General features: G+C 39.8%; 5 protein-coding genes and 1 long non-coding RNA gene across 21 annotated transcripts; 2 read left to right on the top strand and 4 right to left on the bottom strand.

The window, feature by feature from the left end:
- Positions 1-67,579: 67,579 nt before the first annotated feature.
- On the bottom strand, positions 67,580-80,652 carry LOC122881630. The gene is made up of 2 exons (XR_006379194.1): positions 80,310-80,652; positions 67,580-71,564 (listed from the first exon to the last, which is right to left on the bottom strand). It is a non-coding gene; the product is annotated as an uncharacterized LOC122881630 (long non-coding RNA).
- Positions 80,653-81,196: 544 nt separating this feature from the next.
- Positions 81,197-86,654, top strand: foxf1 (forkhead box F1). The gene is made up of 2 exons (XM_044208024.1): positions 81,197-82,517; positions 83,787-86,654. Exons 1-2 carry the CDS (start codon positions 81,539-81,541, stop codon positions 83,948-83,950), a joined length of 1,143 nt encoding a protein of 380 aa, XP_044063959.1. The 5' UTR covers positions 81,197-81,538; the 3' UTR covers positions 83,951-86,654.
- Positions 86,655-87,282: 628 nt separating this feature from the next.
- Positions 87,283-95,178, bottom strand: mthfsd (methenyltetrahydrofolate synthetase domain containing). Of its 4 annotated transcripts, none has more exons than XM_044207911.1 (9): positions 95,012-95,153; positions 94,812-94,884; positions 94,590-94,693; positions 93,877-93,990; positions 93,335-93,448; positions 93,107-93,197; positions 91,626-91,738; positions 91,094-91,219; positions 87,283-89,502 (listed from the first exon to the last, which is right to left on the bottom strand). In XM_044207911.1, exons 2-9 carry the CDS (start codon positions 94,837-94,839, stop codon positions 88,762-88,764), a joined length of 1,431 nt encoding a protein of 476 aa, XP_044063846.1. In that variant the 5' UTR covers positions 94,840-94,884; positions 95,012-95,153; the 3' UTR covers positions 87,283-88,761. The 4 variants fall into 4 exon arrangements, with proteins under 4 accessions (XP_044063846.1, XP_044063856.1, XP_044063837.1 ...); XM_044207921.1 differs by lacking the exon at positions 93,877-93,990 and adding an exon at positions 93,705-93,818; XM_044207902.1 differs by lacking the exon at positions 94,812-94,884 and having other exon boundaries at positions 95,012-95,178.
- Positions 95,179-95,228: 50 nt separating this feature from the next.
- Positions 95,229-118,257, top strand: dbndd1 (dysbindin domain containing 1). Of its 3 annotated transcripts, none has more exons than XM_044208048.1 (6): positions 95,229-95,317; positions 98,999-99,062; positions 99,720-99,955; positions 103,411-103,557; positions 108,682-108,819; positions 116,619-118,257. In XM_044208048.1, exons 3-6 carry the CDS (start codon positions 99,925-99,927, stop codon positions 116,771-116,773), a joined length of 471 nt encoding a protein of 156 aa, XP_044063983.1. In that variant the 5' UTR covers positions 95,229-95,317; positions 98,999-99,062; positions 99,720-99,924; the 3' UTR covers positions 116,774-118,257. The 3 variants fall into 3 exon arrangements, with proteins under 3 accessions (XP_044063983.1, XP_044063974.1, XP_044063993.1); XM_044208039.1 differs by having other exon boundaries at positions 95,299-95,317; positions 98,881-99,062; XM_044208058.1 differs by lacking the exons at positions 95,229-95,317; positions 98,999-99,062 and having other exon boundaries at positions 99,502-99,955; positions 108,682-108,824.
- Positions 118,258-118,563: 306 nt separating this feature from the next.
- LOC122881550 (AFG3-like protein 1) lies at positions 118,564-130,191 on the bottom strand. Of its 2 annotated transcripts, none has more exons than XM_044207884.1 (17): positions 129,904-130,191; positions 127,615-127,699; positions 127,424-127,483; positions 127,209-127,327; positions 126,475-126,624; positions 126,287-126,361; positions 125,322-125,446; positions 124,936-125,209; positions 124,644-124,781; positions 124,272-124,425; positions 124,073-124,180; positions 122,318-122,443; positions 122,071-122,181; positions 121,752-121,867; positions 121,389-121,589; positions 121,087-121,281; positions 118,564-120,677 (listed from the first exon to the last, which is right to left on the bottom strand). In XM_044207884.1, the coding sequence occupies exons 1-17, from the start codon at positions 130,021-130,023 to the stop codon at positions 120,450-120,452; spliced, it is 2,385 nt and encodes a 794-aa protein (XP_044063819.1). In that variant the 5' UTR covers positions 130,024-130,191; the 3' UTR covers positions 118,564-120,449. The 2 variants fall into 2 exon arrangements, with proteins under 2 accessions (XP_044063819.1, XP_044063812.1); XM_044207877.1 differs by having other exon boundaries at positions 127,615-127,702; positions 129,904-130,188.
- Positions 130,192-131,397: 1,206 nt separating this feature from the next.
- Positions 131,398-143,741, bottom strand: def8 (differentially expressed in FDCP 8 homolog). 10 transcript variants are annotated; one of them, XM_044207951.1, is made up of 14 exons: positions 143,584-143,734; positions 143,308-143,391; positions 142,342-142,464; positions 138,771-138,865; positions 138,471-138,620; positions 137,093-137,234; positions 136,711-136,875; positions 135,713-135,840; positions 135,185-135,265; positions 134,927-135,040; positions 134,469-134,549; positions 133,784-133,924; positions 133,474-133,583; positions 131,398-133,062 (listed from the first exon to the last, which is right to left on the bottom strand). In XM_044207951.1, exons 3-14 carry the CDS (start codon positions 142,448-142,450, stop codon positions 132,969-132,971), a joined length of 1,410 nt encoding a protein of 469 aa, XP_044063886.1. In that variant the 5' UTR covers positions 142,451-142,464; positions 143,308-143,391; positions 143,584-143,734; the 3' UTR covers positions 131,398-132,968. The 10 variants fall into 10 exon arrangements, with proteins under 10 accessions (XP_044063886.1, XP_044063935.1, XP_044063892.1 ...); XM_044208000.1 differs by having other exon boundaries at positions 138,771-138,862; XM_044207957.1 differs by having other exon boundaries at positions 143,313-143,391.
- Positions 143,742-144,179: the final 438 nt, after the last annotated feature.

Below are 144,179 nucleotides of genomic sequence, written 5' to 3'. Positions count from 1 at the left end.
CTGGAGCGACTTTTCTGGCCTCTTCTTTCGCTCTTTCTCAGGGAATGACTTCTATCTCTGGCTGCATGCATACTTGTGTGATGTTTTTCTTTTTTCTTCTTGCACTTTCTATCACTCTGCTAACCCTCTGCACCGTGAGAGCGTCCATCTGTTTGGCTGGGGAGTAGTGATCCTTTGGGTTATTTACACCTCTTATTCAGTGCAAGTGTGTGAGATAATGGAGGGTGGAGGACTTTACTTGGAATAAGAAGTGTTTTGTTCCCTTCTCTGCTGCCATGCATACGTGCATGCAAATGTTGTTAAAGGGTTGGAGAGCAACAAAAAACATAGTTTTGTTTTTATTTGTTCAGATTTTGAGATATATTTTTTTAATCTGAAATTTAGTTTGCAGTGTTTTGAGCTAATTCCCAATGTCAATATGCTAACATGCTCAATGACAATGCTTAGCATGTATAATGTTTACCATGTTCACCATCTTAGTTTAGCGTGTTAGCATGCTAACATCTGGTAATTAGCACTATACAGCTGAGAATGTCATTAGTTTTGCAGAGATTTGGTCATAAACAAAAGTAATTAACAAATTAACAAATTAAATTGTATGTGAAATGTTCCATGGTAATCCATCCAATAGTTGTTGAGATATTCATTCAGGACCAAAGTGCCAACCCACAGCAACTTCTCTTTCTGAACACAGCGTCCCTCTTACTCAAGAAAATTCACAGAACACACTGTCAGCAGTTTTTCTGTTGATTGATTATTTATTATGGAGAGTAAGTATGGGACTGTTTCAAAATTCCATTTACTTCAACTGTGTTGTGGTGAAAGAGTAATCTCAGAGAAGAATATCTCAAAACTTGGGCAAACCAAACATTCTTCATGGTAGGTACCACTATGATTAGTATGAAAATGTGTTTTTTTTTTTGTAATTTGGATGAATTGAGCCTTTAAAAAAACAAAAACAAAGCCAGTAAAACAGCTTTTTGGTATAAAAATGTTCCTGTAGTCTAAATGTTATTTTACAAGTTAACACTAAATATAAAATACAGTAATATGACAATATGATTCTCTGTGTGTGAGAGAGAGATCTTTGTGTTTTTTTGTTTTTTTTTTTCTTTTCGTCTCAGAGGGATTACCAGAGCCAGCAGATTGCTGTCTTACATGAGCATTAGCACCAGGTCACACAGACAGGATGTTGATAACATCCTGCAAAACTCCACCTCTCTCCATTTCTCTCTTTCTTTCTGTCTCCCCCACCTTTGCATACAGACACCAGATACAGATTCATCATGAGAAAACATAACCAAACAAACAAAATCAAAGAAGACTATATATGTTACTGATCACAAAAATATCCATGAGATACTTACCACTGAATCATCCAGTGTCATCCATTTCTGATCCCACTCACTGTGGCAGACAACACTTGGTTCTTGTTGGGAAATGTTAGGAAATCCCATCATTGGTTAAGATGTTGAAGTTTCACTCTGACTGTTTACACGATACATGTACTCCCATTTAATCCAAAATAATTGGATTTAAACATACCAAAGCCATGTGGAACCTAAACGTGTTTCTCAGAACAGTAATACTGATGCCCAGAAGACGGGAGTGCAGAAAAATGTCAAGATGAAAGATTTCTCCCAGGTGGACATTCATTCCCATTAATTTATAAATAATAATGACATACCATGTACTTTTGCTATGTTAACCTGGTAAACTCTTGATTTCCACCTGAATTTCTTCCTTACTTTTCTTAAAATTCAGCAAGTGTTTTTTGTCTGGCAGGGTCACATATACTGTATATTGGGTATCAACTTAAGTTGTATGGTGTTTACAGTGAGAGAGGTATTCAAACCCAAGACTCCGTGTTTTTATGACTGTATCATTTCATTATGTCATGGAAGTATTATAGATATATGCCTGACATATTTCGTGTATTTGGAAAATCTGGGTCTCTGCTACAATTTAAAATAAAGTTTTGGTTGTTTGATTAAAGCTTTGCTAAATACATGAGTTTTTTTAATGGAGTCACTGGAAAAAACTTGTCAGAATTTGTCATCAGTTTGTTTCATGAACTTATACATTTCCCTTTGTTACTAGATGATTTGCTGTTTCACATGTCATGTTGACACAGTGACAGCCCCACAGCCAGCTTCCTTTCTTTGGTGGCACCTGTGGAGTCCATGTCAAAGCTAATTAATTGTGTTACTTAATAGCTCTCAGCAACATTGTATAAATTTGTCCTCCATGCTCTGGCATTAGATTGAGTATGAGGGTTATGCTGTGTTTACTCGCACACCTCCCCTGGCTTGGCAGCTCTCCAGCGTGCTCAGGACTGCTCAAGCCCCTTGTCAGGTCCGGCCTATAGGCAGGATCTTCGAGGCCTGATTACAATAGTGTCACTGAATGACAGATGAAGGCTCTAAGGAGCTCTATCTTTAGCTCTGGGTAAGGCCTCCACTACTCCTGCCTCCACTTGGCTCTTAAGGGAAGAATGGAGGGACGGAGAGGAATGGAGACAGCAGACAGAGCAGCAGATGAAAAGTGAAAATAAGTCACTACATGGGAAGAAAGTCACCTATGTTATGGCAGTCAGTGTTGTTTTACCAAAAAGAGTTATTGGAGCAAGAATATGTGAGGATAACAGAAGAAAGTAACTTAAATTATGGTAATCTGCAGAATAAATCCTCCTCTGCAGTCGCGAGTGTCAATAGTGAGTAATGTCAGAGTATGTCTACAGTGAGAGTTTCTTTTGTGTCTTCACTCTCAATCGCTGACACAGTTGTATTGCTGTCAGTGAAGAAGACAAAGCAGCATTTACCCAGGCCTCCCTCTGTCTGTCCACCTCCCCTCTCAGGCCTCTGTTGGTTTAACCCTGGTGGGCAGCAGCCAGGCCTGACAGCACCCAGACACTGTCATGTGATATATGGCTCGCTCTGAGAGTGGAGAGAAGATGACCACTCAGATTTGACCCCTGCTGTCTTATCAGCCACTCATCAAGAAGTAGACAACACTCTACTCATCCAAACCATGAGCCATGGCAGCACTGAGTGCAGTTAGTCATAGTAGTAGACTTAGGTAGTAGAAGTAGTAGAGATAGTAGATGGTAGTGGTAGTAGAGATAAAACATACATGTCTGATGTACATGTCTTTATCTCTTCTGTTAATAACTCTTTATGTTAGTAGTTTTTAAAGTTTGAACTTAATGTCCATGTGCAGATACTCGTAAATATAGTTTATAAATGCTGCTGAAATAAAGAGTATGTAATGAGTTGGTGCATTCATCTTTAAACAAAAGCATAATTTTGCAACTCTTGACACTTGCAACACAGTATCTGAGCCTTTCTGTTATTTTTCTGCAGGATCAGTGTTTCCTCTTAATGTGGTGTGTCTGCACAACATAGTTTGGTGGCCTAATTCTCATAACATATTACAGTAGCCTTATAAAAATCTTATGCTGGTGATCATTTCACCATTTTTGCATATGTGGGTTTGATATTTTACTTAGCAAGTGGTAGCAAATGTGTGGTCATAACTTGGGGTTTAGTAAATTGACTGTGTTCCAGTGGGAATTGACTGTTTTAGTATGTTTTTAGTGACAATGCTGGATTTTCTATGTTGCAATGCAGTCTGTATCCTGTAGGGGGAGTCCTGCACAATGCTATAAAACCAAAAGGAATGTCCATAGTCCACAGCACCCCACTTCAGCAGACTTGGAAGGCTACAGTGGCTCATTATCAATACCCCCTCAACTAAACACTGGTCATGACATAAAGTCAGGAAATACATTTTCAGAAATGTATATATCTAAAGACAGAGTAGAGACATTTGAAGCATTTCATAAAGCTGTAAAAAATTAGGACTCAGCTTCATGATGTGAAATCCCTGTTAATTCAACCAAACTGGATATTATATGTATACCTGGTGATTTCTTTTCCAACCCAAAGAAAAAGAAACATTTTTCCACAGAGTTCACCACAGAACATCTTTCAAAACAAGCGCCAGGCTGGGTTTAAGGTGATGTAAACACAGATCTATTTCTGTGGCTATGACACACCGTGGTTTCTCTGGAAAGGGAACAGCAGCCCAACATTACAACAAAGGAGGCCACACAGACAGTGGTGGTTAGAGCATCTCTGTGGACAGAAATGGACAGACGGATGGATACAGAGAACAGGGATAGACCATCATAGCCAAGTACAATGAATGTACAGAAATACTATATATATGTACTGTATATATGTATATATATATATATATATATATATATATATATATATATATATATATATATATATATATATATAAAACTCTATAAAAAAGTTATACTGCATGCTTATGAACAGGCATAATCACAAGTGGACGTGGAAATGAGATTAACTCACAATTAACTCTTTATATATCACTATACTTTATCCATTAAGAGGTCAGCATTCATTGGTAATGTCGGTTCAAGCACTGTGGAGAACACAATGGATAGTGTGAGTGACTGTAAAGAGGGAAAAAGGAAGCAAAAGAGAACCTAATTTTACATTTGTTTTAAGTTTTCCAAAAATCCCTTCCATGATAGAGAAGAAGTGAGAGGAAAACATTTTGGAGAGCTGGAGAGGAAGAAATGAGCCAGATACCAGTGGTAAAGTCACCCTGACACAGACACAGAACAGACAAAGAGCTCCCCCTCGTAAACTCAGCAGTGAGGCTTCAGCAATCTGGCACACACACACACACACACACACACACACACACACACACACACACACAAACACTAAAATCTTAGTACTAAATAAATATAGATATTTTAACATGCACACTGTCTCATGGAGAGAGTTTAATCTGTGGGTGCATTTGCCTATGTGAGCTTATTTTATCAGCACTAGGACTTCTCTGGCCACCACCAAGCAAGGATTGATCAGGCAGCAGACAGTTGAGGGCAGACGTCACCCACACACTCCTTCTTTTAGTGAGCTCTGGCCCACCCAATTTACTCCATAAATCAATTGATTAGGTGCCAAAAACTCTCTTCCCTGATCCAACAACCTCCCTCCCACCCCAAACACACAAACGTATCACAACAGATACACTGTTGCACTCGCATACACTGCTGACTACGCTGCAGCCTATCTCCAAAGAACAAAGGTGAATTGAGGGTAGAGTGAGTCACATATCAGCTTAACTCTCACTGTACCACGGACACACACAAATGTGTTCAGGAGATAAGTATAACTGATAAGAGCTCATCTGATCTTTCTAGTACAATCATGGACATTTCAGTCCACTTGCCAAGCAAGGTTGCTTAATGACCACCCATGCATACAAATCCAAGCTGACATGTGGAACAACGCAGGCATGTTATTCACTTCATCACCTATAGATTTTGGAGCTGGAAGATAAAGAGCAGATGACGTGTGCAATGCAGGTGCATTTGTCTGAGTGTATTCGATGAACATGACGTGTTGCGATCTGCAAAGGTCACAGGCCAATGCATTGTTCGGTTTAATGTCTCCAGTGTTTTTTTGGAATATTTTCCGTTTCAGCTGAGTCAAGACTGGGGCAGATGCCTGGTCAGTGTGTGAGGTAGAATCCAGGAGAAGGCTTCTTTTCTGGGGGAGTACACCAGAGCGATAGATCATATGAAGACAACTATCAGGGCAGGTCAGCCACTCAGTGGAGACCCAGAAAGATTGAGGGTTGATAGGGTTGGGGGTGTTGTCTGGCTGGTTATATCAACGATCTTTCAGCAGGTCTCAGGTCTTTTTTGTTTTTACTTCCATTACTATTCTATTGGTCAAAATGTCTCCAGCTAGCTGCAGACACACACTGACGATGACTAACTAGCCACAAAAGCGTCATCAGATTTACTAACAGATAGCAGCAACTATTTTTACGTTAACAGTTACTGTATCCCTAAACACTGATGTCATCTCCTGGTGCCCCTGCGTGAAATAACTTTACCATGACAGCATTTAGCAGCAACACACACAAAAAAAGAAATAAGTCTGTCTGGACAGAGGAAACAAAAAGTGGCGTGGAGTAAAAGCATTCGCTGATACAGACAATGATAAGATTATTTGACAAGTGTCTTGACACACAGCCTCCTGCCACTATGGGGAGTTGGTACAGTACATTATCAGACTGGGGTAAATCAAGGAAAGACATGTCTACTTTTCTTCCCTCCTTCATGTTACCCTTCCAGTGTTCAGGTCCAGCTTCTGGTTTATTTCCACCCTGTTCGGGTCAAGTGTGACGCACATTTGAAACGGCTAGGAAAATAATTGCTGCTTTTTACTGCAGTGGTGTCATCCCAACACTAAGTTACTATTTGGGTCTCCTGCCTGGACCCACATATTGTGCAACAGCAGAACCAGCTTGGCCAAGAAACCAATGCTAACACCACAGACAGGAAAAAATACTGTATTCTGGTGTATCTGTGTGGCAAAGAAAGAGGGAAACCGGTCAGTGAAAGGTCTTCTGTATTTTGGGATTCAAAGGAGTGCTAAGGGAGTGGGATGATAGTATTGATAAAAACCCCATTAATGTCATCCCAACACAAGAGATTTGTATAATCACAACAACTTTCTATGGCCATGAATGGGATCACCTTTTATTTATTTTGTTTTACTTCTTATTCAGTAGCTGCACATTGTTTTCTAGCTTTTGTGTTAATTTACACCAAACGCTTCTCATTTGTTTCTGAGTCAGCTGCTGTATGGTATCTGGCTATTAGAATCTACATAACATGTTTCACAGCAAAAAAGTTTGTTTAAAAGTTAAGAAAAACTCTTCATGTTTAAATCAGTTTTATGATTTTAAATTGTTGAAAGTACCACAACTGCAAGTCAGTCAAGTCAAGTCAATTGTATTTCTATAGCATATCACAAATTACAAATTTGCCTCAAGGGGCTTTACAATCTGTATAGCATATGACACCCTCTGTCTTTAGACCGTCGACACGCATAAGGAAAAACTCACCCAAAAAACCCTTTTAACAGGGAAAAAATGGAAGAAACCTCAAGAACAGCAATAGAGGAGGGGTCTCTCTCCCAGGACGGACAGACATAGATGTCGTGTGTACAGAATAGACCAACATATGGACAGTGTGGACAATCATGATGACAAAGTTATGAATAGATTGTAACATATAAAGAATGGATCTGGCAAGATGTTGATATAATTCCTTTTTTATAATGGCACATGGGGTAATTTGTTTAACTTGTGTATAAATTTACGTTTAATGCACCATATTTACCATGATACTAAACAAGCTAAATAATACATTACTGTAATGTGCAAATTTTGCATTTAACTCAATTCATATACTTGTTTTTGACAAAAAAAAGTTTCCACCATGACAAAATACTGTGTGACATAAAAATAGAAAAAAGGACAGTTTTCAGCTTCATACTGTTTTATATTTTGTGATGAATGCTCCGCTGCACATCCATACTGCATATGTGAGTCAACAGGCCGGCAGTCAGTCCTCACAGCAGAACAGTGAAGTCATGACTTCTGTTAAAAGAGCCTATTCATTTATCAGCCGTGTTGTTATTGCGCTGACACCAAGGGTTAGCAGTTCAGATCATACAATTTATAAGCTTGAGTAAAAACAATCTAATAGAATAATACTGGATCGTGTTGTGTGTGTTTGTGTTTGCATGCCTGCATGTGTGTTTGTGGCTCTGACGTACACGTGTGCGTGTGTTAAACTGCCACTGCTTGCCTGCTTGTATTTCCCCTGCAGGGATACTGATAGTCCTTCAGATAAGCACCATCTCCATTTACAATTACAGCTCCTGAGATTGAGTCTTTTTTCTCTAATAAGTAAATTACCTCTAATACCTTCTGTGCTGTACTTGGCTACTCTCAGCCTGCTCAGGCCCTCATGGAAACCAGATGTTACACCAGCGTGCCAGCACATACATACACCGTCTAATGTATGCTGGGGCAACAGACAACCAGCACTCAGAGGCACATACATTCACATGCATGCACATGTGCTCAATGGATGTGATAAGTAGCCGGTCATCTTTTTTCATTCCCTCTTTCAACCTAAGGTGAACCCTTAACATCTCCAATTTTATACACTTTCTTCTTCTCAACACCACTTTCCTGCTCTTCTACCTCTCTTTATTTTCCCCTCTGTCACCATCACTCCTGTCCTTTTTATCAGTATGGCCAACTTTATCCCCACTGGACTCATTTTTTTCACACAATAACAAACACAGACTTTGAGGTTAGGGCCAAATCCAATTGGCTAATGAAGGTATCAATCGATCTTTAGGTGTTGCACCGCTAGCTGATGGTGGTGGTGGTGGGGGGTGATCAATAGCTCCACCTGGAAGACGTATTTATCCACACTGCTTGTTTGACAATCCTTAAGAACTGTGTATCAATAATGTAAACACTGTGAGGCTGTTAACTATTGCTAATGATATGTCCTCAGTTTACAGATGTATCCATCACTGGTTGATCATAACTTTTGGTTTTGGACAGTGGAAAGACAGGGTTAAAACTGGCACCATATGTGGTGCTCAAAATTTGATGAGTACATGTGTGCATGTGTGTGTGGTTGCACAAAATTGTGAGTTTGTATGTATAATGTGTGTGTGCATGTGTGTATGTATGGTGGTGGTTGAGGAAAGGAGGGGCTTAGTGGATGCTCACACTCACTGATAGTCCTGTGCCATGTGTGCAAGTGAACATGTGGTTTCCAAAAATACAGAGGTATGGATACCCCCCACTCCCCACCCCCTCACCCAACCTCCACCCTACACAAACACACAGCCAAACACTCTGTCTGTGAGACTCTGTGTCTCACAGACACAGTGAGAAAGCACAGGCTGACCCTCTGCTGTTGTCTGTGACCCTTACCTGTTTCTGTGGGTTTTACAGGCAGCTTCACACCGCTGTGTCACGCATCACCACGCTGAAGGCCCCTGAACACTGACTCTTTGTACTGCCACAGCAGTGCGTGGGAAGGACCTTCTGCCACACACCACACCATGTTCATCCCCTCTCTCTCTCTCTCTCTCTCTCTCTCTCTCTCTCTCTCTCTCTCTCTCTCTGTACATCTCTATTTTTACATTTTATTTTTGCAGTGGTGGAAAGTAACTGCATCTAGTGCATCTACTCAAAAACATACTTAAGTACAGGTTTTACATTTAGAAGAATTTACATTTCGTGTAAGTTTATATGGCTACTTATTCTTCTAATGTATTTTTTTACTTCACACATTAATCTGACACTAGTTGACACCAATTGTTACTTTGCACATTATAGATTTTGCATACAAAACATATGATCAGCTAATAAAATAGGATACATTGCCATAGATTAAACTATCCAACAGCACATGAATTGTTCAATTGTAGCTCCACCTTGATCAGCTACCAAATTAAAATGCTGCTTATATGTTGATATATCATTAATCCTGCTGCTTTTGCTACTTCTGCAGTTACTTGTACTTACTTGTTTGTTTTATAGCTGAGGTGTTGTAGTAGAGTTTGGATTTCAGTGATTGGATCAAGACCAGATCTCAGCACTGTAAGGAGGCAGGACCTGAGCTGGAGATTTTTCAAGAAATCTGAATTTTGTTTCAGATAGTCAAAAGTAACCATATGACCGTCTTCGTTTAAACGTAAGATTCCTGCCTTGACCCACCGGTACCAGTAGAGTGGCTTGTTAGTTATTATTATACCATATTGATACTTCTGTTGTCAAAAAGGGATGATTTTTTTACACAACTGTGTACCATTTTCCAACTTTTCCCTTGAAAACCTGATTATGAAAAGACAAAGACAGATCTGATTGTGTCACAAAGGTTTCAGTCTGAAAGGGATCAAGCATCTCCTTTTCAATTTTGACCCAGACAGGGGCCCTGTGAAAGGGGGAAATTACATTTTGACAGTTGTGGAGGTGAAAATGAGCAATGATACCAATATTTGAGTTGTTTTGTATTGCAATAGCTGGAGGCGCGAGGGCAATCGGAAAAATAAGTGCCTCTGTATAGTTGAAGTGGGTAGGAAATGGTATAACTTAATCCATGCTAAGAACGATGGCCTAAAACCAAACTTCTTCAACGTGTAGAATAAGAATCCCTATACAACCCTATTGAAGGTCTGGACTAGTGAGAAGACCACAACCGGGTCTGGACTCTCCATATTTCTCCACATTATATGTAGAAGCCTTTTATCATCTGATTTATTGGTTCTCCTCTAATTTTTACATTGTGGTATTGCTACTTTATTTAATAAATGAACGTGAATACTTCTTCCACCACTAGATTTTCTCTCTCAGGGAACATGACATTTCTAATATGAATTTTCATATGGCATTTATTTTCTGTCTCCCTGTTTTCCCTGTGTGTTTTACATGCATGTTGGTGTGTTTTGTTGAGTATTCTGTGTGGCTGTGTACGTTTGTGTATGGACATCCTTGGTGGAGGACAGTGGTCCATGTACTGGAGCAGTGCACAGCAAATGAGGCCCATCTGGAAACCATTGGCAGAGGCTGAAGCCCTGCAGCTACAAGAGCTTCTGCCCTCCTTATCCTCCTTTCATGGGGCAAAGCCTCTGTCTCTCTCCCCCTCTCTCTCAATCTGTCTCTCAGTCTTTTTTTCTGTCTCTCCATTCATTTCTCTCCCTCTCAGAGGTGCATACAAAACTTCATGCAAAGAAATGTAGGTCTAATGTAGATAAACTGTCAGAGGGACACATGCAAGCATACATATACACAGACTGACTGACATGACACACACACACAGAGACACACACACACACATAAATACACACACTAACATCCCTGTTATTGGCAGCATCTCTTCCATTCTGACCCCAGAGGGAAGTGGTGGACCGGGCTGGAGATCCCTATCATTGCGGCCCCAGAGACACTGAGCTGATTGTGTGTGTGTGTGTGTGTGTGTGTGTGTGTGTGTGTGTGTGTGTGTGTGTGTGTGTGTGTGTGTGTGAGAGAGAGAGAGAGGTGGACATAGAGGAGCCCTGAGGCCACAGGAAATCCACAGAGACAGACAGACTGAGAGAGTGAAGCCTGTCAGAGAGAGCAAAGACTGTGAGAGATGGGGGAAAAGAAAACTGAAGGAATTAGAGGTAGTGAGTTTGTCTGCCTGTGTCTCTCAGAGACTGAGGTACTTTGATAGATAAATATAGAACTAATTTCATCTCATCTTTCATCCTTCAACATCAGTGTACCTAAAGTGAAAGTGTCCTATCAAAAGTGAGAGTTGTGATATAGAGGGCTCATAGCCAGTGGAGGTGTAAATCATCTCCATAGTCTTAATATTATAACAGACAGCTGCTGTTCTTGAGTTGGAGGCCAGATTTCTTAGCAAGCACAAAATCTCACAATAATTTTTTTTCTCTCAATAGTTCTTTGAGTAATTTTCCTGTTCAAGTGTTGCTCATGTAAGCGTGGATTCAGGAGGCCGCAGTCAGAGCAGCTAACAGCGGCAGGCTCTTATGACTCAAGGCCTTCTGCTTCACTCCACTCCGACCTGGCTGTGGTTGTCCAACTATTTAAATCTATTGAAACTTTATTAGGCGAAACGGCCGACCCATGTATGTTTCCCCTTGTGAAAGAGTTGCTTTGTAGAGGGGAGCAGCCAGGCCCATCCACGACCCCTCAGCATGTCTCGGCGGGACGCTGTTTTCCCCTCTCCGTGTACTTTTTTTCATTTCGGCATATTGTGATTTCGTTCAGGCTGCTCCTGCGGCCTTTAACAGTTCACTTCCACTCGCAGTGTAGAACCTTCATGGCTGTGCGCTCTCATTTCACAAGACCACCCACACACACACATTCATCGGCTTTCTCATTTGTTCCTTTCCTCTGTCTCTTTTATATGAATGCAAAAACACACACACACACACACACACACACACACACACACACACACACACACACATTAGGCAGTGCACTATCCAAACAAAACAATCATCATTTATCCTCCATGATGGAAAAAAAATCATATAGGGGAAAAAGGAAAAATCAGTAAATAGAAAGTGGAAAGGCTGTGTCTAAAATACTTCCCGGTGTGCTTTTCCTCCCAAATCTACTCGTGGATATGTGTCCTGTCTGTCTCTGTGTTTGATTACTGTGACTGGGCTCAGTCTGGGGACTCAATCTCACTGGACTCCATTTGGTTCTTAATCTCTTGGTGCATTATCTGTTTAAATGTCTGTCCCCTCCATCTACATCTCCCTCTGCCCCAGGCCTGGACCAGCATCACCTGGGGGCCTGAATAGAGACAAGCATTAGCTGTGGTATGGCTACCGTAGGAAGACCACCACTTGTCTTATATTTAGTCAGTTCACCCAAATCAAGCAAACAAAAATTATTCTTCAGCTCACCCCCAGTGTTATATAATCATGCAGATTAGATACCATCATGCAAACCAACAATTAAAAGTGTTAGCATTGTGTCTTTCAAAAAACAGTTACTAATGGTAGAAACTGCCCAATAATCAACAGGCTTTACTCTTGATAGTATAAAATGGTTCTTAATAAAAACAGTTCCAAACAGAGTCTGGAGCTGTTTAAATTATTATTCAAAGTAACCAGCACATTGTCTCTGGAAAGACATGTTGCTGTTGAGTTGTTCAGATCTCATTTTGTGCAACATAAATTAAATTCACCAATCACCTCTATTTTTAAAAATAATTTCAACTCTTTTATTTTGGATGATATAAAGGAGGGATGTTACAATAAACTTGTTATTAACCAGGTAATATCTTATTTATTGTATGAAGCCTATCCATCTTCGTAAATTGATCAGTTTTCATTATCTGAATTCAAAGTAGGAAATAGTTTGAAATAAATAAATATAGTAAACAAATAAGAAATAAATATGAATTTAAATGAAATTAAATGTGTTTTGTTTTAATACTAGTAGTATGTCATCTCACATTAAAATGATAATCTCAAATTGAATGTGATTTTTTTGTAGGAGAAAGAATATCTGATTATATAAGGTTTTATTGTTAGGATGCATTGCTAATAGAGTCTTACTTCCTTATTCAATAGCTTGTTTGGACACAAGCACATTGTCAGAGACACACAAACACACATTCAGCCACCCACCGAGTGTTTTAGAGCCATGGTGGATATCAGATAGATGGCAGATCCTCTAAAGCTCTAAAACTGAGCTTGCAAATTACCATCACCTCCTCCAGTCTTTCACATGCATACCTACTTTTGTTCAATCCCCCTCTTTCCTCCTGCCTTTCTGTCTCTCTCTCTCTCTCTCTCTCTCTCTCTCTCTCTGACATGCAGGCTCTCATGTTACTTTGTGTAGCTTTTGCATGGTTTACAAGACAGTTAGGTCTGGAGAAAGCCCAGTAACTAAGACAGGAAGACCAGACTTGTTCCTGAAAAGGCTTCTCAGTGACACTGTTTTTACTGGCAGTCGGAAAAAAGAAATTCAGCTCATGTAGCCTGCATGGTGTGCTGTGGCTTGAGAACATTTATCAAGAATAACTCATCCAACATAAGAATAATTCATCCTTTTTTTCTCTCCTGTCTCTTTGATTTTGTTGTATTCCAGCAAAAATATATAGACTCTAAATGTATTATATATCTAAGACATCAAATATATAATGTTAATATTTATATGCTATATATCCATGTGCTCACAAGTTACTGATGATACAGATGAACATACTGTTGTTTTAATTGACTGTGAGAACTAAAACTATATTGCCAGTCTGGACAAATTACTACTTGTTATTATTATTTTGACAGTTCTGTCTATTTTGGGAACTATATAAATTATGTGACCTTTGTCTTGACACCAACAATGCTAATCAAATCACATTTGCTAATTTTACTGAGATATAATAAAAACGTACTTTACTGTACTTCAGTAAATATTAACACAGGGCAACACAGATTTGTTGCTCATAATAAAAGGCAATAGTGAGTCAGTGTGAATGTAAAGTGATCCTCATCTTACAATATAACTCTACTCCAACAAATACTACTACTCTGACAAATACTACCCCTAATACTATGACTACCACTACTACTTCTATATTATATTTTATATATTATATATTATTATAATAATCATTTATTATTTACTGTTTAAAATTAAACTTGAAAGTAAAGTGAATGTATTTTGCACTTTTTTTTTTGCTTATGTTTTTATATTTAATATTCTTTAATATACTATAGGGATTGCCATTAACATTTCATGCATGCTAACACACAGTATATGTGAAATGTCGTATAGTAGGATTGAGGTGGTGTTATGTACAGTAAAAAAAAACGTCCTGGCCTCGTGATGACACCAGATCCCACTTATGTAAAATGATGTTCAACTATTCACTTCCTGCCTCACTTAAACCCACTGACTCTGTATGTGCATGAGTGTGTGTGTGTGTGTGCATGTGAGAGGACGTGCTTGTGGTTTCTGCACACACTTGCATTTGTGTGCGCTTGTGTGAGTTTTCAGGTGTTTCTACCTACCTATACGTGTGTGTATGATAGTGAGTGTATGTTGCGTGTATGGCGGTGCGTGTGTGTTTTTTGTATACGTGTGTGTGCATGCATGTGTGTGACAGAAAGAAGACAGAGAGAGAGTACCTTGTTAGGTAAACTGTTTGACATTCACGTGGAAGATGTGATAAACAGGAAACAGCGAGACCCCCCGCAGTGTCCCGCAGCCACACGCCAGGGTCACACCAAACATCCCCAATATAAACATGTCTGATACATAGACATTTATAGTTATCAGCCCTGTCAAAATATCAAAGCATAGAATGAACATTGTCTCCTTGCATACAAAAATGGATTTTGTGATACGAGTCTGACTCACAAACCCTGACAGCTGCACACTTCCTTTAAAAAAAAAAAAACAAGTGCCCAAAATGAATCCAGTGCTTGTGTGACCAAATGCTGTATGTGATTTAACTATGTACTAACATTAATTTTGATGAGAATAAGAGCTTGTCAGTTTTGGTGAAATTAGATGTCTGATAATTCAGTAATTCACAAATTGGTTGTATGTCAATTCACATTCAATATCATTTCTGTATTTTAGACAGCATTTTTTAAAGAAAAAACATAATTTTAACTTAAAGCACCATCTATCAATATGTCCTTCCTCAATATGTCCATCCTTTAAAGTCGAATATTGTTGTTCAGGCTCACCTCAAAACAATACGACTGTATATATTTTGTTCTCTACAGTGAAAGCTGAGGGCAAAGTCAGAGCGAGGCATAAACTACATGTTTCTGTGTGTAACACATAACTCTGGCAGTCATGTGGTAAATATTGTGTTTCCTGTCTCCTCCTTAACTGTTTTGGTAATTGGCTTGTGTTAACCCTGTGACCCAGTGACTGCAGGCCCAGGCCTGGCCTGTGTGTGTGTGTGTGTGTGTGTGTGTGTGTGTGTGTGTGTGTGTCCATGAGTGCATGACAGATGACTGAGTGAGTATGTTTTACATACACACTATAGTTTGATTACTGTGATTAATCAGATAAAGGAAACAGTTTGCTGTAACTAATAATAAGAGATTTGTTTAATACAAAATGTTCAAGGGATGAATGGTTACTTACTTATAACTACTAGTGAGCCTCTTTTGAAAGTTTTATCTTAATCTGTATCTGTATAATTCTTCACTTGTGATTGTTCAGATTTTTTTATATCAACACATATGAGAGCTGAATTTTGGTATAAAACAAGGTACAACTACTACAACAGTAATAACAATAATTATGATGGTGATCATGATATTACTACTAATAATAATAATTCTAATAATAATACCATATTTAAGTCTGATGTTATTTAGTTCTTTCATTTATTAGTTGTAACATTTAACCTTTTTTTGCCATGTGGCTGTACTGTATGTGTATAAATGTACATAAATTCTGCTTTGCAACAGTTCTTGAGCTCCAAAATAAAATAAATAAAAATGAAATTGTGGTTGATGGATGCCACACTGCTTTGCTAATTGGGTTACATACACTCTTACAAGTTTAATTCCACTAAGATAAGGTGTTTACATGACAATCACAATATTTGGAGTGTTGCTTTAATCTGGTGATAATAAAAATATTAAAGTGCCTGTAAACACACTGATTCAGTAAATAAGAGATCAAGATGAAAATATGGAAGTGGCTTGGCGCAGAAGTTGACATTGAGGTTACATTAAGTGGTTGTGTGACGGTTGTGTTTCCCTGCCCAGCTGCCTGGCGGCTTCATCAGTTCTTGCTCAGTGCTGAAGCTGCTGTCTGACTGTCCTGCCAAGTTCAACTGAATAATGAGTTCAATCTACTACAGCTACTGACCCTGACACTGGTCTTTGGGTTAGACTGAGAGTTTGCTTTATAAAAAAAAAAGAAGGTCAGGCTAGATATCCTACGTGCTCACTCTCTCTTGGTGGCTCAGCATAACAGTGTCAGCTAAATGCATACTTGTAACTTTATAATAGCAAAATTTAACTTGGCTCCAAGGCCCTTGGTCTGCAATGATTTATATTTTCCATGTCATGTACACAAGGAAATAAATTATTGTAACTAAATGCCATGATTACAAGTAAACATCTACTGTGTGCGTGTGTGCATTCAGTTAGTCAGAGCACGGGAAAGCTCGGGGGGCTGAGACTGGGGCCAGTTAGCCCTGCTGAGTGGTTGGAGATACAGAACAAAGGAGCAATTAGGGAGCTCCTCTATACCCCTCTTTTGTCCTGGGAGGCTGATTAGATTGGCTGTGATGTGCTAACAGGCAGAGGGCTTTCAGAAAACCCTCACATCTCTCTCCCTCTGTTTCATCTACTCTTTCTCCGCAGTCAAGTTAGCAAGACTTTTGACTAAATAAGGTGGCAATACAAAATCTATCATATGAGGATTAAATACATGTTGATTTTTAGTTTTTTTTTTTTACATGATACTGATTGTTGACAGACATTTCAGAATCAGAAATACTTTATTGATCCCAGAGGGGAAACTCTTTTGTTACAGCTGCTCACTATCACATCATTGCACACAGGGATAGAAGTTCTAAGCAAATCAGAATATAATACACTATAATACAGCTAAGATAAATTAAGTACAAAGTGGATATAAGTATAAAATTAAAATAAGTGCAAAGTACAAAGTAAAGATGTGTGTGTGTGTGTGTGTGTGTGTGTGTGTGTGTGTGTGTGTGTAGATGAAGATATGAATTCAAACAAATAGATACTAAATAGAACAAAAAGAAAACATTTAAGTCATTCTTATATTTTTCCTGCTGACCTGAAGGTTGTCATAGGTTACTATGCAGTCAAATTTAAATATTTGTTTATGTAACGTTCATATTTCTAGAACAGAATAATCCGTTCAAGTTTTTCTCAAACATTAAAATTGGCATACTGGGCATAACTTTCTGCAATAAAACCAAATTAAAACCAATTGATTTCTTTAATTAGATCCTCCTCTCTTAGTAAAAGTTTAGCATCAGTGAAATCAGCTTCTGCAGTATTTAGATGGAATAAAAACCTGCAGAATCTCCCACAGCACAGGATTGGCTGTGGCTGAGAAGGAACATTGGCTGCATATGTATTTTACAGACACTGGTGTTCAATGAAACAGCACTATCTGAGCCAAAATGACATCACAAGGGGCCAGCAATCCAATCGTGTGCCATTTCAGTCGATGTCCAATTAGGCCGCCTGCACTTCCACTCACCCATCCGGCCCTATTGCAGTAAGACATGGAAATCAGTCCAAACACAACATCTCTTTGTTTCTACTGGCACTGGCCACTCAGCAGCACTGTCCTCTCGTCAGCTCTGATGTGTAATACTCGCCCATTCTGTAAAATTGATCTAAGACTAAGTCCATGTGTCTGTGTGTGTTAGGTGTAGCATTTGAGTTTATTTACAGATGGTTGAGCCTCATGTGGTGCACACTACTAATTTCCCACACTGAGCGTTACCAAAGCTCAAAGAAATTGGTGATGGTCAACATTTTAACTTATCCCTGAAAAATCAAACTATACCACATGCTGAAAGAAATCACAGTCAAAGCAGCATCAGATCCTGAATGACCAGACATTACAACCTGCACTAGTATTTTCAATCAAATCTGAAGTCTGTCAGTCATTTCCCAGGCCATGCATTCAAAAGTGAAGCAAACAAAAAGCATTTCCCCACAGTCAAGTGATGAGTCATTCTTTTCGTGCCATGTATGGTGTTACCATGGCAGTGCGGAGACAGGCTATTATGGTCCATCCCCAGGGAACAGTAACATGACGGAGAGATATGAGCGGTATCTACAGCTAACAGAGTCCATGACCCCAGTGTGTAAACAGTAAGCTTGTGTGTTAAGACAGGAGAGGACAGAACGGGGACAGGGCTCATGCTCCAGCCAAAAAGACACTACTCTCCCAGCCACTCTCAGTCTGCTATTAAACATCCTACACTCAGAGGGAGAGAGAGGGTGACATGGAGAGAGAGAGCTCATGTGGAAGTATTTGTGTGTAAAAATAAGAAGAGAAGTGAACATGTAAAGGAGAAAGAGAGGGAAATAAGGGATGGATAAATGTGTTTGTATCATTTGTATGTGCTTGTGCAAGAGAAAGAAAGAGAGACAACACAGACAGATAATAAATAATTAGCCAACCTACATCTAATGGTCTTTAATAACATCTATATGTGTAATATTATCATGTAGTAATTTACATATAGTATATGCAACTAGTTAATCTACTATTTTATGTTTTAGTTATATATTTCAATGTCATGCAAGCAAATTGAAATTGAGAGAGAGAAAGTGAGCACAAATTGGTAATTTGGCCCTAAAACACACCCATACAATAGCATCCTATCACAAACTCACTATAGTCAACACAAATCTGAGGAAAACCTTGATGATATACAGGCTCAGGAACGACAAAGACAAAACCTGTGTAGCAAGAGAAGACAGGCTGTGTTTTACTGTAATCGGCAAGCTGTTGATTCACTTCCTCACTGAATGCACCAATTATACCAAATTATGAGAACAGCTCTTACAGAAAGCCAGTATCATATGTCCAGAAATCCCCCATCAGACAAATGAGGGTAACGTTTTGGGAGAGATCTCTTGCATACAGAATATACTAGAAAACCCATGAACTCTCTTTCGTTCTACTGTTTTCTCTTTATCTATATATGTCTGTAGGATTGTATGTTTATGATATTTGTCTTCTCGTGATACTTTATTTTGTTCTCATGAAAATTCAGTAATATATGAGTTAGCCTCGGCATTAACATTTATGCCAATAAAGGTCATTTGATTTTGAGAAAGAGAGAAGGAGGCTGATGCCACTTCACCATTCCCGAAATGACTGAGTTACAAAGAAACAGAGGAAATGAGAGGCACAAATACTGGGAGACTGAGAAAGCAATGGAAAGAGAGAGAGAGAGAGAGAGAGAGAGAGAGAGAGAGAGAGAGAGAGAGAGAGAGAGAGAGAGAGAGAGCAGTACCACTCCACTGTTCTCCTGGGTGGTCCCAGTTAGGAGGAGTATGGAGGACAGGCAAACAGGCAGATGTAAACTGTAAACCAGCTCTACTCTACAATGGGCCAAAATGCCACTGGCACTAGCCACAGAAACAACATGAGACTACTGCACTGACATTTAGGGAAAGACACAGTGCCGATGACAGAAAGAAAATCAAACACCGAGCTAAGGAACATGCTGAACAATATAAATCTGATGAGTCCCTGGAGTCCGGAAAGAGGGGGGGAAGTTAGGACTACAGTTTCTTGAAAAGTAGAATAGTTGCACTTGTAATAAACTTCAGATACACAGGTCATATAATAGCCTGCAAACCATTGGCTGACTAAGGAGATCAGACAGCCACACACACACATGCACGCACACATACATACTGAGAGCTACAACAAGTAGGAAATGACACAATTTGCTTGTGATTCCAACTGTCAAACATGAGGACGTTGACCCCGCTGAAAGGGAGCAGTGTAATCTCATAGCAATCAACTGTATGCTCAAACGGAGCCATGGCCCAGCAGCTTACCTTGTCCACAGCAGCACGAGCCACGTGAAAGTAGGGGAGCCAGTGGGCCTCGGGTTGGGCCAGTGGGTGGGGGAGACTTCAAGGGCTGTATTTGGTGACAAATCCTCTCCTGTGGATGACCTATTAGGAAACACGCATGTCTGGCTTTCTCATTGCTTTTTTGGGTACACTAGGAAGGAGACATGTTGAACTGGCTGGGAGAGACAGGAGCGCAGAGCTGGCTGGCAGGCAGGCAGGCACTCATCAGACCTCACCACAGGAAATTAAAGTAAACAATCAAGACCTCACATCCTGTCCATGAGACCACACTATGCTCTGATCAGAAAAGTTTGTAACTGTGTGTGTGAGTGAGTATGTGTGTGCATGTGCACCTATGTGTGTGTCCATATGGAGAAGACTGCAGTTAACCAGTTCAGATGGGTCAATGTGCTCTGTCATTTGAAGATCTGGGTGCAAAATGACAGATTAACAAAATTATATATTTCCTTCCATCATGTTGTCTTCTTCATGCATATTTCAGTGTTCTCAGTGGGTTCATTATCTTAAAATACATAATTATAGATACTGATTATGTAATGGTATTTTTTGAGATTTATTATATTAATTATATAATTTGTATTATATCGTTAATTATTATGCACGGCCACAAAGACTATTTCCAAATGCCTCTGTATTTAGTATTCATTTAATGTTCAGTATTCTACTGAATTATAATATCTGTGTTTTCCTTTGAATTTTCTACTCACACTCACTCCTCTTCTTTGCAAGTTATAACCTGATGTTGCAAGAGTACAGATTTGCTTGGTGTTGAGATATCTGTCTTGCAGATTTGGACCACCACTTTGATGTAATGGAAGTAAATTGACTTTTGTTCGTGCTGCTTACCGCATTGAAACATTACATTAAAAAAAATTCAGCAACAACGTGTCTTTCCATAAAAAATGTCCCTATTACTCTGGACAATCCACAGATCTCACATGATGTTTGTCTAGCCTCACTTTTTCTGATTTCTTTCCTCTGCTCATTTCTTCCTCCTCACCTTCACGTCCTGCCCTCTTAATCCGCCTACTTCCCCTGGCTTCTTCTGTCCTCCCTCCTTCCTCCACTCTTCCTCCCCTGCCTCCCCCTCAGGGGTTCTCAGGTTACCATGCATCACTGATCCAGACAAGCTGGGGATTCTTTCATCGAGCAAATTACAGGCAATTAGGAGCCCAAAGGATAACATTTAGTGTGCAGGGGAAGGCCGAAGCAAGAGGAGAGACGGTTGTACTGTGGAACACCCAGATCCTAGACAGAGAGGGGAGAGTGTGTGTGTGTGTGTGTGTGTGTGTGTGTGTGTGTGTGTGTGTGTGTGTGTGTGTGTGTGTGTGTGTGTGTTTATGTTGTATTAGGTGTATTTGTACATGTGTAGACTAAGTCCTGATAACCAACTCTCCAGTCCTGAAGACATGGTAATCCAGCAACCTTGTCCCCTACCCCAATGCTGGCACGCACACAGACTCATATACTCCAGAAGAAGAAAGCAAATCCTAAGTCAGGAGTACCAAAATGACAGATACAGTCACAATAGGAGTGCCACACACAAAGGAGTGTTTAGAGTAGCAGCATGGTTAAGTGAACCACAGTCATATAAACTGCAGCATTCTTCAGGACCTCTGCAGCTTCAAACCAATGTGTCTCTCAGTTCTGTGTGTGTGTGTGTTAGTGTGAAAGAGAGAGAAAGAGAGAGTGAGTGTTAGTATGTGCTGCCATCATGCATTTACCATTATGAACCAACTGTGAGAGAAGACTGAGGAGATTAGATCTGAATTGGATGAATAGAGAGGAGTGGAAAAATGTATCTCAGCATCTCCGCACGATGGGGTTTGATTTCTCCGAGTATCTCAAATGAGTCCAATTTATGCTGGGGGAGCTTTGTGCTAAATGCACATTTGGTTTGTGTTCTGTTTGAGTAGAGTTCAGAAGGTCAACTTCATCTCACTGATCACTGCTAATAAGATGAGGTTTCATCAAACAATGAGGAGAATATTAGAAAACGACTCCAGATGGTTATTTTGCCATTTATCACGCAGGGAAAGGCTATATCTATCTATAGAATCCTCAACAAAGCCTCAGAGAAACTAAATCTTGACATATTTCTCACACAAACAAACGTCATGACAACTCTATGTCCTGTACTCTCTGGGCAATCACCTGACACATATGGACACCACTCATCTGGCAACAGGGTCTGGTATATGTTCAATCTGCTATTTCTTTTCAATGTGTGGAATTAACAAACTATTACAGCAAATTACCTCTTGCTGTAATGAGGTGAGAAAGGAAGAGAGAGAGCAAGAGAGGACGAGTGCACAAAGGATGGTGCACTCTACAGCTGTGAACAAACCGGGGCCTGGAAGAGCCAACATCATAATTCCAGGCCTATCATTGTAATCACAGCTCCATCACAAAATGGATTTTGTCAGGGCACGCCAAGTCCGCTAAGAGCTGCTCCAGTTAAACATTAAGCAGCTGGTTTCTCTCTCACTCTCTTGCTAACCTCTTCTCTCTCTCTCTCTCTCTCTCTCTCTCTCTCTCTCTCTCTCTCTCTCTCTCTCTCTCTCGCTCTTTCTCTCTCACACACACACACACACACACAAATACATATTAAGATACACAAATACATTACATGGCTTTGTTTGTGTATTTGTGAAGGATAAAAATCTTTTGCAGCAGAGTGTAAGTGTACCTATGTGCCTGTGTTTGCCTGTGCATGTGTGTGTGTGTGTGTGTGTGTGTGTGTGTGTGTCTCTGAGTGTGTGTGTGTTTCAAGTGAAGCTGGAGCTGGTTTGGATTAGCTCTGTGTCTTGTTCAATTTGACAACAGTGACGTGTGCCCCGGTGGCCTGCACTATTGCAGCAGCGTGAATGTGTGCATGTATGCCTGCATGTGTGTGTGTGTGTTGGTAAGCATGTTTGTGAATTTGTGTGCTTGCTTGTGTGTGCGTGAATTTGTGTTTGTGCATGTACCAGCCGCATCACTGCTGGCTGGGAATGCAGGGAATGCTTCTGGCTCTGACCCCACCCCTTGTCCTTCTTGTCCAGCCCACTCCAGAGGGACATTGAAGGGGAGTGATGGGGGTGCTCGAAAGGGATGGGGGTCGGGTGGGGGTAGTGACAGTTCAGTAACACTCACCAGAGCCTACCGTCCCCTGTCGCAGAGTGGCATCGCCCACCCTCAGTGCCAGAAAGAGTTTATTTTTTTAGCTCCTGCTTTCCCTAGCACCGGCTACAGAGGACCACCGAGCGCGGGGTCTCTCTCTCCCTCTGCCCTAAGCCTCTGCTCCCCTGGCCGGAAAAAGATTTATTGGGGAGGGGGGAATGAAAGAAAAAAATGCTTGTGACCTCCACTTAACTAGAAGTAAACACATGGCTGTGGTAGTTTAATCAAAAGTGTACGCTCTTCTCTCACTGTCAGAGCAGCCGGGTTATGGGAGTGCTGTACACAGGTTATACTGTTGGCCTTTTTTAGAGCAACGGATGGGAATGTGGGGATGTCAGTGCAGGGGCCTTTAGGGTTTCCTCAAAATGGGATGGCATATATCCTGAAATATACAAAAGGGAAAAAACTATGCTAAAATGCTGAAATTCTGAAAAAAGAAAAGAAAAATATACTGACAATTTATTTGACTGAGGACTGAATGTGGCTAAAACATACCATCCACACTTGCGGCATCTGGTTTGAGTGGCTGAATTCTGTTTCAAGATTCAATCAAAAGTTTAAGATGAGATATATCATATCAGTTTACTCACTGATTACAGCTGTTTATAAGAGCGCAACTCATCTTTGAGAATATCTCCATCTGAAATCAGATCCAATCTTCCTGCCCAGCAATTAAAACACACACCGCTAATAACCTACATCTGTTTGACATCATATTTATTTTACGAGGAAGAAGTCTCTACCACTTGTTTGGCTTTTTCAGTCCAGTACTTTTAGAGCCAATCTGTGGGTAAACGTTTCTACAGACTTGTAGGGTTATGATCAATATATTCATCTAATTAACCTTCATTCATGCCATTGAGGTTGCCTGGCTCAGGAATATACCTGTATATAAGTTATTTTTATATACATAGCATGTACATATTTATATAATAATAAGCAGAATCAGAGTGATGGAAATTCTGGAAAATCTGTTCTCATTTTGCTGGAATTCCTGACTAATTTTTCTGACAAGAGTAGTATAGTTAGCATAGTTTTTCCTAATTTGTATTCAATGCTGCTATTAAATGTATTCCTGTTTGTAGGCTTCTCTTTCATTACTAGCCAAATTATTGCAACAGTAGATGATTTTGTAACAATTTATAAGTGTGTAATCAATCAATTAATGGTTTATAACACACTGTAATGGAGTTGCAAGCATGCAGAACAAGTGTTTATTAATGTATTTGTTAACAACTATATCTTCTCCAGTTAAGAATTAATAATTGGTGTATAATCAGATAATAAATGCATTATAACATAATGCATACAGTTGTAATTATATCTAACCATGTCTTCATGAGCTTTAAACATTTTTATAGAGTTTTCATTAACTTATTTAACTAATTTATACATCAGTTATAGTTTCATATGAGGAGTTACAACTGTTGACAAATACAGTAATAAACATTTGAAACTGTATGTAACAAAAATTCGAAGCTTATAACTACATGACAATGTGTTATAAACCACTTATTAAGTGCTGATAAATATTAAATGTGGGGAGAGGTTTAAAATAAAATGTTAAAGTTGATTTTTAAGTACTAAAATCTGAAGATGACTGTGTTATATACAGTTCAATCATTTAGTTTCATGTTACAAATGAATATAAATGACCATTTCTGTAATAATGAAAAAACACTAAAACCTGAATAATTACTTAAAGCCGTTTGATTTTCCAGTAAAATGTCTAAAACACAGGTGCGTAATTATGCTGATACAGAGCGGGAGTGAGACATCTGTGTTAAATGCCAGTGATTACACCACTGTTCTTAGCACTGCCAACAGTTACACAATGTTATTCACATATCAGTGAATAAGACAGGTTTTCCGTTGGTGCTGTACTGCCAACTATTCTATCCTTTTTCCCTCAAAACATAGTCGCTGATCCCTATCCCACCTCCTACCTCTCCATCCAGCACCTTCCAGTTCACAGATGAACAACAACAATAACTTTCTTCTCTCTATTTCACCTTTCTGCTGTGTTTTGTACACTGGCCTTCTACTGACCTCATCCTGTCTCCCTGTTTCTCTTCACCTCCTGACATTTTCTTGGTTGTGAATTTATCTGCATCTGAAAACTGCACTGACCATTTTTAAGAACAGTTTGTGGATACACACAGCTCTGTACACTACCAGCACTAAATAAACAGGCCCCTGCTCCTCTGGGGAGCCGGTGAACGCAGGTCCAGCCCTCCGACCAGCTCCCCTCACAGGGCAGTGGTTGTGTGCGGCCTGAGCCTGGCCTTCCTGTCTAGACCAGTGGAGATAGGGTAAATGAAATGCTCAACGCTGTCTGAACACTGGCTGCAGCATCCATCTTCAACTCGTTCCCGTTGAAGCAGACCGTCACACCTCAGCATACACCTTTGATTATTCCGTCCCACCCCCTCGCTCTCTTTCCCCTCCACTGCCTGCCTCCTTTTCCTCCACCCTCCATCCTCGACCACTGACTTACACTGAATGTCACTGTGGAATGCCTCCCCCCCCCATGTCTCTTTCGCTTTCACGCATGTGCCCTTTTTTTTCTTGGAGAAAAGCGTTTATGAGACAGTCCTAGAATAAATGGTGGTCAGCAGTTCAGCATGTTGGCTCGTACAGCTCTCTAAATATGGATGACTGGACCCAGCCAGAGGGAAAATGTGTGAGTGTCTAAAACAACGGCTGGATGGCCCTGCCAACAAGAGCACCTGGATGGTGTTAATCACAGCTTAACATAAACACCGCTTCAAAACGACTGCATACATACGACCAAGTGCATGTGCACACAAACTGTCTCCTTTATGTGTGGGGACACATAGCAGAGTGCCACACAGACACTTGCTGATGTAATACACACTGAACCCAAGCAAAAGCATCCGTTATTGCATTTTCCACAAGAGAACCAAAATTATGCAGGAGAGCACATCCCACTAGTCTGATATTCATAAAGGCCATTTCATTACCACTTCATTATTCAGTCAGACTTTGCCTTCTAGTTAGATATTTTCTGTGAGGGGAGGATTTGATTTTGCCCTAACCAGCACCATCAGCTGCTCTGATGTCATTTTCTGATGACAACAAGGCTGCCTTACCCAGCTCAGTTAACCTAAGTTAAGCAATTTTACGGTAAATGGCAGGTGGTCAATATTAAGAATAAATACAAATCATAATTTTTGCTAAGACTTGCAATAACGCACAACAAGGTGTTGTGACATAAGGATAATAACAAACAAGGCTGAATTGACAATTCTCTCAATGTAAAATAGTTCCCTTCACCAAGTTCATTGTTTTCCTGTATCAGGACACCTCAGAGTGCATTATCACTGTTGTAACATGGACACTAAATGCAGATTCCTGAGGGAATATTGCTGTTATTGCTGTTCTAATTGTATACAGTGCCCACAATGTATGCAACAATATGCTACTGTCACAAATTATTTAGAAGTACAAAATGACACTGAAAAAAAAAGAAACACATATATGGTCAGTAGTTATCTCACAACAGATCATAGCTTAACACATTTTGTAATTTGTAATCAGATATTGTTTTCTATTCTACAGTACGACTATGAGCTTTCTTTTTAAGATAATGGCTGTAGCTCAGCTGCCTTTGTTGAAACAATAGTCATCCCTTTCCTTGACAAAAGATGAAATGCAGTACACTGAGGTTTTTCACACAGTACACTCCTGCGCAGACTTGCAGCCACACACAGACTTTAAGGGGGACACATTTCACTACACTCTGCTTTTCTCACTCTTTTCACTACAAACTGATTTGTGCAGCAAAGCATTTTAAATCGGTCTCGTGGATCTTGGCCATCTCAGTATTTATCTCTCTGGGACCTGGACTCAAGACTCGAACATAATGGATCATCCTCACTGTCACATCAGATACAGTCAGCTCTGTAATAAGTAAACACATGCTGTCACACATCAGCCCATCAGCCAAAGCTCTCTAGGCTCTCCAGCGGAGGGGGCCATTGGTCCAACATCTCTTCCCAGCCTGCGTCGGTGTTTGTTGGTCAAACAGGAGTCCACGTCTGGCCTGGGCGCTGAAAAGGACCATGCTTTATTACCCAGTGCCTGGGCTGAGATAAACACAGTCAGCATGGCACGAGAAGATTGTGTGTGTGTGTGTGTGTGCACTCATCAGTCAAAAGAAAAAGATGTATTATCTGTTTAAACTCCCTCAGTGCCGCCAGGCCACACAGCAGGCCTGCTGTTATTTTATTTCAGCTTACACAATCTGGCCTCTCATATCTGCAATACTTAGCATTTTTTAAAGACCTTGACTTTAAATTTCCATTCCTATATCAAGTGTCTAGCCTAGTAGTAACATTACAGTGTGATTGCTATAGACAAACACAAGTTCCAAGTTTAAATTTGCCAAAAATGATGAATCATAATCGTTTTCCAGAGTTGGTCTGCTGTATTTCAGACAAACTGATATTGATGGTATTGATAAATGTGAGTTGGGGATCTTATAGTTATATTAGTATAGACAAAATCTTGTGCTTCCTGTTCCTACCTGTCAAGTTGATCTGTACTGCCATGCTGTATATTTCCCATCAGACTTACCACATAACATTTTCTGAATTGTTTGCTTACCCTCCTGTGTAATAAACCCACAATCTGGCAACCACAGTGTCCAAGCCTCAACCACAACAGACCTGGTTTTCAGGACAGGGTCTGGTTTTACAGGAGAAGGACAGGATGATGGCAGGTGAAGTAAAACTAGTTTTGAAGATATACATTATTGGCAGTAGTGGAAGAAGAATTCAGATCCTTTACTTAAGTAAAAGTAGCAATATAAAAAATACACCATCACAAGTTGAAGTCCTGCATTCAAAGTAAAACTACAGAACTATTATCATCAAAATATTGTACTTGTTGTGCAGAATGGCCCGTTTCAGACAGTTGTTATACATATTATAACAGTGGATTATTATTACTGATGTAAAGTAATGTACTTAGTACAAGTATATCAAAATTGTACTTAAGTATAGTACCTGAGTAAATGTACTTTCCGCCACTGATCACTGGTGAGTCTTTATCCCTGCAAACTTTACAAAGTTACAAGGGGAGAGAATCTCATTGTTTTATATCTGTTTTGAAAGTAGAACAATGTAAATCTATTGTGACTTTTTTCTTTACATATGTTGCGTTTTTTCTTGCATTGTAAAGACTTTGTTTTATGCTTGTTTACAGAGGAACTCGGATTGAACCTGTGACCTTTACTTTATGGGAGGCACTGTAGTGGTCTCACTTGTCCTGTGGAGCCAGCTGGAGTCTCTTCACTCCCAGCCCATTAGCACTCTGTGCATCCAGCGGTGTCTTTGTCAGACAACAGGCCTGATCCACACCGCATAACCAGCTCCTCCTGCTTCATTTCTCACATGAAGCTCAACCACACAGGAAGAGAGGTACTAAAGTAGGATCAACAAGTTAGTTTTAGTGCGTCCCCTCGGTTTTTTACCCTAGAAAACACACACATGCGTGGCACACACACACATTTGGTGACCTATGTGGTGGTTGAGGCCCAGACCTACCCCGCCTACTAACACATTGATTAACCCTGAGAGTGTTTGGCGATTAGAGCCTGATCTGCAGAAATCAAACCAATATGTGAACTCTGTGATTAGTGTCAAAAGTGTTACAACGCCTTTCACTCAGAAACCAGAGCTTGGTGCATTCCAGTCCTTTTCCCCATATCTCTGGTATGAAATACAAATACTCTACAATGAGGGAGAGAAGCACAGGACAGAGGCAGGGTGGGGGTTATCGAGCAGCTACATTTTTTCCATGGCAATTTGGAGAACATGTCACCCTGGTGCTCTATCTCTCCCACCTTCTCTCTCTCGCTCCCTCTCTTACACACACACAACACACAGACACACACATACAATCAGTTATGAAAATATTTTTCCATCGTCAAATGTCCAGAGGCTACTGAGGCAACACAATTCTCCCCAGTGGGAGGCAGATCAGAGGAGAAGCACTCTACCTGCTTTACTGACAGACCTCCCTGAAATCCACTGGCTGCCTTTCTGCTGTAAAGGCAGCCGCACTGCACGAATACAATCCAATAACCCCAGAGGGCGAAGGGCAGCAATACAACAGAGGCTTTCTCCCAGTGCAGACAGAGCCCCCGACTCTGAACACGAGCCAAAGACATAAATGCCTCCTGTACAGTTTACGCTGTCCAAAAAACCCAAAAGCCAAGGACAGGAAAGAAGGAGAGACAGTAGGGTTACAGTACAATGGCAGGGGTGATGGAAGGATGGGGAGGTAACGGGAAGGTCTTTTACCACACTGCGTGGGTGATGAGGACACAGAGGCGGTACAATGGCGTAGTGGGGATGTGTATTTACACTAGGAGTGATTTTTCTACCCCATCTCCACCTCTGACTCAATGGTAATGTGCTGACTGGAAACTGCAAGAAGGTCACTTTCCATTCATCTTGACCAGACATGTAAATGTCTAATACAAATTTAGAGGAGTTTCTGTCCTCGAGTTGAATATTTGACATGGAGTTGTCCCCCTGGATACAGGACTTTCTTGTGTAGCATAATAATCTAAATTGCAGTCATAATTGAGATATGATATCATGTATCTCTCTTAGGGCTAGCTGGCATGAAGGCAGAGGCCTAGCAGGAAGTTAGCGATAGGAACAAATTGTGAGGAAGGAAATGTTTTAGTCCAGAGGGATGATAGCTGCTGATTTTGATAACACACCTCTTAGGACAATTTGAGACATTATTGAAGTTGTGCAAACTGTACTACCACTCTGAATACTTTTATTTTCACTCTTGGTAGAAAAAAAATATTGACTAATGAATAACTGACTATTCCATGACACTTTAATCTTTACTAAGTCATCCATATTTAGCATTGTGCTCTGCTTTCTTGTAATGTCTCTTTGGCAACTACAGGCATTTAATCAGTGCTCCATTTATTCCTTTTTGCAGAATCAACATTTAGAACAGAGGGGCACACTGGTGTTTATGCTTAATTTACACTTTCGCTTGGAAGGCTTGGTAGGCTTGGAACAAGGACTAGGACACTGTATGGAAGTTAGATGACTACACTAAACACTTCACATGTGACTGAAGTAATTTACCTTCCACACTTGTTCCTTCATGGTTTTCCTACCATGATCACATTTAGCCACAGCAGCCTGTGTCCTCTACTTTAAAACAATCAGATTATATTCTTGTAAACTGGGGTTTATACATGGTACATGGTAGGTAAGAGATGGAATGATGGAATTTGCCATTATTGCACAATAAATGAATACTAGAAAAGTTGCAGTAAACAGATTCAGGTTTGGGGACTTATCTGACACTATCTGACAGCCATGACATTTACACAACAGATGTCTGAGTGGCAAAAAGCCATTAATTTAACAGATGGATGAAGACAGCTAAGCTTATGTATTCCATCTTTGAAAAGGGCTTACTTAAATGATTATGTTACTTTCTCAACTAAATGATCCACCTACAGCTTCTCTAATCACACTCCAAAATCATTTGAACAAATCTGATAAATTATTTGTGTGCACCATCTGACCAAGGTCTGTGCTTAACACACATACATACTGTACATAGTGAGCCTAAATTCTCAGTACTATTCTGATCCATGCATAAGGGGGCTCACTCCACCAGAAGCATTAATGAGAGTCTACCAGCCTGCGGCTCCTCACTCCTCCCTGCCAAATGTGATACAACATACCAGCCTTATTGACAAGTTTTTGTTGCAAATGGAGTGTGTAACGGTGTGTGGCCGCCCAAGCTGGAAGGTGCACATGTGGGCCGCAGCCCTGTAGTGGAGAGCTGAGCCTATGGAGGTCTGGAGCTTCTTTCCACAGGTTTAGTCTACATGAATGGAGGACTAGGCCCCACATCTGGACTTGACCACCATCAACACCATTAGTACTAACACAGTACCGAGGCACGTGCACCCCTGTACCCAACATGGGGTATCAGAGGACAACACAAGCTATTACAGGATCAAGTGGAAGCATGGAAAGAGGTTGTAATACTTTTCACTGATTGCAGAGCTTGGATACACAACAAACACACCTGCTATTTAGATAATGTAATGTATTTCTAAAGGGTGTGCTGTGCTTTGCATGTAGAGCATCACATGCAGGTGTTTTTCCCTTTGCTACTAGAACCCCAACATAAAAAGAATGCGTTTTCTAGCTCTGCATAGCTCACTGCATATGGCTTCATCTTTCACAGCTCAGAAATGAGTGAAAATGTGTACGTGTGCATATATGTGCGTGTTTTTTCTGTGTGTAAATGGTTGCAGCTATGATGTGAGGAGCCTCACTAAGGTGTCAGATGGTAGTTAACAGATATGGAGCAGAGCGGATGGTTACTTATGGTCTACCTACTAGCAGGCCAGTCACAGTTCACTACACATAGCACACTGGAGTGTTCTTTCTCTTTATGACTTTTTGTCTCTCACACACTCCAACTTTACCTCCTCTGTCTCTCTGCTCAACTTCAGAGTAGGACACAGTATCACAGGTAATGCAAGGTATGCAAGTTCATCAGAATGTGCAAATATCCCCAGCTGATTACATTAAGCATAAAGCCTCCTACCCAACACCCAACACACATCTGGCGCCTGCCTACCTCAGCCATAGAAAATGTAAGAGTCACTTGATCACAAAGAACAGATTGTTTTCCATTAGTTTTCTTTTCTTTTTCATTTTCTCTGTCCTTTTGTGACACATGTGGGAGAGAAGGAGCATCCAGAGTCGCATGTAATGGCAAAATTCCAACAGCCTCACTTGGATGTCCCCTCTTCCTGCTATTCTATATATGTCACCAGGTCTTTTGGAGGGGGCTCTTATGGGAGCTTTGCTGGCGAGAGATTTGTCTTTGCGCACTCACGCACACTTGGCATGCACATACATGCATATACACAAGTCACACAGATGCCTGACACACACATACACATCCAAAGAGGGATAAATGTGAGGGATCAGTTGCAGGGTCTGGGTATGACCATGAGGAATGCCAGCCGAAGGCTGTGGTCCGACACCTCTCGCTGTCTGTGTTGCTGTCAGCCATGGGAAACACTGCGGCCCATGAGCGCTCTGGCCAGAGGGTGACGTGATGGGGCAGGATGTGTTTCCAGTGGTGAGGTTTAACCATGCATGTGGACATGCTCAGAGACCTGTGGAGGAAATTCTCAGCACCCCTTGGCCTCTTTGTCTCGTGGGTGTCAGGAGTGGTGTGCCCCAGCCAGCCACACACACACATTTTACCCAGATATCAGCTCCTTGACCATGAAACAGTATACCTGATATTTCATCTTCAGTTTCACCTGTTAACAGGGGATCTTTATCCAGAATCGTCCTCTCCATTTGGAATTTACTGTACTTTTTTTTTTTGGCTAAATACACTCTCTGACAATCCAGAGGAGCAGTGAAAGGCCCCTTGGTGACCATATGGTTGCTTAATAACACTAACTGGAGTGATTCATGAAGTTCTGCAGTGGAAGTTATGACTGCTCCCTGATGCTCTCTATACATCCAAGCCTGTGATAAAAGCATCAGTCATTTACATTTAAAAGCAATCTGGAATTTTAATTGTTCCCATTGCACTGCACGTTGATTTCCTCTGACAAGAATATGAATAGTTTCTGTGCTTAATGGACTGTAACAATCCTTCAGAGTTTAATGACACAGCCAACTATACCTTTCCATTCATTCTCTTCTTTCTCTCTACCTCCCAGTGTTTATTTCGCTCACTCCCTCTCTCCAACCTATCCCCACTCTCTTCCCTGGCCCTGAAACCCTCTGATAGAATTTAGGGAGTCCTTGAACCATGGTGATCACACTTCCTGAAGCAATTACTATTAAGCAGCGGTGGCCAGAGAGTGCAGCATGGAGTGTGCTACAGATGCAGGAGGCTGTATACATGGAGCCCAGCGAGGAGCCTGGTGACACCCATACCAGAAGCAGCCAGAGTTGCTTTCCGTAGGCTGGCAGAAAGAGGTTGGGGTCAGTGGGGGTGTGGGGGCAGAGGGCTTAGGGGGCACCAAGCTGTTTTTACAGGATCCAAGCTGTCAGGATTTACCCGCATGGTATGAAATGTTAGGAAACATTACATTACACACAGATGTACCTTAGCGTCACATGGAAAATCGGAGGTCCGATTACACACACTGTATACAGAAAGATAAGGAATGAAGGCAAGATGAAGAGAGGTGTAACGGAAACCTGGGTTCCTCACATTCACAGAAATTTGGAAGCTGCTTATAAAGTGGAGACTTTCTCTTTTTTCATCCCAAGGCATGATAAGCATGTTACAAAAATGATCAGAAAAACATCAGAGTAGGAAAAAATGTTTGATCCTAAATTTTGACAGCACCCATTGACGTGTCAAAGGCCCACATGCTCAGAAATAATAATATTGCATTATTCCACTCTATTTTGAGATGTCTATAATGACTGTATATTCATCATTAACATATAGAAGTTCTGTAGAACATCTGAAGCTTTTAAAAAATAAAATTCAAAACCAGACCATTACTCCTTCTCCTCTCTCCTATCAATAAAGCCACCTCCTCCACCCACTAAGCACAACATTTTATTCAACATCATGGTTTTCAGGACAAATTCAAGCATAAACCAGCTGTTTATTTTTGGAATGGTCTGCGTTAAATCTAATTTGTGCAGGATGGGTGCTGGGAGACCCAGGAATCCCCTGCAGCCTTGGAGGAGGAAGAAGAGGAATGTGACCCCCAGAGGTCAGCAGAGGTCAGCAGTCCCCTCTCCCGGGTTACATGGGCTCCTGCATAAGGGCTGGGCCAGGGTCACAGGTCAGTAGGCTCGCTCATTCGGCTCTGCCCTGGCGCCTGCCGGCACAGCCCTCAATTTGTAAAGCGGTAGAGGGTGACCCCAGAGGGCCTCTCCTGGCTTCCCTAGCCAAACACAGGTCTTAAACACTACCAGCCTCCCCCTGATTCCCTTGTCTCCCCTTGACTCCCCCATCCCAAAACCAGGACCTATAGTCTAACACACATACACACACACTCAACACCAATCCATCCTTAATAAGAGGAATTACCCCAGGCAGGGGCAGAAGAGAAGGGGAGGGGGGGGAATCAGGTATGCCGCCATCTCCGCCTCATTACTTAGTGGATTTATGTAGGATCATATGCCCTGTGTGTAGTGGCGCACTTGGGCGCTTAACTCTTTGACCTGCACTGTAAATAAGTAAATTAATAAATACAAAGCTAGGCTGTGGTGGATCAGAGAAACTAAGAAAGGTTAATATAGCAGACATAGTGCAGAGGTTGTCTTTAGCACCAGATCTAAGCTCTATGTACATTAATAACCATTTTGATATTTCAAAGAATAAAAAATGTCATACATACTAAAATACTAGAAAATGCCAACTTCTGCAGCTTGTGCTTTGGAAAAAGCAACGGTAACCTCCATCGTCTGACTGTCTGCTTCTGAGTGAGTTGCCAGTCTGTCTGTTTCCACTGATGAGAGAGACTGAGCTGTTTCTGATAGTGACTGTTACAGAGAGACCAATTATCCTGGCCAATGAGGACAGGCCTCTAACAGCATAATTACAGGCAGCCTTGCCTTCCAGCAACCATATGCCTGGGTATGGCTACCAGTCACCCAGCAGTTGGGAACAGGAGATGAGAGGAAGGCCGAGTCGGGACATGGGGGTGGGTCTGAAGGTGTCTTAATCCACCAGGACTCAATGTCCTGTCTTGTCCCAGACTTTGGGGCCTCTCCATGGGCTTCTGAGAGTCGGAGCTGGGGCCTGATTTGGCCCAGCTGGAGGAAGCGGGCGATCAGAGTTCAGTTGGTGCAGACAGAAGTAAAGTAAACAGCCGTGGTCACCGGGCAGGCCGTTAGCAGGCCTCGGACAGATGAGCAGGGGGCCGGGAAGACCACACACATACACATACAGCCAGACCACACAGGGGCCAGGGCTCAGGGGCCTACGCACACAAGCACACGCCCCATCTGCAGGGTTCCCCTGTGGGCAAAAGCATGCTACAGGTCAGGGTGGAGCAACATGGAGCACAGAGGAACAACAGACTGGCACAGAGTTGGCTTGGGACCCTCTGAGTGCCTGGATGAACCTTTACGTAGCCTCAGTAAGAGAGAGATGCCGGCACGTCTGACCCAGTAACTGGAGACATAATCGTCCTATAGAGCAGAGCTGTAGGAGCGAGTAAACACAAACAGGAAGAGATTCATAAGTACGCTGCTGTTCCACTGCCAAATCTTAAAGTGCATTTTGGAGAGTCTTTCTGCCTCCAAGTTAGAGGCACGCACTCTCTTCTGGGGAAAAACCACACATATATTAGCTGGAAATTACATCATGTTGATGTAACCAAAAGTCAAATAAGCAATTGTCAACAAGATTTATTTTTTGTTTAGTTATTTGCTTTCAAAATGTCCCAAAAGGGAAAACAGCTACACTGTGGAACATAGTTTATTTTTTTGATCGATTATTGATCTTTACATTCAGAATGTATTATGTGGCATATCATATCATAGTTCAATAAAAAAATGTTTTAATTGTTTTGGACAAATAAGTGCATTTGGATACAAATTTTCTCATCTTGAAGGGGTATGTGATAACATCAAATAGGCTTGTGTTTAGTATTTGGTGTAATTGAAATCTCTCTAAATCTCTAGCTTTATATTTAATTCACTGGAATTGTATTTCAAGAAAAATCAGACACTGAATCGCTGGATAAAAATTAAGCAATTGTCCATGTGTTGCTTTAAAATTAAAATAACACAAAAATTGAAATGAATTAAGAAATTCATAACCTAACTATAACATATCATGCCATGCTGGTTCTATTTTACTTTCCCTCGAACGTCTGATTAAAATCAAAAACACAGAAAAAAAAGCTTATCACACTCCAGAAAACTCGCGCTCTCTCTCTCACACACACACAGTTAGGACTTTGGCAAACACATTAACACGAAAAGGCTAAACAAAAATAAATATATACCACACAAACACACTCTATCCCTTTTTCTCTCTCCTTCCACAAGTCTACATAACCATCAGTCTCTTTCTTTATCTGGACAGTGTCAGAATGACCCATGGGAGAGCATGCGAATGTATGTGTGTGTGTGTGTGTGTGTGTGTGTGTGTGTGTGTGTGTGTGTGTGTGTGTGTGTGTGTGTGTGTGTATACGTGTGTGTGTGTATTACACTGACATAGGGTGGAGTGAGGAGTAATGCACTCAATCACAATTACTCCCCACTGCCACCAGTCATGCCGCCTGCCTCGCATCACCTTACCACACGTGCAAACACATATACACACACACACACACACACAAACTGAAACACAAGGTCAGCATTTCCACTGGAAAGACATGATGTACTCTGAGTTCTGCAGCGAGTCCAAGCTCACCTCCACCGAGGATCTAGTGCAGCTGTCAGAGGGATCAGGCAGAGCACCATCTGCTTGCTTACAACACACACCCTCCTGTGTATCAGTAATCCTCAGCACCCTGCCTCCCTCTTCTTTCATCGCTTATCTCCACATTTAATACCGCATTTATGATAACGAATGACAGGTAGCTTGGGCTGTGATCCCTCCTCATCTGGCTTTTATCTCATAATGGTACGAGCTGCATTCTTCCTTCTAGCACAGGCCTCTTCCAAGCCTTGATAAATCCTGATCACGGGGTGGGCAAACGGCTTGCTAAAAGTTTTTCTGGCTGTAAAAGTGGGCAGTTGAGAAATAAGTACAAGCTGCTAATGAAATGTGCAGTCCACGTTTTTGTCAATAAGATATGTGTGAGTGCATTGTGCTTGTGAATGAGAGGAGGCACAACCAGCAGCATTGCTGTATTGTCTCAGGATGCGTTGTTTAGCTGACCTAAAGATTCAAGGTTTTCATAAGTAAAAGGAAGGACTCCTTAACAAAGTTGATGCTGACATTAGCTTTTTGGTGTTTCTGAGCTAACCACAAGTTGACTGTTTGTGTCTGGGGGTCAAGCTTGACAAGGACATGGGTATGGTTCAGTGTCTGGACAGGAGGCTGGGGTCACTGGGGTAAGAAATGGCTCTGATTTGAGGTCACCGATGCATGTCTGAGGAAAAGGATTGGCCGCAGTCTGTAAAGATAGAAAACTGAGGCAGAGAGATGATTTAACGTTGTGATAGTGAGGTTAGGTCAGGGTTGTGTGGAGTCTGGGGGGTTCGTGGTATTGAGGAGTGGAGGCAGAGAGTTTCAGGGGGAGCTGGACACTTGTCTGCTGGGCAGGAGCAGTGAAATATGGCTGTCAGGTAGAGGGGAAGAATAACACAGACTTTGTCCTTCCTGCCTTGCCACAAGAGCGTCTGGGTCCCCATCGTGTGACACGGCGAGGTCATGCCCTGTTCGCAGGCTGAGACGAGGTTCTCACACACATAAGTACATACATGTAAGATGGACAGTCACTGACAAGACCCTCATCCCTAAAAAATTATTGGACAAAAAGATTTTCTGAAGTGCCTCTGCAAACAGTAAAATAAGGTAAAGAAGATGAGAGCTTTGCAGTCAGAGACACAGTAAGCAAGATCATCATTGAATTGTTTTAAAATTATTAAATTAGCAATAATGATAAAACAAACAGATAAAGTTGACAATAACTAACCTTTGAATCAAATAGTTCAACCTTTTTAGCTATCAAACCAATTTAGGATAAGTGAAAAAACATTGTTTTTAAAAACTAGTAATACTTACAATCCAAATATTATTTACTGTTTCTTTATTTTATTATTATTATTATTAATTATATAATTATATATTAAGTGAACAATATTTTACAGATCTTCTATTCTGTCAGGAAATTTTGAACTGAAATGGCAAAAGCATAGGCTGAAGGCTTTTTTTAGCTACATGTCAACATTTTATAGGACAGGGCAAAAGTGAAATAGACTCATTCTTATATTTAATGTATTTATTATACTTAATATACTAATTGAGACTTGCAGAAGACTTGGCCCAAATGCTTCAGAGGACAAGATAAAGCCGGTATTCAGAAAGGGCTGTTGAGACTGATTTGAAAGTTGACAGACTTTGGCTCTGATTCCTCTATTGTTTGATCAGACAGGAGAAGTCCTCAGCTCTCTAAATTGGTCCTTAATGAGACTCGCACGTAGGCCACTTCCCCTTGACCCCCGACATCCCCAAGCTTGTTTCGCGGTTCCTCTTCGGAAAAGGAGGACTAACTGGCGAGGAAACCTTGCTGAGGGAGTAGAGCTATAGCACAGGAAGGCGAGAGAGAGAGAGAGAGAGAGAGAGAGAGAGAGAGAGAGAGAGAGAGAGGTGACTCATTTAATTTTTCAAACGTGGGCATTTGGTCCTAAAATGCAACAACACACTTCCCGTCTTGGCTGCTGCCAGATGCTGCGTCAATTGCACAGGTCGTGCGTATCAGTGACAAACTTGGTGTGTGCAGATGGTGACCTCTGAACAATCTATTGGTAGACTGACTGACTTCAATCAATATAAATGCAAAAATATTATATACTTGTTTTAATAGTAGCAGTTACTGTTGTAATGATAATGTCTTGTTGATTATGTAGGCTATTTATAGAGCAGTCATTTGCGAAATAGCAGCAATCCTCTTTAAAACGTGGTATTATTCTCAGTGGTAAAATCCATATTCGGAGTTATGGTTTAGGTTTTTCAGACAAAGTTGGACGGATGGACTCAAAGTGCACTCTGTGTCTGGATTTGAAATGTGGAACTTCATCCAACTTTCACTGCTTTCCAGATGATGGCTTCTTTTTTCTGTTATTATTACTGTCCAACATGTCCAGGACCGACGACGCTTTGCACGGGTTATAACCAACACATTACGCATGAAACATTATTTAAGTCTGCTCTTAAAATAGCACCTGCTCGCCGTCTGTTTTTCAGCTCTGTCTAAGAAATGAGTAAACAACCAGGCCCGTGCATGTCTGAGCCTAAATATATTTATCTTTTTTTCATAAAAAATAGAAAAAAAAATAGCCATCAATTTTTTAACCAAAAAAATCAGTGATATCACGGAGCATTCAGGACTGGCGTTAGTCAAATGAGGATGCAGCTGTTAGCTGCACTAAATCAAATTATTTATCACAGTGATGTGACCACAGAATAATACTGTATCAGTCATCAGTGACATTTGGTCTGTACATTTAGTTGGCAAATGGGAAAAGAATTTGGCTGTTAAGGCACTAGAAAAATCTATTTAAAGTTTTAACATCAGGTGAAGTATCTCTAACACATTCAGACCAGCCAATATTTAGAATTTTTTCTCAATATTTGAAATGTCTCCATATCAAATTAATAACAAACACATTATTACATCATAAAGAAAAAAAATGACCTTTCCATTTTGCAGAATTAAAAAAATAATTTTTTTTTTTCTGCTTTTGGAAACTGACCACATTTTTATAGCTATTGTCTCACCATAGGGGTACTTGCATTTTTATCCTCTATAACCCAAGAAATTGTCACATAGAGCTCAGTTTAATTTCTTTGTCTGTTTCAAGCTGAGGAAAAAGTTTCAATTCACCTCTATGACGGACAATATTGGACAAATAAAAAATAAAGACTTTCACAATACTGAAGACCTATTTTAATGTTCACTAATCAATATCACACACACACAATGACAATGAGTGTGCAACTGAATGACACGTTTGGGTGAGTGTACGGTTTACTAATAGACCCCTCTAGATGGCGTTAACATGCTTTGAGGGTCTGTGGGTTATGATCTGAAAACAGACACTTCACTGAAAAAGAAAATCATAATTACTGCTTTGTAATTTCCTAACTAAAAAAAAATCAACTTATCTTTATTTCATTCTTTTCTGTGCTTTTGGCACAGGCAGCAGCTGATAAGTTGCTTGTTGACAAAAGTTATTTTGAGCGCACACATGCAGCATAGCATAAAAAGTATGATTAATAGGAAAAAGATGGCAACTCAGAATGAAATAATGTGTTAGAAATTACACAAAGAAATGACTGAAAATCTATTAAAATCTATGACGATTGAAATAAAAAAATATGCACAAATTAGAGAATCTAGAGCATTTATCTCTCTCTCTCTCTCTCTCTCTTTCTCTCTCACACACACATGCAAACACACACACACACACACATTGACCGGGTCATCATTCAGAGACACTTTGGTGTGCCTGTTGCCCTTTCACATATTTTCACATATTTGCTGCACTAAATGCTCATAATTGATGCATCTGTCGGTCAGCTGGCAGCACATGATTGTGCTAAAACAGTCCTGTGAAATGGGGGGGCATAAAGTAGAGTCTCACAGACCCCTTATATCTAATGATTTGGGGTCCCAGGGTCCCAGGGTCCCAGGCTCCATGGCTGTGTGGTCCTGAGCAGACACAGCAGGCTAAGTGAAAAGCAGCCCCCCTCTGGGACAGAAACAACATTCATTCTCTGGATCAAATAGCAGCATAACACTCTAGTCGACATCAGATCTCATTATGGCACAAAAGAACTGTTGTGTCACTCAATATCAAACAGAGACAAGCATTTAGACAACTTACAAGGTCAGTGACACCAGAATGTGGCTCACCTTGTGAGAGGATTTCACCCAGAAGAATTTGTGGTATTTTCAGTCTGTTTTTGATTCTCAATTGAATTTTGAGAAGAATAAGAATAATAAATGGACATTCTTCCTGTATTTTTCAATGCTTAATTTTTAGAAAGGAATTTATTAATTGCTGGTGCTTCTCATGTGTCCAAGTTTTTCCTTCATCTATATATAGAAACAGCAATGGAATACAATCCTGAGGCATCCAGAGATGGAATAAAAGCCAAGGGGATCTGAGTGATTGCTACTATAAAACGTCTCCCAGGCCTTGTAGAGCTGTAAAGGACAAAGAGAGATAGTCGGACAGGCCTGTTCTCAGGCTGCAAACAGGAGTCTGGCTGCCTTCAAGACAGCTCTGTCTCTCTTCCTCTCGTCTTCTCTGAGTCCTGGACTCTCTTTGTTTTTCTCACTTTCTCTTTGTTTCTCTTCCTATCCATCTCTCCTCTTTCTTTTTTGCTCTCTTTTCCCCCCTAACTCATTTTCAACATTGCTTCTCTGTGTCTCAGTGTCTCTTTTGGTCTGTGTCTCTCCTTGTAGAAAGCATCCAGCATTGGTCTGGCAGGGCTATTTAAGGGTATGCGTGTGTGTGTGTGTGTGCGCGTGTGTGTGTGCATTGCAGGGGGTTAAGGCAGAAGTCTGGAGAAACAGTAACCAGAGAGTGTCCCTGAAGTGTTGGATGGGGTCACAGAGAACTGGGGGTCTTCTGTGACCCATCATCGAGCAGAGCAGTCGACGGGGAGTTCTTATCACACCACACTGTCATTCACAAATCAATTTCTCCACACACACATGCAAAGCAATGACAGACTTTTCTCCTGAGATTCTATAAAAGCAGCTGTTGGCACCACGTATTTCAAGTGCTAGAACAAAAACTTTACTACCCAACCTTAATTTGTTATTCATCCAGTTTCCCTTTCAAAAAGATACAAACACACACGCAAGCATGTGTAGGCGCAAACATGCATAAGTACACATACAAACAAATACACAGATTGATGTCATGCTCAGAAATTATGGGATGTTAACATGTAATTAAAATGATGCTGAAAGTAAATCCGAGGCTAAAATGTGTGCCTCAAGTCAATTCAATATCAAGGTAAACAGATACAATTTCAGAGTTCCTAAATCAGTTTTTCTTCACATGCAAAAGCTCTCAAGAGTAAGATAAATGATGAATCATAGCCATTCAATTTAAATTTACCCAGATTCCTGCGCACTTATTACGGGCAGAAAGTGGATTAATGCTTATGTGGCTGAGTGTTCAAGTACTTTAATTCTAGTCTTCTGTTTGTGTTGTGTGTGTCTCTGCCTCGATGGTGTGTGTGTGTGTCTGTGTGTGTGTGCAAGCAGTTAGGGGAACAGCGCAGTATGAGGAGAATTCATGTTAGTCAGCTCTCAGAGAGGTCTCAAATGTCTGTTTTCCTGACGTGTGATCCATAAATATTTGAAGTGGAAAGGGCTGCGCTGCGTTGTAGGACAAATCTAATTAACCCAGAACTTCCTAAGGGTTCGTCCGACTGTGGGGCTGCGTGGGTGTCTCTTACATCGCCAATTCACCTCCCTAAAAGGGTCTGACTCCTCATTTAAGCCACTCATACCTTGATACATCAATCAGTCACTTAAAGTTAACAAGTTAGAGACCTGATTTTGGAAAAGGACTTGAGGAAAAAATATTTAGAGGAAGAAATGCTGATTTCTTCTTTCCATGTTGTGGCTTTTAAGTTTGTTTTTATTAATAAATATCCATCATAAATTCTGAAATTGGCTTGAAAAGTGTTGTGGGTTCACACTCCAATTTGGGAATTTGCTTAGACTAACATATAGTGTTAATATAAACATGAAACTATTCAAATATAGTGCAGAGAAAGCAACATGCTGCATTTGACACAGCTTCCTAAAAGACGATAGCCTGTATTTAAAGAGTGTTGCCACTGTGGTGAGACAGAAAAGAAAGACAGAGACAGCCATACGACCAGAAACAACCCTTTTTTTCTGTCATTCTGTCCTGTTTTTCATCAGAAAATCCATATAAAGTTCAGATTACGTCTCTTGGCATTGTCTTTTACTCCAGCCCAGTCTGTGTGTTTGATACACAACTACAGTAGCCTATGATTCAGTGCATTATACATCTCTTCCCTTTCTGTTCTCAATCTGACCCGGGCAGGAAACACAGTGATTCTGAAATACTAAAGTGCTGCTGATTCCGAGATAGTCTGCCATCCTTTTAGCCAGATGAGACATGAGGCCTCTTCTCCTTAAAACCAGCGCCGGAACGCCCAATTGAAAAGATGGCTTGGGTGAGGATGTAGGGGAATGAAAAGCCGTGCATGGATTTCATTCCTGAGGCCTGGGGTTGCTGATTTCATTAGAGTGCACCACACTATTAGAGCCGCCTCAGTTTGCTTTGCGCTCGCTCCGAGCGTCACATTTCCATAATGCAGCAGTGGATTCAGTTTCACACGAGAGGGCCACGCTCAAACCATTTCCGCCGTAAACCGCTCGCTTAAGTTATTATACATTTTCACAATAAATACAAAGGGAAATGCGGCCAGCGTATCGTTAGAGGAGGTTAGCTCTAAAGCCACGTCAACCCACATGGCGTTCCTGTTGGTACAGTGCCATGTGTCGACTTACTCTGTGATAGAAAAGCACTCATATCATCCTTCTTTAGTACATGTTAAACTATTTTTTAGCTGATTTTTATCCACAACACTGGCAGCCAGCTGAGGAGTGTCTGGTCTTTGGCAGCTGCACAAGTTGAAATAAGGTGAATGAAGGTGCTGCGTACTGTAACAGGTATATCTTCAACTCCATAAAAGATCACCAAGCCTGCTAGGGCTGCTAGCCTGCCAGATCTGTTCGGGTCTGCACTCTCAGGGCTGCCAGCAGTTATTAGACACACAGACGGAGGGCTAACGCCTGCTCCAGATGTTCCAGCACAAGCATCAACAGGGAATTGGATGAGACCTTGAATTAAAAAGCATCACACACTGAGCATATAGTGCACTTCCCCTGTGCCCCTTAGAAGTGCTATTCCATTTCACTGCATACCACCAACAGTGGACCACTGAGGCAGGATAATGAGAAGGGCCAATTAGGAGCTGTTGGACGGGATAAGAGGAATCAGAACAATACTGCCTTTATTATGATTTCTCAGTAGCATGAACACAGCCAGTGTGTGTTCATAGTTTAAGCTGCCTTTGGAATACAGTCACCAATGAAATGCTTCTGGTTTTAGTATTTATTATTAACAATAAAAAAATGGGAAAATCTGATTTTGGATCAGAGGCAGTCCATTTTTGATTCTAATGTATTTTTTGTATGTACTGTATGTATTTCTTTGTTAAGGGAGTATGTGTTCCACATGCTAACCAAGAGGAGTGTGTCTCCTGTAGTGGTGCAAAGTAACTCCGTGCATTTACTGCTTGATGTACTTGTACTTTCATTGAGTATTTCCATTTTATGCTTCTACTCCACTACATTTCAGAAGAACATACTGTACTTTTTATCCACAACATGTATTTGACAGTCATAGTTACTAGTTACCTTGCAGATTAAGATTTTACATACAAAACATGATCAGCTCATAAGATATGATTCATTGCTATATATGAGACTAATCAGCACTATACAAACTAGTTAAAATTAGCTCTCCCTAGATACAACATTAAAATGCTGCTAATAAAATAATTCAGCACTTTGTAAGTAGGCATTCATACATAAAGAAAACTTTTACTTGTTATACCTAAAGTAAATTTTGCTGTAGAACAGGACTTTTTAATGGAGTATTTTTGCTATGCGGTATTATTACTTTTACTTAAGTAAGGTATCCAAATATTTCTTCCAGCACTAGCCTGACATGTTCCCTGGCTCGTTCGCTCTCTCTATCTTACACACACACATACATACACACACAGACACAAACATTCACACATATTCAGTATTAGGAATATATTTGTATGTTTGTAAGTATGATTTGAGTATCAGAGTTCAGTGTTTGTGATTTGCCTACATAGTTATGTTACATCTATATGTAGGCGCATTTTAAACCTGAAGTTTACCCGAGTTTGTGCATTTTGTTCTACATACAAATACCTTTTATGTATAAATTGACCAAGACAGAAGTGCATGACCATTTATGTTTTTTTTTTACTGTGATGCTAATGAAAGGTTACTTCATATAACAAATGAGACATTACAAAGAGTTGTTTAGTCTCAGTGGTTGTTTAGTGCAGACCACCTCAGGCCCTGAATGACAGACACAGAGAGCTTTGGTTTGGGTGAGTGTTTTTCTTATGCCTGTATGGTCCCTTGTGGCAGCAATCAATCTTGTCATATAAAGCAGTCTGATAGTTTGTCTCAGTATTTATTAGTAATCTTACATGTGTCTTATAGTAAGAAAAAAACATAGCATTTGCTCAAGCCATTGCAGTCTGGTAGCCAAAGCAAGGGATTGATATTAGTGCCTATCACAAGAGGCAATTTGTGTTTGTGATCATTTTACATTGCATTTCACACTGTAGGTGACATTGTGAGCCAGAGTAACTCACATGGTTCTGCGAGTTAATAAACTTCAAACTTTACACACAGATACTGTATGAGTCATGATTTAAGTGTTTTGATTCTGTCGCTGTATTTGCCAAACCATTGTAACACTATTAACATTTGTGGGAAGGTGAAAGAATCAGTGTGTGTGTTTGTGTGTGTGTGTGTGTGTGTGTGTGTGTGTGTGTGTGGTTGGAGGAGGGGGAAGCCATAGCAACTGATTCATCAGCTACCCCAATTAATACACCCTGGAAAGGAGAAAATAGTCCATCTTAAGTGGTGCTGTACTTATGTTAATTTGTCAGATAAAATAAGATAAAAAACATCATGTATGAACCGGATGAGCTGACAAGCATCAAAGAATGTCTTTGTAGATAGCATAATTATTTAACTAGTTGTTGAAAACTATACCCTAATGGATAAAAACTGATTTGTGGAGTTTTAAGCCTCGAAATAATAGCTGCCCTCTTCCCCCTTCTCCCTCATTTGGTCTTATCTAGGTTGTAGTGCTTGTTGGTGAGACAGTGTTAGATCATGGAGGGAAATAGAGAACATGCATGCCATGTCGTCAAGTCAGATAAGAGACTACTCAGAGTGTGTGTCTATGTTTAAGTGCAAGTTTACGTGTGTGTGTGTCTACGTGCGCACGCGCATGTGTGTGCGTGTGTGTGTATGGCGTAGAAGAGTCTGGGTCTCTGATTGCCTTTGCTAGGCTTCCCACATTAAAGTGGCCTCTGCCTCAGGGAAGAGATTCCTGACTGCATGGTAAAATGGAGAGGGGTGGGGAATACGGTAAGGAAAAGATATGGGAGAAAAGAGTAAAGTGGGAGGGTAGGGGCATTTAGGTGAAAAGGAGCTGCCAAAACAACTCCCAGGCTTCATCTGGCCTGCATCCAACTGTCCGACACACACTTGTTCACTCGCTCTCTCTTACAAACACACAAATACACACAGCTTCGCCCCCACCACATGTTTCTAAGTGCGGACCGCACAGGGGGTAGCCCCCTAACCTCCCTGCCCCCATATCCCGTTCCTCTCTTCCCCCTCTCAGCTTTAATTGAGAAGACAAATGGATCTTTCAGAGCCCACTACCACGCCACCATACATCAGTCATGACAATGTTAGCTTTATTACGGCGGGCTTGCCGTGAGCCGAACCATATGTTCAGCCCGCGCCACACGCACGAGCAAACACCTCAATACCATACTAATGGCGCCCCAGTAATTGCCTGTTGTTTTATTATTAAAGGTAATTTAGGCCCTAATGGAATTCATTCAACATTGTGCATCGGCCCCACCCAGACGGCACTATGGAGAACCCACTCTTCCTGTGTCAGACATCAAGAAACCCTTTTATCTTTCCTGAAATAAAATATTATTCTACATGATGAAACATGCTAAAGAGAGCCAGAGACCATCCCCTCTTGTATGCTAGCCTTCCACTAGCCTCTGTAAGACAATGTATTTTCCCATGAGTAATTTCTTTCATCAGTCTTACTCTGCTTTTCTGTTCATATTCTCAGCTAATTGGGTATCTTCTCTACTCAAAAAGAAAAAAAGCAGCTTGCCCTTTAAAAAAAGAAGCTTGTTTTGTTAGCATTCATCAACTACAGCTCAGGTAAGATTTGATAGCACTTATGGCTATGAGACTCATGGGAGCTGTAGCTATTAAATGCTGACAAAAAATAATGTTTTTTTATTGTCAAGCACAATATGTATTTCTGTTCAAACAGACAACCCTGCTATATTGTTTAAGCTTTTCAGAAAGAGTAATGAAAGAAACTGTCAGAAGAAAATATATTGACAAATGAAATCGTAGGACAAACTAACCCAAGCGTCCTCTATGGGCATCTTTTTTCAACAATTCGGGTTTGACAAATTCCAAGCATCCTGGCAGAGATAAGACTAGATAAGGCATTACAATGTTAACTGCAGTTAACCTGAGTCAGTTGATGCTCAAGCTAGAGTAAAAGCTAAAGTTAACATGCATCACATTAAAAGTTTCCTTTGTGGTTTTCACCTCTGTATAAACAGCTAGCAAGACAAGGTACAATGAGAGCACTACTGGATGTTAGGCTATAATGCATTGCCAAGCAACATTCACCAGTTTATGTGGTTAATGTTAGCTACATCATTAGTTGCCCTAACAACTATAATCTCATTTACATCAACATAAGAAATGACAGCTGAAATGACAGTTTGCCTGTGCATGAAAAACTGCTGCTAGCAGATGAGCTTGCAGTTTTAATGACGTTGTCTTATGACAGCGTCCGGAATCTGCTTCAGATTAATGTGAGTGGGCAGAAACAGACCACTGAAGCCTGATTTATTAAAGGATACAGAGTTATGTGAATGTGATAACTCTGAATTACAGCTGTAAAGGAATATGATGGATGGTATGACAGCAGTTCATCTTAAAGAAAAGCAGATACTCCTCAGACATGTGAGAAAATGTCACATAGATATCCACAAACTGAGAATCTGCCATAAGATTTACTAATGTGCTGTGAGATACTGGTGACTTTTTTAACCTCTGACAGTGTAAGGTCACTTACAACATATGTACACATACATGCAAAGCTCTGTATGCCCTGTAGAGTGCTTATCAGTTTATCTTCAGTGTCTTTCCACTTTATTCTTCCTTCACTGTGATCTGTGTGAGTTTTTTCAGTTGGATTACCACTGATACATTCTTCACTTCACTACCCTTTGCTCTACCTTTTCCTTCACTTCTAACTCATTTCTAAATCTCTTTCTTAGTTTCCCAACACAGGAAGCCAGTGTGGCAGGGATCATCTGAGGCTGTGTGATCATCATTGCTCCTCTTCCTGCGCCTTGCTCCCATGGTTTTTCATGCCTGGTGTCCAGCATGCCTATCCTCTGACTGGATGTGTTCTCATCTGGGGCCAAAAACACCAAAATAACAATCTTCCCTCCACTCATCTACTCTTTTTTACACTCTGGTCACTTTTCCACTGTCTTACGTCACAAGTGTCTCAGAGTGTTCACATGGGCTGGTCACCCCAGTCATCATTTTATCACATCATTTTGAGCATGTTAAGAGGTGTAACCTACAGCATGGTAGATTCATTCTTTCTGTTTCTATGACTATTCAAATTTGTCCTCTCTTTTTCTCTTTCTCCCCATCACTATTTCTACTCTCTCTCTCTCACGTTCCCAGCAGCATGTGAACATAAGCCAGGGTTTTTATCAGAAGGCTTCCAGCAGAGCTCCAGCAGGCCTTCCCAGGAGAGGAGGCTACAGGAAGTCGTAGGATGATAAAACTGGGCCATTACTGGGCCAGCACAGGACCCCAGGGTTCATTACCCCCCCAGCTCACTATGTAACTGTAGCACAACATAATCCTGAACACACCTCAAACTCATTATATTATCAATCTGTGAGGGTTTATCATTTAATTGCGAATTTTGGCTTGGACAATGCTGAAATTGTCTGATAGTCTGACTGAAGTTAACATTTTCATTTTCATTTGCTATTTGAATCACTAAAAATCTGAGATGTGGGAAGATTCAGATGTCTGGAATCAGGCTAGATAAAATATCTTAAAGAAGGTGCTTTTGCACAAATATATGAGAGAGATGAAAAGAGATGATGAGATTCATCAAACTCAAAGAATATTATAAGAGGATAGTAGGACAAAGAAAATGTAGTCCAATAATTAACTTTTTAACAAGTAAGAAGAACATTAAAAGTTCCTCAGCATTAAGCTATTACTCAGCACTCTGCCATGCCCTGAGAGTGGGTGCAAGGAGGACATAAGAATAAAAACAGCTGCCTCTGAGGTGACGTCACAGCCTTGAACACCGCTGATGTAGCTCCCAAGAATAGTACACAAAAACATGGAGCTGCAGCTCTTGAATAGCAGCGTGGGGATGCAGAGAATTAATTGGCAGTGGTGGTCTTGTGGAAGTGATGACAGCTGATAGAGAGAGCAGCTGGAAGTGACAGCAACACCAGAGCTCAGCACCATGTAGCACTCAGCAGCAACACTGACAGACAGCGGCACAGAAACCACCAATGAAGGAAACACAGGGAGAGACAGATACAGAGTGAGAAGTATGTTACTGGTTATTTCATAGCATTACCAGGGCAAGATTAAAGATCTGCAGCAATTAGTATTTTTCATTTAATGTTATTTGTCTGATTAGAAGTGTTTTGTTTAAAGTAATAGTTCAACATTTTGGGAAATGTGCTTATTCACTCTCTTGCCTTGCTGAGAGTTAGATGGGTAGATCGATACCACTCTCATATTTGTACAGTAAATATGAAGCTACTGAAAGCTGCTGGTTGGCTTAGCTTAACTGGAAACAAGGGAAAACTGCTAACCTGGCTCTGTCCAAAGGTAACCAAATTCACCTACCAGCACCTGTAATGCTCACTAATTAACAAGTAATTTCTTGTTTGTTTAATCCTCACAAAAAAAAAACAAAGTGTAGGTACATTTTGTTACTTATGGACAGAGCCAGGCTAGCTGTTTCCCTCTGTTTCCAGTCTTTGTGCTAAGCTAACACAAGAGTGGCATCAATCTTCTCATTTAATTCTCTGCAAGGAAGTGGATAAGCGTATTTTGCAAAATGTTGAACTAATTGTGACTAAGTGTTACTCCTCCCAAGGTCCACTAGAAAACAGATCTTAGTAGTCAAGTGTACTTTCTTTTGATTTTCATTTCAGTTTACCAGAATCACCCTTCTTTATAGTAAGCAAGTTTATATAATGTTTCTTGTTGCTTCTGGCATTCCTCTGCCAATCCAGAGAGAGCAGCCAAATTACCCTAATGCTCTCGGGACTCCCTGTTCCCCTCCCAGCTCATACCAGAAGATCAGCCCAGCTAGTTTCCTTATCTGTTCACCACTCAATTACCCTGTGCTGCAGAGGGAATTTGAAGCCTCAGATGAGCGGCCTGGAGGTTACAGTAGGCTGAACTGGGAGGAGGCACAGGCTGCTGATGGCCTTTTAACCCTCCTTACACACTGATAATGAATGATGGGTTGGGATGTAGTGGCTCAAAGGTTCAGTAACTAAACTTCACTGGTAATTATGTAAAAATGTTTGTTTGTTTAATATACATAATCTCTGTGACAGTAAAGATCTTGATTATTTAATCTCCTGGTTCATTTCTCAATTTCATATACCTGAGAAAGCATTTGTCAAAATCAAGATAGATCTCCTCCCTCGGGCTGACAAATAAGTTTCAGAGGATGTGCACACTAAAGGTTAAATCAAATTAGTTAAAGCATCTATTTTCAACTGTCTTGCTAAAATGCGTATCCTAGGTGTTAGTGAATATTTAACATTGAAGGGAGGATCTTCAACTTTTTGATATCGCATTTGACAAGAAAAATACTAGGAAAAAAAATAAAGAAGCAAAGACATTTGAATAGCTTTATTATTAAATTGGGTGTTTAATATTTCTTTGCTTTTTCTTTTTTTTCAAATATTATTATTCAAAAATATCAGTCACAATGATACATAATACCTGATTATGAGATGAAATCTTTAATGCTTTTAAATTTATATATAATCTTCATACCCCATCTTTATGGTGGTGGAGTGTGGTGAAACACAAAAACTGGCACAATTCCACAGTTGAGATTGTCTGCAATTAATTTAGGTCCTGGTTGTCAGGGTGCGCATATCTATTTGATAATACCAATATAGTAATAAATACATATATATATATATATATATATTATGATATATTATTATCATCTGATCTGTCCATGACATTGCACTTTACTGGATAGCATCAATAACAAGGGGTCAGCTCTGCCATCTCTGTAGAATTTTCTATATTTAATCTATGATAAGATAATTAAAGTATATCAAAATTTTCATAGCAGGGTGTCTGGAAATATCACAAGTCACCCTCCATATGTATGAATGATGTGAGACTTTGGTTACTTCTCTGTACGTTTTCGTTCGAACAAGACATTGAACAGACAACATAGCTCTTCTTATGGTACCTAAGACACATTCTGAGGCCTAATCAAGAAATCTGCATGAGTCTGCCTTCCAAACAGAGATGGAGAGAGTCAGACAGATACAGAGATGGAAGCAGAGGTGGGATTGAGCATTGAGAGAATGTGACTGTGGTGAAAGGAGAGGGGACGACAGCACGGCCAGCGACCATTTCTTGTCACGCCTGTGTCTCTGTGTCTGCAGGATGTTTCCCTCCTTTTAAGGCAGCGGTCATGTTCTGCTTTCTTCAGCAGTGCAGCTACAGAGAGCAATGTAGCAGGATTACACATACACACATCAAAGAGCCACATTTCAATTATCCTGAGGGGTGCTCTTCTCCATCACTTAAATGTCTTTCCACAAACACACGCAAACCCTTTCTGTTATGATCTTTCCTGCTGTTAATTGTATTTCTTGCTGGTGCCATTTAATGTTCACCTCTTGACCTTTTCATTTCACTCTTTGTCGGTACCATTGGGAGATCAAGTCTGATTTTGCTACTCTGTCGTGTTATCTATCATCCACAGATAGAGACTTATCTCTCTGTCAGCACCCGGCTGCTTCATATAAGCTATCACACTATCGGTGATAGGGTCTCCTCACCTGTCCATCCATCACAGCCAAGACGCTCAGTGGCATCACTGGGTGTTTGTGTGTTTATCAGTAATTACAGGGGAGGGGTTGAGACTGAAACCAGCTGTGTGCGAGTCAAGCTCAGCATTCATTCAGCTGACACAAATTTGACAGAGAGTCGACGACAGCGAGGGAGTTAAACCTCTTCAACATGTCTGCAGGTCACACTATCCAGTGTAATTTCACATCAACACTGCTAAGATTATATTCTGCCTCTTAAAGTAATACTCATTGGACCTGAAGTGATACGCGCACAGGACATTTTTTATATGAAGCACATGGTCAGCTGGAGCGGGAGGGATTCAATACTGGGCTCAAGGACAATACAACAGGGCAGATTATTACTGACATGAGGTTTTGCACCAGAAGCCCTTTGGTTGAAGGGTGGTCTCTCCACTCACTACACCACTATGCCAACCTGAATGCCATCAATAGAGAAAGATTTAAGAAAGACTTTGTAGTAGGTTTGTGTATATGTGTACATGTGCATGCCTGCTATGTGTGCAGAAATCCGACTGCAGCAACGTTCTCCCCTCTCTCTTTTTCTTCATGTGTGTTCCACGTGTTCCAGCCACATTTCTGCAAATATTTATACCGGGTGTAAAACGCTCTTGATCTCTCTCCCCTGTTTACTCTCCTGTTCTTTCTCTCAGCCGACTCTCACACTGACCTTTTTTCATCCTGACTGAGAGTGACAGGAGGGAGGGGACAAAGAGTCAGGGGGCAGAAAAAGAGCAAGTGAGTGTAGAGGGAGGTCAGGGGAAGAGAGCAGGAGCAAGGAGAAAGCATTTGGTGAGGAGAGAGAGAGAGACCTGTAGTGAGAGGGAAGCGAGCAAGGGGAGCGAGAAGAGAGCATTCAGCGTGATGGATGACTTGTCATCTTACAGAAATCAAAAGCCCAATCTACCAAGCGCTCTGTTAGCTAAAGCACACAATGCAGTCGTGCAAGGAGGCCCATTGGGCTAATTGTGGAGTAATTTGACATCTGTTGATGTCTGAAAACGTGTTAGCTACTATTAAGAGAGAGAGAGAGGGTGTTGTAATGATCCCTGCTTGATTTCTAAATGAGGCACATGCCGCTGACCAAGCAGGGTGCGCATGCCTCTGAAATGAGAACAAAAACACAGATCTAGTTACAGGACAGTATCACATTTGTGGTCTTTGTCATCAGCTTAGTTGCATTCACTGCGTGATCAATGGGGTTTGTGTAATGATATTTAGCCTGAAACATGAAGTGATGTGTTGCTGAAACTAATGAGCTTTGCCGCTGGGTGGCCTATTGGACACAACACACAGACTTGCAATCATACATCTCATCTTCCCAGCATTCTTTTGTGCTTACTCTGTCATGATCAATAAAAACGGTCTGAAAAATAATACTGGATTTTAACCTTGAACTAAAATCCTAATCCGTGGCTAAAAATTCCTTGATCAGGATCAGTAACGGGTGTTATTTTACAACCATTAACAGCTGTATGCCATTAACGACAACACATCAGTCATGAAATTCATGTATTTTGGAGATACCTGTCATCAGATATATGGGGCATTTTATTAAACTAACTGTTAAATCATTAAAATCTCAGTAACAGAGAAAACATGTCTGCTGTCAAGACTGCATTAGAAAAGCTAATTCGTGGATTATTTTTAAACAATTGACGTTTCAAAGCTGCTAACAGGGTGCTAACATGTCTCCAGCTGTGACGAGTCCTTCAACTCTACCTCCACATTCCTTCCAGTGTAAATGGCTGCTGTTTTCTGCCTGTGGAAGGGAAACAGAGCTGGTAGCTGGATTCCTCTGCTTGGTGTTGGCAAAAGCTGTGGAAGAGGCTTTAGGATCATTAGTGAGGCTGGCATGAGAGGTTGAAGGAGATCTGCTAACACTCTGCCATTATTCAGCAAGAATGAAGACAGCTTTTGCCTGACTCTAATCACAGCGGCAGTTTTATCCTCTTTTAAATGGCAGCTGTCAAAATAGGTCTTTTAACACAAAATTGTCAGGCAGCGTAGGCACGTTCCAAGTCTCAGCCCATAAATAAATTGCTGACCGTGGCGTGCTGTAGACCTCTGTGTCCTGTCCTCCCTCACACCCTGTGCACAACCTTGCAACAGATCTGACTGGCCTTGCTCTCTTCTGTGTAGAGTCTTGGTGAACACCTGACTTAAGCGAAGCGCAATAAAGGAAAGAAAACATGAGCAAGAAGGATGCTGTAAGCAGACAAGAGCGAAATGGAAAATTGTTGGACATAAATGAAGAATCCAAGGCACGGCTAAAGGATTAGGGAAGAAAAAAAGCAGAGAAAAGCTGTCCTCTCTATGCACCAGTGCATGACATCACAGCACTCCTAGCTTCCATTAAGGCCTAATAAATGAAGGGCTAACGAGGCAGAGTGGGTGGGAAATATAGGAGGAGGGGATTGGGGGCTGCCACTCCAAGCCTCTGTCAACCCCATAAGGAACACTTGAAGGAAGGGTGGGAGTGGAGAGAGGTTTGTAGCAAAGCAAGGGTAGAAGGAGGCTAAAAAAACCTCTCGGCCCATTAGAGAAATCAGGCCGGGACTCTAAAAACACCCTGAGAGCAGAGAGGCCGAGTGGCCCTGGTGTAAACATACGGTGGGTGGCAGCCCCCGAGCGCTCTGACAGCCAACGGCGGCCATGATGGATCTGTGGAGTTATCTCATTTTCCACTGTTTTAATTAGAGGCCAGGCTGTGAGCCTCGGCAGCTGGCTCTGCTGTACTGACTCCTGCGGCCTGACAGAGAAAAATGTCCACCGATACTGCTGCCAAGTTCAGCCTGACCAGAGAAAGGGAAAAAAAATCTTACTTCTGGGATCCATAAACCCATTTACTGAGCAGGTTGCACTTTAATCAATATTACACACACAATAATTTGAGTTGATTTCTTTTCATATTTATGTACCTTTCACAATGTGTTTCGATTTTCTAACTCAAATCAAATGAGAGAGCACCATGTGCATAATTTGGAGGAGAAAAAAATCACCTATATTTACAGCTAATTAGAGCCATGCATCTTAGATGACAATGATAGAATGAGTTAAGGTATCAGGTATCCGTCCACAAAATGGGTCTGGAGTAGAACTCATGGCACCCTGTTATTAGGTGGTGTTCTGAACCCTGTAATTCAGCAGAGCACCACAGTGATAGGGTAAGAGAAGATGAGCGACAAAAGACTCAAACTACCTCACACAGTTTCTGAGAGGCACATAAAGTTTATATCTGCATGTATGCAGTTAGAGTTAATTGGCATAATGGGTACAAAGTTTGTTTGGTCAAATTAAAAATCGCTTAAAGATAAAATTCTCCTAAAAATCATGGAAATATCAAAAGTCATTCCCTGAATTTTCAAATTAATGTAATGTAATAATGTAAAAACCTGAAATGTTTTCCATTGTTGTTCTGTAATTTCAGCGAATTTAGTTGCTGTAGTAATCTAGTAACCCCCCCCCCCTACTATTTTTCTTTTCTTTTTTTTTTTACAGTTGTTCTGTAATTTTAACGGATTTAATTTAAGGTTTACAGGGATACAGAGAATGAAAAGGCATTGTGGGGAGAGGGCTTAGTAGTGGTCATTTTGGGCAAAACTCCTCTTCTCTAATCTAAAATCAGTTTAAAAAGTCTAGTTCAAAAACCGAACCAAAAAATGAACCAAGACAAAAATCTGATTTTATTTCATTTGAAAATGTCCATGTTTATACTTTTCTACTCTGTTCTGTGGCTGCAGCTTTTTAAGTACGATAAATCATTCTGTGTAAAAACTTATGATGATGTACATAATTTTGACTGGGCTCAAAAAAGGACATTATTTTGAGCTTTCTTCTGGATCTGTGCACAGTAGTTCAGATGTTTTATATAAATTTGGTCAATGACGTCAATTAAGGAATGGGAGTACAGGTTGTGAAAGATTAAGAAGTTTAAAAGAAAAGCTGTTTATATTCCTATAAAAAAGTCATCGATATCTGAATTAATCTCTGTTATCTCTTATTAGAGCATGAGCAAAGAACTTATACAAGGACATTTCACAGTGACATGTGGATAACAAGCCTTTTCTTTTTACATCCTCCCCCTTTTACTTGTTGAAAAGAGGAGAAACAGAAAGAAAGTGCAAGTGTGAAAGTTGTTTTAGTGAGCACTGGAAAAGAGGAAAATAAAATCACGTCATTGTTGTTTACACTGGACCCCCCAACTGAAGGCCTGTGTGTGCAAGTCTTTGTGTGTTCCTCCATTTTCACTGTTTAGGCTGCGTGTTATTGTGAGTCGGCCTCAAAGGAAATTTTGAAATTCACCACCATCAGAGACCAATTTAGAAATACTTTGCTGCCGAGTTATTTTTTGTGCCCTGTGTTCACATGCAAATTCATATAGAAATGTGTTTTTGTATTACAAAACAGAAGATTTTTAAATATATACATTTATTCAGTTTTTAAATTTATATAATAAAAACAATAAAAACAATTCCCGAATATGCACGTTAGACAGCTACGCGTAACATTTTACAGAAAAAATCCGATAATTTAGGCCTGTTAAAACTTTTATTTCAAAGTCATTTGTGAATATATTATTTAGATATTTTTCTGAGAACAATGTATGTATGTTGATGATCATCATGATGTGCCAGGCATACACACACATACGCCCACACACACACACACTTTATGACCTCAGCAAGTGTATTGGCTGTTTTCTCATCCTCTAGCATGTGTTGAACTTCCTGTTGGCACCGTTCAGTAACCTGGCTCCTGTTCACAATAGAATAATCGGCCTGGTTTTTACACACTGTCAGTATTTCATGCCTACCTTATCTCCACCTTTTCCCAGTTCACTCTCATTGTGTCTCTCACCATGCTGCTGCTGCACCCTCAGCCTTTTCGTCTCTCCTTGTTTCTCCAGTATTTCTCTCCCTCTCCTCTCTGCCTATTTAGAATGAACAGCGGCCTCCATTGTAGAATGGCAGGGTGTTATGACAGCAGGCTACTGTTAACTGTGTTTGGTTTGGGAGGACAGGGGAACACACACATACAGACGCCCTGCAATGCACACACATACACAAGGACACTGACATCTTCATCTTCAGAACTGCCATTGTACATGAGCATGCTCACACACACACACACACACACACACACACTCATGCGTATCTGGCATGAGCTTCTCCAGATGGAGCTCATCCCCTCCCTGCCTGCAGCCATATTTTGACTGTTTACTCAGAATTTCTTTATATCTGGCCATTGTTAAGCCTGCTTGGCTCTGTGAATACATTCAGAAACATGTTTGAAGTGGGAGTATAGTATGTGCTGCATGTGCCAGCGGAGAACCACTGTAGTATGTGTGTGTGTGTGCTTGCGCGCTTCGGGTGAAAGCGAAAGGGTTTTCAATAAGAGCTGGGTCATTTATGTGCAAGTGTTCAGTGTGCAAACATATCTGTGAGACCACTAACTTGTGAACTGTTTGACCTGCGCAGGTGGGTGTTATTCTCTGAAGCGCGTCCTGCCTCCTCAAGACATTTGTTTGTACACATGATGAGTTAGTGTAAGCTGCAGCAGGATGTTTGGGACCTGAACATGTGTGAGAGTGCACATCAGTCTGTGGGTGGGTGGGTGGGTGGATGGTTGGTGTGTGTATGCATTTGCACCCAGACGTTACCATGAGAGTTTGCAATGCCCTTAAAAGTCGTGAAGTCCTGAATTAAAGGCTTTCATAGAGAAGCTTGAAATCTGTCATTGTGTTAAATTACATGCCTCCTATAGTGGTGTAATATACAGTATACCATAGCTGCTGCAGTGAGGGGAAAATAAACACATTTGAATCTTAGAAAATAGTGGAAAAATGAAATGGTCGACAGAGCGGAGCCTCATTGCGCTATTGTCTTCCTCTTCTCCACATTCACATTTTCCACATTTAGCATTGGCTGCTTTGATGCATGCTGAAGGAATGCAGGGTGAGTAATCACAAGGAGGGAGAGGGAGGAGGGAGGAGAGAGGTGGATTACACTGATGAACTGAAGAGGTGATGGAGACAATTAAAGAGGCCACAGGGTGAGAAAAGATGGACATTTAAGAAGAAAGAAAGGGAGGACAGAGAGGGAGAGCAGGAAAGAGAAGCAGAAAGAGAGTAAGAGGGGCCTCCCTGGTCGTCGTTACGCCGTGTGCGATCATTTGGGTTGATTTGGATTAATGCTTTAATTGGGAAACACACACAGACCGTTAACATCTGTATCCCATAGCAGTGGAGTGGCCGCCAAGACAAACCAGTGCTGCGTCACACTGACAGATTCCCTCCAGTAACAAGAGCGCTCAAGCAAAGGCTCCGTGTGAGAGAGACAGGGGTTTAATGGCAAAATAGTCCGGGCTTAAGACTGGGGGGCTCTAGGTCATTAAAGTGGCACTGCCAACCCAGAGTTAACATCACACACACACACACACACACACACACACACAAACATACACGCACACACACACACACACACGCACACGCGCGCACACACACACACGCACACACACACACACAAAGAGCATCTGTAGAAGAGCAGAGAGCTGGAGAATGACAGAATTACATCTGTTTCACAGTATTTTCACACTGCCCTGTGCATACAATAGAAAACGTCTAGAAAACGGCCAAACTAACATAGTCAGGGTTCAAGTATCTTGTGAACTAGCAGCAACAATTAATGATAATAGTGACGCTGAGGAAAAATACATACGCTAAGCTTGGTGCACTATCCTGTCTAGATTGTGGCTGAATGTTTCTGTCTACAGTCTTTGAATTTAGTTACTGTCAGCAGAAGAGGAAGCAGATGCCATAAAAAATTGCAAGACCTGAGAAGCAATTTGTTGTGAGAGGGAATTAGCAAAAAACTCATCAGAGATGATAAGTGACATTATGCACATGTTTGGTCATCCACCCACTAAAGAACATACAATGATGGTGTGACAATCCACTCACACACTTTGCATAGCAGACAGAAGTAAGAGTAAAATTACAATATGAAGAAACAGAATGACAGTGTTAGATAGAAAATTGCAAACATATATGAAGAATAAAGTCTACTTCATTCTACCTTGTTGTTTACTGTGAGATGGTTTAAGTTTAAGTTAAGTTTAATGACATTACTTGACAGTTCTGTACTTGTCTTAAGTTCTAAATTAAACATCTACATATATATCTTTTGTAAGTCCAAGGCTGTGTGTTGTGACAGAGGGGGTAACACCTTAGCATACATGAGCATAAAATTCATGAGCACACACATTTTTAGAGACAATTGTGAGAAAGTTTTCTCATGGTGACACACCGTCATTCATACAGCCAGGCTGCCTCAGAACAATGTAAGGCTACACACCCTGTCTGTGTGACTCTGTGACCTCTGGGACCCTTGTCCCCCTGACTGCCTCTCCTACCCAGACTGGATCCCTACTACACCACTCCAGCATTGACCCCCATTCATTTGGACCGACCCTTCTTATCAGGTCTGCCAGTTTTGGCTGTCGCACAGAGATGTGTGTAACCAGCCCCTCCTCCCCTCCCCTCCGCTCCCCTCCTCACCACCTCCGCTCCACTCTCCCTCAACCATACACATGTCAAATCTCTCTAGTTTCCTTTTCATGCATTCGCACACATGTGAAACCACATGCTGTGGGAAACCATGCTGACTCGATGTTCACAGACAACGCAAAGAGCAGAGTCGAGTGTCAAGGCCTCAGATTAAACGCACAAGGCCGAGAAATCAGACCTTGCGGAGGGTGATTAATACAGCAGAAAGCCCAGGCTTAGTGAAAGGCCACAGCATCCAGAGAGCATTCCAGCCAGGAGCGATGGTGCTCACACACACACACACACACACACACACACACACTGACTGCCAAGACGGCTTTCGTGACTGCTTCCTCTGGTCCCTGTATGGTTTCACATTCAACCCACCGCGTTTGATCATGCAAGCCTGCAACATACTCACATCACCATACCTAATTAACAACGAATGGTGAGGGGAGACACGCACACAAACACACAATGGCATGTGTACAGTACGTACCCCCCTGGCATGAAAAACACACACAAACACTCCTGAGCAATATGACCCCTTACTCATGTATGGATTAACAGTGTTGCCTGTCAGATACACACAGTTTATGTTTGGCCAGGTACCACACATGATGACCACTGACTCAGTAACAACTTACACACACTCTCTGCAAGAGAGCACAGTACAGTCAAAATTATTAGAGAAAGTGACATATGAATGAAAATGAAAATGAAAACAAACACATCATATAAAAAAACTCTTTTATGCACTGTATGAGAGTACTGACAGTAGAGGAAGAAGTGTAAAACACAGATAACGACTACTCCAGGCTCCAATATCATTTCAGGAAACTTTCTGCACCTAATGATCGGTTTCTATCAAAACAGCAATCTGACTTGAAGAAGAAGAAAATCCACGGGGTGAGAAAGAGAGAGGGAAAGCTCTGGCATCTTCCTGACACGTTAATGACCGCCTGTCTTCACTGCAGCATGATGACAAGTTTCACCTCAACAGACTGTATCTTGCTCTGTCTCTTGGCCCTGGGGCTTTGGGGGTTTAGGCCAACCTCACCTCAAGTGTGAAAATATAACATGCCATCACAAGGCAGCTGGTCTAATTAGACTTCACCCCAGAAAATAGATAGATTTGGCATAATTAGAAAATAAAATCATTCACTCCAGCTTTGTATAGCTGTATTGCTCAGAGCCAAGAGCATGCCTACTGTTCCACATGCCACAGCTGGTATTGTCTGATTAGCTCCATCGTTAACTTAATGAAGCTATTCCTGCCTCGCTATGATGAATTAACAGGGAAGTAATGGAGTAAATATACTGTTAAAATGTAGGAGGATATCTCTGTTTTTAAGAGTTTGTGAGTCTGTCCAGTTATGGTTGACCCCCTCATCATTCACCAGCAGAAAAACAAAAAGATCAGGCAGGCCTCAAGGAGTATAAACAAAGGGTGGGCTAAATTATGGGTGCTAAAATGTGGCAGAGAAAGGTGGTTTCTTTGTCCCTATTTACTGTCTAAAAATACAGCAATGCCAACCCCAAAGGACTGCGTGCCCACAGAGGTATCCGTGCCAGCACCTTTTATATAAAGCATCTTCTCTTAACTTGTGAAGTGTAATGAGCATTCTGAAACGTTCAATTATAGATTTTATACTAACGATGTAAACAAAGCATCAAACGCAGCTCAAAACAAAGCTCTTGATGAGGAGTTTGTAGTCAGGTAATACTGGATGTCTCTGAAGTTACGGGGGTGGAAGGTGTTGACAGTGTTAGTGTTTTCCCTGAGAGAGCAGCGCTGACGTTTTCCCATATTTACGTCAGTATTTACGCATGTGTGTACAGGTCCTTTGAGAGGTTTACATATTGAGGGTAATAGGATAACTCTGGCCTCTACCAGCAGAGAAACAGGTGCTTATCTTGTCAAAGCTGTTGTGCTAAGCCAACCTTTGACCCCTGGTTAAGAGCCAATTGAGAAATTAAAACAAAAAATTTGCACGCCCCTGCCCCCTCTCCGCTCTTTGCTCCTCTCTCTCACACATGCACTCACAGGCACAAAAATGCATGCATGTGGTAAAGGTCAGCCAGATGATGAATCATTTTACAGCTATTTCCCAGTATCCTTCACTGGTGTTCTGCAACCCAGCTTACTGAAGAGAGCAGTAAATGAGAAGAGAAAGAAAGGGAAACAAAAAAACTGGAATGAAGAGAGGGATATGGAGGGTGTTTTACCTTACTGGACACACAGAGCTGAGTTTGGGATTTCTGGCGCAATGTGGAGGAAGGGAAGCTCGAGGGGTGTGAGGGGGAGTGGATGGGGAAAATCTCACCGCTGTGTGGGGTCTGTTTCGCGTGCATTCACCACCGGGGCCTGGGTTATTGATTTTCAGGCATGAAGCAGAAATATTGTCCAGGGTTTTACTTTGCTCTGCAGAGCCTGCCAAGCTCTTTCTAGTAAGCCTTCTTCAATTACACATGTCTCTCTCTGACAGATAGACCGACACTGTCTCCTCATAAATATAACTGCAAACTGTAATATAACTGCATCATAACACTGAGCAAATGTGTCATTAACAACAGTGAGTCTATTCATTCCACTATCACAATCAAAAAATCATTGAAAACACAGTTTTTCATATTGTTTTGGCATGGTTCTGACATTTCAGGTTCCTCCAAAGTAAATACAACATAATTTAGTCTTATGATTTTACAGTGACACTGTCCAAGTTTTGATCTTATCAAAAAAAGCAATGTTTTTAAAAACCCTATGCAACATATGCCTGCATGAATTTATGTTTAATGCTGCAACAGCTTGCAACATCTCCTTAATAACTGACAAGTCATTTTTACAATTGTTAATGTTAAACATTACACAACAACACGTACAATTACACGTTAAGAAATAAATGTGGCAGTACCGCAATTTTTTTTGACTCCATTTCAAAACTCCATCTAAGCTTCAGTTTGTCTCTACAAAAAACATCTGTTGTATGAATCAGTAATTCTTGACTAATACAGCCAGAATCCACATTAATAATTTTTCATATTTTTTCATAACAAATAAATATTATAATATAAAATATTTCATAACATAACAAATACTTTCATAAAATTTTATCACTGTTTTGTGATATCTAATATCAGATCAGATTATAGTCTCCCTGTCATCAGATTCATAAATGTCAGTCTAGTTATCAGGTTGAGATGCTAGTGATACTTGTGAGAACTCAACTTAATCAGATTTTGTCATGTCCATCATCATACCCCTCACACCACACATAAGCATACGCACAAATGTGTGTCAGCAACAGATATGCAGTACTTGGTGAGATATGCTACCTTGAAAAGTAAAGTGAAACTCAAGCACAAAACACCATTCAATTTAGGATGCAACTTGTGTACAATTCAAAGAAACACAAACACCAGTGCATCGCAATCAAAATACATTTTCACAATTTATTTGATTCAGAAAAGTGCTACAATGATTCTTTGGTTGATGTGAAAGACATCAATCATGTACCACTGATGGGACAGCGGTTCACTTCATAAAAGCCCTCTTACAGGGACATGAAAGTTAAACAAATGAAAGGAGTCCAATGTTTTGCCGCTCAAAGAATGTGATGAAAAATACGTGGCCATGTGGCAGATACTGGGGGCCAGGAATAACAGCATGAGGTTAAAAAAAAGCTCTCACATTCATGTATTAACACATCTCCTTGGCCTCAGCTACTGACTGCTATAAGTTTCCTTCCAAAAATCCAAATTTGGGGAGAGCAGCAGCCTGGCTGACAACCTGACATCCTCAGTAGCCCCGTTGGTCAGGCCTCAGTCCAGAACTGTGGCTCTGAAAATGATTCAAACTGTCACAATTAAGAAATAAATCATGGCTGAATTGATTTGAGGATTTGTTCCCTTTTGGATGTGAATAAAATACTAATACATAATTTTTGGCATCATGATAAAAATAGATGGGCAGGGTTTACCACATCAGGACAGATGTGAAGTACAAAGAAACTATAGCAAGTAAACTTACTCCAAAATCCCCTGCACTCTCTGATACTCCATGTTACAGAAATAGACATGAATATAAAGTTTAAACCCATCAGAATATGATATAAATGTGTCATTTTTAATTATCTTAATACATTTTCCATTTACCAATTATGTGTTCATACCAAAATAACTACTTCTTTTGTGGTTGTAAATGTTTAACCCCGCCTCCCACAGAAAGAAGCTGTCAAGTGTATGGGGTTAGTTAAACCAAGCCTGTGTGTCTCCCCAGTAATCTTCAGGCTGCAAAGGGCTATGGAAGGTAGAGAGTAGCCTGCCCTGCTGCAGCCCGAGGGCTCAGGGCAGATCTGGGATTGAGGTTGATAATGAGCAGGGGGATAAAGTAGAGTTATGGAGGTCTTATCACCCTGAGCCCCCGGGTCACACGGCACTACTGGTGGTCACAGGCCCCTTAATCATTACAAAAACTCACAGCTCTATTCAGCAAACAGGTATTAGTTGTATATGAGGTGAGTCTGCTGGAAAATTACATTTTTGCCTCTTTGAGAAGTATAATAAATATTATGCTGTTTATGTGAGGATTTAAAACATACAGGCTACAGTTTTAGCACAGTCTTACAGCACATTATATATTTTATTTTACTTGTTTTATTTTACATAATTTTTCCAAAATATGACTTCCTAATGCAGCTGCAGGCATAGGATGGCTTTACTCTTGTTCAGTTGAGCTTTAAAAAACGGCCCCTGGGTGATTTCTGAGTAGGATGCTGCACCCAGTCAGAGTGAGCTGTGTGGGGGTCAGAGAGGGAGACAGAGATGAGTGTGGTATGGGGATGGCCAGACCTCAGGCTGTGATTTGTTGAAGTGCATCAGACGGGAGTCGACCAGAATCTGAATAAATCACTTCAGTGGCACCAGTGACAAAACGTTGATAATGCCCCTATTTTAAGTGCATTAGTGCAACTCTAAACAGGCATTAATTAATGTGGGCCAATTGTTTAGCCACGTTTTAGGAGAGTTACTTTTTTGTTTAAAGATTCCCTCTAGACATGTTTAAAACATATAAAGATACTCTGCTTGGATTAATAATATTCTGATAATATTCTGATACGGTTTTTCCACAAAAAAGTTCAATAAACTAGTTAATAATTCTTAAAATTGCATCTACTCTTTCTCCCTTATTTAAAGGTCCAGTAAGTTACATTTAGCAGAAGATCTTGGCAGAAATGGAATATAATATTTTCTAAGTATGTTTTCATTAGTGTATAATCACCTGAAAATAAGAATCGTTGCGTTTTCATGACCTTAGAATAAGCCATTTTTATCTACAGAGGGAGCGGGTCCCCTTCCACAGAGGCCGCCATGTTGCACCACCATGTTTCTACAGTAGCCAGAACGGACCAAACGCTAGCTCTAGATAGGGCCGTTCGTGCTTTTTGTGAGTTTCGCAGCCACCGTAGTTTCTCCTACATGCATGGGAGGGTGAGGCGAGCGGTATTCAAATAGTTGCAAACTGCAACTTGACCACTAGATGCCACAAAATCCTACACATTGTACCTTTCATCTGTGAATATGCAAATTTTGTTCTTTTCCAAAGTTTAACTGCTGGACACAAGATGTCTCCTACTTCACTGAAAACGCCATTCTTAGTTTATGTGTACTGGAGGCTTCAAGTTTCCACATCACACTTGTGTAAGTTGCATATTAGACCATGACTGCTTTCTAAACTAGTCGTGATGTCCGAAAATCATGCTCGTGTGTACACGTATTGAACTGAGATTTAAGGTGAACGCAGAGAGACTTTCCCCCTTCAACAGATGTAAGAACTGCTTCCTAGCGTCAAACTAGTGCACATACATCATTCTGCACAATGAAGGTCCAAAAACATCCAAGTGACGTAACAATAAGCAAAACACATTTTTGAGTGGAGTGGGACTTTAAGCCAGCCTCCTCAACACAAAGATGTAGAGAAAATTGGAAAAGCTTCCCCGCAAACTTGCAATGTTGCACAATACAAAGCTAAATTTGGGCTGGCACAGCAGGGAATAGGAGGTCGGTGTAACTTGTAGGAGTATCATGCATGATCCCAGCCAGGATGAGACAAGCCAGTATTGTCTTACCATTACTATTCTTACTCCAGGTCGACCGCAGACACAGCAGCTGATGAAAAGATTGATTGGAGGAGGTTAAAAAGCCATTTGATACTGCTGAGTTTGATTTAATGATGTGTTTTAGGATTAAAACAGTATCAGCAGCAGTGGGCCAGCAAGCAGAGTGGCTGACAAGGAACAGAGCTGCTTTCTGCTAATCACTATCATTTCACTTGTTAGGTAACTTTCTCTTACCCTTTGAAATAACATACAAAAATTGGAATCTTTTTCACAACAAATATCAACACACATATTCAGGACTAGCAGCAGTAGTTCATCAGCGTTTACATGGCAACAGTGGTGAAAACAGGAGCAGGCCTCCACTTCTTGCCTCATGTCAGTATGTATCCCATTATGGTTGTACTGTGCGGACAGAAGAGCTCTGCCTGCTCGCCACAGCTTTATTTATTTGAATGTCTTTCATCTGCAAACCACTACCATTCTGCATCAGAGGGAAATCCACTCTGTGTATCCCATAGGTGTCATTTAGGATTGATTCCCTGGAATTAGCACACGTCAAAGTGGAACCATGTGGCTGTCTGTCTGTCCATCTGTCTGTCCTTACCAACACCTGTGATAAGACTCTTTGGACACAGATAAATGGCATATTACCACTGCCTTTGGTTATCTGACACACATTAATTATGGCCTCCGGGGATCCACTGACAGTTCATCTCTTGAGTATCTGTCACAATCTGTTAAATATTAAGGGCATACAGTGATGATAAGCAAGAAGTAAAATCCACTACTATCCAAATCTGAGATACATGCTTCAGAGGCTCCTGTGTTAATGCCAGATTAACTATTTTTTCCCCTTGCTAAAATAATTCTCTAATGAAGCTTATCCACTTACCAAAAAGACACAATGTTTGAGATCGGTGCTGCATTGCCTTGATTCAGTTTTAATTTTCTTTCCGTCTCTGTGGTACAAAACCAATAAAATGTCCAAATCCTGCCATAAGAGACAGTAGTGTAAACACACTGATCTTTCTACTTTTTTCTAGATGGAGAGATTTTTTCTTTAAGCATGCTTGAGCTCCTCTGGTTCACATGACCTCTTCAGAAAAACTGATAAATCAATGTGAACCCACTTTTAGCCCAGCAGAAATCCCAGGTCAAACAGAGATAACTGGGCTCCAGAATTGAAGACCATCATCAGACACAGGCCATTATTGATTATCATCTTTAAGTAGTAGTGGCTACTTATTTAGATACGTGGACTGTGAAAAGAGATCCAGAACCCTTTAGTCGTTGGAGAAATTGTATAACATTAAAGTAAACAACAGGACCACCAACAGCTTCAATATTGCTGAATTTATCCTCACTGTGTTTATCATACAAGTCTCAACACCACCACAGGAAAACAGGGAATTCATCACAAGGTTGGTAAGTGGTTCTTGAATTGTGGCGTGAGTGAGACTTTGAGGCTTAATTTAACTCTAAAAAAGTGGTTTCACACATAAAAGAATTTGTATGAAGAATGTTAATTCAAATTGGATTAAAGATTCAGTTTTTTGTCTGGCTTCCCGCTGTGCCCCTTTACCATGTATTTTTAGTCTGCATAGCATCATCTTCACTTTTACTCAAAGAAACTCTATAAAAGCCTGTCATTTCTTGAATTTTTTGTGTGTGTGCGTGCGTCTTATATTGCATATTAATTTCTGACTATTAGATTATATTAGAGGAAACAAAAATGGTGCATGGGGAAACTGGGAAATCAAAGCAAGTATACAATACATCAGAGAAAAACCTGCTCAAATAAGACCAGAAGAAATATAAACAGGCACCACTATCAACTTGTGTTAAGTGAAAATGTATCATAACGAAAATAAATGAATTAAACAAATAATAATTCCAACATCAACATTACGTCCAAAACACTGTGAAAATGTATTTATTTCAAAAGAAAAAAGGTAACACTTTCTAAGAAGCCTATGTCTACAATGCATTATAAACATACTTACAATGCATTTTTCTTCACTTTACTTAAAGCAAACAATGACCACTTATAGTGCCTTATAACCAGCTTGTAACGTATTATAACTGCCTATACCTCAGGAATTTCATTACTTTACTTAAAGCACCCAATGACCACTTAGAGTAACCTATAATCACATTATAATGCATTATAAAATGGTCATAATGTATTACAACTATGAGAATTATCCTTGTCAATACCTTGCCAAAACAATGTCTTTGAGTGACCAGCAATTATGAAGTATTATGATAATTGACCGCATAAGTCATTATAAAATGCTTTATAATGTGTTATGGTTATTGTTATAAAACAGAATGAATATTTATGAGTGCTTATAACTATCATTATACATTACTATAAGCACAGTATAACGTATTATAAGTATGTTTATAATGCATTACAATGCATTATAGACGTGGCCGTCATAGAAAGTGTTACAGAAAAGATAAATCAATACATAGAGTATGCAACATATAATGATAAAAAGGCTACAGTATGATAGTAATAGGCAATATGGGAACAACTATTGCACAAAAAACCCTCATAATTACATTAACACCTCTAAACTTCTTTAGTAACATACACGTATTTGTATGGGATATGAAAAATTGTACACTTTCCACATTATGTGTTTCACTTTGTGGATAGAAATTCCTAAATCTGAATATACAGGACAACAAAATATAGGTATTTTTGTATTACTGGAAATCTAGTGTGTGTACAATAATTCCTACAATGGGTAGAAATAAATATGCACCGCAGGTACTCATTGATAAGTACAGCACCATCCTCGCTGGCTGACACTGAGGTGGTTTGAACAAGAAGCACATACAGTCTGGTGGCTGAGAGAGAGCCTGCAGTGTTCACAGTACTAAAGAAAAAATATGATTACATTTTTCACCTTGTTTAAGGATCAATCAGTTTATGCATACAGTTCCGAAAATTGGCCTAATTGTTTTTGTCTAAGATTTCTTTTAAACAATATGGCATCACTGATGTTTTTGACTGCATGAATTTACATTTTTGTTTCATTGCTACATACAGTCCTCAAGCAATTCTTCCGTCATTTGGTTGAAAGAGAGAGCGAGACAGAGTTGACTGATCCAACAAGAAACATCTGCTGCCTGATTGATTCCTCAATCTCAACTGCCCATAGTAACGGCTCAAGCTCGGGCTTTTAAAAGAGCTATTTCACCCTAATACATGGCCCATTACCAAATGGCCATTCGTCACATTAACCCTACCTCTAGAGAGCTGCCAGTGTCTCAGTCAGTACACTGCCACAGTGCTCTCTGTCTCCAGTCAGGACACACTCAGCAGCATGTTCACTTTGCCATGACTGTGTTTACCTCAGGAATACACAAACGCAGCCTGCCGCAGGCTCTATTAACGAAGCAAGAGGAAACCTCTGCTGATACACAGAACATAGACTGATTGACCCTCTCATGTTATATATGCAGATACTGTACTGCATGGACCTTGTCATTTTGCAGGATTTACAGTATTGTAAAACAGTACGTTATTATTTACTGAAAAGCAAGACTTTTAAGCTCTACGTGCAGCTTATGTGGGATGATTTTCTCTCCACTGTCCTTGTGAATAACCATGATCTCTCTAATGAAGATACAACAGTAAAGGTTGGTACTAAATGTTCCAGAGAGGATACAAATGCAACAATCAGTGCACTCTCATAAAAACACAGACTATATTTTAAAAATTCACAAAAATAAACACTTTTGCCAAACCTTTAATTAGCATGTAGCTGTGTGCTTTAGCTGGAATTAAGGAGCTTCAGGCCCTGCTGTGGTGAGCCTGATTACTTAATAATATGGTGATAAACACAACTATCAATCAAAGCCCCTGACAGGACTTACAATTCAGAAGAGATCAGCCAAAATAAGAGCCGCTGACTCTCTCATTGTGGCGGTGTGTATGGGGGTGTGTAACACGATACTCGCGACAGTCAGCAATGAAGTTACTTGCACCAATATAATGATGGAAAGAAATAAAGTGTCACTTTTATTTACAGAGCACAGCTGCAGTAACTACAGCTGTCTCTTGAAAACAACAGTTGTGCAATCTCAAAATCTAAAGTCGCTCAGTGTGGAGGACAACAATGGCACTATTTTTGAAACACTGGTCTTAGCCACAGTAAACACACCTTACAGTACATTGAACATAAAGTCCTCCAAAGTGCAATGCAATACGTGTCGAGTGTGGTTCATACAGCAATGATACCGTAAGATCACTCATTCACATATATCACAAACACATTTTATAATACAATAAGCAAATTCTCATTATAATATTGTATTTTTGAGGCTATAAATTCTACAGTAACCTGTAAGGCACATCAGTTATTGTCAATATAAACTAATGCACAGGCTGTTGTATGATCTGTAAGATGAAGATGCTGAAAATGTTACAACAGTTTAAGGGATGAGTGTAAAGACCTAAGCACCATGTCTACCTCTTTAATAAGATCTCAGTTCAACATCTAACTTGCCTGTTTTATTAAAGTCATTAAAATAAGACATTAAAGACATTACATTTTTGGGAACCCTACAAACTTTTAATGTATTTGGTATTTTTATTAAATCTTTGTCACAAACACATATATCACTCATAAGATATGATGCTTGCTGGCTTGCTTTCATAAAATCCACTTAAATATAATATATATGTAATAATTATAATTATATAATATATAATTATATAAACTTGTTTCTAAACTTAGTGCAACCTGAGATATACCTGTGATAGACACAATGTCAGACAAAATATCAGACAAAATGTTAGATAAAATATCAAACTGGCTTTTAAGTATCAAGAAAGATGATAAAGTGCTACATAATAATTTCTTAGGTAGGTGGTTAGTTAGGGCCTTCAATTGTTTGATTACTTTTTACATTTTTCTTTTGCAGGAAATCATAACCAGAAATTTGAATTGTGGATGAAATTAAAATGATTCAGGTTTTTTTAAAACTTGATATCAATATAGTATATCAATGATAATAAAAGAAAACTCTGAAACTTGGAATATTTTTGTTGAACTCTATATTCCATCAGTGGAATATCCTAAATACATATAATTGCTGTTGGATAAAAACCCTAACTCCAGTATTGGTGATTTTCATTTTTAAATTTAATTGAGCAATCAGATACTCTCCTTGTAGCAGAATAAAAAAAGGTTTCTGAAAATTTTCAAGATGAATTACACAGTGAAATGTGTGGTCATCAAGCTGGAAACTGTTTTTCTTGAAGAAACATGGAATGTGTGGAGATACAGGTTTTCATTCTATGACAGTGGCATGTGTGTTTTACCTGTCTCGGTTAGAAAGAAACTGGATGTGATCGACAATGTGTATCTAATAAGACTTTGTTTTATCCCTTGAAATAATCAGTATGGCAGCGACGCACACACATACTGTGCACCTATCCTTAGTGACTACCTTTTGTTTATGGCCCGTGTTGAGTTGCCTTTTCCTCGTCAACAGTCTACTGCGCTGCTAATGTTGCTGTTTTCTGTTGGTCGAAAGTCTTCGTAGCCGAGATGACGTGAAATAAATTCTGGCTCTGAGAGGTAAATCACTGCAGCGCTGGGGGACTGCAGCTATTCTCTCTCACCTCGCTACTTTTAGCAGACCGTGGCTGATTTCCTTCCTTGCGTGACTCCGGAGTGTAAACACACAGCCAGAGTGACTCATCACTATTTCTCACTTCCATGGTCTGATATAAACACATGAAGGGGTCAGGTGTCATTTTAGGGTGGTGAGTGGGTGGGTGGGGGGCCAGTAAGTCTCCCCATAAGACATCTTCCATTCTCCAAAGAATTCACAGCTTCCTGTGGCCAAAGCCGCACGCCTGCCCACTCCAGTCTGGAGGAAGGAGAAAGAGAAACACATTTAGAAATAGGGAGAGGGAAGGACAGACAATTTGGGTGATAGATTACCTTCTCTGCCATGCTGCTCTTCAGCAAAATGGAAAGAATGTAGTTGTGATGAGCCTGTATCTCTTTTCTCCCCAGACAGGACACGAAAAAGAGTGATGGTTGCAAACAAGATGGAGGGGATAAAGTTGGGCTCAATTGTGTGGCATAACTTAACTTCATTCTGTTTCTTCTAGTGGCAAATTGATTTATAAGTCATGAAACTTTGTTTATATGCGCCTGCCAACTTGTCTTTTGGGCCGATTGGCACTTGGTTAAAATGGGATGTCTAAGAAAGTCCTGATCAGCACTTTGCCCTCTTGAGCCCCGCGTTATTGCAGGGTAGTCGAGGTGGAAGGGAGGGATAGCCACTTCCTTTCAGGCCCCAATCTGAAGAAGGGCCAAATACAGTCCAACATCAATCACTTTGCACTCCACAGCTTTCCCAGTACCATTGTTATAGAGCAGACCAACGGAAAGAGGCCGGTAGCAGGTGGAAATAAAAAGCCCTTTGACAACTATAGGCTAAGATTCCTCCCAAGATCGTCACAACATTTACACAAGTCAAAGGGAGCAACGTCTGGCTGCCAGCACCAATCTGGACACACACACACACACACACAAATATTTAGTCAGCAACATTCTCATATGCACTGATACATAAACACATGCAGCCATAGTCAACCATTACAGGCACGCAAAACCAAAGGCAGAGACACAGTCACCATTTTTTAAATCTGCGTGCACACATGATGCAGCCATGGACATACATGTACACAGAAAAACAGACACAGAGACGGACAGGTGGAGGGACACAAATAAATACTGCAGATGGAAACTTTATTAGTTAGATTTTTATCAGGGATGTAAATGAATATGAATAGGAGCAGATATTGTGAACAGATACAAACAACATGCTACTTTTTGCAGTAATATTTGTTTATTTTTCCATAAAAACATCACACCGCGTCCTCTCAGAGTCATAACTGAGTCAAATGTCACACTCTAGTCTACAACAGCCATGAATCCATTTAACATTCATATAATAAATGTACTCCTTATCACTTCTGATCTTGGCTCATGATCATGAGATTCAGATTTTGTGTTCGGTATTAAGTAATCCAGGTGATTTTTGTCTGTACAGTGCAAACAGGAAGTGTTAGTAGCACAAGCAGCATGACATTCAGAAACAAACAGGCTACATGGTAAAAACACGGAGGTGTAGATAGTTTTAAGTTCGACATTCAGACATTCAGCGAGGGTCATCCTCAATAACTTGTATTTGTGCTGTGCAAGATAACGCTCGACTGATGTTGCACAGGTGTTATTTTTACCTCATGACCGGATATTGAAGCCTGGCACCTTGTGCAACTTGACATTATCCATGCAAACTGGCAATAGCTTCCTCATTTTTTTAAATCAGACACTTCAGACCAACTTTATTTTCATCTGGGCTTCCTCCCATTATATACACAACCTCTAAAAAACAGCTGTTAAAGCTGTTAAAATCTCCTGTTGTATTTCCTCTATCTGTTTTCACCCAAAGCATTATCAGTTACACAGATTTTTATTCAGACTCAGTTTACACTTTTTATTTTTTTGAAGGTGGGGTTCTGATACAAATCATGCTTTATTATTAGATTGTTTCAGGTACTTGGTTAAAACATTTATGTTATTTTGTATACATTGCGAGCAGCTAAACTTAAACATGTACATATGCAGAGTATAAATGTCAGAAGGAAACAGCATACATTTCCAACAACTTTTGGTACATGTCCGGCTCCTTCAGGAATAAATTCAAATTTTGTGACATAAACAGATGCAGATACAGACAGTAGCTTTGCGCCCCACCACTAATTTTAACTCCTTCCTCTTCTTCACCCTTCAACAAGCCCTTCCTTCACAGGTTGCATGATAAAAGCTATCGTATTTTTGCCTGTCTTGTCTTTATTCCAGCCTCTCCCTGTCCTCTCCTTTCTTTCCCTGGCACTGCCCGCTGTGGCCACCACACCTCCCCCACAGCTGTACTCCTCTCCACTCCTCTCTTCACTCGGGATCATAGGCTAAAACCTGGCAGGATCACTGTCACATGATGCCCATGCGTGTGATGCTTCGCTGGGACCCCCCTCCACTCAGGAAATGCTCTCGGCCTTTTCCCACCCTAGTGTTCCGCTGTGGAGAGCCGGGCATTACAACCGAATCCAGTTACCATCCCAAAGCATTCCTGACTGATTCCAACCACTGCCTGGCTCTGGGTTCCCACAGACAATGAGGATATGCTGTAATTTCAAACGGGCTGGAGCAATGGGTATCAAGTTGTGAACTACCAAAGCTGTTTATGGCAGAACAGAGGAGTTTGAGCTCCACAATAGGCAATTACCATGCCCACTCACCCCCCTCCCCTTCATTCAATTTGTGGTTTGTCTGTAGGTGGGTTCGGTTGTGCGCAGATTAAAAATAGCCAACCCATTCCAGACAAAAACTGCGAGAGACATGGAACACACATTGCTCAAATGATATCTCCCATTGTGGTGTACTGTTTGGGAATTCTTAATTGCTTTTTCCGAAGCAGCTTGCCACAGGAAAATCCCCCTTCAGAGTAAAGAAAAAAAGAGTTGGTGGGCTGTGCGTAAACACCATAGATATTATGTAAACGCGCATGTAAACACATACGTATAAACCCATGTCGCCCCATGTGCACCAATCAAACTGCCATCAAGGCTGTATCAAAGGAGCTAACCTGCAGCAGAGCCGGTTGTGGCCTGCATCTGCCCTCCCTCACTCTTTTGTGTTCTCCACTGTGGTTTCTGCTTCAGCTCTTATTATTGATGTCTCTCCCTGCATCAGACAGGCCATGATGGACCGGCCCTGGGAGGTGTGCAGAGCTGCAGGGTGGGGCACCAAACAGGCTCCCACTCACTGTGTGGGACTGAATCCTAGAAAGGCCACAGTAGAGCAGAGAGGAGTGGTGAAGCGGTGTAGGTAGCGTCGAAAGGAACATGTTAATGTGTTTTCACTGGACTTTTCTGGGAATGAAGAACTGGATAGCAATGCACAATTTTTTTTTTTTATCCACACTGATTATTAATATGATGTGCGATAGCTGTAGTTACACTGGAGGTGGTCATAGGAGCAGAAATCATGTCTGCTTTAACACAACATGCATCAAAAATAAAAAATATATAATTATGTTAAATATATATAACTAAAATTTGTATTCAATTTAAAAAACAGGATTTATTTCATTAATATGTTATGAGGGAATTCTAAAATTCAATATTTATCCAAAATGACTTGAAATCAATAATTTGAATTAACTTTGATGACCAAACACCAGGGACAGTAATGGAAATAAGATGACTTGATCATTCTATCCCTGACAAAGTCTGACATGTTGTATTTTTATAAATATCTTAGAAGCTGAATATCCTAAAAATCCCCACACACCCATTTCATTGTAAAACTTGAAAATATTCTGGAACATTGGTAAATAATTTCTAATCAATATTCTAATTTTTTTAATAAACTGTCTAATCTAATTTTGCTGTATAAACTGAGGATGAATAACAAAGACAAACGTCTATAAACCAAGCATATAACAGCCCACACTGAACCCACAATCACTTTTTTTCTCCAAGTAAGTAAAATATGCTCATATTTTCGTTGTTTTAACATTTTTTTCCTTTAAGCTTTGGGTGTTTTGTCCCGTTTTACACAGAAAACAGCTTGCCAACTGGCTGAAATACCAATTTGCTACGAACAGGTATTTAAAATTATGGAACATTTTCCCTGCAAGTGCTAACCACATTCGGACAGTTTGGAATTTGTAAAACCTCTGGACCTGCCAAATCCTCCCCACTGCTGTCCTTCATGTCAAATTATGTGGTACTGCCTGTGATCGCAAAATAAACCAGAAAGAATTTTACATGTGCCTTTATTCTTTTTTTTTTTCATTGTCTGAAAGGCTTGTTTTCTTTTCAACATACAGCTGTCAAAAGGATACAGAACCAAAGCTGCTTTAACATGTGACAAACTAGTGAATACTGAAATAAGAAAATGGCAATCCGACGATGTGAGTGGGCTATCTTTAATTTGACAATATAGCACACCAGGGACCGTTGCGGGAAGGCATGTGAAGTTTTGCTGAGGAGGCCGGGGTTCTCACAATAACGTCTGTACCAGTGATTCACGTATTTTGGCATGATGAGCTCCCTATTTGCAGAGCGTTGGCTGTTTTTAACAAAAAAATAAATACTTTGTGTCGAATGCTCCATGATCCAATATACAAACGGCATAAGACTAACAGATGACCTAAAGCTTAGAGCACTCTGATCATTTTATTATCTCTGCTGTGGAAGATCCTAAATAGGTTTGAGATTGGTTCAAATGACAAATTTCACACTATATATCTAATCCAATATTCACTTAAAGGCAGTGATATTTAAGTTCATGGTGCAAACATAAATTCAAATTTGCCAAAGGTCTGCAATGTCCAAACATCACAGACGACTCTCAATTATCAATTATAGCTGAAGCGTGCTGCTGATAATTGAGTAGCTGTTGCAGCAGGTGTGCAGCGGAGGCAGACAGGTGGGCGTGTGTCTACGTGTAACATGTGACACGTGCAATCTACCAACCAATGAGAAATAACAACAGGAACTCCAGCCAACTATTTAGTTATTACACTAACAATGATACTTTCGAAAAGTACATTTACTGCAATGTATAAAATATAGTGATATGTGTGGTAAATCTAAAGATGTGTAACCCTCCAGTCCACATATTTTCAGGGAGAAAATTATAATGAAAACCCCGATTCTTATCTAACTACCATCATTGTGGCACGTTATCAGCCGCCCTATGTAATCAAGTCCGTTATTAAACTTGATTGAATCTATATCTTAAATTAGAAAGACGCATCCAGGATTATTCTCTTCTTGAATCACGTGTGAGACTTTGAAAATAAATTAAATGCGACGAAAGCTAACAGCACTGAACTAAATGTGTCTGAGATCAGATTAATAAACGCCTTAAAATTCCCATCAGACACCTGCAGCAAGACGCACGGGCTGAAAATATGAGCTGAAATTTCGTTTTACCGCTTTTAAAACTCTATTGAGTCAGACAGCAGGGTCCGTAATGCCCATTTAGCTGTTCTGGGTTCAGTGTCGTGCTCAAGGACACTTCAGCAGGGCGGATGTTTGCAAAATATAGTATGAATGCGTTCCCATAGGCCTGTTTCCATAGCGAGCAAGGGCATCGCTGTGAAATTGTTGTGAAGAGTAGCATTAACACAAACATTTAATGAATCAACTTGTGCCAAGGGACTACTTTCCTTTGCGCCTTCACACACAACAGGGCGCGGAGCAGATATCTCGCCAAGAAAATTAAAAAGTCATCGAGCGCACTTCTGCTGCAGCTGATTACTGGAGAGGGTGGTGCCCATCAAATACACTTCAAATCCATGTAGAGACCCAGTGCGCAATCAGCGGTCTGCTAGCAATCCCGTCCTTTCTCGTTCATATAAACACCACTTAAACGAAAATATACACGGCCACCTACAGCGCAGCGAAAGTGATGAGGGGGTGCCCACCTTGACATTACACTGTTTTCAATTAAAGCGACAATGCTGAGTGAACTACGGGCGACACTGCAGAGACAAAGAGCCAGAAAACCAATTAGGGTGCATCTTAAAATCATTTGTTTGACAAAAAAAAAAAAAAAAAAAAAAAACGTCAGTAACGTAAAGACAGTAGAAAGTCTTGTTTGCACTTAAAATGTCCAATCAAAATAATTTCATATAATGTATATAATAGTTTCAAATATATAATATATAACAGTTTCATAACAGAAAATGTAATTTAGACGATGTAGGAAATTTTAAATAATAAAAGAGTAAAATAAAATACAAAATTTGTTTATTTCAGAGTTCCTGTAATGTAAAGACGAGATAAACCAGCAGCCACTTGCAAGTGTGCATCTAAGTGTTACATTATTTGCATGGTGCTATCAAACACCAAATCATTTGCAGGCCCTCTGACTAATATGTAGACCATTTGTAATTTGTAAAATCCGCTATGTTGTAATGTATTTCAGCTTTTCAACCTTCATGGGATTTGTAAAAGGTATGTATATATTCATTTATTGGAAATAATATTAATGAAAAAACATGTAACTTTTTTTTCTCTCCAAGTTAGGTCTACATCAAACAAACGACATCAAACGCGTGCAGTTTAAACCAGATAAACGTTTAATTTAGGAAAGTTGTTTGCCCTACTATAACTGACTATCACTATGCGATTTCCATGTATAAGTATTGCTTCAAAACCTGATTCAAGTTCAAGGAGGATGAATTTACGGTCATCAGTTGATCTATCACTCTGTCGCACTGTCCTCCAAACAAAGTCCCTGCAGCCTCTCGGTGACCCTCTGCGGCCCTCTTCCACCACCGAGGAGAGAAACTGCTTTATTTCTCAAAGATGATCGTTTGTAAAGAAAATGTAATCTATAAGTTAAACACTTAAACATTCTCTAAGTGACTTTGGATCGGGCCTCATCTCCCCAACGGTTTCATCTGTTCCTGTGAGGCCAAATCACATTATATTGCTGACCGCTGCAGTTGTTGGATCTATAACCCGCCACGTGTATTTACCTAATTGGTATGAATAAGCAATAATTTTGAAGTTAACCATGTCGTGACTTGCTCAGATGATGTCGCACAGTATACCCTTGTAGTATCTGGGAGAACACAGCCTGTAATATCAAGATTTGAATGTGCAATGGTGAAACCAAGCCTCAAATAAGCGTCACAAGACAAAACTGAACGTACTGTAAATATCAAAATATTCTGTCAGACAATAATGTTCAGGTTGTACGAGAAAAGGGCCCCAAAATATCTTTTTGGCCTGTTGGTGTAGTGTGCAATTGTACACGAGTTTAGGTTGGCTGAAAGAATAATGTAACCAATAAGAAACCATTCATATGTAGGCCCACATTTCTGCAGAGCCTTGCAACAACGGGATTTTGAGGGGTCCAACATTGGTTTCAGCGCACTAAATAACGGTGAGACGGTCCGGAAAGCCTGTCAGGACTGTGCACTCTGCGGTGTACCTCCACCTAAGTGGCCGAGCATTCCTGAGGATGCAGTGCTGTCAAATATTTCATGATGGGACGTCATGGAAAAGTGCATGACTTCGTCTGCAATGGAGTAACAGGGAAGCTCTGACTTCGGGACTCAAGTCTCAGTAATGACGAACATAATCTGCCACTGACGCTGTTACAGCAACTATTTCCTCTGAACGACTAAAATATTCCTAAATTCTGGATTAAAAACAAAGATTTTTGATGATGCAAGTACATTATGATATTATAAGGATACTTATTATTTCCTATTGATTACTGTATTATCACCATTGAACATTAAACTTCAATAGTATCTTAGGTGATAAAAAATGAATGATTTTGGAGCTTTTTACTGGTGAAAGAAGAATGCAGTGGGGAGTAGCGCATCAGCATCCAACACTGATGGTTTGCATAAACATTTAATCACGGACACTGGTTTTGGATGGACATGCAAGTTTCAAAATATATATAGGCCTATATATAACAAAGAAAGACTAACATGACATGGGGCGAATGAGCGTGTGAGAAAAAAAGGCCCTAATGGAATGAAGTCATCAGCGGTAATTAAATGCAGTGGGCAGAGAGAGGACGGGAGCGCGCCTACCCCTGGTGAACGCGCTGGGTGGTCCGCTACGGTGATAAATGTGTGGCCCTCACTCCAGGCGAGTGGCCGAGCAGGCACCGGTTAAAACAATACTTACATTCATTTATCCATGGGTTTAAAACTCCTCTGAAACAGCAAAAACTAACAGTGGCACGTCTGTCACCTTTGGATTGACAATGAAAATTTGACAATAGATTGTTTTCTCAGTTTCCCTTGGGCAAACCGCCTGAAACAAAAAAAGGCAGCGGCTAGTGTTTTGGGACTGGACAGTTCCGGTAAACATCAATAAACCATTTGATATTCCACTATTACATTGGAATTTTATTTAAATATGTTTCCTCAAATTGAACTAATAAACATACCGCCACATTATTTTACGTTAAAAAAAATTATAAGTGCTACTGGTGACCTTTACGCACAGGGAACACAGTCTCCAAACATTGTCTGGTTTTGCGCACAGGGCAACAGTTTCACCCACTATATTCTCCGGTGTTATTTTCCATTGTGTCAAAACCAACAGTCATCATAAGCATCCACTAGAAACAGTAACGCTCAACTAACTGAACCCACGGGGAGGCAAAAGGTTGCAGGCTGCAGCAATCGAGATCTCCAGGGAACAATAAGCAACCTACTGTCAACAGTTTTAGGTTATGTACTGATCGCCTTTCAGTAGCTCTCGCTCACAGCTGTATAAAAGGCAGTACAACGAACTAAAAATTAAGCTTTTCGACTTTGGAAACACAAACAGATAAACAAACTGGTCTTCTTCTGAGTGAATTGCAACTCAGTTAAAGCCAAAACATTCCGTAGAGCTTAAGGCATAATTTAGGCTTCGTTTTTCTAATTATCCTATAAGATTTTATGTCACATGAAACAAACCAAGCATCCCAGGTTTTCCATTGTGGCACTAAATTAAAGCGGCCAAAGTTCTGCTGATATTCTGACTGAAAGGTGTTAAATCCACTTTACCTTCATTCCTGGATCATTCGATGGTAAACTGCCTGCAGGATTCGATCTCAAGTCCCCGTCCGAGTTTCTGTGCTCACAGTTCGGCAGAGCTTCCACCTCGCTCCTCCTGCGTCTCTGCGTAAATATTATGACTGCATTACACAAACAATATTCATGTGTAAAAATGTCCAACATCTACACAAGACGCTGCGAACAGACGGGCATATCGTATCAGATTGAGTATTAGCTGATGTAACGTGGCTTTTGCTTGATTTTTTTATTTTAAAAAGGCCAGGGAAAATGTTTACATTTTGCTGTATAAACATCCTGCCCATGTTCCTGTCTATCTTTTACAGAAATCAGGAGGGTGGTTTTGAATATGAGGAGCATGTTTGCTGGTAAATGCTTTTCATGCGCTAAAAATGTTTTATAAAATATTTCACAAGTTTAATAACATGACGAGACATGAGACATGACTGATATTTGCCGTGCTGGTGCATCAACCGTGTGGCCTGAAATGGAGAGATAATATTTGCACTGCAGGTGTATGAATCCACACGTTTTATATCACAATATGCATTGTTAAAAAAAGAATCAAAATAAAATAAAGTCATATTAGAAACAAGGCAATCAAAATCTGGATCTAAAGGCCCTCAGTATAGTATCACTATGTGATCATGTAATATATTGTAAGCTATATGTTGAATGACGTTCTATTCCATAGCATATAGCAGTATATAGGTTATTACACAGCTAGAGATATATTCCCTATTTCAATGTAAGGAAAGGAAAAAAACATTTCCCTGAAAAGTGAACGCACACAGATGTGCATGCTTACAGCCCACCACTGGAGTAGGAGGGAACTGGGCGGGTCCCAGCATTAGGATGGCCAAGACATCCAGCTTCCAATGCGCTGATGGCAACAGATAAGTAAAAAGTGAGCTCCTCGGACGCACGACAACACACCAACTGAAGTGGAAAGCGGCTCCTGTTCTGCTCCTTATCCCATTTCGGACGCTGCGTACAAGGCGGTACGGCTTCAGACTGCTGCAGGACTGAATCAAAAGGAAGAAGTCAGAGTTAAGAAGACAGGCTCGCCTTTGGCTTGTGCGTTAAGTTTGCCTACGGTTCTTTTTTTTGGGGGGGGGCTCTTTATGTCAGCGAATTAGTATCCAACGTTGTAGTGTTTATAGGTGGAAAGGTGGAAAGCAATCATTTTCGTTTGCCATCTCGAAGACTAAATTTAACTAATGACGGCAGAGGTCCAGCAGCCCCCAGCGCAGACTCCTGCCCAGAGCAGCCCGATGTCTGCTCCGGAGAAGCCGCACGGACAGACTGCGGTGATGGAAACCGCCTCCTCCACTACGAAAACCAAAAAGACAAACGCAGGGATCCGCAGACCAGAGAAACCCCCATATTCATACATAGCTTTAATAGTCATGGCTATCCAGAGCTCACCAACCAAGCGCCTGACGCTCAGTGAAATTTACCAATTCCTACAGAGCCGCTTCCCGTTTTTCAGGGGCTCATACCAGGGATGGAAGAACTCCGTGCGTCACAACTTGTCCCTGAACGAGTGCTTCATCAAGCTGCCCAAGGGCCTCGGCCGGCCAGGGAAGGGCCACTACTGGACTATCGACCCGGCTAGTGAGTTTATGTTCGAGGAAGGCTCCTTCAGAAGGAGACCCAGGGGTTTTAGGCGCAAGTGCCAGGCGCTGAAGCCCATGTACAGCATGATGAACGGCCTGGGATTCAACCACATCCCTGAGTCCTACAACTTCCAGGGGAGCGGCGGGGGCCTCTCCTGTCCGCCCAACAGCTTGTCTCTGGACAGTGGGATTGGGATGATGAATGGACACTTGGCAGGTAACATGGAGGGGATGGGTCTGTCCGGGCACACCATGTCACATTTGTCGGCCAACAGTGGACATTCCTACATGGGAAGTTGTACAGGATCCAATGGGAGTGATTATCCCCACCACGACAATTCCGCCTCCCCTCTGCTCACCAGCGGAGGAGTCATGGAGCCTCACCCTGTCTACTCGAGCTCTGCCTCGGCGTGGGCTCCGGCCCCCTCGGCCTCGCTGAATAACGGGGCCTCCTACATAAAACAGCAGCCTCTGTCTCCTTGTAACCCAGGTGCCAACCCGCTGCAGCCAAGCTTGCCCACACATTCACTAGACCAACCTTACCTGCACCAGAACGGGCACAGCACTACAGATTTACAAGGTAAGTTCAATTGTACTGTTTCACCTTTGATGTATCTAGGCAAAGTGTAACATGTTAAACGTAAAACATGTAAAACGGCAGCGGAATTTATGAAGAAAACCTGTAGAAAAAGTTAACTCATAGGAAAAAATATGATGCAGGAATATTTACAAACATCAAACCATTTAATTACTAGAGGGTCTAAATAATATTTTCTACGAAGGGTCAAGCATGGTGGTTGACATATTTTAATGGTCTTATGCCAAACGTCGGCCTAATGGAAATATTGAGCAGCCTAACATTACCTCATTTGAATATCGCTGTATTTATTTTGCTGTCACTAAACACAGGCTTATCTCTGTACAAAATGGAAGATATAATAATGCTATTACGGAAAATGATGCAACTAAACGAAACCACGTCTTTTCTCCCACGAAAATTAAGCTTCGTCATGTCCTGCTCCCAATTAGAATACAGAACTCCAAAATAAAACCCAGATAACAGGGTTTTCAAACTCGCATGCTTTCAGTTTCTGGAACTGGTAAAAAAAAAAAGAAGAAGAAGAAGAAGAAGAAGAAACAAAGGAGGCACGATAGGGCAGGGAGAGACTGCCGGGACAGTTTAGAGTCGTGCCAATCTCCGGGCAAGAAAAACAAGCGCGGTTAGGACCAGCCTGCCTTGCCCCGAGGCCCTGCAGTCCTCCGGGACTGGCGTGCAAGAGGGCCACTGTCAATTAGCCCTGCCAGCCCGCCTCCCCTATTGACAATCTTAATCGTGCTTGCTAAATGGACTTCGGGTCTATGAGGAATATGTGGAGTGAAGCTCTACATCTGGCATCTACAAATTAAACACAGAATGTATCTTAAAATATAATTATTAGGCTAATTTTTGAGAAATTGTTCGATATAAGCCTCCTTTCACAAAAAAAATATATAGTAGAACAGGTGTGGAAAAACACAAGTTTGATTTAACATAGTTGTTTAAAGTTACCACAACTAATATTAATCTATTATTATTATTATTATTAGACATTTTCATTACTAAAATATTAGAAAATCAAAGCCAAGGCTATGGTTGCTCTAAGATAAAATGTCCATCGTGGATAATTGACAATTAATGGTTAAAGCCTACAGAAAGTATTTACATAAATGTTATAATCATTCTATTATGATTATTATTATTATTATTAGAGCTTCAAACAACGTTCTTAGAAATTGCCTCATTAAACCTACTTGTGACATTACAGATCTCAATTGTTTTTAATCCATATTTTAAAATACCCTTTCGCAGGTATTCCTCGGTACCATTCACAGTCTCCAAGCATGTGTGACCGAAAAGAGTTCGTCTTCTCGTTCAACGCCATGACGTCCTCGGCGATGCACTCACCGAGCAGCGGCTCGTACTACCACCACCAACAGGTCGCCTACCAGGACATCAAGCCCTGCGTCATGTGATGCCTCCAAGGACAATGTGCAGACCAGAGGACGGTGTCACACACTTGAGCCATGCAGCAGAGTGAACAGAAATGAGAACAAACGAGTAAATAACCACTGAGAGACAGGGAGGCCTGCCCCGGCCCTGGAGAGTGCTCACTGCTTCAAGTAGACCGGACTACTTTTCTGTACTGTTCTACACAGCGACAAAGACATGGAGACAGGCCAATCACAAAGCAACCACATAATAATAATAATATATAATAATAAAATTAAAAAAACTTTTTCATGCCATCAACATCGACCAGCGGGGTAAAGACTGGCTGTATGAAACCCTGCTGCTGTTTGGTACTTAGTCCTGCAGAGCGGATGACTACCACTTCACACTTTTGTTAATGTTTATTCTTCTTGTTAAAGTAGGCCAATGTAAAAATGCGCACGTCCATTTCCTCCGTCTGCAGTTTTTACTTTTCTTTTCTTTGACAAATTAGACTGAGGCTCTTTGGGGTTTTTTTGGATACCAGCGTTGAAATTTGAAATGAACAATTATGGACATCACATATATATGTCCATGTATACTGTGTAAAAAATGATGAAGGCACTTTTTGAATAGCCTATAAGCGCAACTTTTTATTTATTCTGTATGCCTACATATTTTAATTAGGCGAATTGGCCAAGGAGATATATGCTTTATTGGCAATATTTGTCAGGACGCTTGTTATTTGTTTTAAAATGAAAATTGAGGATATATTGTAAGCACTGTTATGTCGTTTGTGTTAGATATATGTAGACCATTACTTTCAGCACTGTATACTGTATTGTTAGAAAAATTAGCAAGGGTCCATCAATGAGGGCTAATCTTTAGGCTATATTACAACAAATCATTTGTAAGAAATAAAATATATCTGTCGGGCTGTTTAAGCCTATTTCCACAAAAAACAAGACACATTTCGATTTCATTACACACGCATACTTCATGGCAAATGTTGTGGGACACTGCAAACAACTATCCCACCAAAACTGTTAGTCGATGTAGATCTCAAGTCGGTGATCATTATTACACAATCAACCCAAAATTGGCAGAGAGAGGTAATTTCTGCTTTTTCCTGAAACAGCACAATGTTTATAATAATTCGACAGGATTCGTACATAAACGTAGACTTAACAATTAATTAATCAACCAAATTAAAAAAGGAGGGTAAACTGAGTTCATGTGGGTTTAATCTACTAAATCTTTGGTGATACTGAAGCCAAAAACGTGTAGCACAATACGGACATAAGGCCCACACTATAGTACCACAGTAGTCCTACAGAAAAATGTTATAGGGATATTACCAGTGGTGTCTTGTTATAATGCAGTTCATGATTGAGGCCAAAGTCTGAAAGTTTAACCAGCGTAGCAGTCTGTTTTGGAGCAGATCATGTCTGTTATTGTAAACTGACATTAAATGAAAAAACCTGATTTTCAAAACAAAACAATTATTAATTTACTATAGATCTAGAATAAATGGTTTTTTAGAGTCAATCGTATTACACCCTCTAACGAGAGTGTAAGCAGGAATTAAGGCGTAACAAATCAGAGGCAAAGATCTCACAGGGTGAAAACCTGCAGCTCTACCGTTGCTCTGGTACATTTACAGTTGTTTTGCTCTAAAGCATTTTGTCCAAAGGATGTGTCTGCTGAATAGCTCAGGGGTGTCCAAGATGCATACATTACAACACTACACAAAGAATGGGCTTTAAGAAAATAAAAATCCCAAACTAACAATTTTTAAAGAGAAAGGAAGAAAAAAAAAATATATATATATATAGGGATGCTGTGTGTGCGAAAGCTTTGTTTCTCCTCTTAAAAACACTCTAAACAGGGAATAAGATGCAACGAAACGTGCACACAAATAAAGAATAAGTGAATGTCTAAACACACCATTGAAATACATATCCACTAGTTCTATAGCAAAATATTACTGTAGCCACATGAGCCAAATTTTCCTAAATAATCTTCATTGGATTCCTTATTATTTGTTGATTATAGCAGTTGCAAAATTCACAATTGTTAGTTTTACCAGCTGGCTGCATATTAAGGCCACTGCAAGTAATATTAATTTGAACGGGCACAAATAAGAAAGTTAAGACATCTTTAAGGATTTTAGATTCTTTTAGTTTCAGTTACAGATAAGTCTGTGGTGTTAAAATCATAACAGGTGCTCCTAATGTAGAAAACCATGGTGGGCAGAAATCTATTTTGTGAGCATCCACGTAGTTCACTCAGTCAGAGCAGATAAAGTAACTGAATTGTAATTTAAGATGTCTTCTCCTGAAGTTTATTCTGTAAGTAATGCTGTTGAGGCGAGTGCATACATCTGTATTTCAGGCCGTAGCATGCTGTGTTTTAATATTTGTGTAGTTTTGAAATCTCACAACATGACCACTGACTGAACCCCAGTAAAATGAGCATGCCATGGAGCACAGAGGTAGCAGGCTCAACAGCAGTGGAACAACGCATTAACCAACTGATGACATTTGCCGAGGTTCAGTGCTCTGGTGGGGCTGAGGGACTGAGATGGAGCTCCACAGCTGTTCCCTCGCCAGGCCTGGATGACAGCTCCATAAAAAGCCTGAGGTCTGCTCTGTGCTGACAGACATGCTGTGTGCTTGTGTCTCAGTACAATCAGGACACTTGTCTGGCACTGACAGACACGAGAGTTATCAGTTACCAGGTAATAGTCTGCGGAAACACAGAGAGATGCAGTTAAAACATTACATGGCACAAGATGCAGGTTATTAGGTGCTTAAGTCTGGATGAGTGGCTTGCATGTGTATGATACTATGATAGTATTTCAGTTTGTTCTGTTTGAAAGCCAACCAATACTACTGCAGATGGAGCCATTTTCGAAACAAGGCAACAGTGAATGGTCACTCTATATGATGCATGTTACCCATCAAGAAAACACTAACTGGATGCAACTTTAACAATTTAAAGTTTAAAGGTTGACCTTCATATATAAATATTTGTTTTTTATTTGTGAAATTTATCAGCCCTCCAAGTTTTGTCAAAATCTGATCAGTGGTCTGAGAAATCATGCTTAAGTTTTGCCCCTTAATTACTCTTCAGTAGAAGAATCTGTCATTTGTAAGGTTAGTTGGAGGGGGTAACACACTTTGTTACAACTGGACTACAACAATGTAGGAGTTGGGGATTTTCAAAGTTTGCAGTCTGATGTCCAAAAAAAGCACAATCACAGTAATTTCTTAAATGCTGCAAAACAATGTGAAGATGAACACCTCAACCCTCACATATTTGTCACGTAAGATACTGCACGGTGTTGTTAAAAAAGACACTAAGCCGAAACCAGTACGGTCAAACGCTTTAGTAGAGAATGTGATAATGTTACAAACAGATGCATTAACACTAGAACAGTTCATGGTAGCATATCTTATCTGTTTAATGGTGAGAATGGCTTCATACTCAAACTGACCTAACCAGACAGGATGCCATGAATGTCATTTTTATCATTAAAAGGTACAAATATCACTGTTTAAATGTACAATGTCTATTTCCAAAAATTCTGAAAAAAACCTTAGCAAGTAGAAAGCACAGTAAACAAGTAGAAATCAAAAAGCATAGCTCCAACGAGGCTGCACAAACTAAATGCGTTATCTTTAAATAAAATAGGTTTAGATGTTTATAATCTGCATCTAGATCCAGATCTTTGTCAAAACACACTAACAGGCAATCATGTTGATTTTTAAAGAATACCTACATCCTGGGTTATGTGCATTGATGAATTGTGCAAATTTTCAACAGACATCATGACTGAATTATGCATTATTTAAATGCATCTTATTGCTGTAGTCTGCAATCAAAATGGCATAACAATTCGCTAATATGTTCACGTCTTTTAAATGTGGTTGAAACTGCACAATATGCTCAAGATTTATGGCAATTTAGGTCAAATGGGCGACATCTACTTCACAATTTGGCAATGGAAGATGAAACAAATAATGCTTTTAGGGTCATTCAAATGTTACAGATTTTGTGAAGATTGGATGAAATTTGTAGAAGCCGTGGAAAATGTGTTTTGCAAAAATATTCAAAACAGTGTAACATCTGTGTGGTCAAACATTGGTGTGGCTTATATGGATATTAAGACCAATGAATATTTCACTTTAATACTAGGCTTAGGGTCTTATGGGTCAGGAATCATCAGGATTGCATAAAGTGAATAATGACCACATGGCGGTGCTATCTGCAACAAAACCTAACTAGTTCTTCTTTGGCCCATGGCCTTAAATAAATGTTTTAGAGATAACCAACAGGCAGACAAATAAGTCTAAACATGACCTTGTTGGAGGAAGTAATTAAAAAGTTGGTTGTGGAAATAAGATTTACTTAACACTTTTTTTTTAAAATAACACTTGTATTTTAACAAAGACTGTACATGCAGTCTATAGTTTGAAAGGACATTAACTGTAACTGTCTATAGAGTTACTCATAGAAGCACCTTCAAGGAATGAAGGCGCTGGGGACACACAGACCACAGGGGTGTGTGTGAATAAACAAGGCACATAGATGTATTGTTAATATTGTGAAATGGTACGTAAGTACTTTTCTAGTGAAATGCTTTATGATCCTGGGATTTAGCAATTGCATATTTTATTCACATTTTGTTAAGCTCATTAGCCTTAGCAGTCACTTTAGAAGTCTAAAAGGTTCATATAACTGAGGTCAACTTGTAATAAATCCAGAAATATTACAAAAAAAAATCTCTTCTTAAGGCATTTAACGTTGCTCCACAATTAATGCTTATTGGGCTGCGTTTTGCCTGTTGCTATCACTGCTCAGTCATTTCATTGGTGTCACTCTCAGTATCTGCTGGTGCTGATTTAGATTTCGGAGCTGTTGATGGTCTTGGTCTTCTATTGGACTGCCCGGACCTCTTGCCTCCCCGCTGGCTCTTAGCCAGCTCAGCCTGCAGACTGTGACCATTCAGACTGAGACCCTGCAAAGCCTCCAGGGCCTGCTCTGCAGCCTCAGGGTCGCTGTAGTCCAGGAAGGCCCTGTGTTGAGCTCCCTGCCAGGTAAGCCTCAGTGGGGCGGCCTCCCTCTCTCTGAGAGCAGTTTTCAGCTCACTAACACGCAGCCCAGCAGGGATTCCCCCCAGGTAAACTGTGGTCACACTCAGAGGGAGCTTACGTTGAGACATGACTTCACTTCCACCCTCCTCTGGGTCCTTCTCCTTCATGTTCCCTCCACTTCTACCCTTTCCTCTCTCATTGATTTCTCCCTCTTTACCTCTGCCGCCATCTCCTCTGCTTTCCTTCCTCACTCTAGCTGGACGCTGTCTGGCTTTCTGTTCTGACTCTGCTCTTTTCTCCTGTTTGGATTCTCCCTCAGCATCCTGCTGTGTGTTCTGCCTTGGCCTTCGTCTGGTTTGCCTTCTGGGTTGGCCGGTCTGCAGACCGGGCTCTGCTGCAGGAGGTGCCGCCCCTAGTGTTACATCCTTTCCAGCCTGTTCCTCCAGAGCACGCAGCGTCTTCAGGATGGGGATCTTCTCCAGCTTTTCTGTGTCCAGCTGAAGACACAAAACCAGACAGGCTCAGTAAGGCTAAAAGGGGAGGGGTGTCACACAGCAAAAAAATAGCTCTGCTCTGAGCCAATGCACCACACCTACAGATGAGTTTAATTAATAACAAAGTGAAAGCTGACAAATTAATTGGTATTATTCCATCATGCTCACAGCCCATGCTATAGTAATAACTATCTTTATAGCAGCAGGACATTTCACTTCCCAAGCAGTTAAAAATAAAGACTGCACTCTTGATTTGTTGGGCATTTAAGTGTCTTGGCAGCCTTTGATGCTAAGCAGTCCAGTGAAGGATATACAGGGCTATTGTTTTTACACTGGCCTGCTTGACCTGTCGTTCCTCTGCCCCTGCAGAGCCAAGCTGGCTGGGCAGAGGAGCCTTTGATGATCAGACATGGCCTTCCTGCCAGTGAGGTCACTGGGTCCTGTTTACTTACAAGCGTGTCTTAAGGAACCCAGAGGTTACACACAAACCTTTCACATGTTAAGAAGTTTGTCCCCATAATGTCTAATTAAAGACAAATTATCAGGTGGAAAAACACACCACTTTTCTTCCAGTGGCAGTAAATCAGAAGCAGTTTAAGGTCCAGACTCAAATCTAAGTGCGATTATAAAATGATACACATGCAGTTAATTAATCATTGTTTTTTTTGGCTGTTTTCCTCCCAATGTTTTTCAGTCTTTTGTGTTTATAGCTGGTTGTTATGTGTCTTACGAGTATACTGTATATACTCACTGTATGTACTGTATATAAAAACAAAAATTATTCATTTTATTTTTATTATTACTGATTAAATGATTGAACAGAAAATAAGAAAAAAGAGTAATACTGTGACAATTATCATAGCACAGAGAAATTAAAAGATACAGAAGCAGACTGAATATGAGTCCTCTGATGAGGTGTGGTGTCATTACACGTCCATAAGAGGGCAGTGTCGCTAAGCAGAGAGGCTAAATATTATATTAGGCACTCAAGACAGAGCATCTCTGTACAATAAGCTTATATCTGTTCCAGTTAAAGAGTCATAAAGATTTGTAGTCCGATTATGTGTGTAAGAAGCAGGCTACAGCTAAAATGTTACAGCACAAACAAAACATTTTATTCTAACTGGGATGAAATTTGTTTTAACGTTCAACACAAAATTGTGTTAATTTTGATGAATTGGATGCATACTGTCTGATTCTGTAAATATTATCTTATTTTAACATATGTTTTTTGTTCATCAACTGGTTAAATGACAAGTTGAACCATCATATTATGTAGGTAATGCTTATTTTCTCAGTCTGAAGTAGACCCCCCTTGCCTCCATACTGTTTCTCATTAAATTGACGCATTTCATGACTGATCCATTTTAAGATTAAAACATTACACAAGGACTGAATCACTATTGGGTTGCTTTTAGCTATTATTGAAATGGTTGCAGTGATGTTTTCTATGCTCCCCCCCATTTTCTTGATGCAATATTTTTAAACCCCCAACAAAAGACAGGAAGAGACATTTAAGTCTGGCGTACTGTATGTCTGTATTGTGGACCTGCAGTAGCACTAGACACAGCAAAGAAAAGTTCTCTTAATTTACCTTAGTCCAGATGATTCCGTGTGGCTTGGGAATCTGGCAATCTATTTTAATAACCCTGGTGGGTGTGAGGATGTAGTCCACAGTCAGGTCATGACTTTCTACTAACTCTTCTGGAATGTCCACCACCTGAAAGCACAAATACCCCAATTATTATACTTTGTTTAAAATCATATTTACATGTTAAAATTATTACTTTTGCTAGTTACAACTTCTAAAATATGAGCGTACTCACATTGGTGTAAGTTGAGGACCTTTGGAATTTGTGTCAGGCACTTATTTTTGACATTTTACACAGTACATGGCAAACTGCTGAATTGAAAAAATATACATGATAATTGAAAATTAATTTTATCTCACTACTGTGGATACAGCAAGTAACACTTGACAAGTGACATTTTTACAGCTATGATAAAGTGAGTCAAAGTGCAGATAGCTTTATGTAAATAATAATTTCACCTCTACTAGGCAAGATAAAGAAAACAATCAACTTCCATGACACAACATGTCAGAACTGATGAATAAGTAAACTAACCTGGCAGTCATGGACAATAGTAACCACCACAGTAGACTCGTTCACAGCTCCCATTGAGACCATCATGCCATACTCCAGGTCAGCAAAGCCCTCTCCTTTTCCAATCCGAAACCCTGCAAGAGAAGACAGGAGCCATAATCAGAATCAGAAATACTTTATTGATCCCTGAGGGGAAACTCTTTTGTTACAGCAGCTCACTATCATGTCAGTGCACACAGAAACAGAAGTACTAAGCAAAAAATATAATACACTATAATACAGGTCAAATAAATTAAGTACCAAGTGGGTATAAGTATAAAATAAGTGTGAAGTATAAAGTGGGTTTACCGAACTTTTTTTTTTTTTAAAGGCAGGTTTTGCACAGTCCACACTCCATCTTTGGTGCAGCATTTTCTTGCTTGGAATATATCATAGATCCACTTCATGTGTATAAAACCAGAAATAACCAGCATCTGCATCACATTCAGCATTTTTTTTTAAAATACTGATTTTAATCTAAAAAACTGCACTGAATTATAACACACTGACATGTTGAGGGCAGCTGTAGTAATGTTTTCAATAAAAAAAAAATAACCTAATGAAACGTAGACTGATGGTAACATGTATGGACCCTGTGCAGAAACGCTTTATGAGAACCATGTGGTATCATACACTTAGAGCCATTTGGAAATGTAACCATTATGGTAAACATGTCTGTTTCACCAGAGCACTGCATCAGCTATCTCAGGCATTTTGAAAATGAGGATCAAAATGCATTGAGAGTGATGGGACAATTTACATGGAGGGCAAAACACAGCAGAACCCACAAGGAGCAAAATGGATCTGATTATGCACATCTGTCCCCATTCTCATTTCTGTTCTTCTTCAAATCTCCCTGACTTGGTGTCCTGGTGCCTCAGTGAGCTAAAACACATGCAATGATCACAAAACAATATTTAATATGACTCAAGACCTTTGTCACATGACACCTCCTTTCAGTCTCCTGTAATTTTCCACAGCATAATAAACAATTCTTATAGGATATCATTTCTAATCTTCAAAGTACTGGTTTAGCAGAGTCGGTATCTAATAACAGACAGAGTCTTGGTCACAGAGTCAAATGTTGCTGTCTCCAGACACTGCGACGTTCATTACACTGCACAATACATACGTACAGGATATAATAACATACTGATGATTTTGCTGCTTACCAGTCGTTAGTACATAATTAGAAATAAATCATTTGTTTGTTCTCCAAATCAGCAACAACACAGGCCACACAAGTGGCTTTAACTACTGTTTGTTTATGGGTGAGGGTGGTTTTCATTAGATTTGATATACTTTACTGGTGAAATTGGTCTTTGGTTCACAGCACTGTCAATCAACCATAACTATAAAAAACACCAGAAAATTGCTAATTTGCAATATCTTTAGGCTCTCAGTATGCAACTGAATTGGTATCAAGTGGTAAATCGTTGGTGGAAATGCCAACTAACAGTTACCTTTCTCTGAGACCGCCACAGAGCCAACCACCACCAGATCTACCTTCACCTTTGCATCCAGTCCAACGGGCACACTGAAGTCTTTCACGCCCTGAAGGAAGACGTTCAGAAGACAGGAAGAGAAAAGAAAATGGGAATAGGTTAAATGTTGTGGGCTTATGAATCATAATGAAATTCTGGGTGAAAATGTTAATGATTTGAAAATATGTAAAATCAACAAGTTCAAACCTGAGAGGAAGAGCATATGCGTAGCTGTTCTTTGCTGGCCCCTTGGGGAGGAATAATATTATTGAAAAGGCCGGTGCGAAGACGAGGAGTTGGGACCAATAAAGTTTTCTGCGCCTGTAAAGATTATTCCACAAATTAGCCACCAGACATTTACAGTTATTAGATGCAAAGCATTGATGTGCCTGAAATGAGGATGTAACACAGAAACGTACAATCTTATTTAGCAAGTTCTGGAGTCTAATAGAGGATTGTAAGCCTTTAATAATTCTAATTTAAACCCCCACATGTAGGTCAAATTGACATGGTTACAAAATAGACAAGCTTGAGACACTCTTGTTCTTGGTGGGTTTTTTTCACAGTGCAGTGCTACCTCTAGCACTGCCAGCCGGGCACCCTCCAGAGGTTTATCAGGATCCACTTTCACCTCAGCTATCTGGGCGAACACCTGCAGCTCAGACACCCTGGCACAGGCTGTGAAAGCACCCTGGTTGAAAGAAAAGGAGGGCGTAAGGGTTGATGATAGTTTGATGATAGCAACTTACTTCCAGAGTGACAAAGCGTGCCTGCTGCTGGGGTCTGTCTGGGTTTACTTTGACTGTCTGGCTGGACTTGAACTCCTGCAGGTTTGCAAGCCTGTTGCATGCTTGAATTGCACCCTGGTCAATATATACACAGTAAAGGAGACGCATAGATTCACAGACAGGACAGCCATTAATCATTCAAAAAATTCAAGAACATCAGTCAAGTGCTGCTGTGCAAACCTGATACCCTGATGTAATTACGGTATTAATAATTTTACCTATAGAGGCATTTACTTCCTTAAACAACTGTTATATACAGTCATTTAATGTGTTAATTTACTTTCCCAACATACAGAACACAACATGGTGACTTGAATGAGTGTGTAGATTGCCATCTCTGTCATTTGTTTTTCTCAATGGAAAAGCAAAATATTAAAGTGGACGTCTGGTTTTCTAGTTTGTCATATCATAATTAGCTCTGTGTGTTAAATGACTGTTTTATTATCTTGTTTGTACTCATATTTGTAATATATACTATCACCACGTTTACTGCCCCCAAAAAAAGACAGTAACAAGTCACAGTGAGTAGACCACCCTGTATGAATAAAACTTGAATGAAAGAAAAGGCTGATCAGGGCAACCATGTCGACACCGTATATTTGAGTTAACAGCTGCAAATACATAGCAACACTGTGTTGGTCCTGAACTGCTCCTTCTGAATTGCTTTAACCTGCCTTGAAATTGGGGATTCTGTTGTGAACAGGCCTTGGGAAGTTGGCCAGATTATTTTCTTCGATGTAGTCCCAAACTTTCTGACGGATGTCCCATTTCGATGCTCCTGGAAACAAAAGGGAATAAAGTGAAGCAGGACGACGCAACGTTAGCTAGCCAACCGTTTACAACTGCTCCACATTCACTTTGAGCGACTAAAAAGACGTCACGAACATTTAACTTACCAACATTTATTAGTATAACGGTCTCCATTATGTTACTGGTGACACAGACTAGTCGCTCCTACTACGGAACAGGCTTTATGGCCCATTCAAAGTGAAGCAAGACGAAGCAACGTTACCCAAACGTTTACAACTGCTCCGCATTCGCATGCGTCGACATTCATTTTTAACGACAAAACAAACGTCACGAACATTTAACCTACCAGGATTTATCTCTATGACAGGCTCCATTGTGTTCTTGGTGATACAAATTAGTCTCTTCTACAACACTCGGTTACGTTAACGTTACACGCAGTAAATACTTACACGTGAGATATGTAACATAATACTGAAAGAACAGCTGCGTGTCAGTGTTTATCATTGCTACGGTGGCTCAGGAAGGTCAATCTTAACAAAACGCGAAACCGAAAGCGTCACATTGTGTAAGGCCTAAAACTGCCAAAGAACCATACTGAGGCGTTTAACCAAACAATGTATTAACGTACAGTTTTAAAATGCCTGTAGTTTACGTGAGTATTACTATTTTTTGTTTAACTTAACTGCTCCTCCCTATGCAAGTCAAGTTTGTTTGTTTAGCACCTTTCAACAACAAGGCAATTCCAAGTGCTTTATATAAGGTGATAAAAAGGTGATAAAAAACGAGGCAATATAAAAACACACAAACATGGGATTTAAAAAGAGTAAAATCATAGAGAATAAAAAATAAGATAACATTGAAGCCTTGTCGAAGTATAAAAATATTCAAACATTAATGCATTAAATATGATTTATTGCTTTAGACCTACCCAACAGCACTAAAGTTGCAGTACTCTACAGCTACAAAATACAATCTATGCAAGTTAATATTTCAAAAATGTAACTCATTTTTCAGAATGAGTAGTTTCACTTAAATAATTTGCTGCTAACACATTCATACTTTAACTTGAGTAAAATTTTCAATGCAGGACTTTACTTGTAGCATGTTTTAACATAGCTGATTTTACTTAAATAGATCTGCATGCTTGTTGTGAAGTACAAACCAGCAGGATGGGGTTGTGGTTCATTGTTGGTCTTGCATGGCAGCTGGTGGTCTTGAATGACACTTTAATTGTTGGTAGGCGGTAGTCAATGATGACAGTGTGGTCTTGCAGGGGGCAGGAGACAGGAAAAAAAATTGTAAATGTGTGTGCAGAAAAAGCACCTCAACCTTGACAATCTGACATCATGAAGTGAAGATGCATGCTTAGCGTGACTGATGATGAATAGAGAATGTGTGGGATGTAATGACAGACAAGTGATCCATAATCTAAATATGAGGGGAGACAGGACTGGGATCTGAGGAGCACCAGGAGAGGATGAAGTATACATGATAGCATTTCTGTAAAGTGTGGTCTGAAAATTTAATACAGACGTGGTTGCCAAAGTTGTGCTGCTCAAAAGCTTTTGAAATCTGGATCCCCAGACATTGTCATTTACTTATAATATGAAGTTATTGTTCTTCAGGCTTTATGGTGAAAGCAGGGAAATTTTGAATCTGAATGTTTGGTTTCAGATGAAGATTTGTCATCCATCTTCAGGTTTTTATGTTTATAACAGTTGTACTTGTAGTCATTATAAATAATTCAATATTGAGGCATTTCAGCACCAAGGACACAACCTCAACTACCAGCATACACATATTAATTTGTGCATTTAAATTAAATTTACAAATTAAAAATTCCTTCACCAAATGTGTTCAGTACCTCACTTGTGTGGTCCTTTGTTTAAAGGTGTCAATTAGACAAATTAAACTGAAGGAGAAAGGAGGAACACAGTGGTGGGAAAACATTGTAATGACACTCAAAGGCCACAACAGCCTCTGTTCACTGAAACACTGTCATCCCAGTACTGGTTTTGTTTGCAGAGTTTATTTTAGATTGATCAGGGTCACCAAGCTATGTACACACACACACACACACACACACAAACAATTCTGTCTTGTCTTTAAACTACACTACATGGTTTCTTAAATTTTACTGTAACTAAGTTAAAGTGGAGCACCACCTGCAGGCCTTTAGGTTTCATGTGCTGTTCAGCCCAGTAATTGAACTGCAGAGAATTATCATAAAAATATAATGTCCACACACTTACATTATGTGTATATTTTCAACCATCTTAGACTCAGATATCGAGGACCTCCATCTTCACCTGAATTTTTCAGGCAGTCTACAGTTATTAGTCATCAATATTTACATCATGATGTGAGTATAATCTGGATACCGCATTCCCATGACAGAACCCCATCTCTACGCAGTGTACTTTACCTCCCTGAAATTACCACATTAACCCCCGCATATGAGACCTCATGGTGCCTGAGTTATGTTTCCCACAATCGTACTAGTCAGGACTTTGCAGTGAAATTCCAGTGAATTGTTGTGTTTGTGGTGGTTTTGAAGTAGTTGCAGATGGTCTGAAATATCCCAGTGAAGACAGAAGCCTCGGAGAACAAGTACTGTTTGACAGTCTTCCCCTGGTATTGAGAAAATGAGGAGAGTGTTCCTCTGCTGGTGAGCACTCTTCTATACAAGGAGCTATCAGAAGGGAAGACATGAGGGGGGAAAAACATTATACTTGTGAACTTATAAGGATATTTGTAGCAATAACACTTTAATACATAACTGTCACATCTGTACTTAACTGGATAAAAAATGAAGCTAAGGTGAATTTAACTTACATCATACAATCTAGCACTTACAAAAACATATGAGAATATTACTATATTCATTTGTTATTATTTGGATAATACTTTTAAAACAAACTTTAAAAGGTGGTTTCTAATATTAAAATGGCAAAATATCAAAAAGTGCTAAAAAATCCTGTAACTAACTTACATTTAACAAGAAAATTACATTTTCAAAAAGACAACAATAAAGCTGCAATTATAACATTTCTTGTTTGTAAATAGTTTTAAGATTAAATATAAATGTTAAGTTTGATGTTGCCAACTTAATTTTTTTTTAAATGAAAAGGCTTGAGGCCTGATCACAGCCAACATGTTGATGTGTCATAGCAGGAAAGCAGGTGTTAATATTAACATTAATGATGGCTCAGTTCAATTCAAGTGTCCCAGTAAGCCATCACAGTGTGACAATGAGCCAGCATGAACAATACCAGGACCCTGAAACTGACGCAGCTAAATGGAATTTAGCCTAATCATTAATTTTACATCCCTGCTTTTCCTACTGTGACATGTCAACATGTCTTCTGTGCAGAAAGGTCTAGTAGAGGTTTTCAATTAAATATTATAAAATGGAAAAGACAATGTATGAAGAACAAACATTGCTTTTGCTCTGTGATTTTGTTAAATTGAAATCCAGTATTGCTCTATCCTGCATGAAATCCTAATAGGGCAAAGATGTCGATCAGTGTGGAAAAGTTCTTTCACATGCCACCTCTGTGCAAGAGAGCGTAAACAAACATAAGAAAAGATAAGATGTACTTTTAATGTCCCCCGTAGGGAAATGTGCTGTTCAAACATTTGGGGGACAAGTTCAACTGTTGTTTTTTCTAAATGATTTCACAAAAGTATCAAAGTATCAAAGTCTCAAAGTCTCCGACACAGTTTATTAGCTGATCACGCAGGTCTGTATCCACACACATGTACAGCAAAGAGATCCGTCCTGCTGGTTTGAAGTTACTTACAGCAAAGTCAAACTGAAAATGTTAACTGTGAATTATCCCTAATCTTAGCCAATAATGTATTATGACCCACATTCAAAGCTTTGTCTGTGTGGGCAAAAGATCCAAAAAAACATTTAGTCTCACTTGTTGGGGGACGGGGGGTGCCTAACTAGTTAGGCCTTTTTTTCAATTAACAGATCTATTGTATTTACATTGTTCTTAATTTGGTGGCTAGGTGGGCTCCGGAGCTACCCTTTCCCTGAGAAAACCAATTCCAATAATTTGATATGATATGTGTTTGGTATCTGGTGATTTATAAAGTTGAATGTAATCTATACTCCATAGCGTTTATTTTGGGGACAATTAATAATGTTTTCTATCAAGAAAGTACCTTAAATTACTCCTTGTTTTCTTGTACTGCTTCTTGTGGTAGACTCCAGTGACAGTAGATGGAGGGTGAGCTCACCCTGTTGATGGTGGTATAGTTTGTGGTTTATGGTGGTTTTCTGGCATGGCAACATAATCACATGATTACCTGAACGTGCCCCTAGAGGGCGAGCTCTACCAACAGATTCCCCTCAGCAGAAAGGAGCACCATTTCCTGCTTTTCTGAAGGTATGGGATTCAGATTTCCATTAAGAATCACAAAACAGTAATTCCATGATGGGTGTATTTATTAGTTGTCATGACTTTTAAAAATTGCAAACTCAAATGCATGTCCTTTGTTTGATTGCCACATACTGTATCTCTTTTAATCATCTGCCTTGCTGTCATCCAGGCACCATGCCTGAGCTGTGTGTATTTGACATGAATTGACCCATCATCAGGTTTAACAACTTGCCTTCAAGTATATTCACATATTGTTATGCCACATTCATGCACATACACACACAGGGATACTCATTCACACACAGGCACACACACAATTTCCCCCTCCAGTGGTCCATAAACCTCCCTGCCACCCCATTCTCTCTTTGTCTGCCTGGGCAGACTGCCAGCTCAACCCTCCCTCCCTTTCTCTCTCTCGCTCTCCCTCTTTTACTCTGGATCTCTCTCTGTGTATTCTGTATATATCAAGCCAAGCCTCACAATGCTGCGTTTACTAAACCAAGTGGCTTAGTAATTTGCAGTGATTTCACTGTTCCCACACCTCCCTCTCTGTGGTGGACTCGCTCAGTGAGGCAGTGCAGCACTCAGACAGCTCTGATGGCAGAGCGGAGCAGGTGGGCTGCATGAGAGGAGAAACTAACATCACCTGTTTCGCTAATCTAGAACAGCGGAGGACAAAAAAAGAAGGAGGAGCAGAGTCTTTGGAGAGCTGAGGTCTCGCTGTGTCTACCGGTCCCGCCCTACTCTCTCTTACAAGCACGCACACAGACACGCTCTCCCCTTGCCTCTCCCTTCTTCCCTCCCTGTTTGTCTCCTCCACTCTCCAATGCTGGTGTGGTGAACAGCAGGACACTCTCAGCTGAGCTGCATGGAGGCACAGGGAGGGGCAGGGAGCCCAGGTAAGAGCCATTTTCTATTCTTTCTTTTTTCTGTTTCGAGATGCATGTTCAAGATGTTTATAACTGTATAGAGACTTTCTTGGTGGGATTGAATAATATTTGTCAGTGGAGCTGCTCTTAAATCATGTCACTACATTTTTCTTATTGTCTAGTCAAGAGTTAGTCCCTGGTATATGTTAGGTTTAAATATAGCAGTGCACCGGTACTCTGTCTTTGATCATCCAGTTGTGAAGGGTTCATTTCTACGTTCGAGCTTCATGTTTAACCAGTTGTTAAGCAGTACAGGTCTTTTTATATCCACACACTGTAGGTCAACCATGCAAAAGCTGGACTGATGAAATACAAATTGCAGTACAGTAGTGGACGTATATGGCCTTTGTGTAAAGGCCATCCAGAGAAGCCACATTCAAAGGGCTGATGATTTAACTATGTCTTGTAGAACAGATTATAACATTAGCTTTGATAAATAAAAAGATAATGTACATCTCATAATGTACAAAGTGAGGCAAAGCAGTGTATGGGTAGTTTATTTGTCAGGATATTACATTAGCAGCCTCTGAACCTGCAGTGTGCATTCAACCACTATTAAAATGTTGCTTTATTACTGTATTGTACCTTGGGGCAAAACAATGTCTCTGCAGCAACTATAAATTGCTATTTCAGCAGTAATATTCTTTTTATGGTAGATGCTTTTGTCCTGTCATGGCTTTGTTCCACTTATCATTGTTTACATACAGTATCTGAGCACTACATGTTTATGCTGACGACTAGAATTATCTGCCCATGACGAATTGGGATATTATTTGTTCATTATGATGAGATTGAATTAGAGTGAACATCATTATTATGATGTATCACAGGGTCACAAAGTGTGACTTCTCGATAACAGTGTTTGTATTGTGGCTGCTGAAATTAGCAGGTGATAAAACATTTCCTGCCCTGCTTGTGAGGATTAGAATTAATATTGCACCAAAAACACTATGAACTGTTAGGGAAATTAATTCCAGAGTCAACATTTTCTTAACTCATTCCCTGTGCACAGTCATTTAGTCATCTATTTTTATAGAAATTTGTATGGAATTGCTCATTGCAGAGTATATTGGAAAATAAAAAAGCATGACTATAAAGTACTCAGCTGGTGAAAAGGGTGTTAGGATGTTAATCCCTCCTGCCTTCGCTACAAACAACGATTGATTTATTGAACCAAGACACTGAGTTTGATTCAACTTTGGCAAACGTACAAGTACATCATTCTCATCCTCCCTCACCTTCTCTGTCTTTCTTTCTCTCTTCATCTGTATGTCTGGTTAGCTGATTCACAGACAGTCACAGCTGACAGCTTGAGACCGGGTCAGCAATTGCCTGAAAAGACCACATTTCTGATAGCTGTCTGTCTTTTACCAGCAGTAACTTATATTCTTGTTATTTACTCTGGTTTCTTCACAGCCGGTTCGGCAGGTGGCGGCAAGATCAGGCCATCTGTGTCCTCCTTTACATGCAGATAAAAGCTCTTTTCTTCTGTCACCTATTAACATCCTAGCTGAGAGCCAGACTCATCTTCCACCAAAAAACTAAACATTTGGGTATATATTATGAGCACACAAAGCATGAGAATACGGTATAGTCAGAACAGCAGGAACCAGTATAGCTACACAGGTGATCCTGAGAGATTCATTTTGGATTTATGTCTTTATGTCTTGGATGGTACATGTATCTGTGGTCTAAAACAAGAGTCATTTCCTGATAGAACATAAATAGCTCAGTAAATACATGGTAAATATGTTTTTATTAATTTATTTTTTATGAATGCATTGCAACTCTAACAGCCCACTACTCCTGTGATGACATTTCCCTGGAAAAGGGTTACGGTTAATGAATAAAGATTAGGGCTTGGATGGATGGATGATGAACTTCCTTAAAGCAACGGTAGAAAGGTCAGGAAACAGTAATCCAGCATGATTTCTACAATGAGTGTTTGCTGAAGAAGGTGATGGAAAAAGGAAACCAAAGCTGTGGGTAGATAGTCTAAATATTGAACAAACATTTCATTATAACAGCAGAGGTAATGCTGCAGTCTTTCAGTTTGTGTGGCTCCTCACTGGAGAAATCAATCAATAGCCTGCAATGAACACTGGGTGTCTCTGGGTGAAATCAGAATCTGTCATGTTCTGGCTCAGCTCTGGCTGTAACACACTTTTCATCTGAAATGAGAAATTTAACTGTCTAGGTCTAGGAACATACTGCAAGTAGAAATGGCCTCACCAGCCATCTGCTATACTCCCACACTACGTTCCATCAGCTCTGCGTTTTATCATATTAAAAAGCAATACTGCCGTCATTGTTGCTCAATGTTCCTCCATACACAGAGATTAGTCTTTTTAAATGTCAGTTGTTTTACATGTAGTCATTTGCTTTGTTGATAAATCTATTGTATGATTTTATCCAACATACTTGATTTGTAGAAACCAAATATCGTCATATCACTTGGAAGAATTTCAGACTCCTGCAATTTGGAAATTGGGGTATTGGGGTAAATGTTGCAATTGTAATTTTCCGTGTTCTTCCAATTGAATGTGCAGCACTTCTGTACTCCTGTCCTTACCTCACTCAGCCTCATCACACTGTGTTTTCAGCGGTGTCAAACAGGTGAACAGAGCTTTTGCATACTCCTGCATTTGAAGGGATGCTATTTCAAGTACCTTATATTTTTAGACTTTGTTAATAGCCTGTGTGAACTTGTTTTTCTGTTTTGAATGGATGTTTGAGATTCAGCTGTCTTGAGTGAAGGGCATGGCTGTGCTCTCAGAATGCATATTCTTTAGAGAAAACAGTAAAATGAAAACAATGTAACAACTGTTGAATTAGATGTCTGCCCACAGCCAAGTAAACCAATCTCCATCACACATTTATAAAATTTTAACACACAGATGTAAACAGAAGTTGATACACAACTGACAAAAGGCAGAGTGTGTAGACAGGTTGTAGAGAATGTATTCAAGGAAAAAAAGGACAAACAAATAACAAAATTGAGATATTCAAGCATTACATGGACAGGTGATGCAGTTACCTGAGGATTCATGTCACGTTTAGATTTGGCAATTGAGTGGGAAAACACAGTGTTGGTTATACAAGGAGGATAATAACTGAACATGACTGACAGACACTGGAGCGAACATTGACTTCTTTCAGTGCTTGGGATCTCTTAAGTGATTTCTTCTCCTTCATTACCCTAAGATGTGTCTTTGTAGATTTTACTGCTTTTTTTATGCCTTAAATTTTTCTGTGTTAGATATAGATCTGAGATCTACAGTGAGTTGAGTTAAGTAGAGCAAATAAGCCAGCATCTCTAATGTAATCTTTTATTAAAAATCTAAAGACCTATGATCAACATCTCTGTCTATTTATTCTCTTTGCTCCCTCTCACTCTCTGTTTCTGTGTCTATGTGTCCTGATAGAGCCCAACAAAGACATCCAGAAGCTGCTGAAGCCCTCAAGCTCAGGTGACCTATCCAAGGAGTTGTTCCAGCACCCAGCAGGGGAGGGGGAGGAGGGTGGCCTGTCAGGGCACACTGCTAGCCTGCTGCACATCACTGAGAAGAGACGTGAGTACCCGGGGGAAGGGGTGAAGAGGGGGTGATATAAAGACTGTGAAACAGTGATGAATATTCATCGGTGGTAAGGAAAATGCCTTGAGCAAGATACCTAATCAATAGCAAGTGTCTCCAACAAAGAAGGTGATGAGGAATGTTAAATAACGAGGGCCAAGGATATCCTGCTTCTGTTAAGAGTGTCTTATCAGTGACAGTCACTTCTGGATCGATATACTGTAAAATATAGTAATAGCATAGGCTTGTGGAGCACTGATGCATTAGTTACACACATTTCACACATATAATTCTGGACTATCTACATCCTCATCCAGTAAAGTCCAGGCTGAGCTTCTCTGATCTTGAAACCCACTGAATGATCACTGCCTGTTTTAGGTATTCTGGTCCCACATTCTCAAAGACCACTGCAGCTTAGCCTTGGTTGAAAGGACTCATTGTGCAACAGTCCCATACAGAGGCTTCCCTGTACATGCCTCACTCAAAGCCCAGGGCACAGAGGCACAGAGACGGATGCTGAGGCTACATGGGTGACAAGCCAACCTTTATCTGCTTCAATAACGAAACACTTTTTTCAGAGAGATAGCTCAGAGGCTAATGTCTGTGGCTCTGTGACCTACTAACTAGCCATGCCACCTGACAGGTCAGCTAATAGTGTGGCGAAAGATCACTGCTGTGTCAAATAGTCACAAAATGCTCTTCAAATCCCATCCTGAGAGGACATGTAATCAAAAGTATCAGCCCTCTTATTACAGTGCATTCATTCTCACCACAATCATTGAGAGATCAGGAATCAAATTTAATGTACCTGCTCTTTGAGTTTTATGGAAATTATTCATGTTTTCATCCACAGTGCCACAGAGCTACATTGCAGCTTCATCTTCAGTTTCACAGAAACAAATTCCTTCCTTAGTGCTGCAGTTTTATCTCCAGAAAGGGGGACCACAGTTGCTCCTGAGTCATCTGCAACATTTATTTATATATATATATATATATATATATATATATATAAATAAGACAACAATATCCCAGGAAAGAGCAAGTCAGTTGGTTTGTGGCACCTAAATCACTGAAAAACAACATGCACTAATACATACAAACCCATTTAAAACTCCAGTGCGGGTAAGTTGCCTTTTGTTATTGTCATTTGGTGGATGCGCAGGAATTGAACATTAAAAATGTATGGTGACTGCTGTGTAGTAGTCTGAGAGCGAAAAAGTGTGTTGTTTGCTTGTATTGATCTTTAATCACAGAAACTGTGAGTCAAAGGGATGAACAGAGAAATGTGGGATTAAATACATTGAGTACATCTTATTTTACAGCTTAAATTAAAACTTGTCGCACAGCTCGTTTCCAGTAAACCATGCTTTATTCATCAAACATTTTCGGGTTAACTTACCTTCATCAGGGTGGTGAATAAAGCATGATGTACTGGAGAAGAGTTTTGTGACATGCATTGAAGTGCTTACTGGTTTGTACTTCGCTGTCTCTTGCGTTCTCAGAGTTAGAAATTACAGCTTATTTACCTGTCATTTGTTGATTGGCAAATAATGCAATAGAAAATAAGTGGACCCGGTTACTGTCAAATGGCGTATGGACAAGTGCCTGTATGCTCAGTCAGTGTGAGGAAAAAACACTTGTAACAGAATATATTGTTTAGGGAAAATATTTGGTTGGGTTGATATAGTATCTCAGAATCAGCTTTATTGCCTAGTAGGTTTACACATACAAGGAATTTGCTTTGGTATTTTGGTGCAAAAACAGTAAATGTAGTAGCAATATAAAGAAAAATAAAGCAAGTACTGCAGGTCAAGAAACATAAATAATATCAATATCTTAGCCTTTTCTCAATCATCTTCACTGCATCAGAGTCATCATTACAAGCTGCTCAGGCTGGACTGATGACCTCAGAGCCCCAATGAGCCAGTAGAGAGGGAGGGGGATTACACAGATCCAGCATGCAAGGCACATCCCCTCTGCTCTCTCATCCCTTCTCCCAAATGTGAACTTCTCCCTCTTACCCTCCCTATTCTTTGTTCCTTCAGTTGAATCCATCTGTACCTTTCTACATGCAGGGAGAAGAAAAGGAAAAAAGGGAAAGAAAATGAAAGAAAAACATTTTTATAAAAATTTGAGATGGAGACAGTTGTTTCAGTGTGTCTGCCTGGGAGAGAAAACGTGCTGATCAATTATTCAAGAAGAAAGGGTGTGGGAGAGGAAAAAAGAAATGGGGGAGAGATGGTTAACAACAAATACAGCAGAATGGGAATAATCTTGTAAACATTTGAAAATAATGGCAGAAAATAATGCAGGGGGGTGTTTTGTTTTATATAAGGGCTTCCTTCCTCTTCATCTACTTTCTCTCTCTTCCCTTCGCCTCGTATTCTTTTACATTTGCCTGCTTACCCTGCTTCATCTCTCTCTCTCCTCCCATCATCCTGCCTCGCCCTCTTTTCTCTTCATCTCCTACTCCACAATTTCCAACCTCCCTGTTTCTCTGCCTCCAGTTTCTTCACTCTTCCCAAAAAGGGGGTCAAAAAGACTGATAGCTGTAAGCAGGCACCTGCCCAGCCTGAGGGGAAAGTAAAATATATTCACAAACACAGTCAAGAAGCAATCTGAAGTGAAGAAAAATATGAAATAAAAAAAAAACAGGTTCTATGTGATTTTTGTCAACCAACAATTGCATATTCCAGTGTTTCCCCACTGAATATAACCAACCACTATCAGACAACAGACACAGAAAAAAGCTTTGGATGTGTAATATTTCTGACTGTTGACTGCTGAGTCTTTTCATTGCTGCTGTTTAATTATATGCGGTGCAGTGGTTAATGGTGTGATAATGGAAACTGGTTAGCTTAATCCTTTCATGAAGTTTCATGTAGAGACTTCAAAGGGATAGTATAGTATTTTACTCTACAGGAGTAATGTGAAGTCAAGCCTCAGGCAGATCTTTCCACAGTCCGATATGGAAGTTTGATATTTTCAGTGTACCAGGATGGCAGAACTAGCTAAGACATACTTGTGATCAATAAAATCTTAAAATCATTATATATCTAAGTGAGCTAACAAGTAACCAGTGGGGAGATGCTAAAAGAGACATATTTGGTCTCTTTTGGGAGCTGCTGGGTTTTTAACCATGTGAGACTGTGACTGACTTTCTATGATCTAAATAGGAATTGGTAATAGCATGAATGATCACATTAAAAAACACGTTTAGATTTCTTGCTTACAGCTTTATGCTGGAGTACAGACAGATCAAGATTTATGGAGCTATAGAAGAACCAAATAGGATTATTACTGATTTGCTTTTAATAAGTCCTCACACATCCAACATCAGAGTGTGGGGTTGGGTTTTAATGTGGGATTTAATGAGTAATATGAGGGTAGAAGTGAACATGTGTTTGCGATGATATTTCCAATTTGGAACATGTAGAGAAACAAAAACATGAAGACTACAGTGGAGCCCTGAGGGATCCCACAGGTGATTACCTCAAAGAAAGATGAGAAATCAGAGCTGACATTTGTGAATTTAGGCAAGTTATTTGTCTTAAAGGTTTAAATTATAAAATGATTTAAAATGGCACCATCACCTCCATTCCTCTCTTTCTTGCATTTCCCCTCATCTTTATTGTCATTCTCTCTCTCTATTTCTCTTTTTTTGTAGACATTACGGTTTCTAATATTATTTCCTGTGGAGCATTTATGTGCTGTCCACACATGGTCACTGGCTTTGTAAATATTCATGCATGTCACATCTACCTAGGTCATGGCCGGCATGTGACCCTTTCCTAGTTATGAACATGATGGTAAAACTGGACTGTAGGACTGTACATTTTGAGTAGAGCAGAAGGTTTGGGGTGAAATAGAGGACAGGTGAGGTGGGTCTTTGTGTTTGAGTCTTTAGTTAAAGATGGTTCATCGGGACTAAATTTCAGTGCTCATTTCTTATTTATATTCTCTCATAGTCACTTTATTTTTCATTCCACATGTCCCCTGGCATTTCTGGTGTTGAGTATTTATTTGAAATGTGGCACAATGACCAGCTACTGCTTCAGCATGAGGATCAGCCTTCTTAAAATCAATATGTGCTCTATCAGGAGGACGATGCAGGGAATTAAATGTAGCAACAGCAGCAGTGGGCTCTGCTTCTTCAGCCTGAAGCATTGTCTTAAACAGCCTGGAAAACAGCAGGCAAACAACAAGGGATAATAACAGCTTTCAACCTGCTACGTAACCCATCATAAAGTGTTCCATTCAGGCTTGATGTTGCCTGGCAGGCAGTCATCCACTGATTCGTAAGGAAATACAAACACACCTCCATCTGCCTCAGTGCAGTCTCCAAACATCTTTCTCACTATAATGGTAGATTAGTTCAGCTCTATTACACAGAATTGGTTCCTAACTTGGGTGACGCTGTGACAAGCAGATGTTCTTGGACCCTTGCTAGGTTTTATGTATGTATTACAGAGTCTTTGAATACATTTCACTTTACATACATTACATTAAAATTTAAACTTTGTAGGCAGCCTGATTAGAATGCTGAGCCTGGCACGTTGATGAACACCACATGTTGTGTGCAGCAGTAGTGACGCCTGCCTGCCGAGGAATCAGAGGCTTGTGCAGAAATGAACAGGTGCAACACACCCAGGAGAAAGATGGAGGTCACAATGTGTTAAAGAACTGGCTATTTTCAACTTTAGCTCTTGTTTCAATTCTTCAGTCACTGCCTGTGTTAACACACAGGTGTCCAGCTGAAACGGAGACACTCACTGACTACAGTGGTGAGATCATTCAAAAAATCTACTGTGTCTGAAATATTTCTGAAGTAGAGAGCATTTAGCTTTACAATAGATGTACAGATACAAGCTTACAAGCTAATAAAAGAGTACAAATGTTCTTTGTTGAAATCGATTTTACAATAGTACAGCAAGAGCCAGCTATTGATCTGATTATGAGAACAATGGAGACTCAAGAGCAGCATTACATCACGGGCTGTGTTCAGAATATATGCAGTTCCACTTCCCCCACTTCTTTTTAAAGATCCACTTTTCTTCTGCACTGTCAGCAAATACGAGTGGATCAGTTTAATCTCTCAACTTTTCTCTCTCTGCCTCGTAGAACCACTGAGTAGTGTGTCTTCTTTGGAGGTGCACTTTGACCTCCTGGATCTGACTGAGCTGACTGACATGTCTGACCAGGAATTGGCTGAAGTTTTTGCTGACTCTGATGAAGAGAACCACAATGAGTCCCCAGCAGGTAAGGTGTGCTAAAAATTTTAACACATATGTTTTCACAATAAACAAGAATAATAAAAAAAGCTATAAGTCACAAAGATGTAAATAATGTGTACATATATACTGTAAGCAATAGACCAATACATGAACTTTAACAAGTGTGTTGTTGCTGACCCATGGCAAACGTTTTAATTTAATTAATCAATTTATTTATTTCTATTTAACTTAAGTGTTAACACAAATGATTACAACAATTTCCTTTGCTATCGTGATATTTTAACTGATAGCTTCATTTTAAAAAGCTTGGTTGGGTTAGTGTGTTAATGCCTGAGTCAAAATGCCTGTGTGTGTGTGTGTGTGTGAGAGAGAGAGAGAGAGAGAGAGAGAGTTTCATATTATTATAGCCCAGCAGCGTACTAAAAAGGTCTGCTGAGCTATAATGATTTGAAATGTCACGTGACTCCTTCAGGCACTCAACAAAAGAATATTTCACAGTGTCATGGATAAACTGTCCTTAAACTGAAAAGGTTGAACTTTTTACATTTTCTCACTCAGTTTTATTCTTATGAGAAACTATTTTATTTAGATCCTATCAAGTGATAAAATTTAGAATCACAACTAGTAATTAGATCATTCTGGAATTCAGGAATGAAAGGAAACAATGTTGTGTTGAGCTGGGACTGCATCACACCACCAGGCACACCCGAGCCAAATTAATAAAATGCAGTTGATGGGCCTGCATGTGTGTTACAGCAGCAGGTATAGGATAAAGGCTAGCACGTCTCTCTGCAAAAGGAATGACAAAATCTTTCCCATGTTTTATTTATGACCTGGGAGCCTCATCCTGCATGCGGACAGTGAACTCTCTCCTCTTCCGACGTGCCTGCCTCTCAGCGTGCACACAGGATTTCATGCCAGCTCAAGATTTAAAGGGCCGCTGACACAGTTCAGACAATGTCTTACAAATATCGTATATTCTGTGCGTGGACTGTGCTAGTCAAAAAGTTTAAAACATCAAATTTTTCTTGATAAAAATGTCAGACTTTCAATTGTGATACTGTCATCAACTAGGGTTGTGACCAATTCTCGTACTTTGCTTGGCTGAGAATACATAATAGGTTCAAAACAGATTTTCATCATTCTGGTGACAGGGCTGACATGGTCATGATGGTCACATGGTGACAGTGACTTAACAGAGAATCTAATGGTGGAGGTTGACCACATGTGTATTGTATTGTCAGACATTCTCACACCACTGGAGAGACAGTCATCTTAAAACTTTATGAATTAGGGTTTTCCTCATTCTTTCTACATGCTGCTATCACTCTTATTTTCTCTTAGATTTCTTATTATAGCATCTTCTCCTTCTTCAACAACATTGTTCTCTCCCTTCCTTCTCTTTTCTGTTTATTACTAATGTTCCATATCATTACACAGCTTGTTAAGGGTGAGTTATGGTCCCAGTGGGCCATTTGTGCTATATGCTGCTGTTTAAATTAAAGATGTTGTACAGCACTTAGTGTAGAGGCTCATCTTATGCACAAGAAAGAATAATTTTCTTAATAAAAACATGTGCATTGCTGAGTGTAGAGTACTCTGTACTTAAGTAAAATGCTTTACTAAAACTGAAAACAGTATTCCAGTTTATTATATACATAGTGAGGATTCTTAATTAAGGCTCACACAGTTTATTTCTCACTGTTGCTAATGCTAAGACAGCTGTAGTGTTTGTGGTTCCCCCGTTATGGAGTTACTATACCAACTGAGCTACAGTAGATCATAGCAACAGTTTTACTTGCAATAACATATTTTCTTGGCCACTTTGGGAAAAAAGTTGTGAACACAATATTGACATATTTACACATTCTGCAGTTACAGAGCAACTTTTATCATTCATTTGGAGTTTGGCCACCTGGCGAATGTAAGTCCAATATTCATTCTCCTTTAACTCTGTTTTTGGTCTCCACCAACTCCTGAGGGAAATATCTGGCTTTTTTGCTGCTAAATGCTCCACTATGTTCACCAGCTAGCCGCTAACTGTGTCTGTCTGCTGTTTGCTGCTGAGCAGATCAGTGTACAGGTTGTTTTTTTTTAAGAGATTTTTCACTGAAAACAACTGCCTGCTGCAACCGAAAACGATGCTATGAGAGCGGTGAGAGTGAACCAAAAGTGTAAAGGACAGCTAAACAATGAGCTGAAACTCACTATAAATCTCCATAAAGCTGAGTGGAGCTGCAGATTCGAGTGATAATTCTTTGTAGGCTCATCACTAAGAGCGATCCCTTTCACATTGTTTTCATATTGTCATTTGATACATGATAAAGAAAATTGATTCTAGCTAAGATTAAAAGTGTGACTGGGCAGCACTGTAGTCTTGCAGGTGAGTTGCTACTGGTCTAGGGCACACTGTCCAAGAATAATCACATAATCAATCATTTATTATTATTTATATTATATTATATCAGTCTTAATATCAAACATAAACTAGCTATACTTTATGTTAAGTGAAATCAAGGGATTTATAAAGTTTTTTTCTTTAAGAATTGATGACTTTATACAAAATGGGGTGACACAATTAATCCAAGAGTAATTTGAAGTTCTTTCAGATTTGATGTATCATTAGATATCACATTCTGCTATGATTGGCCTTACTTCAGTTCAGTTTGATTAATGATGATGATAATTAAACACATGTACACCAATGCACATCTCTCAGAATTTCCCTTATTGTTAGGGCAACACTCAAAGGAGTTGCATGTGACATTCACTGCCACTAAATGTCACATTAGAGCACCAGCATCTCACACCAAAACAAATGGGCACTATGGAGCACCAAACTCCATTGAGAAAAACAGTAATTTTACCTTGCAGATCATTGTAAAACGAATTGCATTCAAACTGGACAGAAACAAAATAAAACTGACCAAAACCGTCTTTGTTAGTCTTTCCACTGTTCCAACAATCACCAACTCTGGTTTGGTTGAAATAAACCCTTAATTCACCGTGTTAGATGAGAAAGAAACAGCCGTTATATCGCTCTCCTCAAAGCCAACAGTTTCACACGGAGAGACTCAAATGAACACGCATTTCGCGGCCAGACCGGCTACCAAAACAAAGAACAGAGAATCTCGGATGACAACACACACAGAGAAAGTGTGACATCATTGTCTGCTCAGGACGCCATTACTCCACTATATCTTTACATAGCAAATAGTTGTTTGCTGCTATATTAATGTACAAATTCTCATATACAGAACCTTTAAGCCTCAAACAGCAACAAGTCTGTAAATTATACTAGTGTATAACATATACTGTATATATACCTTCCTACACAACCCATGTTCCCACAGCCGAGCAGACTAAACAGTTTTAGCTTGTCCAACCTTTCCAGCTGTCCTCTCCAACACCACCACACCAAGTTTTCTCAAACTCTTGTTAGTCACAGGCCACAGCCGTTTTTCAGTAGCCAGGTGCAGGACATGCAACAGCCAAGAGGCTTCCAGTCCAAGGCCTCACATCCGCTGCTCTGCTTTTTGCTAATCCAGATGAAGTTCTGCTGTCAGGAGATGTACAGCTGTACACCAGAGTTCTGATGTTAAATTATTTGATTTACACAGCCTCAGATGTGTGAGAAAAACAAAATGATTAAATGTTTGCACACTCAGTATGACATTCAGATGATTGATCTGTTTTTATGTTAATTAATGCAAATTATAACCTCACAATGAGCAGTGTGTGTCATTTACTCCTGTATTTTTACCTACAAAAATCATGAATAAAAATAGATGAGCCATCTGAGAACGTGGCAAACATTTCTTCCTTTTTGAAAGTCTTTAACATTCCGACATTTTGAGCAGCGACCTTCTTTAACTTGCTTCCAAAAGTCTCTTGCTTCTACCTGTGAGCTGTTTTTGTCTCACACTCACCACAGATACAATCTTCCTCTCCTTCACCTTCCGTCTCTTAGCTTGCCTTTATCCATCATTCACAATCTCTCTCTCTCTCTCTCTCTCTCTCTCTCTCTCTCTCTCTCTCTCTCTCTCTCTCTCTCTCTCTCCATGTCTGCCTCAGATATGGCTCGTACAGAGGAAGGATAACTATCCCAGATAGATGCAGCCACAAAGATTGCTATAGACGATTTTGGGAGTCTTCAGGCAGATACTGTAGAGCAACTACAGACTTTTGTTTTGCTTATAGGACTACACAAGATTCACAGAAAATCATATGATCACAAAAGACATGAAACATAAGTTTCTACATAATGTTTACTGGTATTAAGAAATTATTTGAAGTTGTATTTGAAAGAAAATGTGTAGCTCAGCAGGTGGCAAATGTTAGTGAACGCTGCCTAAGACTGCCAGAGTCAGTGTGGTTTGAACAACACTGGGGCTGAATGTGCAAGCAATTGCATGGAGTTTTGGTTCTTTAAGTCATTTTTGGTAAGTATCCATCAAACAACATCTGAGTTGTTGCCCCATCACATGTCATTTGAAACGTCAAGCATTCTCATTATAATTATTTTTTCTTAATTGTGTAACAGTATTTTAGATAATCTAAAACAGTGACATTTTATATTTCACACATGAACAAAAATATTCTATTGTCCCATGCAGATGTTGTGCAGACAATGACAATGGTGTGTGTGAGAGAGAAAGGATTTATCCAAACAGCGACTTATTGCAAGAAATCTCAGCTGTTCCAGCTGTTCTATTTCATCTGGATTCACTAAAACCTCCCTCATTATTCAGCACTGTAATTTCATGCAAGGCCATTTTTTGACAAGTCTTGAACAACCCTGCTAAAACTATAATAGCAACATATTGCAAACTGAATTGTGACAAAGGCAGTGTATTGGATGTTGGTTTAAGGACTGCAATTTAATTCACGTCAAAGTTTACATTGCAAATTTGGCAGTATTGAGCTGTGCTGTGTGAGCATTAGACTCTATGGGAAACTGCTGAGTGTGTGCCAGTGTGTGCAGGCCATGTAGGAGTTGAGGGAGAGGTTAAAGGAAGTACTGTTAGGAAAGGAGACGAGAAGATGGGTGAGTGAGTTCATGCTAAATCTAGGTTCCTGAATAATTCACTTGTCCCTGCTGGAAACATGGCCTGGTGCTTCAAATCCATTTAAACAGTTATCATAATCTGAGTAACTACACTAGCACATTATTTATAGATGCTTGTGTCTTGTTTGTTTTGTTTACACTGCTGTCTGTCTTTTCCATTTTCCCTTTGTCCATTCCCATGTTCCTCTCTTTCACTTTCAGATACTTCAGATTAGCATTCTTTCAGGGACATTTCAACTGAAATTAGTGAACATGATCAGCTGAACTTCATAGCTAGAATCCATAGAGCCGAGAACATGCACTAATTAGTGTTTCATCAAGCCTCTGTTTCTAGAAGGCACAGAACAGAAGGCTGACTTTGTCTAGTAGGTTTGCTCTTTGTTTCACACTCAAATGAGCTTGATGAACCATAAAGTTTACCCACATCTCTGAAAAACTACCACAGGCATAGCTTTGGCCTCCTATTCTTTGTCATTGGAGCAGTAACAGGGTTTTTAACTGATGACATTGCAGACTATAACGTATTGTGTATCTGTCTGGTTGATTATTTTTCATGTTCAAGTAATATGAGTTGTGTTTTAGAGAGGGTATTTGATTTAAGGATTTGTCCAAGGGTTTCTTTAGTAGACATGTGAAGAGTTTAAGTGATGCAGAAAATAGGGAACAGAAACAGAAACTCATTGTCCATTCATAATTTGTTTACTACACAGCATGTATCATTCTCAAATCCTTTGATGATATTGTTTGACTGCATTATATAGACAGTATCTCCCAAGAGGGTCTCATCTCTGACGGTTTATGTTTGGTGTTTGCGGTGGAGGACAGATCTCACTGGAAAAACAACTCTACAACAGGCACCAGCAAAAATACAACAGGCCACACCCTAATCAGTGATGGGCCCGTTCTATTTTTGTTTCCAATCTGCTGTCAAAGATACAACACCTGCAGTGATGTCACTGCTTGGGATGTAGCCAGAAGTGAAGCATGTTGTTCAAGTTTTAGCCCATAGAGAGGCAGTGCAGCAACAGCTTTCTGTCTTGGGTCATTCTGTGGTCATTTATCCTGTAGGAGCGCGAGACCACATTTTACAGACCCTCTATAAAAAGCTCCTTTGAATGTAAAAAGTCAAATGCCAGCTCAACTCACAGCCTTTGGGGTCGCTCCAGGCTTTTAAAGACATTAGAGATTATTATCTTTGAAAAATACTTGCCCCAGTTTACAAACACTGATTGGGCTGTGCTAGGATTAGCATGCACAAATAAAACGAGCCCTTAAATGGGTTGAAGAGAAGGGCATTGTCACAAACTGTACATGTGTGCATGTACATGCATGCACACATATAAACACAAATGTGTTGTTCTACAGCAGTTGTTTTTCCTTTGCCTTCACAGGTTTTCTGTAGGAGAGTCTATTGTTTCAGAATCATTAAATTATTTGGCGACACGCTGATTGAATCTAATGGCCGATAGCTCAGCTCTGTGTGTGTGACAGCAAAAAGAGCAAGAGAGAGAGAAAAAAGGGAAAATATATGCAGGGAGGTGTGCAAACATTCCTCTCTGTGTGTGTTTCAATTACCTAAATTCATGTTCATCAGTCTTTTAATTAGATGTCAGGGCAAAAACAGGCAAACAAGGAATGGAAAAATGACATGCCTTACACACACACTTACACATCATGCAGTATGTGCACATCGCAGACACACATTTTTAGAACTACAGAGACACAACAAGCAGTCATCAGCAGGTGTTCATGACGCTTGCTGCAGCAGACTACTTGATGTTGCTGAGGAGGTTGTTGTCCTTCTCATTAAAATCCAGTGGAGACGCCATCAATCTTCTGAGATCAATATGTCTTTTCTATCCCTCTCTCTCTCTCTCACTCACTCACACTCACTCTGTCTCTCAGTCTCTAATGTGTGTGAGGATATGGATGTGGCTTTAGGGAGATATATAAGCCAGGTACTCAGTATGACCTTCACATAAGAGACCTAACATTAAAAATGTATGGGCAGTGTAAGGCAGAGCGAGTTGCCAGCTCTCTATCAGTCATTCCCCCTGTTGCTTTGTTGTCCTCCTGGTAGGTTGGACATCACCACCAAGTGGTGCAAAGCAGAACTGAAAGAAAGAAATCTAACAAAGAAACAATTGGTATAAGTTGTTGTGAGTTCCAGCAGAGAGATTATTTATGGTATTTATATATTAACTGGTTTATACTAAGAGAAAGCAGCTTTTTGTGTGAAGAATACTCTTGTGGATCATTTTAGATGCCTCGAATTAGATTTTTTTTTTTCTTACCCCATTTTAGCTGGTCATTATCTCACTTTCACATTCTGTAAGATATAATATAATAATACTAAGAGTCCCTAAAAATGTAATCAGTGTAGTCCCAATAATCTTGAATGAACAACAAGTGTGTCCTGTCTAGAAATGGCTGGTGTGTATGTGTGTGTGTGCAGGCATGCTACAAGGCTTTTAATGGCTGGAAGAAAAGCAAGCAGCAACTGTATCTTGCAAGCCCTCTTACATTTTAACATCTGAGCTCTGGAGAAAGTTGGAAATATGCTTTTAGAAGGTGTAGAGCAATGTAGACTGACGCCAGTAAACATTAAGACAATTGTGTTTTCAAGCTCAAGTTGTGTGAAACAGTGATTTCCTTGTGTCTGTTCCCATATGATATAAAAACGCTGCATCTGTATTTATATCTGCCAGGACTTTGGATTCCTGTTGGTAACAAGCAGTTATGTGTTTGGTTCCCAGGTTCCCACCAGCCTGTGCTGCCCAGAGGTGGGTACACGCGCTCCCCCTCGTGGACACGCTGCAGCAAAGTTGAGCCCCCACGAGAGAGAAAGCACCACAGCGACTCGGACACCGCAGAGCCCTTAATGAAGCTGGAAAGGCCGAAGCAGCTGTGATATCTGATGTGAAACAGCTGGACCGCAGAGAGAGAGAAAACCCAGAGCCAGATGGACACAACCAGAGTGGAAACACAACGCGGACCAAGAGGCCCCCATCTGCCACTGTGCACTCACATAACGTTTCATGGTGCTGAACAGTTCAGGTTGAACTCTGGACAACATGCTCTGTGCTCTAACTAAAGATGTTGAGATGTGCAAAACACACACTCTCCTTCTCTCTCCCTCTCCTCTCTCTCGCTCTCTTTCTCACACACACACAAACACACACAATCATTGTGGTTTTCATGCAAGGGGTTCTTAATGCACTCTGGGCTGCCAGATGATTTTAAGCTTTGTTTTTTGAATGACAGACAGGGTATGAGGTCAGCAGAATAATAACAGCACCTCCATCCTTACAGCCTCTCAGGGTGGGAAATAGCCTAGACAGCAAGATTGGTTCCTAAATTGTGTCCATAGCGTGTGGCCAGACCTTCCATGTGAAGTACAGACACTGGGATTCACATTGAATTACCAGGATATGATTTGAAACATAAATCAGCAGAGCTGTTCAAAGTAAAATATCACACTGAGGCTACTTAATGTGTTGGCTTGAAAATGTGACAGTGTTTTTTTCTGTTGCCTGCAATGAAGGTTACTTGATCAGTGAAAGTGGACGTCAGTGAGGCCATGCTCTTTATATCCACAACACAGGGGCGTAAGCACAAAATTCTGGACCCTGCACGAAAACATTCTCTATGGGCCCCTCTCCACATCCACGGCTATTCATTCTAGTATCTTTGTGGGCCCTCCTCACATGAGGGCCCTGCATACTCAGTCCCCTCTGTACCCCCAGTCCTACGCCCCTGCCATCACACCTTCTTCATCTTAATGAAGAATGTGTGTTATTATAATTGCCTAAATGAAAAACTTTGCAATTCTCTCACTGAATTGTATTTACAGTGCCCCCCAGAATTATTGGCATTTGGTGCAGATGACGCAAAAGATAAACAGACCAAGTAGCAAGCTATATGCAACACACTTTTCCATACTCAAGTACTTTTTTTCCAAAATATGTTTAGATGGATGTTGTCAGATTTCTTTGTCGTTTTTAAAAATGCCAGAATTGCTGCTGCTAAGGTAATTAGAGTTGGCCCTGCAAAGTTGGTAGTCAAATTCCATTAACTTGATGGGGAATACCTGAGGCACTTAGAAATGAAGGGAGAATCGCATCATAGTCCGGATGACTTCAGTAAGATTTGCACGAATGCCAAAAATACAACAAAGTGCCAACAATTTTATAATCATCTTTTAAAAGATGAAGTTAACTTGTGATGCAATATTTCACATCTTTCTAAGCAAAGGTCATAGCTGATTGCTTGATTTATTTATCTCACGTGTAGCTTGTCTATACCAGGTGTGCCAATAATTAATAATAATGATGTGACAGATGGATCAACAGTGACACTGGGATGAATGAAGAATAAATAAGTCTTGAAAAAGTATGTTTTATTGTGTCATTTATTAACTACACTTTGCAAAAGCAGAGTCATTCTGACCTGTGTGGCGAGCATGTTTTTAGTGTCATGGTACTAATTTACACCACTGTATACAAATCTGTGGTCTTCCTTATAGAAAATTCATTGGTTCAACATCAAAAATTTGGCAGTATAAGTTAACAATTAATTTTGTGTGTTGTTTTCATGTCAGAATCAATGGCTAAAGATTGTGATATGTTATTTGACAGCACCAGAAAGAGAAACTGGACTGATAAAACTAAAAAAAAAATACTGGAATTAAAGACAGACCAGTGGGCTATAAAAATCGTTTAATATCAGTGTGAGCCACAACAGCCTCACATTTAGATCACTTGTTCGGACATCGTTTCTATGCCTCTCTTCTAGTGTTTGACGATGCCATCGACAAGATTAGCCAACTGGTTGGTGGGTATTTTCACTCTCTCACACACACACACACACACACACACACACACACACACACACACACACACACACACACACACACACACACACACACACACACACACACACACACACACACACACACACACACACACACACACACACACACACACACACACACACACACACACACACACACACACACACACACACATTTGTAAAATCAATAATCCTCACTGAAGTAAAAAGAAATATTCATCAAGCAAAAACAAGAACAGTACATTGTCAAGCAGGCATAAAACACACAATGTCTTTCATACACAGTGATATACAACCAGCTTCCTCTTCATTTATTTCTTAATGTTAAATTAAAATCTGGATTCCAACACCAGCCAAAGATGTTCCAGTGTCACGCTGGTTGGGGTCCTTTAACCATCTACTGCAAGGCATCAGTTCAAGTAAATATTTATATTAAACTTGTTTACTTAGCTAAGAGCTACTGGCCTAACCATTAAAACACTATTAACATTATGATAACAGTGTGTTCTGACTGAAAGGATGACTCCATGAATAAAGGCAATATGTTGATGGAGGAGCGTTTCAAGGTATGCAGAAGGCCACCCAATGCAGACTAATGAATTGTCCAGAGGATAATGTTAAGAATATAGAGAGTGTGAGGTAGTGTGAGTGAATTAAGAGTTAAATATCTGTTTTAAAGAAAACATTTCAGCAGTGTGTAATATGCCATTTTGTTATTTGATTCTTACTCAGCTCAGTTCCTACCTACTACCTACAGTACATATGATCCATTTGTAATATCAGTCATATGTGCACAAATCAAATTTACAAACACAGAGTACTAACAGCTGCCTTTACTGATGTATTAACATGAACCAGGTTGAGGAAAGACTGTAATGGTGATGAAAATCTATTAATGTATTTAAGTTGAAACACCACGTCCCAGAAATGTAAGAATGGCTTCATTGAAAGAAAGATTTAACAGCCAGAAGTACCTTTGAAATCTTAAACATCTGAGAAACTCAGCAAACTATTTAAAATGTGTTTTCCCTATCAACATAATGAAGTGGCTGAGACTGGAAGAATTCTTATTATATTTATAGATTTATGGAAATCTCTACCAGACTAAAGAATAAGCATATAGTATGCTGAAATTGAATAAGGTTTAATAAGGGCAATGAGCATCAGCATAAAATACCAGCACACCATGTAATACCAGCACAGTGTGTAACTGACCAATACACACCATAACTAATGTACTTGCCATGTGATGTCAACTAATTCTGAATTTTAAAAATCATATCTCATTTGATTTCAGTTTTTTTGTAACTTGAGCTCAATCATTTTCCTGACCATGACTACAGATTATTCTGTGGTATGTTTGTGGTATGTGGTAGGACTCCATCACAGTATGGAAGGAAGGGTGTAGAAGGCACCTCCAGTAAAATGTAAGCCACAAACGGCCTTCTTCACAGAAGCCCTAGCTTTCTGACTTTAAAGTGCCCTAACATTAAAACAATGAGTAATTTTTTGGAATCCCTGCTGGAAAATAAAAATACAATAAAAAAATGCAAATTGCATAATCTAGGCCCTTTAAGACCTGTGCAACACATCACCATCCCTCCATTTGCAGCTGTTGTGAGATGAACAAGGGATATTTTTTCACAGCCCTGACAGGCTGCAGTCTGGACCAGATGGTGCTGCACTTAAATTCACCTGAATCCAGTGGAATATTTGCATTGAGGCTGCGTGTCCACCTACAGGTAAAGGGCTGATTTGCTTTGGCGATTCTGTGGGTGTTTTTCATCCCCTTTGTTCTTGTTCCAGTTCTTTAGCCCTTCAGGGAGAGAGGTGTCCTCCTCAAATTCCCCAAGCCCTTCAACAAACTCCTCATATGATGAATTCTCTTGAAAGGGACGAGTTCCTAGCAGCTCCACCATGTCGGCCTTGTGTAGAATCTCCTTTTCTAGAAGAAGTTTTGCCACCTGCAACATATGACCAATAATAGGAAACAACAAGCATTTTAATGACGATGGCTCCATCATAAAAAAAAAAAATGTGTTACTGATTGTAGACATCAAGAACAGATTTTCTTTCGTACTCAAAACACAAAATAGGCTGGAACAGAAGTAGTAGTAGTTACATCAAAGAGCAGTAGTAATAGTAGTATTTATTCATTTTTAAATAAATAAGGTAGTTGAGGTAAGCGATCTTCCTCACAATTCTTCCAACCAGTTTTTGAAAATGCGAATATAAGCAAAGCACAAATAAGCTATCAGTTGCTGCATCACAGTGTTCAGTGATCTGCTTTGGAGTACGAGACTCTTAATCTTTACTTCTCTCCATCCTTTTTGTCTTTCTAATCGTTCTCTAGACAGTGATAATAGTTCTCACCTTCTCCACCATTTCTTTCTTATCGGTGACGAGCTGAAGTGTTCGCTGGAAGGCAGCATCTATAAGCAAGCGGACCTCCTGGTCTATAAGCTGGGCAGTAGGTTCACTGAAGGGTTTCTCAGTTACTATGTCACCCTGCTGAGGGAGGTCAAAGGACACCTGACCCACCGCCTCGTTCATTCCAAACTGTACAACCTAAAATATGAAGAGAACTGAGCACTGTCAAATGGCAAACAGTGCTGCTTCACTTCAAACCAACCGCTTCTTATGTGCCGTAAATTTGCCGTAAATGTGGTGATTACCTGTGCATAGGCAGATTGTGTGACTTTCCTGAGGTCATCCTGCGCCCCGGTGGTGATTCGATGAAAGAAAACCTGCTCAGCCACTCGACCCCCCAGCATCATGCACATTCTGTCAAACAGCTGTTCCTGGGTGAACAGGTACTGTTCCTTAGGCAGATACTGCGCATAACCCAAACCCTTCCCTCTGGGAACAATGGACACCTTAGGGAGTATTTATAAGCATTATAATCAATCTAATTATTCATACAAGCATTTTGTGAAATCTTAATGTGATTGTAGAAGGTAAAAACAAATGATGCAAGGGCTGCAGAAGAATTCAGATAGTCAAGCAGCAGTGTGAGAGAAAAGAAGTGGTCTGAGTACCTTAAGTAGAGGGTCTGCATGTTCTAGGAACCAGCCGGTCACAGCGTGCCCGGCCTCATGATACGCCACAGTAGTCTTCTCTGGAAGCTGCAGTACCTGAGTCTTTTTCTCCAGACCTGAGGGCAAGGAGCATGTCTTACCAAACTGTTTTGTACAAGCATTAAGTTATCAGGGTTGAGGTGTCCTTCAAGCATACACTACATACAGTTGTCTTTGAGTACTGCATGAAATCACACTGTGGGGTGTATAACCCATATCCAATAGTCATTCTATGAGTATTGTCATAATATCAAGTGCACAAATGTGGTTGTTAAGTTACCTCCAATAACTCTGTCGACTGCCTGCTCAAAGTGCTTGGTACTGATATGTTGTTTGAGGTGACGTGCAGCTATTAGAGCAGCCTCATTACACACATTAGCAATATCAGCCCCTGAGACACACAAGAGACACAACAGCCAAGTTACAACAACAGATACACAAGACAAACTGTATGATCCTTTTAGATCAATCCAAAGACTGAGCTGTGTGTACACACGCGAACATGAACACATATCTCTTGTTCTTACCAGTAAAACCTGGGGTTAGAGCAGCTAGCATCCTAGCCAAAGCCTTTACTTCTATACTGGAGTCCAACTTTAGAGGTCTTAAATGCACCTTAAAGATGGATGCCCTGCCTTTAATATCTGGTGGGCCTGTAGAAAAAAGAAAACAAACATCATGAATTATATATTGCGTGTTTCAGGACATCCTCTTTTTAAAACAAAAGAATGATGAGAAGCGAGCAAAATATGATTAAAATAACTGTTGCTGCAGAAGTAACTCCATCACATGATAATGTTACTGATACAGAGGCAACACTAGTGTTAGAGATAATGCCTCCAACTTTGTCAAGGTGTTAATACATCAGTGTGTTGACTCCACACATATTTACAAACCTTAAAGAAGAACTGGGCAGTAAAGTGCAACATTGAAAGACACTGCAAATCGTGTGAGCTCCCCTTACAGCAGCATTAGCTCTTACAAGGGGAGAACTGTTTTCATGGGCAAGCAAAGTCATAAGGTGAATGCTACTCATCTTGAAGACAGCCTCTCAAAAATGTGAATATTCTTGAGCTTATATCTGGAGGCCTGTTCTTAAACTGACAGCTGAGAGTGTGTGAAGGAGCATTTGAAGGACACTTTAGATCTGAGTCTTGTTGAGCAATGTTTAAACTTTTGGCCTAATTACACAATGCATTATTCATTCAGGTTTAAGCCACACTTATTTTTGTTTAATGTTCATAATGATGTAACAAGTTATGTAACAAATTACTGATTAAACATTAATTAGTAATGTGATTGTTTTTTAAGCAACTTTATCTGACCAATACTGTTTACATGTAACAACAGAAAGACTAAAGGAAAGAGAACAGAGAAACTCAACAACGCAAAGAGGAGCGGTGTGTCCCATCCCTCATGTTGGCCTCCACTCATCTAATCCTTCTTTTATAGAAAACCAGCTCTCTCATTTTGACCCATTTTTCTTTGTCAGAGAGAAAACTGCCCTGCCCACCATTGTCCAGCACTGCTGGCATAAAGCAAATTAGATCTTAGCAGGCAGAAAAAGATCAACCATTTGAACCACAAAGATAAACAGTATGCAACTTAATGACATAAGTGAACTGGCGCAAAAAAAAATGACAGAAGCAAATCTAATAAGCTTGACGCTTATTTGTATGGAAGTACAAGATATGAGTGTCAGTAAGGTCTAGCTTAGCACCTTATCTGAAGCAGGCAAAAAAACCTAACAAAGTTAAATCTGGGTCTACATGCACATCAGTGCCACTGAATTGCATTTGTTGCATAGTGCCTGGTGTGCAGCAGTAGCCTACTGAGGTGGCATGGTAACACATTCATGCATCAACATGGATCATAAAACACCAGAGGGGAAGAACAGGAGAAAAAAAGAATACAAATCCAGGTTTGTTTCTAAGTCTAGAGGAAACTGAGAAGTCCAAAGGAACAAAGACTGTATCACAGAAAAAGGTTATTTGGGATGATTTTAGGGGCAAGATGTAAATCACAACCTGCAAATCACTCTATACTTGGAATAAGTGGTAAGGCATAAGTGATGCAGGACAAGAGGGCAAGGAGGTCAGAAACCAAAAAGTATATCTTAACAAATTTAGAAATGACTGGAAACAGTCATTTGAAAACAAACTAGACAACCTTGAAAGTGATAAATGATGATGCATGCAGGTGAGAGCAGGGAATTATAAAGCTAGAGAAGAGCCAGCTGGAAAGCAACAGAGGCAGACCTTAAGACCAATGCTATACTTTACCTATGTATATATGTCGATCAAAGCGTCCAGGCCTCATCAAAGCTGGATCCAAGATATCAGCTCGATTGGTGCCAGCTAAAACGACCACGTTAGTGCTACTGTTGAACCCTGTAATGACAAACAGTATAGATCTTGTAAAATAGTGCTCCAGGAATGGGACAAAGGCTCGAACACTGAAAGAGATGACACAAGTGCCTACCGTCCATTTCCACAAGCAACTGGTTGAGGGTGTTTTCCTGCTCGCTCTGGTTGCTAAAGTTCCCTCTGCCTCTCTTCCTGCCCACTGCATCAATCTCATCGATGAAAAGGATGCATGGAGCATTTTTTCGAGCTGTGGCAAACATATCTCTTATCTAATATGGACAGCAAAGAGATTTATAAATCAGTATTCATTACTACTGTAGTTAGCATAGTTTCCTACAGTGTTATTATTCAAACATAGAGAGTAAAGAAAAGGTAGACTGTTCTCTATGTCTGTATCTTACACATAAGAATTATTGTGTTTACAGATGATGATTATCATTTAGCTTCCAGAGTCAAGAGTCAAAGAGGCATTTAGCCCAGTGCTGACCCTAGCTGGGCCCACGCCAACAAACATTTCCTGGAACTCTGAGCCGTTGACGGTGATGAAGGGGACGTTGGCCTCTCCTGCAGTGGCCTTAGCTAGCAAGGTTTTGCCAGTTCCAGGTGGACCCGATAACACCGCACCCTGAAAACAAAGATGTTACTTAATGATCAATAAAAATGACTCTGAATACTTTGCCAGGTGGAGAAATATCTCACTTTAAGACTTCATTTTTATCCCATATTCGTCACCCTCACCACCAATGCCACAATCCTTTATGATATACAGTATGGCACACCTTTGGGATCTTGGCTCCTAGGTCCTGATACTGCCGCGGGTTCTTCAAGAAGTTGACAAATTCCAAAATCTCCAATTTAGCCTCCTCACAGCCTGCAACATCCTTGAATCGAACGCTGATGTTGTCTTTTATTATCTTGGCTTTGGATTCACTCATGCTAAAGGGGTTTCGTTGCCCCCTACCTCCACGACCTCCTGCCATTGGTCCCTGCCGCGTGGCAAAAAGTATAAAGCCAACCAGCAGTAAGGTTGGGAGAATGCTGTAAAGAAGTGTCCTGTGGGGAAAGAGAAAGAAGCTCAATTAGGCCAGCAAACATGAGCAAACCAACAGATATAAAAGTCACTTCAATATGAAAGTTCCAGGTACTTATCAGATTAATTTCTCACCCATCGCTTTCACTGCTGTAGAATACAGGCACTTTCTGTGTGGAATCCAGACCCATCTCTTGCTGTGCCATTTCCAGGTTGTGCTCAAATGAGTCAACACTGCCAATGTTGAACCACAAATAGCTCTGAAACATACAGACAACAGAAAACATATAACATGCAGTATACAGTATATATGCTTATCCACTTTAAAATTTACAGCAAGACTATATTACTTTTTAAAGAAGAAATAACAAGGAAGAAATAAATTCTTCCTCTTACAAATGAAAATAAGTAATAAATCGCACCAGCGCTCCTTTCAATGCACTCAGAGGTTTTGCTGCTACAGTCTTACTTGGTCTGGTAGGACCAGTAGCTCATGGTAGCTAATATTAGCAAACTCTTGGAAATTGTAATTTGATCAAATTATCTTAACTAATTTTCTACTAGCATTTTCAACCACATCTCATGGACCTAATCAGTGGACTGGATTTGAATGGATTTTGCTCAGTTGTCAGTCACAAATGAAAGTTCAGGACAAACCTAGTAAGAGGGTGTTGAGTTAAGGTTATTTTGTCAAACTATTCCCTACTTGTGTTACAGTTAAATTACATTTAAAAATTAAACATCCTTGCCACTTGTCACAGTGGCCTCTGTTCAGCAAAAGTTACATAGGCTCACTTTAATCTATAGTATAAGCTTATAAGCCTATATGTGTGTCTGTGTTTGAGAGAGAGATACATAATATTCATTAATTTTCATGATGATCAGTGCACAACGATAGCTGGTCATTCTATAAACGTTCTTATACGGTGGCAAATCAAGCATGCACATTCAAGCAAGTGTACATAAAAGACTGCAGACCAGCAGTTTTTGGGGAGGCCATGAACACAGTAAAACTAAATCATGATTAGAACCTAGGACTGACCAACAAAGTGACCTTTATGAAGAGCAAAAGAACGTAACAGCATTTTCATGCAACTAACCACTTCTGATGTTTTCACTCCGTGGGCAGGAATTACTTTGACGTATTGTTTATTGACAACTTCCAGGTGATCCACCTGTGTAGAGAGCACAATAACCAATTTGTTCATATTGCTGCAGAAACAAACATGCAGATAAAAGACACCCTCATTCAGAAGATCCCAAAGCTAAAACTCTCTCTGCCTCTTACCAAGCCTCTGCTCAAGTAGTGATGCACAAAGTCTTTCCAGGAGATCTGGACCCCCGTCTCTCTGAAGTAAAAGTACAAAAAAGCTGAGGTCATGCCTGCTGCCCCAATTGCAAGGTTGCGAACTGCTTTTTCATCCAAGGGGAAATCATCCTGTTAGATAAAAGAAATGTTGTAAGAGAGAGGAGACCAACTGATTAAAGAAAAACAAGCCCTTCCTCTCACCCTGCAGCTGCAGTATGCTGCCTCTCACAACATGTTTAAAGGAAAATATTTCAACATTTGAAAGTTTAGAAAGTCTGAAAGCATCATTTCAGCTTATATTCATTTTCTAACATAAATACACAGCATAAACAAATATATTTTTAAGAATCCATTAAATTTCACAACTAAAGAAATGTGACCAAGCTATGTAGTTAGTGGGGCATTTTACAGTGGAAAGAGACCTAACTATCATCTACTATAACTATATCATCTATAAGGTTAATATTAGAAGAGTATTATAGACCTGAATAGTAATTTATGTGACTGCCAAATTATGGAAAATGCAACTTTAACTTACACTAATGAGTAAAATGAGTCAAATCAAGCTTAGATTTTACCTTAAAATATCTCAGATTCCAGCATTTTAGTAAATATATTCCGTGTTATTATTGTTTGTGTGTAGTGCATTTTAATGATATGCATTAAAAACCTGAAGAAATAATTATTGTTAAAATGCTGGCTATGATTCGCACCTGAAAGCGTGTCCACCAGTGTGATTCTTTCTTTTTTTCTCCTCTTCGTCTTTCGTCCCCATTATCATTTGTGTCCCTCCCTTCACTTACAAGAGAGTCTTGCTCTTTGGTATTTTCATCTAAACAGTAACAGAAAATCAGTCATACACTGCATAAGAACAGAGAACAGAGGATGTACAAATGCTGCTTGTGACGATGACTCAAACCTTCCTCACCTTCAGCTGATTTGTTGTCGCCAGCACTTTGTTCACTCTTTGGGAAAAACTTTTCAAAACCTAATTTAACAGCAAATACACAACAAAATAATTAAGTGCAAATGGCTCACACTGACCCTAAAAAGATTTAGGTCATTGTGTCCACTCATGTAGCTACATTACATAGTGTAAGGTAGTGTAAGGTACATTACCTCTGGGTAGTTTGTTTGCGCTAAGTAACCGAGCGAGTGGGAAACTCTGATATAATCCCCCACATCTCCTTTGGATCAGTGACGTCTTCTGAAATAAAGATACTGTATGATGAATATGTTAGCAGTGAAGGCAGGGCCATAAAAAGACCTGTGGAAAATACATATACAGCAGAAAGGCATTAATTCAACATGCTATATGTAATAGATGTTGTTACACCTCATGTAAAATGGTAGAAAGGCGATACAAAATGAAACATGATGATCCACAGTCCCATGGTATCGTCAGCTGTTATGAATCAGTCATGCAGACTAGCTTTCATGTTCGTATAAGAGAAATCTGTCCTGTTACATGTTTTTTTTTTTTTTTTAACACCACCAAACAACATTATTCACAGGATTACTGAAATCTCATTATGCCCTGGACATACTGGACTGTGTCATGGTTAATCTAATTTCATCAAGTCATTACAACACTGTTGCAGATAACCAATTTATACTCGACACTGAACAGTTGCTATGAAGCTCACATGGTGTTTACTTACATATCTGTCACCTGTACATATTAAACACGGATGAAATGATTCGTAAAAAGGTTACAAATGCTTTTGGAAGTGGCTAAAACATGCGTTTGTTCCACACAACTGCAAAATGTTTGATTGGGATTTATCATTAGAGCACGACTGATCCTGGATGGAAGACAAATACTTCCATCCAGGATACATGATACATACTTATTGATACATGAGAATAATAAAAATCTGACAATATTGTATATCTGACAATATGTTATCTGATCTTTTTTTATAAACAGAACATAAACATTTTGTTTACATATCAAGATATATCTGAATGAAGATGTGTTATTGCTGAACAATAAACTTATCAAAAATGCCAGTAACAGTCAATAAAACAGATTTTTGAGATCTTTTTAAATATTAACTATGAATAAAACATATAACTAATAGAGAAAACAAAGTCAAATGAACATGTATTGCTGCAGTTTACTGCCTAGTTTCTGCCCATATCTTCCCACATACAAACCAATACCAAGATATTTGTAATAACCCAATATCGGCTGCTAATAACAGCCTGCTAATGTATTGAGAAAAAAAATCCTACAAGAATTGTATATTACAGGGATAGTTTTAAAATAAAGGAAAACTCAGTGTATTACATTTTTTTGTTTAATTGGAACAAGTGTCATCCCCTTGTGGAAAATAGTCCTGTGACACCAACAATATACTGTATCTCAAATACATTTTCATTAAGAAAACGTGATTTGGAACTCAATGATCAGTGTTGAAGTGCAGCTCTTTTTCTGGTAATGAACAGTGGACAGAAGTAGCATGACCAGAAATGACAGCAAAACTTGTCTCAGACTCAGCATAGTTTTTTTCTGTTCATTAGGCTCAAGTCTTACTTTGCAAGGAAAGCCCTGCTGTTTATTCCACATCATGTTGGTGCCATTCTTATCCAAATATACACGTGTAACAGACACACAGAAGTAGAAGTAAACACAACAGGCATTATCGTAGGATATATGGACATAACCTCGATCATTTTTGCTGACCTCGATAAGTCGATAAAGTTTCTCTGGTTTGATTATTCTGCTTCAATAAAAAAGCAGAAAGTCCACTGAAGCAAGTCAGCAAACTGTTACCTGATACCTCATCCCAGCCAGTGAACCTCCATTACATCATTACATTACTTATTTTATCACTGAGAAACTCCCGCACACAAGGGAGTTTTGTATTCGATAACTTATTTGCATGTCTGCTAACATTTGCTGAACCAATTTCGCAAAAAAGTAAATGCAACTGAATGAATGAACACAGTGACCGAGACACGTCCCCCTCAAACTAAACATTACGAACCTGAGGAAACCAACTTATAAACTAAACATGATCAAACGTAAATATCGTGAGAGTAGAAACAACTGAGGAAAGCTACATAAACAGTGCTGCAGTTTGTTTGTTTGGAGCTTTTTGGGGGGTCTGCTGCCTGCACGGAGGAACACTGTGTTCTTTCCCACGACAGCCCTGAAATACACCAGGCTCCAGCTCCTGCAACCGCTGTTATCCAACGCATCTGCAAGTAGGCTAGCTGTTGTTAAAGAACACGTTTGCGTTCATCTATTTTGAGAGGGCCGTAGTCGATGTCATACGGCGTAACGTTATTTAGCAATAAAGTTGGCCATTGAAGTTGCCATTCCTGGTCACGTAGGCTACAGTTAATATCAAACAGTAGCAAGTTTACATAAGAAGAAGAACAAAAACAATGTCACCGTACCGAGACGAGCGCGCCGCTGTTCCGAAAAGTAGCTGAAATTGTGTATAAGTCTCGGCTCCACATCCGAACCGTCCGAACCCGGTTCCGAAAGTGCCCGACGCTCACAGAGAGCATCCCCATCGTGTCAGCTACTTTCTCTGCGCTTCGCTGGATTGATACCGGGCCATCAAGAAGTACCGTGCACCCGATGCCATCAACCACCCTCCAAATCTCTCGCGAGATTTCGATTACAAACTAGCAGTGTGAGGTTTCAGATGTGGGGCATTTTTGCCATGAATTTAGTCCGAAAGGCAGAATTTTCTTTCACAATTTGGGGCTTAAATCGTGTCTAGGCGGAACCCCTAAGGTCTACAAGCTAAAGCATTTACAGTGTGTTTCTTGGGGAAAGAATGCTTTTGCATGTCTGATCCATCCCTTCCAGGAATGGAGAGAAAGGTGGAAGGAAAAGTGACACCATCCTGGGATGGACTGTAAACCATTGTGACTGGAGGAGAAAGGTGAAACGCCACATCGTCCCATGCAATTACAAAGTGTTCTGGATTCTCACTTGTCCCCTTTCCTTACCTGGCACAAGTCTTTCATAGAGGTCATAAAGGATCAAAACAGGCGCTCAGTGGTGGAAATTAGGCGTTATGTAGATGTAGCAGAATGTAAGAAATTGCAGTCTAATTTACAGTATTTTTGTGTTATGTTATTGTTTTTTTACAATAGTATGTGAATGTGCAAAATGGACTGTAAATACACAGATTTGGTGGTGGCTGAGTTTGAGCGAGACCGAAACAGTTCATGAATTTTGAAAGCTGTGGTCATTGAATGCATTTTGTGTCAAAGCAATGAAAAGTGATCCACAGTTTAGTCTGAGTCTATTGAGAAACACATTTTGTAGTCTATGTTTTTGTTTTTTTCAAGAACCAACTTTATAAGACACGTCCATATTAAGGGTGGGTTCACTGGGTTCATTCTGTACTCATGCAGCAGTCTGTACGAGACCAGCAGTCCTGTTTATCATGGTGCTATCGTTTTCAACTGCGTGTTACCTATATATTTTGTATTTTGAATTCTAACATTACATAATGATTGGATTTGAATTTGGGTTCAGTTCCACCGGACATACTATACTTTGCATAATGTTACAAATATAGCAGTTTTTACTCCACTACATTTACCTGACTGCTATAGTTACATCCAACTTTTAGATTTTACATACAAAGCATATGATCAATAAACAAAATATGTTTAATATATAACTTACACATGTACACATGTATATATACAGTATGTCTCAACATTTGTCTTGGAAAGTCAAATGGCTGTCAAAACAGAGGATGTCATAGGCACCAAGTAGCTGCCAATATTGGGCGTGACATTTATTTTTATTATATCTTTGCTGCTGCTAGCAAAAAAAAAAAAAAAAAAGGGAGAGTTTTCACATCTGTGCCAGTGGGGCCCACTATGTCATAATTCATTCCTGAATAGATGAAAGTTGAACTTGACTTGATCACAACACTGCAGCTTTAATGCATTTTATTACTTTATTCATGCACTACTCTATGTTTTGCAACAGGGCATGGCTTTTACCAACACCATGTATGTCCATTAGTTTGAAAAAAATAAACCCAACAACAAATACAGTACATCATGCTGAAAGATAACACAGCCAAAACTCATTATTTTAAAACAAATACTTTAGGTCAACATTTACACATTACTAAATGTGTTACTTAACATCTTTGTCATCTCTGGACAAAATGTGCTATAGGTACATTAAGACTGAAACCATTAACATGATGTTAAGTGTGTTAAGACGTTTGGATAACAGCTGTGACAATCTTAGGCACACAATGTTCATGAGTATTCACATCTATTTGCTACACACTGCACTAAACTGAACCAGATTAAACACAGATTAAACTGTCTACAATGAGTTCACAGTTTTGAATGAAAGGAAAACACATTTAACTCCCATATTGCTTTTCTTTTTCATTTAAACAATTCTTAAAAGAAAATGTACTGGTAATGCATGCTTTGATTATACATCTGTTGCCAATATATGTATTTATATTTCAAAATATGGTTTTAATGATTGTATATACACAACCTTTTCTCAAACAACTGAAAGCCATATAATTTCTTTATTCAATTAATAAACTCAAAGCAGGCCTACACTGTAAGGTAAAAATGGAATGCTGAAAAGAAATTTAAAGGCCTGGAAATATTTTTTTAAGATCTTATTAAATGTTAAACAGATCAACAGATTATGAGTCTGAAAGGAAAATAGGCATGTAACACAAATGGAGGAGGAGTATGGACTGCTTTAGGGACAGTACTTGAGATATGAACAGTGTTGGAAGTGATGGAAAATGTGTAAAAAGGGGAAAAAAGAAAGTTACAGTGATGTTATGATCACATAGTCTAATATATTTAATTCATTTCTTATTGTAAACTAATTAAACACTATGCATCATACTAACTTATATGACCTAATAAACTGATGCTTGGAAATGACATCTCAGTGCAAGGTCATTCACTTAACTTTCGAGCATGTTTTTGTATCTAAAATAAAAACATGGAAGCTGAAAGGCAAATTTCTAGTTAATATGATTTGGTGATGGTGTGTATATGGCAATCTTAAAGTTTACTATTCAGCAAAGTTGGCAGTATAGGTTAATGCACCCGAGGCTTGTAACAGTTAATATGCAACTCCTGCATGCATAATCACCTACTGATGAGGTGGCTTTTCTCTATAGGGCATTTATTCTGTACATTTATACAAGCAGACACACACACTAATGCGACACACACATACACAGTGTTCAGTAGATCCAATTTCAGTATGGATTAAAAAGTTGGATTAAAAAAAATATATATATTAATTTCCAGATGGGTTTCTAAGTACCCTGCTTCATAGTGTACAGGAAGATAAATACACTACAGTTCAAAACATATGCACAAAACAAATCGTGGACAAAGACGAAAAGCTAGTCTTCCATCAGACCTTCTTGATCGAGTAGAGCACAACAAGGCAAAGTGCAACATCCTGTAATGTCAGGTGGTCCTCTCCAGAGTTATGCATCTTTCACGTCTGACTCCTCGTCCTGCTTGCGATCAGTCATTCGGGCACATCGTGGACAAGTTGTGGAGTTGTCATAGTAACAATCTCTAAAGAGACACATAACAAACACCAACAATTCTTGTTATATAATACATCATATTAATGGTGTCCATTTGGGTAATGTGTTGTTTTTCATTTTAAAGAGATAGTTCAGTGTTTGGGCAATTGTACTGTTTTGCTATCTACAGTATGTTGAGTGGGACAAACTCAATAATGCCTTTCTTATTTCTGTGTATACAGTTTGAAGGTATGTTACCTGGTGATTTTAGACTAGATTGGCCGAATAACTGGACGTCTTTAGGATTTCTAGTAGCTCAATTCAAAAGTAGGGAAAAACACCTTTTTCAGTGCTGAGGCTTTAGTATTTCGTACCCGTTACCGAAATGCTATATTTTTCTTCACATATTATTGTTAATTATTATTGTATTTTTCAGTCTGACTGGTTAGTGGTGACTAACCTGTGGAAGACAGCAGAGCACTCGTGGCAGACTGAGGTGTGACTGTCAAAAGGGAACAGGATGTCTCCTTCTTTACACAACTCACACACAAATCCTTTGGCCTGACAACGCTACACACACACACATACACACACAAAATGGGAAAGAAAGTCAGGGTTTCAGGATGGTTATATGTTTTGTGCTCCTTTTGCAAATAATACATTTGTGGATACTACAAGATTAAGTTATGTGTGATGTATACACAGGCAATAAGCTTGCTAACAAAGAGAAGTCATTAGTATTGTTCTTTGTGCTTTATGTATGAGCTCACCTCACAGTCTAGTTTGATGTGCTTAGCAAACGTGGTGTGGATCTCTGTGAGGGAGCAGCTGAGTCTGCCACTGGAGATGTCAATCAAATCTTGAAGTGAGTACATGTCATCGTTCTCCACAAAGTGCTGCCGATCTTGTAGCTGGGAAACACAAACACAAATACAAAAGAAAACTATTTATGAAAATGTGTTATTGCATCGTGAAATGTATGCAACCTGCGACCACCAACCTTGCTGAGGGAAAACATATTAAATAATTTCATGAGATCATACTAGCCAACAAACACTAAAATATGGACAAAAACAAACTTTTATGAGCACATATTACATATATTTTTTGTCTGTTGGAAATCCTTTTTAGTAGTGTCACAAATATCAATGCACACGTAGCCAAGTTCTGAAATACTAGGAGGACAAATTATAAGAAGTATTTGAGCTGATGCTGAATGTTTACCAAGAATAGTCAAGTTTACAGTATTTGTATAGATTAATATCATATACAGTGTCTCAATTTTACATCAGCCCAAACACTCCATGTCCACCACATGGTGGTGCTGTTGTAACATATTACTTAGTGGTCACATACCAGTGATCATGCCAGTGTATATGAAGCTTTAACTGCACCATGCAAAGTCAAATGCAAATGCAAATTTGTGGTGAATAGATAATATAAACTGTTTCTGACCTGTAGTAATAGCCGAGCCTCCATGGCCTCCTTACAGGTAATAAAGTAAGGTTTCATCAACAGAATATCTTGACGGAGTTTCTGTAAAGGAAAACCACACGCACACATTGCTGTCAGTCTCACTTAATGCAGAGTTGCAGTTGATTTCCCATCTCACTGCTTGTGCTAGCAGTACTCCAGACAAAAATTGATTTTCAGCATAATAGCACCTGACGCAAAACATAGTGACAAAGTGCTAGAATGGGTTGGGTGTCAAAACAACTGGAACAGTAACTATAATGAAGGTGTCATGGTCACATTATTTTAGATGGGATTCCAGGCTAAAACTGAGAACACAGCTGTCAAAGATAATTAGAACTGTGGATTTCATTTTATCTACACTGAGAACATCTTTACTTCAAACTCTTGCTTCAATTTCTTGCAGGGTCTTTACTAGCGCCTCCAAAAAAGCTACCCACCCTGATCTCGACCAGTTCCTCCACAAAGTTGAATAGCAGCGGGTTGATTTCTTTCAGCTTCAGCACAGGTCGTGGCAGCATCAGGGCCAGGTAGCGCAATGAGGAACGACAAACCTGAGAAACAGGCACACTGTCAGAACACAGACTGGCTGAATATGCCCACATGAACACGCTAATATCCTTTTCATACCAACACAGTGATGTAGGTTAAACCTGCATTGATGGACAGCCTGAATAGGTCAATGCGCATCATCTGACCTGGATTCCCAACCCTCCTCCTGACCTGGGTGGAACTTGAAAGTGGGTCAGATGCTGACTGGCTTTCATAAACAGGCATTTCTATTAGAGATGGGAATGTAATTTAATGTTATTGATGTTTAAACAACATTAAGCTGACTCCCCTTGAGACATTTTCTTGGACTCGACAAAGTTCCTTCACAGGCTGTGCAGCACTCTTTAACATGTAAAATTGGTGGAGTGCCCCCTTAAGTTTATTTGATGCTTCTGTAATATAATTCTGTGTAATTCTGATGTTTCGCAGTAACATTTTTAAGAGTACAGTTGCAGATTTGAGTCTCTTTCAACAGAGACAAACAAAGAATAACATACAGTTTGACATAAGTCTCATTCAATGACGATGCTGCTTTTTTTGTGTTAAGAAAACACAAATCATACACTCGTCTCCTGTTTGAAAGGGGTATAACTTGACAAGAAGTCTCATAGATTCATATATAAATGATGAAGGGATATTTTTACATGTTAAGTGTATTTTGTTGTTGAGGGTACCTTGCGTGGCTCAAACTCCCAATTGTGGATGACCCGAGCTGGGACGATTGCTGTGTCATTCCAGTGGCATGTGCTGCAGTAATATTGGCCTGTGTAGTCACACTGTCTGGCTTCACTTGGCACACCCCCTACAAGATAAATATGGCACAGTACAGTCAAACTATGAAACAAAGGAAAGCAAGATGACTTTAAAACACCCTGATTAAAGGTGGGGTATGTGATTCTAATCCAATACACGTCTTTTTGTCAAATTCAGTGAATATCTTCTCACGGTCCGCTAGCTGTCCATTCAGTGTGTGCTGAAAAAAACTCTGGTGTTAGTACACAGCCCTGGCTCTGTAAATGGGACCAAGTGGCTCGGACCGAGTCACACAACACTATTCCAGCCATTCCAGCCATGATTTGTGTCTCAGGTAAGGTTAAATGACTTGTCCGCGGACATTCAACTTACATTCTAGTTTGCCAAGATCTGCTGTTGTTGTGATGTTAGCTATAGTAGCAGGAGAGTTGTGAGTATTGCTGTCTGGAGCTGGTTTGCTGGCTCTGGGAAACCACCTCGTACTCTCTGGCTGTTAGCTTCGCAGCTTTGCAGCAGCAACTATAGGGGCAGTTTGCTAACCCACAACTTAGCTATAATTAGTTACATTACTTGCTGTGTCGTTGTTCGCTCTAAATAATGGTATTTGACATGGTATTGGATTTCTCCAGAATTGCATACCCCACCTTTAAATATGAAGTATTTAGATATGTGGGAGAGAATAAATATGTCCTAAAAATTATGTTCCATGTCAAATATGTGCACACTCAATTTTTGTAGCTCAGTAATTTCTAGTTAGCAAGTTCTGGATGGCTGTAAAGTAACCTCATTTACAACTGTGTGCACATGCCTATCAAGCAAATTTAAGTTTGGCCAAATCAGCCTACATATTGCTTTTAGATCCTCTGTTTCTCTATTTCAACATGCCAAACATAAACCAACACAGTAAATTTGTACTCACTCAGTGAAATAGGAGTGCGACATTCTGCACAACGGTAGTCTTGCCGGTCTAGTCCTATCTCAGGGCAGATGCTGAGCTCGTACTCAGACTGGTGGCTGACCTTTGACCTGACACAGGGCTTGGTGATCATGTTCATACACTTACTATGGCAACGATAATAGCAACCTGAAACAAGAAAGGGACAAATTTTTTATTGTGTAATGGCATTACCACTATACGCAATGGGTTTGATATGAATGGCTGGTTAACAGATCTTGCATGGAGGTCTGAATTTTGAACAATCTTAAACATCCTATTCCATGCACAATGGGATGGACAATTTTGCTACTAAAATATCTCCACAACGCTGTATCAGACTGATACACTGTATAGTGTGTCTCACCTGTGCACGTATACCAAGTCTGGATAAGGCCCCAGATGATAGTGCTACACTTGTCACAGGTCTGTTTCACACTCTTGCTCTTTTCCTTGGAAAAGCGGTGCTCCAGTAGGGTTCTCAGATTAGGCTCATCCTCCTCGGGGTCCTTTTAAGGGACAAAACAATTCACAAAGGCATCCAACAAAGCAGCAACACAGTTCATGTACAGCTGTAAGACATTGATTACAGCAAAATATGTGCACAATACTAACTTGTGTACAATGAGACATTCACACCACCTCCTAGACTACATTAGAGTTTCATATTATACCATGGGTGTTAACATGTGTATTTTGCCTAAAAATTGTTATTTGATACAAACCCAGTGAAATAAATAAAAACATATGCAAACATTTGCACGTATTTATTTTGGCGCATTTTAATAGTCCTTCTGTTCTCGCTGTATGATCCTCCCTGAAGCATCATAGACAAATTTCTATTCCCTAGACAGAGCTTGTCTGTTCAACTTGCATCAGATGGCAATTCAATATTCAGCTGCATTATTATATAAAATAAAGTGCTCTGTAAAAATTCCCTGTAGTATTCAGCTGCTTCACAGGATATGGTTCAAAATGACACAATATCAGTAAAACACACACACAAAAAATGACACAGAAAATCAACTAACATTCTCTTTTCTATAAAATGCATTCAAATCCCAACTGGATTTGTTTATTTGAGTGTCCTGCAAGAAACTAGACTGTAAGTAATACTGTACTTTCTGTAATTTAAAGAAAATCTCAGGAAACAGAAACTGTGCTATTTGAAACATGAGGAGTTTTTGCAGGAAGTTGCTGATCTCCCCAAACTTATTTATCACCTCAGTCTCCATGAATGTCCGCAATGCTTGCTCTCATTTATCTTATTCAGGGCAATGTGATACAATGAAAGCTGAAGAAAGCCTTTATTTGAAATGTATTGTTGGCACACAGTAGGCCAAGAAGATTTTCTTATGATCTTCCTGATTACCTCTCTGACACTGATCTCAAGCATTATGTCTCAGCTACAGGCCTGCAACTACAATATAATTTAAAGTTCTTCCTATTATAACTACTGCACCCATTAGGTTATTCTTAACCCTTAAATTCTATATTTTCCAAACGCACTTGAATGCAGCATTAGTTTCCAAAAATGCCTCTCCAGAAATACAGTAAAAATGCATACTTTAGATAATACATTTCCATCTGCAAACATATGTGTACAGCTGTGCATTCCACAAAATCGAAAACATGCAAGTGAAATTAGTCAATTGTGAATTTCTTTTACTGACTGTCCCACTGAGCCAACACCAACAACTACAATATTAGGTTATCCACTTCTCCATTCACTACTCATTTCCAACCTTAAGCTCCTGCAGTTTGAGACGAAGGTGAATAAGTTTCACTACAGTGTCCTTCTGTCTCTCCGAGTGTTCTGGCAGCTCCAAGATCATCTTTTTACACTCCTCTATGGCCACTTTCAGCTGTTCAATGTCGGACGCCACAAACGAACCCTGTCACAGGCAAACAAGAGCAAAAGCATGTCTCAACATACAGTAAATAGAATAGGAAGTTCTGTATGTAAGCACTCTCAGTTTAACAATATGAACCAGTTTCATTTAGTGTTGAGTTGAGGCAGACAGCAGAAACAATGCTTTACTTACCATAGGCCTTGAGAAGTGGTCCTCAGCTAAACCAAGGTCCATGGTCCGATCTGAACTGTGGGTTCTGGTCCCAGAGAACATCTCAGGCCTTGCTTCTGAAAAGAGGGCAACGAGGCATAAAGCACTGTTCTTCTTGTAAGCATACACAATATGGTCTGGTAAGTGCACTCAGTCCTGCATGCTAATTTCACACACATGACTGGTCACTCAAGACAATACCTACACTCTGACTCACTGCACAAGAAGTCTCAAGAGGCTCAAAGTTCAAATTAGACAACTGTAGGAATCACAGGTAACTGTCTTATCAGTTCTGGTAATGTGTAACCATTCCACTCCTACTGTCTTAAACCTGCTGCTCACCAAACTGAATGAACTTTGAAGTGCTGATCACTTGAGCAACAATCAATCTGTTGCGTAACCATTCATGTGGTATGCTTCTAAATCAATTAAATCTAGTGCTAACATTCTTCTTCTATATTTGGACAACTACTGCTGCTACTATCAACTATTTTTGTACAAAAATGTGTTTCATCTGTGGTACTGTACATGTAGAGTATGACTGTATGTGTGCTATGATCGTTGGTCTAGCAAAGTCCTGACAAATGTGAAATGATTCTGATCCTCATTAGTCACATGACTTTAACCACTGGCAATACAGTAAGGGAAATTACAACAGCTTTGTTTGTGCTCATAAATAGATTAGTTAGAGTTAATATAACCATAATATCATTATATGATGAACATAATACTTCATCATTCATTCAATATAATGTTTTTAGGAGATGCATAGAGTTGTTGCTAAATAGGGGTGAGCATGTGCTTTCTGATGTATGCGACCATATTAGCTGCTTAGAGCTGGATTCATAGATTTTATATTTTTGGTCTCTTGGGGGAAGCAGAACAAGCTGAAACACAACATCTGATTTATCACCTTATACAGTTGTTATGGCGAACATGTTAGCAAACTAAAGCCTATTTACATATCCAGGAGACACAGAGCAACATTAGCATTCATCTGGAGACATGTTTCTGTCCACCTGACAAATTAAGTCCAGTATTCATTCTCTTAGCTCTGTTCTAGGCTCCACAAGACATCTGGCTGCTAAATGCTATGCACTATGATGAGCAGCTAGTCGCTAACTTTGTCTGCCGTTTGGTGCTGGACAGGGCACATGGATGTATTATCCATGGTTAATATAAAAAATATTGATAAGTCCAACTTAGAGGCTGAATTTACAACAAGATAACACAAAACTGGGAATAACTGGGGAACACTGAATTATGTGCATTGTACTAAGAGGACAAAATCACCTGTACAGCTTAATGCAACACTTTCCCAAACAGAAAGTTTGACCAGCATCCATTTTTTTTGGCAAGTACATTGAGGTTTTGTTTGTCTATATGAAAATATTTTAAAGGGAAAAGGGGAAACACCAAAAATGGCAATGCAATGTACAGTACATGGTCAACCCAAGTCTGTAGTATGTCAAATACAATCTGATCACGACCTAGGTTCAATTTTAATTGTAATGAATGTGTATTTTGTAAAACAGAAATAGAAACAATTGAGCTTCTGATGTTCTCTTGTAATGTATCTAATTTATTTTGGGAGGATTTTCACAATTGGATATTGAGTAATAATTTGACTATGCCAGCCCTGACTTATAGTAATATTAGATTTGGTTTTATAATGGAAGACAGAAAATTTGAATTTTGATTGTATGATCATATCATACTGATACTGATCAGTATTTCAGATTTTTACATTAACGTGAGTACCGTAGCTACTGAGTTCAACGCAGCTGGCTAGATGGTTAGCTAGCCACAATTGTATTCAGCAATAAATAATAGTAATAATAATAATTTTAACAAGTATGCTGACTGATATTTTGATTTGGAACATTAAAAAATGCAAAAATCTAGCAAAACTGGACTGAGGAATCTAAAAATGAGGGAGGAAATGAAACAAAATTTGAAAAGACAAACAGGCCTTACATTTATAATCTTTCAAATGATACATGGTAAACAAACTTACTCTCCATCTTACTGAAAAGGTGCAGACAAATGCGGCTGTTACCTGCATACACCTCAGAACAAAACATGTTGAGTGAACTCCGCTTCTCAGCACCAGACAAGAAGAGAGGACAACGAAGCAGGAAAACACAGATGACAGCAGTGAAATCAGCTTAGCTAACAGTGTAAGGCTTGCCTGTCAAAATGATTGTAATCCAACAAAAACGTCCCAAATCCTAAAATACAGGAAGTGTTACTAAAGTACTGCTTACATTTTTACTTTTCGTTTCCTCTGGTTGAGCTACAGTAGTTCCAACTTCCTTTTCTATAAGCTTAGAGTTACTCACAAGAGTCTAGTGTGCTTGTTCTTTATGTTATTAGGATCTGTTCAAGACTAGATGAAAACTGTTTAACCTGTGTAAATATTTGAAGGAAATAATTTGTCAAAATCAGTTTCACGAGGGAGTCACTACATACAGTGAGTGAGCCATAGTGACATAATATAAGCACCAAGTAGCCCCACTGTAAGTTTACATCTGCAAGTGACATTTAGAAATGCAGAAACCGTGATCTCCGAAAACACTTCCCACTGCAGCACCTACCTGTTTAGTAATATCAAGAAAATCTGTAAATTAGGCAGATTACTACACTCCCTTTCTACCCATAGATCATTAAAATAGTTGAACTTTATCTTTATGTTCCTACAGTGGACGACTCAAGGAGAGCTGAGTATTTTATCCTCCTCATGACAGACCACAGGCAGTGAACATTTTTTATTTTTAAAATAGCTAATAAAATCCCAAATTAATTTGTGTTTTTTCACAGTCTACTAAACCAGACATGTTTTCAAAGCGTAACAGAATATTGAAACAATGGCTGGATGTCTGCCAAAGTAGATGAGATATAAAGTCAAAATTTTCATCATCACGATAGGAGCTGAAAGATGTTAATTTCTCATCCTCACAATTTTAATGGCTGCACTTATACACGTCAGCATTTAATTTCTGGGATTTTCCCTGATACATCGGAAGGTGCAACAGGGGGTAAAACAGAGTTGTGTTGTGCTTGGGTCATAGTCCATGTATTTTGGCAGTTCCCTATAGTGAAATATAGCATATGACATATCAGGTCCAGTTGCAGTCTCGACTAATAATGCTTTTAAACAGCTTTTTCTTCATGGGGTCTTTGTGACCACCAGATAAAATAAATAAATCTATAAGGTGCGGTGAAGTGCTGTATGAGTTGCTGTCAGTCACCAGAATAAACTTTTTTTAATTTTTCCACGTGGGTATAGCGCTAATGATGTAGGACAACAGTCCCCAAAACTGTCCAATGAATGAGGTCCAATAAATGATGTCCATATATGACGTCACGTTTACACCTCTTGGTTCATTCGTAAGTTAAAGTATACATGAAACAGCGTCCAACCTAAAGGCAACAATATTGTTTTTCCTTTAACTGAACTACAGGTGTGAAAGTGACCTTAAAGTGGGGTCATATTTGACACTTGAGATGGCTGTGTCATGATTTGTCTGTGAAGAACGTCTGCAAACTTTACCGTGCTGTGGGGGCGTCTTGCCTTCTTGGTGACCATCGTCTTCCTCTCCACGATCGAAGGGATTGAGGCGGGTTTGGCGGAAAAGTGCAAGTCTCTCATCATACTCCATTTCATCGGCTACATCTAAGGAAGACAAATTATATTAGTCACACTGGTAAATTTCTCTTCTCGTGTTTATGAATTGAAGCAGGAAAGAGGATCATGGTCGTCTTTTAATAAAAGCCAGATAGCTAATGTGTCTGCATGCACATCTTTAAACCTGGTTATAATACAGACTTTTTGTTAAAGCTAATCCAGCACCACAGAAGATATTATACAACTATTTTCACAGACTGAGTAGTACTCCTTTTGACTAGTAAATTGACTTTGACACAGACACCTCTTTTTTTTTTTTTTTTTAACTACAAATGCTCAAATTGAATAATGTATTGCCATGGCAAGAGGTTTAGAAACTGGTCCACAGCTATTTTATAAACAAAAATAGCATGACCAAAACATGAACTGTTTTTTATAACCACAAAAAGGAATGGAGGTTTCTTAAAGCGTTATCAATGGAAAATGGTCTGAAGTAGCTAAAAGGAAACCTCAACATAAGTGAATACCTCACCTTCAACTTGCTATGAGTTCCCAAAAGGCTGTGGTTCATAAAATAAAAACTATGTGACTAACATTACCGGTATGCTAGTGTTTTGAGGATGCGTGTCAATTAAAATGGCATAGACATTAAAACCACAGCACTTCTATGAAAATCAATGTGCTCTATTCAAACAGACAATAACAAAACGGTCGCCTAGCAGGCTGCAAAGCTGGTTAACAGGAAGTCATTTCTAAAGAATGATCCAAATACAGAATTAGCTATTTATAACATTTTCATCATACATTTTACCATCGAGCTCAGCACATGGGGTCACGCAAGAAAACACTGCAAAGCCTGAGAAACGTTATAAACACAGTTTGAAGCCTCACCTCACCAATTATAATCAATCAGCTCTGCTGTTGACAGTCCTCCTCTATAAAGCGGTAGCCTTGATTATGCTTCGAGTATCACTGCTAAACATGTAGGATATTGAATATAATTAATCACAGCTATGCCACTAGTATAAAAACGGCACATCAACATCAATACACAGATGTCAACAGTAGGCTAACGTTAGCTAGCTAACGAGCTTTCAAAACAAACCAATCATCTGTTTTGATGCTTATGTTAGCGAATTTAACGGGTCGGTCTAGTCGGAAGCTTACCCCGTTGTTGACCTTATTTATCATCGAGGAATCGGCAGTTGTCAAATATACTCTATAGTCGACGAGTGAAGTTAATATGTACAGTTCTCCCTGTGTTGTTTTGTCTCTGTCATCAGCAACATCATAAGGCAAAAAGCGTCAAGTCATCTATTGTTAAAAACTAATTTTCCGGTTAGTATTTTCGAAATAAAACCCTTCATGGCTGCGATGCAATTGTATTGTGTGATAACGTGAGGTAATTAAGAATGCTTTTGATAAGCTACCTGTACTTAATAAAGACAAAACCATAATGCTAATAAAGACATTGAATAAAAACATAATGCTTCTGTCTCTTGTCTAAACGTGGCATATTAAGCCAAATTAGCTTATATGGGGGTAATGTTTGATGCTTTTACTTTGAAAATATACTTACATTACGTTCGGTCTCTTTCCTTTTCAGATATGAAAAAACATCACCTTCAAAGTGTAGGCTACATGTCATGGTAGGACTTTTCTTTCCTTTAAAGGTTATATTGATAACATTTTTATGTAGACGAACATTTACAAAAATTTTCATCACAGAGCTTTTAGAAAGGTGGGGAATAAAAGTATCACTT

The sequence above is a fragment of the Siniperca chuatsi genome, linkage group LG1 (genome assembly GCF_020085105.1).
Source record: "Siniperca chuatsi isolate FFG_IHB_CAS linkage group LG1, ASM2008510v1, whole genome shotgun sequence".
Lineage (NCBI taxonomy): Eukaryota > Metazoa > Chordata > Actinopteri > Centrarchiformes > Sinipercidae > Siniperca > Siniperca chuatsi.
The sequence above is the reverse complement of the archived record's forward strand: the minus strand, read 5'-3'. Positions and strand labels throughout refer to the sequence as shown.

Coding starts and splice junctions, on each gene's coding strand:
- def8 (XM_044207943.1), bottom strand. CDS start 142,450: ATGGAGTATGATGAGAGACTTGCACTTTTCCGCCAAACCCGCCTCAAT. Junction 135,841..136,710: donor TCGCACTCCTATTTCACTGA/GTGAGTACAAAT, acceptor TTTATCTTGTAG/GGGGTGTGCCAAGTGAAGCC. Junction 135,266..135,712: donor GGGAGTTTGAGCCACGCAAG/GTACCCTCAACA, acceptor CATCTCTAATAG/AAATGCCTGTTTATGAAAGC.
- mthfsd (XM_044207902.1), bottom strand. CDS start 95,039: ATGGAGCCTGTCATAGAGATAAATCCTG. Junction 93,198..93,334: donor GCATATGCTCTTCCTCTCAG/GTTTGAACTTGT, acceptor GTCTTCCTTCAG/GGCGTGAAAGACTTCAGTGT. Junction 89,503..91,093: donor ACGGAATCATCTGGACTAAG/GTAAATTAAGAG, acceptor TTGTGTCTTCAG/CTGGACACAGAAAAGCTGGA.
- foxf1 (XM_044208024.1), top strand. CDS start 81,539: ATGACGGCAGAGGTCCAGCAGCCCCCAGCGCAGACTCCTGCCCAGAGC. Junction 82,518..83,786: donor CAGCACTACAGATTTACAAG/GTAAGTTCAATT, acceptor ACCCTTTCGCAG/GTATTCCTCGGTACCATTCA.
- LOC122881550 (XM_044207877.1), bottom strand. CDS start 130,023: ATGGGGATGCTCTCTGTGAGCGTCGGGCACTTTCGGAACCGGGTTCGG. Junction 127,328..127,423: donor CGACAACAAATCAGCTGAAG/GTGAGGAAGGTT, acceptor GTTACTGTTTAG/ATGAAAATACCAAAGAGCAA. Junction 120,678..121,086: donor AGAAAGAAATGGTGGAGAAG/GTGAGAACTATT, acceptor CATATGTTGCAG/GTGGCAAAACTTCTTCTAGA.
- dbndd1 (XM_044208048.1), top strand. CDS start 99,925: ATGGAGGCACAGGGAGGGGCAGGGAGCCCAG. Junction 99,956..103,410: donor GGGAGGGGCAGGGAGCCCAG/GTAAGAGCCATT, acceptor GTGTCCTGATAG/AGCCCAACAAAGACATCCAG. Junction 108,820..116,618: donor CCACAATGAGTCCCCAGCAG/GTAAGGTGTGCT, acceptor TTTGGTTCCCAG/GTTCCCACCAGCCTGTGCTG.